The sequence below is a fragment of the Pagrus major genome, chromosome 1 (assembly GCF_040436345.1).
Source record: "Pagrus major chromosome 1, Pma_NU_1.0".
Lineage (NCBI taxonomy): Eukaryota > Metazoa > Chordata > Actinopteri > Spariformes > Sparidae > Pagrus > Pagrus major.
Window position 1 is genome coordinate 23,544,023 of NC_133215.1, and position 144,179 is coordinate 23,688,201.

At 39.8% G+C, this 144,179-nt stretch overlaps 1 protein-coding gene across 1 annotated transcript; it reads right to left on the reverse strand.

The window, feature by feature from the left end:
• Positions 1-8,015: 8,015 nt before the first annotated feature.
• On the reverse strand, positions 8,016-75,739 carry LOC141005399 (dolichyl-diphosphooligosaccharide--protein glycosyltransferase subunit TUSC3). The gene is made up of 10 exons (XM_073477249.1): positions 75,616-75,739; positions 49,103-49,272; positions 42,353-42,470; positions 38,458-38,598; positions 35,689-35,829; positions 35,209-35,298; positions 23,021-23,084; positions 19,783-19,857; positions 10,258-10,348; positions 8,016-8,267 (listed from the first exon to the last, which is right to left on the reverse strand). The coding sequence occupies exons 1-10, from the start codon at positions 75,718-75,720 to the stop codon at positions 8,252-8,254; spliced, it is 1,011 nt and encodes a 336-aa protein (XP_073333350.1). The 5' UTR covers positions 75,721-75,739; the 3' UTR covers positions 8,016-8,251.
• Between the last annotated feature and the right edge of the window lie 68,440 nt (positions 75,740-144,179).

Genomic DNA, 144,179 nt, shown 5'->3' on the forward strand with positions numbered 1-144,179 from the left:
AAACTTTCAAACTAGAGACCTTCTTGCGATGGCATCAGACCAGCCCATCAACATGTTCATGCTCTGACCTGTGACTACTCAATAGTGATTACCAATTACTACATTAGAGCACAATCATCTTTGAACTTGGCCTTCGTTTTGATCTCAACTACACACCTACAATATAAAGTTTCCTGACTGAATCTTGCATCTTGTGAAGCTATTGGGCAGACAAAATCTGTACACAGACAGACAGACAGACAGTCAGTCAGATATGTAAACACCTCGCAAAGTACTCCAAATCACTTCTGTGGTAGCTATAATGAGTGTCTCCAGTCTCCAGGACATTTTTTCATGATAACACACCCACACAGACTCACAAATTAAAGACCTTACCAGTCGACACTGTTGCCATTCTTTTTAAACAAGATACATCTTTAAATAAATCATTTTTCCAGCACATCTAAATGAGATTATGATACAAAATATACATTTAGCCACAGCAACATCAGCTTTTGGCAGAAATACCTTTTTGATAAATGTAATTTTCTTACTTCTTTTGAAATTTTGTACATGTATCTGTTACCTGATAAAGGTGGAACATGAGCTGAAAGAAGTTTTGAGAAGTGGAAAGTTTTAACAAGTTTCAATGCAACACATAGAAGTTTCACAATTAGATAACATTGCATCTCCTCTACCCTCGAATTTCACACCCACACTTGCAGATTCTTTCCTTACTGTTTGTGATTATCAATTTTTCATCAGAAAAATAGATCTGAGCTGAAATGTCTCCTCAAAATGAGTTCCCCCTGCAAATAAAAGTGGTAATATCAAATGTGGTAGATGGTACTTCTGAATATCGCACCTCACAAGCCGTCAGGCCACAGCATTATCAGTATTATCTGTAGACTTACCATTTTATTTATGCTTTTTCTTCGTTGCCTTAACACACTCTCTGTGCTTTTCCTTCTCCATCTCTACATCTCTCTCTCTCTCTCTCTCTCTCTCTCTCTGCAGGTGATGCTGCTGTGATTGCTGTAAATCTTAGTCATTATATTTAAGGGCAGAGCCCCGCTTATCCGCAGGCAGGATCTGGTGGGAAGGGTGATGGCGGCAGCGTCAGTGGGCGTAGAGTTGGGGATGTAATCATGGAAATACTTTGCTGAATCTTCCTCCCCGCAATGCGTCTCCTGAAGTATCTTTTCTCATCAGTGTCGTGATTACTGCAGGAAGTTATAGAGGGCCCTAGAAGATGTTTCAGAGATTGAGTCAAATGAAAATAAATGAGTTCTCACACACATCCAGGATTGATGGCGCACATGACGCATGTCAATGCTTCCAGAAGTTAATGCATAGCCTCGCACGCTTTAAAACAAACACAATTGTTCATTTGTTTAAGGTGCATGAGGAGCTTCCAACAACTGGAATCCCTACATCTTATTATTATGTTATTTAACTGTATGCAACTTAGAGAAAATTACGACACTTGTGAAGATTTGTCACCCTGTCCTTGACACACACGAAAAACCAACACACAAAGAACTCATCACTTTCTGCAAACCACGGATACGTTAAATTTGTATGTTTTATATCATATCAACGTTTCTACAATATGTGTCCAATCATGTTCAGTTTACATGTGTTTGAGCTGACTTTTATGTCAGTTACAAGAAAGAGGGGATGGTGGTGGTGTGGCAGCTAAGAGGAACTGTTGGCAAGTGAGAGACCACTGCTGGAAATGGTGTTTCTTTACATCTGTAAGAGTGAAACCACTGGATATTTTCACAAGATGTCAGGACATTTTCCAGCTGTGTTAGTGGCAACAAAACAGAGACAGTTGCCAAGGGAGATACCACTGTTGGAGATGCTGTTTTAACATCTGTAAGCGTGAAACCACTGGATATTTCTATGAGGTGTCGGGACATTTTCCAGCTGTGTTAATGGTGACAAAACCTTGTTAGTGGCAACAAAACCCCAACAGGTGTGAGAGACCACTGTTGGCGATGGTGTTTTAACAATATTAAGTGTGAAACCACTGGATATTTTTAATAAATCGTCAGGACATTCTTGATAGCCTTGATAGTGGCGACAAAATCATATTAGTGGCGACGAAACCGAGACAGTTGCCCCAAATGAGAGACTGCTGTTGGAGATGCCATTTCAACATTTCTAAGCGTGAAACCACTGGATATCTTCATGAGACGATGGAACATTTGCCAGCTGAGTATGTGGCAAGACAACCTTGTCAGTGGCAACAAAACCGAGGCAGTTGTGAGAGACCGTTGTTGACGATGGTGTTTTAACACTTGTAAGCGTGAAACCACTGGATATTTTTAACAAGACATCACGACATTTTCCAGCCCCTGTTAGAGGCAACAAAAACAGATATTTTTGAGATGTTGAGACAATTTCCAGCTGTTTGTGGTGACGGAACCAGGTGCCAAAACATGACCTTTTCCTCACCGTAACCAAGTGTTTTTTTAGCCTAAACCTAACCAGACCATAAGCACAGCGTAAACTTTAAAATTGAAATAAAGAAGTGTAAAGCTGCAACATATAGAAACGTAAAGCTTCGACAATCAAACCTAAATTTTCAAACAATCTGTTGTTTCCAGAAACATTTGTTGCCAACATTTATTCTGACATTTGGTGTCTTGAAACATCATAAAGGATCATTTTTGGAAAGTTCCTCTGACAAGGGGAAGTTTTCTGGAAAACAGCTGTTCAAGAGTGACGAGTCACAGAGGTGTAACCATGTGGTCTAATTCTCATATATGGAATACAACTGTTTCCTCTAAAATTACTTGTCCTCATTCCAACTTACACAACAAATAATAAAAAAAAGCATGTATACTCATAAACACTCGCACACACTTTGATCCACATGCACACGCACACAGACACAAGCACAAACGCACACACGCAAACACAGACACTGATGCAACAAAACAGCAACAACCGGAGCAGCGCTCTGATGATAATTACTGTAGCTGTGGTGTGGGTGCCTGGAGAAAGTGTTTGTGGACTGCAGATGAGAGGAGAGGCTGTTGCACAGTGAGGTGGCATCACGCCTCGAACAGACAGACGGTCGAGGAGTTGCTTCAAAGTTTGTGGTGACGCAGCAGGACGCTGACACAGAGGTCAGGTAAGACGGGGACATCAGACACTGGAGTGGAATCAAACAAGGCAGCAGGTCGCAGCACCACTGCTAAGAAATGACACACCAGTAGCTGTGAATTTATTCAAGATTTATTGTAATATATTAAGTTGAAGGAGCTGAACGGAAATTGAAAAGTTCAATAAAGCTGCAAAAGACATTTTCAAGGTTCCTCAAAGCTGAGAAAGTTTTTTTTAACACAAGGCTTGGCCCAATGATTAGTACCACCTCATTGCACAGCAGTTCATGAATGACTCTGCTGAAGTGTTACGGCGCTTGTCAAGGTCGAAGAGATTTCCTATGCACACACCAATAGTATACATTACACCAGTTACAATGAGGAGGCACTGAATAGGTACAGTGACGGTGCATGGCAACCTGACCAGGACGCCTGTTCAAAGGTTAAGATGAAAAAACAGAAAGTGAGAAAGTGATGACCAACCTGCAGTCAACTCATGACTGTATTCGGGGACAGCAGGGAGAGCTTGTTGGCTGTGTGTGAGTCAGGTGGTAAACAAGCAGCTCTTTAACAGGATATCAGAGAGGAGAAAGAGGCTCCTGGAAAAGTGGAAACATTCTCTGAATTGCTATCTGTAAAATATAAATAAATAAATAAAATCCACCATGACCTCCACAAATGTCAATCCTGCTTTCATCACCCAAATGCCAATTGCATCGCTTAGTAGTTTTCTTCTTCCGATGGAAGCGTGGAAATAAACATTTGCAGGTACAAAAGGATGATAACACGTTGTCGCACTGTGCTAATGTATTTTTCAAAGGTTTCTTTTCTCGTGAATGTGTTCCTCTGTTGTTCAGCAAGCCTGTCTCTTTTTATTTAACCCAGGTGATTTCATTTTGGACCAGCTCTAGTGCCCGTAGTGGGGAACAAGTAATGCCTTCGGATTGTGCAGCAGATTTCCATTAATTTTATGAATGTGCTGTGTAGCCTATTCTGGGAAGCATTGGACTGAAGGCACACTGAACAGGCTGCCACTACATCACAGGGAAAGATCATACCTACACCAATTGAGTCTCACCTGATGACTTGCTGTTTTATTAATTATTTCCTGAATGTGTGAATGTCACCAGTCTGCCAGTTATTACTTTCTTCTGTCAGCCTATTTAATTAATACATGGTGACAATAGTATATAAGTGTGGTGGAACACTTTAACCTAATGTTCTCTTTGGGGTTCTCGACACCCCATGTCCTCTTTAACAACTCATAAAACATAATTAATATTCTTTCATCAGCTTCATACTTAAGTCAGACACAGGATTTTCATACTTTACATCTGTGATTAGGTTTGACAGTAAGCTTTAAACAGCATTTCACCTCTCAAATCCCTTCATCCCCAAAGTCTATTTGGAGTTCTGCTATTGGAGTTTTTCACAGGAGGTCTAAGAGACCAAGAACAGGAGTGATGTTATCTTCAATACTTCAATACATTTCTACATACCAGGCTTTAATAAGGACAGAGGAAAAGGGAAACAGTATTTAGAGGGAGAAAGATGGATTTTTGCAATATAGCCAGCAGTGGAGCCTATGGGTTCCCAAACAATGAGGGAGTAAAGAAACTTTCAAGGCTTAAACTTAAACTTAAGTGAGGTCAGTGTGATTGAAGTTGGTCCCCATGAAACTGAGAAATCTGGTTTCACAGATTGGTGTAATATATTGCATATTTTAGTACAATTACAAAAACATTAACAAACTTTGATTTAGGGAAAAAAATACATTCCTCATACTTTATGTGGATTGTATTATTTATACTGTTCATTGGTTCTATTCTGTAACCTCTGGCTGTGTACATGCACATGTATATTTATGCACGTATGTTTGTAATTAGCATATATTGTGTTTGTTACTGTGGATTTACTGTTGTATGCTTTTCTGGGTGCATTTACATTAACAGTGATTGTATTTGTCTTTTATGTGTTATAATTCTTTATTGTAATCATATCCATGTTTGGATTCTATATGTACATATTTATACTTATTGCTTATTACTTTATGTATTTTTTCTTTGCTTGTTTGTTGAATAACTTCCCCATGTGCCTAGTGAAACAATTTTGTTTTGCATTATCGTAATAAACAATTGATCCTTCTTTCTCGCACACACACACAAAGAACACACACACACACACACACACACACACACACACACACACACACACACACACACACACACACACACACACAAAAAGACTATTATGCGACACCAGCCTAAAGGGTAACCAAGAGTGTATTTTCATCAACTGAAAATGTTTTTATCTGGGATATAATTTGCGCATTAGTAGAGAAAAGCAGTCAAACTCAAACTTTTAATGAAAACACACTCATTCTAAAAGACTTGTGACTAATTTCAGCATGTAAAGTGTGACTTTTTGAATCAGTTGGGAGATTATTCTATATGTAATTATGTCTTTTGATCCACAACTGCCCTCTATCTAATATCCTCATTGATTTCACTCCATTTGCCAATACTTATCCCTCCCTGAAGGTGACATTTGTTCTGCTTATTTCCACTACACCGTAAAGGCCAACAGTTGCGGAGAAACAGATGGGAAAGTCAGCTCTCAGTGATGACAATCAGCACAGTTCTGCTGGTTCATTCAAATGTATTTAAATTCTGTTTTACCACAACTTGCCATTTAAACATCCTCAATACACAAATAATCTTACTCTGGGTCCAACAATCAGCCGACTGTGGCATGGCATGCCATTGGTTATTACTATATTATACTCAGTCTAGGGAAGGAAGTTATGTACAGGTACAAATGGCCAGGTGTTACTTGCTATAATTATCTCTCATCTCTTACAAGTTGGCTATGCATTTTACTATCTTGCTAAAAGTAATTATTCTATTAATACCATCTCTCTGCAGTGAAAAGAAAAGAGCTTGAAGTAAGTTGAGTTAGAGCATTTACTGGCAAACTGAAATACACTATTCAACAAGTCAATAGCCAACTGAATCATATCATTTTCACAAAGTTAAATATATTACACTTCCCGACTATAAAAAAGGGAAGGAAAAGCTGAGAATACAGTGAGCAACTCAGTTTACAGTTTTCAGCTCAATGTATATTTGTGTTTTGGTGAGATCAGCTTGCGCACACACACACACACACACACACACACACACACACACACACACACACACACACACACACACACACACACACACACACACACACACAGGTGGACAGTGGTTCACTCTTCAAACGTTTGGGAACAAAAATAGACAAGAATGGGAAGTCTGAGAGGGAATATTTTTATTACATTTGTCAAAACTGGTGTATGTGCAGTACCATTCCTCGTCCGCCCACGCACAGCAGGTTACATAAATGGTTTCAGTGCTCCAGCCCACTCAGTGTTTCAGTGGGCAGTCCACAAGTGAACGAATTAGAAATTTATGTATTCTCTAAATGACCTCCGTATGCTTCTCACATTCAGCTAGAAAAAGTTACAGCACTCGCAGCCAGTCTTCTGTCAACTCAGTTCATGTGCTACTATTTTGCATCAGTGATTAAAGTTTGGTGCCGGTGCAGAGAGAAGTGAACGTTGATGGAGTGCAGCAAAAAGTAAGACTGGGAATTTAAAGTGTTTTGTGGGATTTCTTCAGTCTCACACACAATTATTAAAATTTAACCCAAATCTTTGCTTAAAGGAGACATATTATGCTCATTTTCAGGTTCATAATTTTATTTTGGGTTACTACTATAATAGGTTTACATGCTTTAGTGCGAAAAAATCATCAGTTTTCTCATACTGACCAGTGCTGCAGCACTGTATTCCCCCTCCGTCTGAAATGCTCTGTTTTAGCTCCTGTCTCTTTAAGGTCCTCCCCTCTTCCCAATTACTCAGTTTCCACTGACTGGTCAGCTCACACACGCCTGAGCCAGCACCACTAACAACAACAGAGCAGCTGTGCTATATCAATTCATACGTGCCAAACTAGTCGCGAGGCATACATGATGCAAATGCGTGACTCTGTGACATAGTGTGATGTCACAAAAGCACAGAGTTAAAGGCGGGACTACTGTTGAGGCGCGTCAGGAGCAGTGTTTTCTGTGGGAGAGAGGAGCTTCTGTTGTTGCGGACTTCTTTTACATGCACAAGAACCTATATAAAACATAATAGCATAATAGGTCTCCTTTAACATAACATTAAGTATAGTTTCCTATAATTGTCAGTTTAAAATACAGAATGAAAAGTTACTTTGGAAGTGAACATTTTGCAGACACATTTAACTTGAAGGTTCTGTGAGATTATAGTGTTTGAGTCAGGAAAAGAACAATTTTGGTACTAGTCCAAGAAAATCTATTGCAACCACACTTGCATTCTGAGTAAACCCTGTCTAAGCCTGAACATTAGACACAAAGTTCTTACTTAGGTACTGAATTACTGAGAGAGAAAGCCCTACAGCCTGTGATAAATGACTGGATTTGTTCCATACGCGTCTGTATAAATCTGCAGAGTGTTCATTGTTTGAGCCATTCATATTCCAGCTATAATAATTCAAAACTGTTCGCCCCAGGAAACTGAATCTGACTGAGTTTCAAATCTACAGCTGTAGCAGAAATTTACCAGGAAGAGATGAGTATCTTTATCAGTGTTTCTCCAAAATGCTCACCATAAGAGACAAAGACGTGACAAGCACTTGAAAAGATTGACTCTGTGGAGATTTTCCAACTCATTTTACACATGAAACTTCAGCTCTGTGCTTCTGTGTTTGCCACATTAACCATCTTTCTAACCTGCTGTGTCACAGTTTCCATAAATAGGATCCAATACATGGATGGAAAAACAGAACAGTCACAGGTCAGTGTATCTACCCACACTATTCAATACACAAAGGAACCATAAAGAAATGACAAAAATACAGAGACATGCCAAACACCTTTATTTTCCAGTGTAAGAAGGATTAATTTATTTTCTTCTTTTCAGCTTGCAGAGTTTGACTGCAGTCGATAAAAAAAACAACACACAAAAAAAGAAACCTCGCCATCCACTCATCCACTAGACGCTGCCTCCTCCTCTTCAAGTATCTTCTCGACTCCTCTTCCTCTCACCTACTGCCTCTTTGCCATCCTCTGACCTCCTCTTCTGTCTCTTTTCACTTAATAAGGAAGCTGAGAGACAGCAGAGGATTAAACGGAGTAGAGAAGGGGAAAAGAGAAACACAAAGAGGGGAAAGGAGAGAGAAACAGGATGGGATATAAATAAAGTGTTTTGTTGTTGCACAACAACAACACATATTTTTAGCAGAGGCCAAAAGATAAAACTAAAAGCCTGCGCCCTTTCATGATTATTTTTCCGAAAATGCTTCCTGCAGGTTCAAACTGTTTCTGGAAGCATGAAATCAGGAAAAAAAAAAGCTCAAATGCTTGCTAAAGGTGCATATATCTGTCAAACAGGAAAGGAAATTGAGGAGTGCTAGTGGTCGACCGCCTCTAAACATGTCTATACGCCATTAAAAATTCAAAACATGCACTTCAATAATTAATGGGAAGTCAAGGTCAAATCAAACGTAACAGCAATTTAAAATACTACTTCTTGGAGCTCAAGCATAAGCAGCAGTTAAGTGAAAGCTGTTCATCACACTAAATACAGTACACAGCTGCTCTCCTGACTGCCTCTTCTGAGATGGTTCCGACTGCGTCCTTGTTTGTTTTTTGTTGCTTAACAGTAGAGATGCACAACATGGTTTTTTTTTCAGCCATCACCGATAACTGATTATTACCTGCTCCTCATGGTCGATACTGACAAGATAACCAATAATTTCACTTTTTCATATTTTAAAAATAAGTTCCTGACCTGTAGTTTATGAACACCTGCGGGTAAGATAGGCTGAGATGTAGTGAGCTGAAATGGATGATTTAATATTGTCTGGCGCTCTAGTCTACATGCCATAGGCTCTATTTTACCTCAGATAATGTAGGTTTCATGCTTCAGTTTATGGGCCTGTAACTTTAGATTAATGTTAAAAAAATTCCTGAAAAGTAATCTGTAATTTGATTAATAGGAAAAACAATGTGTTCAATTGGTACACTTCCCATTTATAACTTCCAATTAATTCCCATTGCCAGAATCTTTTAGTCACTTGTGTTCAGTTCACTGTGTATGAGGAATAATGTTTTCAATAATAAATGAATGATGAATAAAACCAATGTTTTCTTTCAATAACATCCTTATTTTCCTCAAAATTACTGATTTCTCTCCAGGAAACTTCTTGGAAATTAGGAAAGTATCCAGGAATGATGGACCTGTAAAATGAAGCATCACCAGGTTCATACCATGGCTAAACTCTTCATCAATGGATTTAAGTCACCAGACAACAATCACTGAACTGGCACAAGCAATTTGGTCTTATTTCACACTACAGCTCACAAGAGGGCTTAAGCCCACATGACAGTAAATAACCTGCCCTGTTGAACCCTCCTTTCTTGTTCCAGAGGTGAGTTTCTGCAGCTGGAGATGTTTTGTAGTTGCTGTAATATCCTAGAGCGGCTCCAGTGGCAGTGAAGTGAACACAGACATGTGGAGTGTTTTCTGTCGCACATTAAATCTCTTTTATGTAGTGGCGACCTTTAGCTCAAAGTGGGACCAAATCGCTGCTGTTCTGGCTCACTAAGCTGAAGGGTTTTAGTGTCCAAACACATTCACTATATGAACGAGCTACAGACAACTTCCATGTTTCCTGTAGGTCTTACATCTAGGGTAAAGAAGAAAAGATATAGGAATATACTGTGTATTGAGCGTACTGCAAAATGTCAAAGAAACATTTGAGTCACCAAAGTCAGACTGCAAATCTCTACTGAAGTTTTAGCTGTGAGATTGGCCTCCAGAGGAAAAAAAGCTTGGCGCTGTGGCTTTCTTGAAGGGAGTGTTTTCAATCGAACAGCTGTCTTAGGATCAATGAAATAATGGGAATGGATGGATCCTGTTTTGGCCTGGACTTTTGCACTGTGTCTGCAATAACTTTTCAGTGATTTTATGTCAACTTCAGTGATTTTAAGATTCATTGTACACTTGTATATTGTGTTTGAATAACTGTTGAGTAAGCTTGATGAAACTTGTGCGAGCATCCGTTCTGTGACACTGTACAGTTGCTATAGTTACCTGTAGGGGTATCCATGGTACTTGGACCTGAAAATGGAGAGCAGGAAACTGAAGAAAAACACCACCAGGCCAAGGCCAACCAGGCAGATGACTGGAAAGAAACACACACACACACACAATTGTAAGGACCCTTATTGATATAATGCATTCCCTGGCCCCTTACCCAAACTCTAATCATCAGAACTAAATTCTTACCCTCACATAAAAATAACTGTAACCTAATCCTTTAAAACCAAGTTTTAACCCTGAAACAGGCAAAATTATGAGGACCAGCTCAAGTGTCCTCTCAAGGTTTAAGCCCCACTCCGTTCGCCATATATATTTTAAGAAGAGGAAGTAGAATCTTTATTTGATCGCATATCATACAATGTACAGGATAGTGAAACTGGTACTCTGCATTTAACCCATCCCGAGGAAGCAGTGGGCAACGTTCACGCCTGTTCAACTCCAGATCTTAGCCAGTGCCTTGGTCAAAGCCACTAACTGGAGAATCAATCTAGTGTGCATGTTTTGGAGAGGGAAACTTTAGCAGTGAAGTTGTCCAGTAGCAGTAAATGTAGAGTACAGGTTACAGTTTCCCTATGAAGAAACTCTGCAACTCCTCAATTTCCATGAACATCTTCTGTATGAGTGACTCTTATTGCTGACCTTGCTAATATTGATTTTTCTAGAATGGCAGTCTGGTTGCGATGGTAACGAATAGGACAACGAATGGTGTGTGATTATTAACGACACCACTGTTTGATAAAGGAAGCAACGTTGGCTGGAGTGGGGATGGCTCACCATACCAGTATGTCCACACAAAGAAAGCAATCCAAGCATTACAATTCAAGACCAACACAAAGAAATGTAAGCAACTTTAAACATACAGTATCAAAATCAAACATTGAATAAGAAGACAAAAAAAGTACATGGAGATCCTCCAGCATGGTCTCTCAAACTAAAGTTACGATAACTTCACTAAACGCCTTTGAGTTTCCATATTTTCCCAACTTTCTGCAGGTCCTACAGATACCCTGATGTATGCATAATAATAATTACACAATGGCCTGTGAGGATATTTGATTCCTGGCTAAAGGCAACCATTTAAAATCATTTCACGCACATTAGAACCGCTGATGTAACTCTCTGTTTGATCTCTGTTCAAATTGAATGTGCTTGCAGGGTTTAGACATGGTACACACTGAAAGCATCCTCTTCTCTTCATGTTGGTGGCTCACGCATACAAACACACACATGAAGGCACCTTCACAGGTCGATACACCGGGAGCCAAATACTGCTGAGAAAAATTAATTATTTGACATTTGCTAAACTGCTAGGAGAGTCTAACACATGACCTGGTGCTCCTCATCATGCCAAAACCTTTTAATATTTGCCTTTATTTAAGCAATCCTTCAACTTGTGTGTGCCACTGCGTCCTTCTCATCATCAACCATGCTGTGCTGCACAAAATTGTGTTTGCAGCTATTATCATCTTATTTCCTCAGTGGCTATTCAAAGTGAAATATACATAAGCATGATCTTTAATCTGCAGGAGGAATTGTGTATGTCTGCATGTGTGGGTGTATGAATGTGTGCACACACCCTCATGTAGGGGCTAATCCTTGAAAAGCACTGTGTTAAATTAAACTGTCACCACCGACTGATATTGTTAATCAGGGATTAGGATGAGGACCTCTCCTGGAGACTAAACAGTGAGATACGCGCCTGCTCTCACTGTGTGTGTGTGTGTGTGTGTGTGTGTGTGTGTGTGTGTGTGTGTGTGTGTGTGTGTGTGTGTGTGTATATATAAAGTCATGTGTGTATGATAGAGGGAGAGTGAGTCAGAACAAAAGATTACTCTGTGTAAATGTTTCAAGTTTTTTTTAAGTGTCAATTTGTGTGTATGTGCTGTCATTCATCTTCTGGACTCCAGTGGTTGGTGTGTTCTATTATCTAGACCTGCTGCTATTGCTCAGTGTCAGCTCCACTAAAACTATAACTCCATTCTTTCTTTCACTATACACACATATCGTACAATTACAATTCAACATAAGACTCATAACACACACACACACACACGCACACACATACACCACCAACCTCAGGGGCTGTATTGTGGTGTGTGTGTGTGTGTGTGTGTGTGTGTGTGTGTGTGTGTGTGTGTGTGTGTGTGTGTGTGTGTGTGTGTGTGTGTGTGTGTGTGTGTGAGAGAGAGAGAGATAGAACAAATGATATGACATTCAAGTCCGAAGTCATCTACCACAGGCACACACACACACACTTACAAATACACAGGAGACCCACTCATTGTATGTGTGGGTGTGCTTTCTCATACTCCTATTGTTGTGAGGATCAAAAGTCATCAGCCACATGGGTACATTCTTGAAAACAATTTATCATTCTTTACTCAAAATACATTTTTTGACAGGTGGGAGGACAGATCTGAGGTTAAACAAAGGTTACACTGATATCTAATTCAAGAAAATGTCCTGAGAAGTATTGTAATACAAAGCTGTGTGTGTGTGTGTGTGTGTGTGTGTGTGTGCGTGTGTGTGTGTGTGCATGTGTGTGTGTGTGACATTGACTGAGTGTCTTGATTGAGAGCACTGCATATTTGAGAGTACGTCTCCAAGGAGGGCCCTTATGCCCCGGTGCTCCCTGGGCTGCCACATCTACGCATGTGCCTGCGAGTGCGTGAGCGACAGAACGTCTGTGTATCTTCATTAAGTATAGTGGGATGTATTTCCCATAGCTCATCAATTATGACTGAGAGGTATCTTAGTATGCTTCCGTGGATAATGACACTCCCGTATACACACGCACTAAGCATGCTAATACGCTGAGTGATTTATGACCTTGGCCAAATGACAAGTTGTTTAAGCTGAATGATTTCCCTCAATGACAAAGGTGGTAATCCCTCTTTTGACTGTATGACTTGGCTCAGTTCAAATCATGATATATTGGCATGGGAAAATAATTGTACGTTTTCCCTGCACGAAGAGGCCAATAAACATATTAAGCTAAGCCTATCGCATTAGGAAGACAAATATGAATGGATATTGTGATGCTAAATGGTTCTTCACAATTTATTCTCTGATTAGCATCAGGCTTCAAGAGACATTAACTGACTCAACCACAGGGTATAACCGCTAACAACTGTTTTATTGTTTTTATGTCAAACTACCAGAAAAAAGCTGTTGCCATTCTTTGTTTGGCTTGTCAATGTTCTTGTTCCTCAGTTACAAGTGAACCAGGGCTTCCAGATAGTACATACTGAATGGTAAAATTATTCTTTACCATTCTAACCATGTCCAACAAAAACAAACACATTCGAATCAAACATTCAAGGAGAGCACGTACGGCAATTTGTGCAAGTATGAATCTATACAGTATACGCAAACGTGACCTCTGCTTTTCATGTAAATGTAGTAGAGCTACAACGATTGGTTGTCTAGTCATTCAAAAGAAAGTTGCCAGCTATTTTAATAATCAATTCAGTCATTTTTCAAGCAAAAATGTCAAAGATTTGCTTGTTCCAGCCTCATAAATGTAAGGATTTGCTGCTTTCTTTGTCATTAATGATACATAAAGATTATTTGGTTTTTGGACTGTTAGTTGGACAAAAGAAGCAATGTGAGGATGTTTCTCTGGGCTCTGGGAATTTGTGATGAGCATTTTTCACAATCGTTTTGACATTTTGTAGGCTGACTGTGAAATGATTGGCAGATTAATCAATAGTGAAAATAATCATTAGCTGCAGCTCTAATCTCTATGTTTTAAAGGTGAAGCATTTATATATCATCCCGTCTTAAATTCTCTCTATTAAAGAGAATGAAGAAATTACCAAATAGTGATCTCAAACTGGGATTTTCCCTTGGTTCTTTTGTTAAAACATTGTTACTTGCCTAAACATATGTCACTATCAATTTTTTTTATACTTTGGTCTTCACGGGTCTGCAAGAGTTATTCTGTTGTATCACAAAATTAGGCTCTAATATAAATAGAAAATAAGTCTTTGTATTTTTGGGTCATGTCTGCCTGTCAAGTTTCTGTTGTTCTGAAATGTGCACTGCTATGCAGAATGTTGGCATTTCACCAAAGAGCTATGGTAATTTTCGGGTTGGGGCCTTGATTTTTAGTTGTCTCTACTGCGTTTTGTTCTTTCACAGACCCATCTCACTTTTCCTGACTGTTCAACCCCCCTCCCCCATCTTTAATGTGTCACACTTGAGCCTGCTTCACTTTCACCGTCTCTCTGTCTATCTCATTTTGTAACTCCATTTACTTGCTCTGCACCTCACTTGCTGAAAAACAGTGTGTGCGCTGTGATTCCTGACTCAGCAATTTGAAAGGTATATGCCAGGGATTTAACACCCACATCCAGTGATTACACTCCCATTCAAACCAAATCTTCTCTCCATTACTGACAGACGACTATTCTCTACGCTGCTTTATAATGCACTTATCTAATTTGTGTGTCCACATGTGTTTCAATTCAATGACAGCTGTGTGTGGAATATAAAACTGTTTACTCTACACAAGCTTGTTTTGTTCTTCTATGTGGTTTATGTAACAGGTTTCTGTAAGCATTAGTATGCTTTCGCTGTAATAAAATGTACACTTCTGCACATAAGAGAAGGAAAGAAGAGGTAGAGCGAGAAAGAGTGAGACGGAGAATGAAAGGATGAACGGAGAAAGGAACCTGTTGGAAGTGATTGAGCACGGGGAGAAGTGATAAATGAGTCTGTGCTGTACACGTGATATGTCAGCATTACACAGGTAATCATTATGTGAGCACATATGCATGAGTGTCTGTGTATGTAAGTAGAGTGCGTCAGTGTGTTCTTGTTCAGTCTGATACTGAAAAACAAGTCTTGAGGTAGTTATATGGTCATTACCATTTTAATTGCCAAGCTTTAACATCTCAAGGAGAACTCATTGGTACAGTTGAACAAAAAGTTCATGATATCCCGTGTGTGTGTGTGTGTGTGTGTGTGTGTGTGTGTGTGTGTGTGTGTGTGTGTACGTGTGTGGCCTCACAGAGGTGACTGCAAGGCTTCTCAAGTTGCTTTTTCATCACACTGACTAATTAAATTCCACTTGTGTGTAACTGTGTCTTCTGTGTTTGAGATAATTACCAGTGTGGGCCATCTGATATCTAACACTCCTTCTTATAATCAACAGATTATGCAGAAATTCGACATTAAGAGAAGAACTGAAAGCCAGTATGATGCCATTAGTATGGTCAGGTGGTCGAGAGCGGTTTCACTCTAAACACTTCCTATCATGACTCATCGGGAGGTGCCAGGGATCATCTGCACTTCAATCAAGAGATCAATGTCAGTTTCCTTCATTGTTTTTTATTGTTGGAACAGAATAATTTCTGTTTTCTTTTGATGTAGAATGACAGCACGTCAGTGGTCCTACATTGTCTCTGTATATTTATTTCCGACTCTATAATTTCAAGTAATAAAAATCCACAGCATGAGGCCACTACAATCCAACTTGAAAAAATATGGAGTTTTGATTATTGAACGTCTAAGCATTTGAGATTTCACAGAAACTCGACATGACATCTTTGACATCAATTAATCACCCCCTCTGTGAACTCTTTGCTGTTTTTTACATCGTGTACAACTTGCTCAGACTTTTGAGGACATTTTTTCGACTGCTTCAAGTTAGACAGAGGTCTTCCCAAGATCTTATAGTGAAGCATAACCTCAAAAACAGCAAAGGCTACTTGTGTAAACATCCTCCTTGCTAATCAAAGTAATGGTTTCTAGAATTTCTGCTATTTGTCCTCGGAGACCACTACAAAACAGGCTTCTTTTTACAGGACTTTTGCTGATTGGGGTCTTATGTTCTTTATTTAGTAATTTCTGTATCTGTATTGAAGTAGCGTTTCTATCTCTGAGGGAACTCAGCTTGGTGTATTAATCGTCTAATGGTGTGGTCACTTTGGGTCAGCCTTGTAGTGAGGGGGGTAGCGTTTTGCATTTTAGGGTACCATGCACTGTCCCCTTAGAAACCTTTAGTCTGGCCATGATTTAGGGCTTTTTTTGGTTAGAAGAACAATTTCACTTCTCACACTTTCACTCAGTTTCTGAACCTCAAACTTTAGGATTATTTCCAGTTTTAAGAGACAATGTTAGAGATTTTCGACATGGAATCAGAGTTTGGCTACAGCCATGCGTCATGACAGCTGTTCTGATGCTGTTGGAGAACCTTACTGATTAATTGCAATCAGTTGTACTTTTTCTTTCTTGCCATCCATCTCACTGACAGGTCAAATGAGTGGTGGAGCAGGTACAAGTATCGATATGCAAGCAGATGATTGTGGGCGTTTCTAAATCACTTTCTGTGCCCATTTCCACAATCACTTAGATTTATAAAACAGAATCAGGCAAACGCACAGCTTTATAAATCTGATGAAAGAATGTGTTTGCACAGAGTTTTATTTTCTGGTCTTAATTTTTCAAGAGTACCAGTAAACTTAGTCTCTTACAGGAATGTTAAGATAAAAACCTATCCAATCGATCAGACGAAAATTATAGCTCTTTATCAGTTTTAAACTAACTGCCTGTACTTTGAAAGCACACACATTTAAAAGCATACAATAACTAACTTTTAATTGTCTCAAGATCAACTTGAGTAATTAAAAGCACACTAAATCATTTTCTTGTCAAACCAAATCAGGTTCATTTTGATAACGCAACATCAATCTACCTGCTAGTCAAGGTTTATCAACCACAACTCAAGTACATAAAGAAAAGGGGTCTTTGTAAGCCAAAGTCAATCAAGCATTCCCCAGATATATCTAAATACTGTAGTTGGGTATTCAGAGGCAGTTATGGTCCAGGTGAAGGGTCATCTCAGTGATTAACTGCAAAGTGAAACAAGTGCTTCTCATTTTCAGATAGCTGCTCCAGCTAATTGACAGTTATGCAAATACACATCACACTAATTAAAGTACTGCGATAATGGAGTGTGTGTATGTGTGAGTACGTGTGTACAGAGGTCTCACATCTAAGTCTGTATGTCTAGCACTGCTGTTAAATACAGTACTTTTTAAATACAGTTTTAATACAGTAATTTTCCCTTGAAAACTATTTTTTGGGGAAAAAAAATCCAAAAAATATACAGTATATGTATCTCAAAGCTGTTTGTCTTATGAGTTGGTCAAGATTTCAATCACCAAGATTTAAAGTTGACAAATTTCTTTTCTAAAATATATCAGAAGTATCAGAAGTTTGTCTGCTACCTTTGACCTCGCTGTGAAGCGTTTTCACAGGGACTATTTCCTTAAGAGAATATAGTCCTGATATTTGTGACTGAATGCCTTCTGAAGTTTTATCTGCTGTTTAAGTAGTAGTAACTACTTTAAAATAAAAAACAAAGGTAACCTGTGGAGTTTTGTCTTCTACTAGCGGTACGGAGCAGTTTTTCTATGAGTGGGTCCCTGTTTTGGTTTTGTCAAGCAAGGCGTTGACATTGGCGGACTCAGGATGTTGAGGGGCAGGGGCAAAAAAAAAAAATTAGAAGGGCATCAACTGTATGCGGTAGGGCACCAGCACACAAAAAGGGCACTGCAAGGGCATCCAAGAGGCCATCTATGCAAGGTTTATTCGAACATGAAGGGTGAGTCCACCACTGGGTGGTAACACACAAAGCTTCCTGACAATGCACTGGCAAAGATAGTGATAAAGAAGAAAGCTAGAAAGGAAATGCATTCATCATAGAAAATGTATTGTAGGTCTGCTTTCTTCTTCTTTCTCACATTCTCTTTGGGTGATTCTGATTCACTCATATTGTGTATCAGGTGAAGGAAAAAGTTTACAACTGAAACATCATATATGTGATTTCTGAACAAGTTTGTATATCCACAAAGAAACTGTATGTTGCAACTTCGTACAACATGTTCTTGAAGGTGTAAATTACAGTACGCTCAAGAGGTAGAGCATCTATTCTAACAAAACACAGGCTAGCAAGCACAAAGCACAAGAGGAGGCTCAAAAGACACTTGTCCTATTCAGTGCAACCTGGAGAGACTGGGAAGTCACGTAATGAAATGTTATTTTCAGGTTATAGAGAGTGGCAGCGGGTGGCCTCGCAAAGAAATAACTGCTGATGAAGTTGGCGAGTGCAAGTCCAATCTTAAAGAATCCTCTCCGCTCTCAGGGTAAGTCTGAAAGATAGGATCTTGAGTGGAAAAACAATTTCCCTGCTGTTAATGTTGCAGTCAGAGGATGCCCTTTTAAGAAATCTAGGAAACCAAACTGTAAAATGTAGCCAGAAGAATTTATATTTATTACCTGAACCTATGACCTGCTTTTGACGATAGGACATTTTAATGAGTTAGCAATAAGTCTGTGAAGGTTCTCAGTCATCCAGGTCATGGTATATCTAGTGCTAGACAAAGAAAACTGGACTTGCTTGAAGTTCTTAAAGACGTTTCACCTCTCATCTGAGAGGCTTCTACAGTTCTATTAGACAGGTGGGAGACCCAGGCAACACCGTTTGCTTTTCTTTGTTTTTCCTTCTGGTGAGTCAGATTCCACGTCACAAATGTACCAGAAAACAAGGAGCAGTAGAAATCAGCAGATCATATACCACATATGATTGCATCCAGAAGATGTTAAAACGAAAGTCTTAATAACAATCTGAATTAGACACGTTTTTTTTTTTTTCATAGCTGACATTTCTCTTCTTTCGTATCTCTGATGAGAGCTGCATATGCACATATGGGCTTTAAAGATGTACAGTATCTTTGTGTTAATGTGTATGTGTGACTCATTAAAATGTTTAACTTTTTACTGTGTTGCTTTGTGTTTTTCTTAGTAATGAATTACAGTCTTTTGCAGTATGCAATACACCTGTGCAGACCTTGTGAGGCATTCAAATGGAAGCCATACTTGTATGCCATGTGCTACTATAAGGTGCTTCATGATTGTATTCATTGTGTTCCCCCTTCTTATATCATAATATAAAGTATAGCTTTGATTTGTTTGCCTTACAGTACTCTATTCAATAGATATAAACTACAATTCCTCAAAGGTGAAGCTTCTATCACCAGGGTGTGCACATAAGTATTGCATCCTGCCAATGATTAGAATGGGATTGGCTATTTTTTCCATGCCTGTCCATTGTTTAACCATGTATGCTCTGATGAAGGCCAACAGCTCAAAATAAAGTGAAACACTGCAGAAGTCTCTTCAATCACTTTCGACAAAGTGACGTTTACTGCACCAAGAAAAAAAGCTTTACAGGTTGTATTTGGTCTGTAGGTATTTTAACCTCTCCAGCACCTCTGCTACATCTTGAAAGTTGATTTTCATGCATACACACAGAGTGTTGCTAGGATAACTCACCTACCTGGTAGTTACAAGGTGGCTCTAACAGCATGCCAGTCAGTTTAAACACATACCTTGCTTACACTCGGGACAATTGCTCCACTAACAACACTCCAAAGCTGAGGAACTGAAGCTTGAAAAAGGAAAGAAAAGGGACTAATAAAAAAAATGAAAACAATCTTGTCTACTTACTTCTCCTCTTGCCAACGTCTCCCTTGGAGGTGGCAGCTTCATTTAGCAGCACCATCCCCATGGTGATTGCAGCATCTGGGACAAGGTTGTCAAGGAAACAACACACTCGCAATACAGGAGAGGAAGAAGATGGGAGTGTACACACTGCCCCAGGAAGAACTGCTGGACACACATATGCACTTACAGATATGCACATGTACAGTACATACATGTGCAGAGAAGCAATCATGCAGACTAGCAAGAAAATCTGTCATATGTATGATAACAGCACATAAAATTAAAATTCAAACAGAAAAGGGAGAGTGACCCATCCACAAAGTCTCACCCAAATGTTTGAAATGGGAGAAAAGGTTTGTTGGAATGAATCACAAGCAGTTGTGTTATTTTATGTTTGAGTGAAAGTAAGTTTTCATGTGGCAACACAAAAATAACAAAATGTTTTTGTTTATCTATTGAATTAAATCTGAAGTGGCCTTAGCCATGGAAGGAAAACATCAAAATGGATTCCCAATTCAAAGTTTTTTTGTTGCTGTTTTTCAAAGCCCACACATCACAGTGATGTTAACTCGGCAAATACAACAGAATAACAAAAGCACAGTGTACACATTTCAAAGTCGTGGCCTTGGCTTCTGCAAAGTATGTTTTCAAGTAGTATTAAATTTGATACATTACAAAAGCACACAGGTGTAAAAAGGTAAAACAATTTAATCCTGACAGGTTGATTCTGTATCTTGTTAACAAGGAGATGACAAAGTAATTGCTGCAAGGCTGAAAAATGTTGTGCCAATCAGCCAGAATTCTGTGACAAAAATTCACTGTGGCTGTGTGCAGATGATATCTTTTTTTGACCTGCTAATTTTGACTCATCTTTTACCTGCAAATACATTCTACATGTTTGTATTTTCTTTTCTCTATCTGTGACAACTATTACAGATGCAGCTGACCATGAAAAGGTGGAGATCTCTCTTCACTGCTAGGATTTCCTCTATTATATAGTTTCCCTTTATCTTTGTCTAAAGCTTGGGACTGGGTAGGGAACTTGTAAAGCCAATTAAGACATTCTGTATTATTGGTTTCACTGAAAAATCATTTTTTAATTTTTCAAACTGGTTGACCACCATTGGTGCGCTGTACTTGTAGCATTTAGGTAATGTTAAAGTTATATGGCTTGTCGAAATAAAGACAAACATTCAATTAACAACAATTCATACAATATTATGAACATCTCTCATTTAGCAAGCACTGCTCCATTCAACACTTGAGCTGCTCTAAAATCACTGCAAAGCACAGCCTCAGGTGGCTTATAATTACAGATTATTTTCTTCTACATGTTCTGCATACAAGTGAAGAAAACCTGACGGGGTGCACAAAACAAAGGCTGCCACATGGGGAGATACAGAGCAGGAAGTGAGGCATCCTCTTGATGATATGGTGACAGATGATATGCTGGCGTAACATGGACACAGGAGATATCTCCACATACGGAAACAGAACTGAACCATAGATGGTGGCAGTTGGGTGGTTGTTGGGAAGCTTTGCCACAGTGCGATAATGAAGTCATGATAACAAATGGAAACATAGTGTATGGAATAAGACCGAACTGAATTGAATTGTAACTATAAAAACAGACTTTTCCCTGCCTAACTGCAGGTATATACACTGAGACCTGTCCGCGGCAACAGAACATCAGGCAGTTGTAAAGCACACCACTGTGTACTGCTACAGTAGGTGTCCAATCTCGACATCCTACTGCCACTTCTGCCATCTTCATTTATTGCATCTGTCATGGTATACCCTGATTATTCCAAAACATATTCACACTAAATCCACATGTATGTCGTTAGAATTAAAATGTATCTTTTTCCTGCTTGACTAGTCTATATTCAAGTTGAACAAAGATATATATACTGTATATACATTTGGAACCACTCTGAACAGGACTGGCACATGTGCAACTACAAAAAGTCTGAGAAGTGGGCTGGTGAAAACTCTAGTATGGGTTTTCCTTGGTACCAAAATTTCAATCAGTTGCTTCCACTCCACTCCACTCCACTTCAGTGAAACTGATGATGAAAATTGAATGAAATTCCAGTTTGTTAATGTGAAAAGCCCAAGGTGGACAGTTCAGCCTGAAATGCAATGTTTTATTGTTTGGTTGACAAAATTCTTATCTGCTAATAGTGGAAGGAAAACCTATGCCACTAGTTAAATTCACACTATGCTTGATAAATGACAATTCTGATAAAAATGTCATAGGATATGCCTGCATCTGTCTGTCTATATGTCAGAATGAGATAAATACATATATCTGTGTTTTGTATTATATCCTAAAATGGTCTGGTTATGCAACTGCACGTGGTACGATGATGAATGTGTGCGCACGTGTACAAGGAATTATACAAGGTACAGCCATGGGGAAACTACATCTATGACAGTCATAAAATGTGTTTACACCACCTGCACAGACAACAAGGGTAGGTGAGTTTGCATTTCAGCAGGTGTGAATGTGTGTGTGTGTGTGTTTCATTTAGATGTAATCAGATGGGCAGAAAATAAAAAAATAAACTGTGTGAGCATGGACAAACAAATATTGCTCTGCAGCAGGTGCGACCTTGGACCTGCTATTTCCCATGGGGACAAACACATCAGCTAGGAATGAACGGTATTATTACCCACACACGTATAAAAGCACCAGTGCAAGTACACACGGGCGCACAAGCAGACAGAGAAGCAGACAAACACAAACAGAAACATCCCTCCTGCCAAACAAGTACACAAGTAAACACACACACACACACACACACACACACACACACACACACACACACACACACACACACACACACACACACACACACAGCCTATCATCAGGGGTTGAATTTGGAACAAATCAGGCAAGGAGGTGGAGTTAAAAGAGGACAATCTCTTGTCTTTGTATTGTCTGTTTGTTCAGTCCAACAGGCAGCCTCCCCTATGGAGAATTCACACAGATGACAAAGCTTTCGTGTTGGGAAAATAAATGTAGCAGACGGTACAATTGGATGCTGTTTCAGACATTTAAAAAGGTTGCTTTTTTGAAAGCAAATGGAGAATTAAAGGATTTTTTTTGCCAGGATAAGCTTTTGTAGATTTTGCACAGAGTTCAGTTGCTCTGGATAATTTGCATTTCGCAGCACCTTGTTTAAATTCATGTCAACATATGAAACTTGCAGTCACAAACACACTGGTGGAAGGATACTCAGAAGGAGGATGATGTGAGACTCGGCCACAAACTGAGCCTGACTGCTGCCATGGATATAACTCTGTGAAAGAGAGAAAGAAAGGGAGAGAGACAGATAAAAGGTTTACACAATGTTCATTTCAACTGACAAAAGGTCATACTACGCAACATCCTCAGTGAAATTTATGAATTGAAGAAATAAAGAAATATATACTGTATAGTGAGGAAATGGAGGGTTTAGTTATGAACCATGAAGAACAGGACTGGAGTAAAGGTGGAAACACTGATGACAGAAAGCATTTGGGAAAACAACTAATGAAGAGATCATAACCTTAAGCGACAAATATCTTTATTTTGCATAAAGTTACAGAAAAAGTAAACATCTGGGACCATCCCAAGAGAGAAACTTCTAATGGCTAATGGACATAAAATCTTTTATCTTTCAAGTACAATAACTCTCCCCAATATAAGCCAACCTGGTCATGGTTGTAGCCAAAATGGCATCCTGTTCATAGCTCCATCTTTTGCTTCATTATTTATTATCATTTTCTAAGGATATGTCTTATCTTGCAGCAAGGCAGCAGCAAAATAAGTGTTTGTATAGTGCAATCACACATGGTTTTGTCAAATATATGAGCTGAAATGTCATTTGCGTGTGTGTGTGCAGAAAAGATTGAGAGTTCATGCCCGTGTGTGTGCTTGCCTATTGTGAGTCATAAAGATTTCTCTCATGTGGCGCATTTGTGTATAGAGGTGCTACCTCTTTACTGAGTGGGCAGGGAGGTCAATCTAACCCAACAAGAACACTCACACATTCAGACACAAGCAACATTTTATGAAGTCACATTGACTCCCTTCTAAATGGAGACTCCTACTGTTAAACTCGCGGCTGTATGTGTGGTCACAGAAGGGGTGGGGGTGGGGGTGAGGATCAATTCTTGGATGCCAAGAATCTTCTTTGGATCACCAAAAGATGGTCGTGACAGAGAAAAGTTATTAATCAGAAATTTAAAACCCATTTCTCAACATTATGATCGCCTGAAATGTTTAAGACTGGGCTGTACATTTCATATGGCTTAACCAACTAGATGGTGAAACAAAACCGATGTGAACATGTGGGTGAGAGGGTTCAGTTCAGTCGGTTGCAATCTGCAACCACATTTCTTTTTCAGTTTGCACCTATCGTTTCAACTACGGAAGAAAGTCTCCCACCCCAGCACAATGTTTAAGCCTCAATCTCTGCACAAGCTGATAGGATGTCAAAAGCCTAATTTGAAACGCATCTGTCTGTCTGTTATGAGGAGAAGCAGAGAGACAGACAAAGGAAGATAAAGTTGAAGTCTTGTGGAAACGAGACAAATAGAAGGAAGTGTTTCAGTGTGTTTCTCATTGTTGAATCCCCGCAGATTATTAGCATCTAGGTTTACGCCACATCTGGGGTCTGTTTTTCCACTTGACTGCCCCAGTGTTCATTTCTTTCCCTATCAGACAGGAATAAGGACTGAAAGATGAATAGAAGATGACAAAGGAGGAGGAGTAAAGGGTGGACAGCTTTTTCTTGCTTCAGTGGAGAGAAATGAAGAATTTTTGCACTTGAAAGCCGACATAAAGACGACAAAGACTCAAGATTGAAACAGATCCTTTTGTCTTCAACACAAACCTGTTTCTCTGTATTAGCTGATTACAACCACTTTGAAAAAAAAGTTTTATTTCAAGGTTGGTTAAAGATTGCCTTTTGCATTCTTAATCACTACATATGAAACTCCAAGTGCAACTCAGTAGTGTCATAAATTATATTAAAATATATTTAGTTAGATATATTCCAGGTTATTTAAAGATAAAGGCCACGAAGTGTTAGGACACTTAAAGCAAAGAAATATCTAATGTTTGCTTAGCTGGCACAACATTCTTCTTGACATTTGGCTTCTGCACAAGCATGCACATGAAATTTAGGGGAGTGACTCGGGTGCTGATTAACTAGCATTGTTAATCATGGTGTAAAATGAGGTGTAGTTGTGCATTAAGATTTCCATGTCTGTTGAAAAAAATTAAAATGGCACCTGGCAGGTGTTTGTCAGGTCCTCTTTTAGCCTCTGGTCCAGCAATCATTTAAAATGAGAGCCTTTCCTACCCTTATCTAAGCCTATACATTCACATAGTTACCAGTTTATAAGGTGCACCAAGCCACATCCAATGCACTCAAATACAACAGCTCAGCAATCAATCCTGCCTTTATGAGACTTTATGGGATGGACGAAATCTTAGAAACACCCTTCCATATAATGCAGTGCAAGTCAACAGCAACACAAGCTGCAGCCATTCATAAGGATATAAACACAAGTGCAACCTTGATACAGTGTGATACAATAAAATAGTTGAATCAACTTTCCTCTATGAAGACAATACGATTGGTTGATAAAGGTACTGAATTTTACAAGATTAGCAAAGTGCACCTAATATATTGGCAACATTTTAAAGTAAACTACTGATTTATGGTAGCACATTTGTGCAGTTTCTCAAAGATACACTTTTTCTTTCCTCGAGATTTTGGAGAAAACATATGGCAATATTTTTAAACAAGGAATTTCAGATAGGATGAGATGTTTAATGTCTTAAACATCCTAGTATAGCAGAGCATAGGCAGCTGGCACTAGAAAAAGGTCTGGCTGCACCAATTATCTTTCTGGAACAGTAGAAGAAATGCTTTCGCTTGTTTATATTTCTTAAAACCAATCACAAAAAACCTAGGACATATTCCTAGGATGCAGCAACAGCGCTCCTACAAGATAGTGTTGGGGGAACTTGTTTTGCATATAGGGAGGTGAGCCCTGGCATTCAAATTGCCAAAATCCCCACAAAAGAAAAGGTAACAGCTGCTAGTGTGTTTAGGTTTGTACCATTAGCAACCAGGTTAAGGTTAGGGTAACTTGCCAGTGGAAGAGAGGAGAATGCTGCCTGAAATAGGTGCCCAATGTTAGGCTTATACCAACAGTCTACATCCAGTGAATCAGATTATAAAGATCCTAACTTGCACTAGGATGAGGTGAATTAATGCCTGATTTCATCCATGATTCAAAGAGCGAGGGCATCTTTGTAAAATGTTAAATAACATTAAGGGGAAAAAGGATACTTGGAGAAAATGGCACAGCTGTGCAACATTAGAAAAAGCTAACTAACTAGCCCATATACAAACCCTAATTAAATGAGACAAGCTCAGTCCCCCTGTCAGGAGATTGTTGAACAGTCACTCTGGGAAATGATTGCTAAATCAAGTACACTACAAGCAGATGAGGCAGGTTTAAGGAAATTGGGGAGAGGAAAAAAAAAAGACAAAATGCATCACCTAATTAGTCCCGAAAAAACACAGATTAATTAGAGACAAGTGCATGAGTATCCAAGGGTAGAATTTTTCTTTCATTACTAAAACTAAACAAACATTACTTCATACTATTTTTCAAGAAACAGCTTGCTTTCTTTATGTTACCTCCTCAACATAAACAGGACCTGCTGATAGAGGCAATGAGCAAGAGCAGTGCTTGGGGGATAAAAAATTCCTCAATCCATGGCCAGGCACTTCCAATTAATCTGATGGATTAGAATGTAGGAGTTCAATTCATTAGTGCACAGAGCCCAGTGTGTATGCGTTTCAGTGTATGTAGCTCTGCATGTGTATGCTGAAAGTAAATGCGTGTTTGTGAATGAGACTGTTTCGGGAGAATTTGTCTGTATGAAACAAACTGCGTGTGTTCTGGGTGGTCTGGGGGTCAAAGCCACAGCTTGCTGAGCTAACATGGAGATGAATGGAAGAGCTAACTCAATGGTAACACTCTATAACTCCTTCTCTTTCTGTTACCAAATCAAACACACAGGTTACCTACAAAGATTAACTTTGAAATGTGGTTTGGTGCCAAATATAGCCAGATACTATGAATTTTTTTTTTTTTTTACATTTATTTAAACGGCAATGGACTGAATCCTGAATCCTTTAATTTATTTACCCAGTCTGTTAAGAAGAAAAGATTTGTGTAACTGTTTAAGTGCTATCAACTTTATTTTTCCGAAATTATATATAAAAAAAATGTTTAAGGATAAGACTGGAAACATTCTATGTTTTTTTTTTTACAATCTTCAAATTCTTTGATAAGACCTAAAACAACAATAGTCATTCTTTCAATTCAACCCCTAAGCCCATTGGGTGCAGAAGAAGACATAAATCATTGAAAACAGGTCACGAAAATATAGTTTAATTTTAAAGACGCAATTTCCCAAAACAGCTGGGCTCTGTTATTTTCAGCAAATGGTTTTTAGCATGACTAAATACTGTTTATGGACATTTATACATATTTGGTGATGTAGTGAGTATTTATTGCAGAAGGTTTATGTGGCATCGACTCAAAATGAAACATTGCCCATGTTCATCCTAATGAAGTAACATGTTACCTAGTGATAGTGTTTGGCTTCACAATGCGTTTCTATTAGTTTCTGGACAACAATGGAAGTCTGTGATACAGAGGACTAAGCCATATTAGAATTTGGAGAAACAGGGAGTACTTGTTGCTAAGATCATTTAATTGTTTTAATCTTTTCGTGGGAGAAAGAAATATAATTGCAATTTTATACTGACACATACCTTCCCCCCACTTTTATGTATCCTCTTCATGGCTCGCCTTCATAAATTTGGGCAGGTTCACGTCGTTGAGCTGTCCAGTACAACTTTAATCTGCTACTACTCTGATTAGTCTGATGGATTAGTTTTTTAAGAGACCCATGTCTGCGAATGAGGTTGAAAAATCAAGATTAACAAAAGAAAATTGTCTATTATAGTTGAGGCTATAATGGGCAAAGTCAGTCATCCCAACATTGTAATGAGAAATGTTACCTCTTGTTAAGGATAACATTATTGTACTGTGCTTTTTTTTCAGCATTGATCATTGTACAAACACTTTTTAAAAGCAGTGATGTTTTACAGTGGGTTGTCTAGGGCAATTGTGAAAACCATTAGTATTCTATCCACTTTTTATTTACCCTATCCTTGGGTGTAATAAATATCTAAAAATGCACTGAATAACTTTAACATAAAGAGAAGTCGGTGCAAAATATAAACTCAATGATGAGCTTACTCCCTAGAGGGTCTCAAGGAAATAGATGGGAAAAGGTTAGCTCAATTAAAAATCTAAATATCAACGTTAAAACTCTAACATATGTCTAGACCTTTACCAAACACTTCCCCTGAGGATAATTTCCTATACCATTTATTCATTAGCATGCTCTTAGGATCAAGATCTCAGGAATATACGTGTTTACATTCTTTCTAATACAAGAGCTAAGATGTGAACAGCACTGAGTGTCTGTGTTCATGCACTCATTTGAATACATTGACATTAAAAAGCCTTGTTTATATAAGAGCTGCATAAAGCAGCCCATTTGTCAGACTTTGAAGCAAATTGGGTGTCTGCACCAATGCAGGCGTATAATAAGCATTTACATACAGAAGAAGGCCATTGGCATCTCATATGTTTATTACTGTATTAAAATTAGGTTGAAAACACGCCTTGACAAGTGGCTGTCATTGATTTCCTTAATGTGCCACATCCTAGTGTGCTGCGTGTCATAGAAAACAAACATGACAGGAACATAAGTACTAAAAAAAAATGTACAAATGTACAATCAATAGCAAGTTTGGTCAAGATTGATATGAATATGAGCCAAGAGTATACTTTGTCCTTCCTTCCCTCGAGTATTCTTGCTCTAGAACCAGACTATTGTATTGTAAGCTGTTAATAGCTGTGGGCCAGATAACCTTTACAAATAGCTATATTCATCCTTTTCCACCCTGTATCATGTATTTGTGTATTGTAGAGTGTGAATGTGAGTTTGTGTGTGTTTTGTTTGATAAAGGTCAGGAGGCACTCAGACAGGAAGAGGGATAAATGAAAAGTCAACAAAGCAGAAAGAACGGAGAGGAGAAAGAGTAAGTAACAGTTAGTGAGATGGAGTGGGAATACAGTATGTGCTTAATTTAGGTTTGATCGCGTGTATTGTCACGATTGGGTATGATGACAGGAATGATAGGACGTGAACCTTGCAAGGTACACACTGGATAAAAAGAGTCAACTAAATACCTATAACATAGAAGTAGTATGAAATTGTGAGTCCTGTTAACTATAAACATGACACAACTAGCACTGTTGCAAATGCTGATGTGAGCTCAGTCAACTGAAAATACTCAAAGAGGGGGTTAAAATGGCAATGCATTACTTTTGATTGACAGATGATTAGAAATTAAGTATTTCTCAGTTAAAAGAGAAATATGCTACACAGATCAATGATTTAATGACTAACTATCTGAGAGCATATGGGTGGGGTGACTCATTCAGAACAGCAGAGAGACTATGGGCAGGTTCACTGAATCCTTCATTTGAACAAATACCGAAGTCTATTTTAGGGATTCAGGTGATGCTTTAAAATCTCATTATCTACTCACTGTTTATGCAGTTCAATGTTTACACACTCCGCGGAGAGTTCTGTTTAATTACCCAAGAGTCAATTAAAGCCATTTAAAACCTGTTTGAAAACATGTCAATCAGTATATTGAGGTAAATTCTTATTTCCTCAGCAGACTAAGTTTTATTTGTGTTTTTGTTTTTCTGCGACATATGGGGGATTTCATCTGGTGGCAATGAGATGTAAGAAAGGAGTTTAAAACATACTTAAAGAATTGCTGGCTCAGTCCAGACTGTTCAAAGAGAAGGGGAAAAAAAGTGTTTTCACCACTGTTGAGGTGCCTTAAAGCAAGGCAGCTTACCCCCAATTGCTCCACTGAACCTTGTCAATAGCCAACAGCTAAAGCAGTACTAGGTATTTTCCAGGTGTGGGTAAGTAAGTGGGAGACCAAGTGATTATGGCCCCATACATGTACAAGCACTGAGTTGGGACATCGAACAAACTGATGATTGGAACTGCCACAGTTTCTTTCTTCTGTTAACATTGTATTTGGAGCCAAAGAACAATGATTGCAAGTCAGAGCCCAGCTTCAATCTCCAATTGTTAAAGCCCAACAACCTGGCCATAAACCTTGGTGTTTCTTTGAATCAAGAATTGAAGGATTTATGTTATGAAAAACGTATCCGTGAATTTCTTTGGCCCCATAACGGTAACACTGTCTCCTGTTTAATCTTTCTTACACGTTTTAATCTTATTTGTGAGCATATTCTTCTATTGTCTCTTTATATTGCCTTGTGTTTATTTTATTTTATTCTTCTGCATAACTTCTATTTCTTATATAAAGCACCATGTATATCTTTGATGTTGATAGATGCTAGACAAATAAAAAAAGAGCTCCAGTAGTCTACCAACTAGACCTGCAAGAAAGGAGTCACTACATCTATTTTCTTTTCTTTGTACACCAATCTCGTCGTCCTTTCTGTCTTGCCTACAGGATTTATGTGTTTAATATATATGATTCTTGATTACAGTTTTCTCCTCAAAACACTGCTTCAAATCCCTTTGTGAGTAGCTGTGAGCATCTGTGGGTGTGAGCATCTTTAACTAAGGAAAGAGGGATGGTCAATGTCTACTGGCCTAAACGAATATCCAGCCTAAAGAACCATTTCGATGCTTGACTACACTGTTCAATTCTCTCCATATCGGCACAGAACACAGATAAACACAGAAGCATTTCCTGACTCAATCAAAGGCACACACACACACACACACACACACACACACACACACACACCTGCACATACGAAGATGTGCGTAATACAGCGAAAACTCAAGCAGCACTCACACTCGCTAATACACACTACACACTGATGTCCTCTCTAAGCCAATAGTCAAATATTTGCAAACAGCCAATTAAAGTGACAGCAGTGTTTCTTTAAAATATGAAAGGTTAGCAGTTAATGTAGGAGGCCTCCCGCCAACAGCTGCCAAAAGCCATCAACCAATCATGTGAAATCAGCTGGAAATATGGAAATGTCATCAGCCAAAACGGTGGGATAAGGAAGTGGTTGGTCAGAGTAGAAGCCAAGAGAGAAACAATGGCTGAAATGCTTCACAAAGGAACCTTTGGCTTCTCTGAGAGTCCCTGCCTTCCAGGCTGAGACGGACAGGTTAAACTTCATTATTTTAACGTGTATACTTAAACTTGTAGAAGCCAATGTTCAATACATCTGACTTAAACTTTTGTCATGAAAACTACTCTCCTCCTTTACTTTCTTTCCATCACTTTCTTTTTTCTCTTTTAACCAATCTTCTCTCTCACATGATTCAGAAGTTGCACAGCTGTGTGCGTGATTTTGTTTTGTTTCTTTTGCGTGCACATGACTGTGTATGTAGTATTTTGAGTGGTTGTGTCATGCATGCAGGAATATGCATCAGAATAAACTAGTACCCTCATCTTGCTGGTAAATCAGTCAAAACTGCAAAACTAAAATGACAAAAACATAACATGTTGGAGATAACTACTTACTTTGATGCTTTGTTCAAGGTGTTATTAATGATGCATCATGTTCCCAATAAATGTCCTGCCTGTCCTCAGAATCGGTAATTTTTCTGCAAAGATCTTTTTTTCATCTATTTACATTGACAAGTTAATAGGGGATTATTTGGTGCACTGTGCGCACAAGTGGACACAGAGATTCTGTGTCAACAGAATAAGAAAACACTGGATTTACAGGCAAAGAGCCTCAAGGCAGCGTAACAGCCCTGTATATTCTGAATAAATGGATGTAGATAACATGCAGCCTCACTCTCACTACTAGATCCTTTTCCATAAAGGCTCATTTTTGGTCAGTTTTGGGATATTTAAAATTAAGATATGTTGGTTTTTGCTATGGCCAGTGATGTCACTCAAATTACCATATTTTACTCGAACTATAAAGGAATACATCCAGAGAAAATGTTACTTTTATGTTTGTCACAGATTATTTAAAAGGGTAAAATGGTATTTTCCACTGCATGTATTTCACTCTGGCAGCCCTTACAACCTCCACATCCCATTTTGGTTGTATGTGTGTGCGTGTGTCTGAGCAAAAATGAGCTAGCAGTATTTTTTTCTTGGCTGCACAGTAAGACGCTCACTACAATTTCATCTGCTTGGTCGTGCCATTCGTCAGTTGACAAATCCTTTCAATATAGTCTACCTGGCCACGCTCGCTCATCATTTTAAAGGAATTACACTGTCTGGGGAGAGAGGGTGAGAGAGGAGAGTGGGAGATTAGAGAGAGAGGTGAGAGGAAGTAACATGAAGAGAGGACGAAAGTAGAACAGGAAAGATAAGACAGGTATCTTTCAATATTGTCTGCCCAGTTCAAGCTATTCACTGTCAGAGGACAGAGAGAGGAAAAGAGGGATTTAAAGAGAGCATAGGGGTTCAGATGATGGTGGAAACTGTGTGAAGGGAAGGAGGAAATAAGTAAGAGATGAGGGCCATTTACACAGGATCTAATGTAGCTATCCCTGCCGCTATTTTGGTTGAGTGGCTACAAAAAAGCAATCTGGCCTGGAAGCTCAAGAAAATGTGGTTGGGTTAAAGCATGTAGGTCAATGAGGCTACTGCTGTAGAGGAAATGGAAAGAGGGAGAGGAATGATTAAAGTTAGGCTATGAGGCCTAGGAGGCTAAGCCTGTAGGGGGCTTAACAGCAAGTTATAGCATAATAGAGCCAGCCCTCAAAAGGTTCATATAATTTCACACAATAGGTCCAAATACTCTCAGCGGTCTCTTTATTAGCTACAACTGTGCAATCAAATGCAATCCAACACAACAGCAGAAAATGGGAATACATTTTTGTCCTATACTATTTACATACATGTTGGCAGCTGAGTATTCGGAACACAAAAAAAAAATGGCGCCAAAGAGCTCGACCGGCCTAATCCAAGTCTCTGGAAGGCTTGAGCTCCCAAATTCATTGAAAAGACGCAAATTAAATCCTGAATGTGCAATGGAGATTATGCATTTACTTCATAATGGGTGCGATTTTGGCTCAGCAGCAACATTGAAGATTTGTACTTGAAGATTTATACTTGCATTATGCTGGACAACTTGTGTGTAGCAATTTGTGTTGTGTATGTTTTTTGTTCTGTTTTTTTTTTCCAGTTATTTTTAGAAATTTTAAAACCGCAGCTTCTTCAACGAATGCTACAACTCTGTTTTACGTTGAAGCTCAAGCAATTTTTTGAGGACTACGTAACTTCACTGGATTTTCCATCTGCATGAGGCTGAATAGATAATGACTGAATTTTTCTTTTTGGGTGACCCGTTCCTTTAACTTTCTGGGCAAATAGTAGTTTTTCAACTTTAGCAGGACACACCATTGGTGCCTGCTCATCAGCCTTTCTGCCCCTAACTGGTATAATTTGTTTTCTGCATGCTCAGTAATACATCTTTTATGACCTGCTCTCCTTGTGATTGAATCAGATGGCTATGGCTATTGCACCCTATAGTTAGAGAATGAATGTGTGTCTTTATCTGAAATGCTGTTTCAACACTTTACTATGTCAATGCCTTAATGCTGCTCAGCTCATACAAAGCCAAGAACAAGAGAGGAAGACAGAAGACAAAGGCAGCATGCAAGTGAGGGTGTTTCAAACTAGCTGACTGTACTTCTTTCTTATGAAGACCATGATGTGGTATGAAGACAGACAGGGATGTGAAAGAGAAAGAGAAGAGAGGGCATGCAGAAGAAAGGGAAGCAGTCGGAAGGGGGGAAGGGAGAAAGAACTGATGAACAGAGAAAAGAAGTACAGAGCACGTGTAGAAGTACTGTAAAGGATGGAAGATGGGTCGTTATGAATGCAGGAAAGGGGTGCATGGAGAAAAGAGAGTTGAAAAAAATCAAATAAAGTGAAAAAGTGAAGTGATAAGTGAATGTGAAAACCAGAGAGCAGGCTGCCCTCACATCTAAAATACATTATTGTGATATATTTTACTTGGCACTTGCAAAAGTCCTGAAGAAGGCCCTGAGTTGATTAGCAACTACCAATAACCAATGGAAAAAGAGTGAACACTAAGGCAAAAGTTGTGATATTGATAATTAAAGCAGTTCAGATACAGGTAGGTGGATGGAAATAACAGGACAAGAAAAGAAAAAGGGGTGATGTCTGGGCACCACAGTTGAGAGCTACATAGGATGAGTATTAAACCTATTTGTTGTCAAACAGACTGAAAAATGATCGCAAGCCAACAGAACCTGACTAATAGAGCGCTTTTTACACGGAACAAGAGAGAGGGGCTGGACTGTATGACGCATGAAGGGACAAGAAGGAGGTTGTGATGCTTTTTTCTTTTCTTTTTCTTTGACTTTACAGTATGAGTTTGTTTGTGCACCTGTGACTTCAGCTTCTGCATGTGCGGAATTGACTTTTCCTACAACATCCACAGTGCTTTGTGTACTGAGGCTGTATGACACTGTAGAAGGGTTTCTGTACATGTGTGTTAAATGCATACATGGCCCCATCAGACAACATGTTTTTAAGGTATATTTCATTTCACTTCTATTCATTTCTACTTCTCTCTCTCTCTTTCTTCTATCTCCCTCCCTGCCTCACTATTCCCTTCTCTCCAGCCTCCCTCATTTTCTCAGTGTGTCATTTTTTTATTTTAATTTCACACTTGGATGAACAAACTTAAATGATGACCAGCAAAACTACAACTGCAAATGCTGCTTGTGTCTGTGTTTGCACACATAGTGGTAATAAGTGGCAACTGTCCAAAAAAACAGAGAAACTGTATAAAACAGAGGAGGGGAATACAGATGATAAAAGCATAGTGATATTAACACACAATGGCTGCTCCCAGCTGTCCAGTAACATACACACCGTCTCAGCACTGACTTTGATACAGACTAGTGCATCTTACTCAGGGCAAACAGCCTTGCAGATGTTTCTACATTGATCTAATACAACCTCCCTCACTGCACAATAAAACAAATTTATAATAAGCCTCAAAATATTGTTTTTCCTGAAACACATACCATTTGAGAAAAAAGATAGATAGCAAGAAAGAAGGTAGGAGGACAGCAAACAAGGAACAAAGAAAAGAAAGGCAGGAGAAGAAGGAAAAAGATGGAGGATAAAAAGAGGCCAATAAGAGATGGACAGTTGAATGACAGAACAAAAGTGGAAGGATCATATGAAAAAACAGAAAAAAAAGTGGATGATTGCATGAAAAGATAATGTGATGAAAAGATAATGTGATTCATACCACTTGTCCATTCTGGGGGTTTTTGTGGGCGTAGGGAGGACCTCTGATGTGGTTCCACATCTGGCCGGAAGTCATCGCAAAAACTACACACTATCATACAGAGAGAGAGACAGAGAGAGAGAGAGAGAGAGAGAGAGAGAGAGAGAGAGAGAGAGAGAGAGAGAGAGAGAGAGAGAGAGAGAGAGAGAGAGAGAACATTAGTGCAGAAATTTTTTTCATGGTATTATCATTATTTTTAACTGAAACAATGTAAAATGTATCCAACTAAACATGACTCTGAAACAAAAAGAGTTAAGTTTTGTTTAAACAGGCAGAGTTGAACTAATGAGGTGAGATTAGTCCACTCAACTTGTTTCCGGTGCACTTCCACTTGACTTATGTCCCTGACTTGTGAGGGTGGATACTTTTGGCAGAGCATGTATGACTTCTCACAGTTCCCACCTAAAACCCAAAGGGTGTGTGTGTGTGTGTGTGTCATACCAGTGCAGCCATGGCCCATCCAGTCTTATTGTATATGAATTCCAAGTTGTTCCTCCTCAGATACAGCAGACCTCCGACCAGAGACACCAACAGAGCCAAAGCAATAGTCCCTGAATAATTAGGAGGACGGAAGACACGAATCTGTAGGGATGGAGAGAGGGAGAGAGAGAGAGAGAGAGGGACGAAGAGCATATAACTTGTACATTTTTCAGTCACTGTTTATATCATTATACTTTTGAATAATTGTATTAATATATTGACTGATTTCCACAATGCATTACTACTGATCCTTTTTTAAAAGAGAATGTATTTTCTTGGCTTGGCAATAACCAAATTAAAATAATCAATTCTACAGTTTTACCATTTTTATTCCTATTTTTGTTTTTTAGGGTTGTAGGCGTTGGAATCATCTCCAATAGAATAATGACTATAATTTGAATGATGTTTTACTTTGCTGTGAAAGTTTTAAACCTTAGAATGAATACTCTTATTACAGCCTATTACAGTCAGTAGAGGCTGAATGTATGATCCATTGATTGAGCTCTTGAAGAGAGAGATCTTATAGAAAACCAGCATATAAAACAACTAGGTGAAAGTGATGAGAAGAAACTGAGAAAAACAAAAATAGATAAGAGATGTTTATATGTATGTTATCAGTATTTATATTATTTCAAATATTTATCTTCATATTTCCTTTATTGACTGTTGAAGAAGCTCATAAACAGTGGTTTTAAAAAGAAAATTAATGAAAAATAAGCCATTTTACAAAATTCCAATTCACAATACTAGGTGTTCAACAAAGGGTCTAACCTTGAACCTGTAAAATCATTTCATAAAAACCTTGTTATAGTAAAGTATGGGAGCAAAAAATGTATAAAAGTGTCAGGATGTGTGAAAACGTTTCCCTCAAATAAAATATTTTTCAAATTTGTACTAAACCATTTTGTGAGTATTTAGCGTAGTGTCAGGTAAATGAAATAAATGAAAATGAAGGTTTCTTTGGTCATGCCTTTATGCACAAACTGAACCCAGAATCAGTTCATTATGACTATTCCACAGAAGGTCATTTCAATTAAAATATGATAAAAAACATGGTTTGCAGCTATTTTTAATAAGAATAAGAATAGCTCTGCAGATTCTATTACATCTAATAACCATTGTCCATGTCATTAAATGAAAACTGCTTCTGCAGTATGTTTCTCACCCATTCTCTTTCTGTCTGCGTGTGGCCATGAAGCCAAAATCGCTGCCAAACATGTTGTTTGCTATGAACAAGTGCAAGAGTAAAATGTTCCAAAAGGCAGAACATGTACAGCATGTGTGACCAACACTGATGTGTCACCAGTGAAAATGTGTGTAACAGTGTGTTACTGGATTAAAATTTGAGAATGCCTAACTGTGAGACATCTTCCAAGAATCTTCCAGCATAAACAGTGGCATCGCAAAGTAGCCATGGTGCTTTACTTAACTTACTTTTTTTATTGACATAATGTAAAATTCTTTAGGACAACACAAACATAAGCTTGTTTTCTAATTAATCAACAACAGCATGTTCTACTTTTGCTTATTTAGTTGTAGTTGAAGAAAACATGTAAAGTTACAGTGAGCTCTAATAATGTGTAATACAATGCACATATTATAATGTTGTAACCTCAAATATATGGTGTTTCATGATCCATTAAATTATTTCTCGTTTCATTTTTGGAAAGCTGTTATCTATGCAATAAAGAACAGATGAGAAAAGAAAGAGTAATAGCTGTTTGCACAACAGTACTAGCTCTAATACATTCCCCATCAACCCTTATTGTCATTCTGGAACACTATAGGCACTAAATCTAAACAAGGACTTTTCCAACCGACTTTCATTCCAGTTCCTCCGTCAAACAAATTTATTCATCTCACCATTTTTTGATCATATATCTATCCTTTCATTTTTCCTTTTCTGTTCTGTTCTTTATTCATGGGGTAAAGTCACATTGAAGTGCCTGAAAGCTAGCACTTAGTGTAAGTGCTCCCCATTGCCTTCTCTGAAAGGCAGCCTTTTGAATCCAGATCCATCAACAGGATGTCAGCAGCATGCTTGGACTACATCTACCAGTACTTGGCAGACAGGTTTTTCAGGAAAGATGAGATTGTAGTCCGACGGTCGACGGTTTGATCTCTCTGGTGCCAACAACTTAAGTGCCTCCAAGCTAGGGCATCTAACACCCACCTGCATAACCCTGATCCTTGAAGTATATAAGGTTATGACATTGTCAACATGGCATTTGCCCCATCGCAGACTATAGGCACCTTCAAACCTGTTGCTGAGCTATTGGTGCAAAATTGGTTTGCTTTAGTATTGCACTCCTAGAACATTGTTCATGGGCATTGTCGATGGGCACTTTCTAAATTGATGAAGCAGGAAAAGAGATATCATCTTTTCTATTCCACGCATTTCTGTCTTTTTTGATGCCTACATGATCCTAAATTTAATGCCCACATTAACCAAAATGCAACCTGAATGGTGAAACTTCAGACAGAGATACAAGTGTGTTATGCTAGTAATGGTCATTGTAGCTTTGAGCCCCTCACTTGAATCGAATCAGTCGTATCAAGGCACACTTTGTGAACATCATATAGTTGTCTAAAGAATTGCAATATCGTACCGTAATGATACTTGTGAGATACATCCCTAGGTTGTATGTCCCAGCTGTATACTTTTAGCAACCGTGTGTATGTCTCTTGCAAATTTGCATGTTTGAATGTGAATATCTCTGTATGTAGTACCTGAACGTCTGTGCGGTCTGCAATCCACTTAGCCAGCTGTTCTGATGCAAATCCGATTCTTTGCAGGTCAAATGTATCAGCTCTCTTTGGCTTTCCCTTCGCTGGGAAATGCATGAAGGTTGGAGCGCTGTTCATGTTCAACTAGAGAGAAAGAAGAAAATGAGGGGATGTCAAGTTGTCATACACACTGAATATAATACAATCCAAAGATAAATTACATTATTAATTATAATGTCGTCATCAACAGATTGATGCTGGGACTAGTATCACAGGTTTAGACTCGGTTGCTTGCTATACTTGCTGGCCTGTTTTCAAGGGGTAAATTTTCTTGTCCTCTGTTTGTTGACTCCAGATATCAGTTATCTTAACTTATTCTAAACATCAGATGGCGAAAGGCAAAAATGTCCTTTAATTAAAAATCCCTCATATAATTCTCTAGGCTCTGTTTATCCATGTATGCAGCAAGAATTTAAATTTTCTTCAGGATTTTTAATTTACATTTTAATTAATGCATCAAAGAACTGGTGCAATGAAGACAGTAAATAATGCCTTTAATACTTTTTTGCTTGGCATTATGTAATTCTCTTTCTGCCTACCTAACACAGCCTTCTTTAAATTTTCACTTGTTTGAACATTTAGCAGATAAATAAAAGTATATTGTTACTGTGACATGCATGTTGTAATAGTGTGTATTACAACACTGCCATTACTGTAGGAACCTACTGGGTTGTGACTCTGTATTGGGCAACAACTCACTGCGATGACAAACAAAAGCTCTCAAAGATCATTAGATATAAGAAAGTGCATCAGTGTATTGTATTTCTATCAGGATATATGCTTCTCTGTGTGTGTGTGTTTGTGTGCTGATTTGATTACAAGACAGTAAGTGGGTGTGTGTTGGCTATCACCGCTAATAATTGGATAGAGAGAACATCTCCAATAATTCTGTCCTTGCGTAATATATTCTATTGTACAGACACACACACACACACACACACACACACACACACACACACACACACACACACACACACAGCTAAATAAAGAAAATTGGTAGTACTTTCTCTTCCTTCCTCCCTCCCTCCCTCCCTCCCTCCATGTTTCACACCTATTTAACTCCAAATCCCAGGACTCCCTACTATTATCAACGACAATAAAGTCAACTGGTTTACTCTCTCCTGTTTTTCCCCAAGACCCATGGAAAAAATAGAGAGTGAGGGGAAGTGGAAGGAAAAGAGCAGAGAAAAAGGAGATGGAAGAAGTCAAGAGAGGAGAGTTGTGCAGATTATTTATCTGTTATACATTCAGCCACCTGTTTCTTTAAGTCATTAAGGTGAATGATGGATTAGATGCATGTGTACATGCATACATATGCATACAAATGAAGGTACATGCATAGATGTATAAATGCCCTTGAACAACAACACAAAAATATGCATTCATGCATGGACAAAGCAACCCACATCTAAAATCTAAAAGAGAAAAAAAAACACACCTAAAGATGTGCATGTAATTAACTCTCATTTAAACTTAAATAGCTAATTTTCTCTCATGACAATGACAGCTGTGGGTAGAGTTGTGAAAAACAAAAGGCCTGAAGGAAAAGTACAAAAGGAGTCACAAGCCAGAGGGCAAAGACATCACAATTGAATTAAAAAAGAAAAAAAAAACAATGGCTAGCAGCAATGACAGGCAAAACTGCAGAAAGAAGAGGAAGAAAAGAAGAAAGAAAAAAATATTAAAGACTCAAGGAGCATGTGTTCATGTCATCTTTACTGGATTTAATCAGTCTAAAAGAAATAGAAATAAAGGAAAAAGAAGCAAAGCCAGGCTAATTCTGGCTGAGCACAGTTATTTAAAGTTCCAAGAGTATAAAATGTAGACCAAAAAACGGAGAATTAACCTCTGTATTAGTATCTTTTTCTATATTCAGGAAAAGGTACTGAGACAGCAGAAAGATGTGGGTGTTGCCTGAGTTGGAGAGTTTTATACTTATTGAGCAAGTCAGATGTCATAGAAGCCACATCAGAGAAAAGGAACAAGGTTTTCTATTTATAAAACCATATCTGAAGTGAATAATGCTATGATACCAGAGTTTAACAATACAATCTCTTGAAAGCGTTTGTTTGTGTTTCTGGTTTGTGGGAGAGCCCATCCATTGTCTCAATTTTGTTTTCACAGGTATGATACAATACAAATGTATATATATTCACAAAGTGACAACCACTGTGCCTCCAAGTAAAAACCTCCTGTATACGATTAACTTTACTGTAATTTGTGTCTGCCTGACCACCATTAGAAGCCAGTCACCTTAAGTAGATAATCATTGAAATGCTGGTTTTATGATATTTAGCAATGTTTAAGGGAATAATAATGTACTGCATTACAATTTGGCTTGTTTTGTTTCAAAAAGGAGTCAGTGACAGGCAGGTGGACCATATGTTTATGTTGAAATTCATGTTTATGTTGTTGTTGTTCATGTTGACGTCTATGTCTTTACATCAAATCACACTGCCTAGACTGAAGTTCACCTGTGTCTTTTCCCATGACTTTGTGTGCAGTAGAGCTGCAGCTAGCCTTTTTTTTTTTTTTTTTTTTTTTTTTAATGTCCGAACACAACCTAATGGATAGATATCCAGAAAAATATTTTGGCAACAATTGTGATAATCTAAATATTTGGTTTAAGCCATTTTTTTAACAGTAAAATTAACACATCACACTTCCTCAAATAGGAACATTTGTCATTTCTATTGTCCCATATGATAGTATATTATTTTGGGGTTTTGGACTGTTGGTCGGACAAAACAATACATTATTTGGGCTCTGATTTTTCACCATTTTCTGACATTTATAGACTACACCAATAACTGAGAAAATAATGATCAACAAAAGTAGGAAGTATAAAATCTGAACAAATCTGTAAACCGTTATATAAAGAATATTAGTATGTTTAAAGGACCATTTTAGAGTGTTGTGGATGTTTCACATACTTGTGGCTTTTCTTCCCAGTGTGCTTGTGAGTGGTGTGCGTACTGTTTGCATGCGTCATGATGTTTATTTCCTTTTTGCTTAAAAGGTTGCATGTTTGTCCTTGTGTCCATCTACGTTTGTACATGTTTTTGTACCTGCCCTTTTTGTATTCTTCCTTTTTTGCTTTTGTGCTACTGCAGGATGTTTTGCGTCATTGCATTTTTCTGTGTGCATTTTTTAAAATTTCCTGTAGGTTTATCTGCTGACCTACTGCTGAAGTTCCAGGCCATCACTTTCTAATGGAAATCAGCTGGTGGGTGTATTGAACGATGGAAGGAATAAAGAAAGAACAGATGTAGAAGAGAGAAGAGGAACAGGAGAAAAAAGGGTTGAAGGTAAATATGGTATAATGGAGAGAATTTGCAAGTGATTGATTTGACTCCAGAATCTTTGACCCACAATAGCCCCTTCATTTTACAGCATTTTTTTCTTTGTATTTTTTCTTGAGCCAAAGCAACCAACATAGCGAGTTTTACTGTCTAAAGTTGGAATCCAACACTAGCTTAACGGCAATTAGCTGTTGGTGTCCATTATTTTTTATTTTCTAGGTCTTTTTACTTTGGCATATCAATCTTCCTTGTAACACCTGAATTATTTACTAAATTAGAAGCCCACTGATTTTAAAGTCAAGCTACTGCAGTTGCAACAAGGTTCAGTGGTGTTTTGCTGTATATTTTACACTATTGTGTCATGGTTCAGGTTATGATGAGGGACTCACATAATCCCAGAGAGAAAAGGGGGTGTTATGTGCAAGCAGAGGGATGGGGGAGGGACGGAGGAGGAAAAAGAAAGCATACAAGGTGCAACTTGCACTAGGGTGAATCCATTTAGTATTGATAGTACAGGAAATAACTTGATACAGTACCTGTTGGAAAACATCGGCTCCCTCATCATAGTCCACTACCGTGAAGAAGAGCTTGTTGGAAAATGCAGATGAGTAACGCCACGAGTTAGCCAGGACCTGGTACTCCTCATTCGCCTGCCTGTAAGATGGTAATGAAAAAGATTGAAGAAATGAACCGAACAGAAAAAATGTCAGATATTACATGTAGGAAACTGTGAAACACTTGCTTTGTCTCAAATACACATACTCAAGTACCCCAGGTACAGCAGATATCACTAAAGTCAAAGGTCACAAATAATTAAACATAATTTCAGATCTATATTGCCACAGTTGTGTTAATGAGGACTATTTTCCCATAGGACAATAACCCTAAACAAGTGTAAGCATTTTGCCAGTCCCCTAACTGAAACTGGGTTCCCTCATCAGTGAGAATGTGGATTCTCATGTTCCGTAGAACCAATATTTGAGTTAAAAAATAGATTGATCTCTAAAAATAGTGGACCTGCCTTCTGAAGAATTTTAGATTTTCACTTGTATAATTTTTATAACTTCAGCAGAACGTTCTTTTAGATTGTATTGAGTCCTTATTAACGATCACTGATTCTTTTTGTATCATGTTTTACAAACCTAAACGCAGGTGACGCAAGTATTGCTATCATAAAGGAACAGCTAAAAGAGAAAAATGTTGTGTATTCACAATGTCTTGTTTACATTGTTGTCAATAATTTCGCTCTCCTTCTGAGTCTGTTTTTACAAATACTTGGTTTACATTGACTTTTCAGTTTTTCTCCAATTATTAACCTGTTTTTTATCCCCTAGAAGGCATTATTTTGATTCTGACAAGCTATGGGTAGAGGCACAGCACAAAGGATAAAATTAATGCATTTATTCATGAAGAGGAAATAAGGGGGCAAAAAAAAAACAATAGCACACAAAAAACACAACCAGTGGCCTCAAAAACAGAAGGTAGAGTCAAAGATAGGGTAAAAAAAGAGGGAGTAAGCAAAGGTCCAAAGTAAAAGAGACTGCACCGGAATCTAAAAGGATGCAGAGTCAGAAAAGGGAGAAAGAGAGATGATGAAGTGAGAAGAAAAGAAAATACTCTAGATCCTCGGCACCGTCTCCCTCTTCATTCCATAATGGTCTTCATGACATGGGAAGATGATGCATTTTAATTTCTCTCTTTTTAGAACCTCATTTGTTTTATTTTAATTTCCTTAAAACGTAGCCTGATGAAGGTGTAATTTTAACCAGTCTCTCACCTTATCCCCCTTCTACATGACAAGATAAACACTTTAAGCCAAGAAGCAGTCTATTTTCTCTCCTTTCTGTCTATTGTTTCTGACTTTAGCTAAATGTCATTTCCTGCTGCTCATCTTCACTTTGACATTGTGTCTTACGTCAACCGCTCCTTGTGTTGGCTTTAATTAATGGTAAATTGTCTGTCAAGATGTGTTATGCGCGGTGATGTTACATTGTTATCTTTGCAGCTAATGTTAGGATGGTCCCTTTGAAGTGTCTACCGTTTTAAACAGTCAGCACAGATGAAGTTGAAACTCAGGCCAGCAGACTGTCAGGGATTACAGTGGTGCTCATTTATGTTTGTGAACACGACTTTGCTGGAGTTGTCAAGGTGTCACTGAGATGTGGTAATAACTATCCTGATAGTCTCTGTTATTTATTTATTATATTCATTGTTTACTTAGCATCTGGAAGCTGTCCAAATGATAACCTTTTTTCTTCTTTCATTAATAAATATCATCACATTGCAAAAACAATAAACTGATGAAACAAAATAAGGAAATTATGTGAAGATGTTAAACCAATTTGTGAAATCGATTTTGTTTCATGAGACACTTCAATCATATATACCTGGGTTAATTTTTAAATTTAGGTTTAAAGGACGATTTAAACTTAAGTTTAAATTTTAAAACTATAGTTATACATAGGGTTTGAGTGCTTAGGTAAACACCTTAAACGATGATGTGGTATCAATATTTGTTTTTTTGTTTCACATCTGATTCGAGTATGAAAACTAACAATTTAAATCTAATAACAGTCTCCATGTCTGTCTCACCACAGTAACATAAATTAAGCAGCACAACAAGCTAGGGACTTAAATTATTTAAAAATTACAAAAACGCTTTTAAATTATTTATTTTTCAAAGTCTGGTAGTGAACATGCTATAGACTGCGGTGAACATTAATATTTCATTTTTTAGCATGACATTTTTGCTCTTACAGAAATTGTATATTAGCAGTAGGTGTTGCTGTAGGTAAACTGTACGCTGCTGTGTTTCTGTTTTAAAACTTTCCTTCGGTGTTTTGTTTTTTCTTTGTGTTGTGTTGTACACAATAAAGCAATAAGACATGATAGTTTTTTGTTACTATTGTCAATGATATTGTGTTTATTCTGAAGTGTTAATTGAATTAATTTGCATACAGTATATTGTGATTGTTGGTCTGACAAAGGCCAGTGTATGGTCAATACTTTTTGGCTTCTTACATTTTTGTACCTTAACAGGCTTTTTCGTTGACATTTCCTTATCTGTGTGTTTATGTATATATGCATGTGCTTGTAAAAGTTTGATGAGTTTCTGCTTGTGTGTGTGTAAATCACTGTACGCATTTTGGGATGAAGCTTATCTTGGTGCCCTCCAATTAAGCAAAATGAATAGTTTGTAGTTTACCTGATGGTATATCTTTTGCAAATGCACCTGTATGTGATTCATGTTATTTTTATGTGAGCAAAGAAAGGCAGAATCTGTACATCTGACATAATCAATGGAAATGCTACAGCTGTTTTTCATTTTTTTCCCAGAAAACAGTTGAAAATATTTGCTGGCAAACCTAAACACAAGAATTATTAAGCTGGACCTGAGCTGCATTCTTTCAAAATGAAAAAATAAATAAATAAATAAATAAAATATATAGGTGAGTAGCCTTTCTCTGCCGAGGTAAAGGAGACAAAGTAAATAAATATAAAAATGAAAAATGAAAAATGAAATAGGAGAATAGGGAAGACTGCTTACTCCAGTTTTCTTGTTGGCAGTTACCAAACAACAATGATTAGGAATCATTTATGGCCACTGACAAATCTACCAAGTGTAACCTAAGTTAAGAAATATGAAGAGAATTTATCTTTCCTATAAAAGAGAAGCCAGTTTCATACACAGTTTCATTTAGCATAAAACTATATTTTATTTCTGGGGGTTAAGCCTGAGCTGTGTCTGAACTGTTGCATCACTAGCCCCATTCACACTGCCCTTTCAGTGCGGGAATCATGCACCGATTCTCCGCATCGCTGTATGTGTGAAATTTATAGATGCGGAGAGGGGGAACAGTTTCGCTGCGGCTCTGATGCGCCTCCAGAGGTAGTATCAGAGCCACAGTAGAGGCAAGGCGGCATCTGTGTGAATGAAAAAGCCGGAGGCGCGGATCAGGGGTGTGTCGGTCTGATGGTGTTCACAGCCTGACAGCTAAACAGATCCTTCACTCATCAAATAAAAGAGAAATGTCCCCACTTCAACCCACAAAGCAATGTTACAGGACCAAACAACAGTGATTTGGTAACTGGTAGTGTCTATGGCAAATTGTATTGAAAAAAATCCCCAAGACGGTCAGCCCTCCCGACTGAGACTTCAGTGAACTTTCCCCTAGAAAACAGCATCCCGCCCCGCAAGCGAGAGACTCAGACAGCGTCCTGTTTACTGATGGGGATTATGTAATATCTTCTCTTCGACACTTTCCACAATGCATGGTTGGTCAGGATCTCAATCACAACACATTATAACTGCATCCATATGATTATAAACAGTCGGCAGATACATGTTTAGATTAACAGGTGGACACCGGGGAAAACAAGATGAAACAACCCACACTAATCTCAACGTCTGATGTGTACCGTCACGCCTCTTTCGGATCCGCAACGCCGGCGTGCTGTATGAGCTGCTTGGTTCAGTGTGAACAAACAATGGCGGAGAAATGGCGAGCCTTCGCTGCACCGATAATGCAGAGTCTCTGTGTGAAAAGGGCTTCTGTCAGTCATTCCTTGCAGCCCTGCTTCGCTTGACTATCATTTGCGCCTCAATGCATTGTTTGAAAATACAGACCATTAGCAAGCTTAAAAATTGAGTGACTATTTGTCTAGTGCTAAGACTGACATCTTTGATAATAGTTCATTGTGTCTCTTATCTACTGTGAAAGCAATGATTACTTAAAAGCCCACTTACTATACTATACTATACTATATAGTATGTGTGAGTGAGGACCCCAGTGATTAGCTGTCTTTTTCACTGCCTGACAGTCCTCTAAACACAGATGCTCAGGTCACCCCCTCTTACTCTAAATCTCTCTCTCACTCTGAGTTTCTAATGATGTGATGCTATCGCTAACGTTAATAAGAAAATTCCTGGGGAAATGCAAAGAAAGAAACAAACAGAGAAGAAGAAGCTATAACGATACTAAAGCAAGGGTGAATGAGAGCTGATTAACGTCTATGCACGCATCTGGCAATTTAATAGAAATAATTAGTCTAGATTTAGTTCTTGTGTGTGAGCATGTGTTTGTGTGTGTATGCATATTTCAAGGGTCAGCCCACAGCAAATGGTGAGAAGAGGTAAGAGTGTGTGTGTTAGTAAGTGAACCTTATATAAACCGGTTTGGCATTCATTTATGTAATTATGCAGCTAAAGCAAAATTTGAATGTGAATTTAAGAACATAGCAATGGAAGGGAACTAAAAAGAGACTATATTTATATGTGTGTTGTGTTACTACTAAAAGCATAACGAAAAAGATATTTTAGAAAGAGACATACACAGAGAGAGAGAGAGAGAGAGAGAGATGCTGAGGGCTGCTGATATGAGTGATGAATACGTTATTTAATCAAGTGACTGATGAAGTAGGATAGTGACTGATTAGAGTTACAGGGTCAGGATGGAGAAGGTCAATGTTGATTTCATCAACTCGCTGGATGTCCCCTAAGACACAGTGATATAAGTCAACCACCTGGTTTATACTACACAGACAAAAAGGTGCAGATTTACCTGACAAAATCAAGTAATTATAAATTCCTCAAAACTAGAATGCCAAACAGGCAACATGACATGTAATTTTTCTTACCAAAACGAGTCACATGACTGGTTTCCAATTTCTTTTGATACAGGATTAAACAACCCACACAAATGTTATGTTATCCTATGAGTTACTATATCTAGTGTCTGTCTGTCCTGTCTAGCAAGATTTATGCTAGATAACACTAACTCCAGGACCAATGCCTCTTTGGCACTCTCTTTTTTCTTCTCTTCGTCCATTCAAGGTTACAGAGCACTTTACAAAAGTATAAATATCAATGTATCAATAGCAAAAATGAAAGGAAAAACAATCACAGCTAGGCAAGGAAAATGCAACCACAAAGAATAACCGTGACTGCAATTCAGATAACCTGAGAAAAGCATTCTAAGACTAATAATGTTATGATTTTGTTCTTCTGTTCTGTACATGTGACATCTATTGCATGTATGTCCGTCCTGGGAGAGGGATCCCTCCTCAGTGGCTCTTCCTGAAGTTTCTTCCATCTTTTTTTTTTTTACGCCTGTTAAAAGTTTTTTTTTCCTCAATATGGCAAGTTTTTCCTCACTCGAATCGAGGGTCTAAGGACAGAGGATGTTGCTCACTGTACAGGTAAAGCCAACTGAGGCAGTGTGATTGTGATTTTGGGCTTTATAAATGAAACTGATTTGATTTGTGCATAAAATTGGTTCCTTTTATGGACATGCTGTATGCAATCCAGATAGCAGCTTCTGTTAATTTTCACCATTATATGAGGTGTAGTGTGTGGTGTCTGCATATTGTCAACACATACAGGTATACGACAATGTCCACAATAAAAACTTGAGTACATCTGAATGACAGCACATTTTTGCACGTATTCCTATTCATATGTCCACTCGTCGTGCTGCAGTAGTCTTTTCAGTAGTTTTTCCTTGTTGGAAACCCAATGGTATTATTTAGATTAAAAAGAAAGCAGTGTAGTTTCATTTTATTGTTTCTGATTGTACTGACTGATCCAAAGCAGCTTTCAGAGCTATGGACGGTGCCAGGAGTCCTCTCTCTTTAGAAAGCCAGTGTTGTGTGCAGAGCTGTCCATGGTCCTGAAATAATGGTTGTCGGGGAGTTAAAATTATTAGATTCAAATGCAAATTAATTTAAATTCTGAACAAAAAATTTACTTCTAATCTTGTATTAGCATTTTGCTTGACCTTGCTGCTTTGCAATTGCTTCTATGATTCAGATTTTGTAAAAAAAATCTAATTTAAAGCTCACTTTTGAGATTTTTTGGAAAATATCCTTGTGCATTAATGGCTTTTAGGTTGCAAGTGGGTAAGTAGGTCTAGATGGCCTTTTCCGTTGAATTTATTCATTCCCCTTTGGTAGTATATCTGGCTGGAGTCCCTTTGATACAAATGTCAACGTGACCCACAGGTTCTTGTTATATAATGCTGTTTTCTGTATTTCCTAAGGTGGGCAGGTCTATATGTGGAAGAAGGGTACGTGAATTATCAGATGAGGACATCTAGGCCTGTGTGAGCCTGTTTGTGTGTGTGCATGTGACTTGATAGCTCAGACTTTTTCACTGTAGGTGAACTTCATGCAGCGAGTAAACTTGAGGACATGAGAATCACAGGCAACAGAGGGAAAACACAGAGTTATGCCAGATTGCGGCCCACACCAGGTGCACTGGTCTTGAGTGTGTCTGTGTGTGCACATACCTGCAGACAGAACACTGCCTTTGAGGCTGCAGGGCAGTGAACATGACGATGACAGAGTAGTTCCTGGGTGGGGCCTTGACAAAGCGACGGAACTTGTCCCCGTTCATCCGGACGACCGAACGCCGAGAGGACCACTCCATCATCTGGTCAACCTTCTCTGACAGCAGATTCTGAGCACACAGACAAGGAAAAGGGCAGAGAGAGGACAATGCATCCCATTAGGACATTCACATTCAAACAGAAACATTATTCCTGTGAGTTCAACAATGCTGATTACAAGTCATTTTAATTTCTTTAATTTTTCCAGTTCAGTTACATATTTTGGAGATACTTGTGCTTTTTCTGCTACTTTGTATTAAAAATACAATGATATAAATAATAACACTCGTTATGGTGCCATTTTGCATAATGAGAACTTTTACATTTGATACTTTGAGCTGCTACTTGTGTATTTTTTTCATCTCTACTTCTTAATGCAGGTCTTTTACTTGTAACAGAGTATTTCTATACTGTGATTTATACTTAAAGGCTGACTCATCCAATTTTACACATATTATACTGTGTTTACAGGTCTTGGCGAGTACTACAGCATATTCATAAAAGTGCCTCTAGTGATGTCACTATTGGCTAGGTTGCATTATGGGTAATGTAGGTGTTAGGTTTTGAAAAGGAAGAAAAATGAGTAACATCACTGGAGGAAATGTATCAGATTACCAGCAGCTTCCTCTGGAGCCACAAAAAGGCTTTACACTACTTTTAAAAAAACAGATTGCAATAATTATACAAACACAGCTTTACTGTCTTCTGGGGGAAGAAAGCATAAATAGTAAAGTGACAGTATAGAAAAGTTGCAAAGACATTCTGACCAACTCCTGAATGAAAAACATATATTTGTACAATCCCCAGGTATCATCCAGCTTCTATACAGAATACATCAAAATCTTAGTCGCTAAAGTTATCCGACATTCCAGCCATTCCTTGACTAGACAGGAGCCTTACAGTATATACTTGAAAGTCTGATGTTGACACACAGCAAGGTGTTGCTGGATGCTAGTTGCTAAATCTAAATTTTAATAGGTTTGACTTCTGGCCTGTTTTGACTAATGGGATGCAAAGAATCTGGAATACAGCAAACCTAACCATTATTTACAGAATATGAGCCCTGACTAGGCAGTTGAGGTGTGTGTGTATGCACAGAAAAGCCAGTGTGAATTTTACGAGTCTGCTGTTGATTAAATCTGGTTCGACTTAGCGAAAAGGTCACAACAGAGTTGGCGTGGGAACACAACGCTAAAGATAAACAACACACAGCATACACATGTACACAAACACCAGCTAGTGCCTTTGCAAGGTTCATAAGGCTGAAATGCTTATATTAGCAAACTCATATGATGGAGTACACTAATGTTTCAGTGTGGCTTTGTGCAAGTGTGTGTGTGTTCATTAGTCTCCTTGTGCCATGTGTTGTTGGGTTTGGCTGTAAATCTACTGTAAGTTCTCAGCAGGACACTGCTTAGTTCCTACCAGCATCATCTCTGTCAGACTTGAGCTCTGAACTGATGAGTGATGAAATACTCAGACTGCTGATGAAACACTTGTTGTTTTCCAACCTCTATACAGCAAAAAATCTGTATGGGAAGCATGTTTCAATTTACACCATAAAACTGTTGTTCTTATTGTGTGTGTGTGTGTGTGTGTGTGTGTGTGTGTGTGTGTGTGTGTGTGCGTGTGTGTGTGTGTGAACTAGACTGCATTAAATTTATGCTGAGGATTTGTCATGCATTTTTCATTAAAGACTTTTAGTCCGCCACGTCTGCATCTTTAACACATAAATGTAAATAAAAATTGATAGATGTTTTTTAATAACCCTCTTTTAACCAGTTCCTCTTTTAACCATGGCCTTGCTGTGAATGGGAACAGGTAATACAAAAAAGATGCACCCCTTGTTGAATTAGAATTAATGCAGTAGGCGTGCCAATGCCGTCGGTGTACACGTATAAAAACACAGTTTAGAAAATGTCATAGGAATAACTTTGCCTAATGGTTTGTCAAAGCATATTATCTGTGCATGTTCTGCATGTTTTATGCTTGAATCACAAAATCCTACATTAAACATTTAAAAAAAGCCTCGATGCTGAGCACACTCTATTTTGCTGGACAAGTGACTAACAGCTGTGCCCATTTTATTTTTTACTTCTAAATGTATTATTACAATGTATAGCCAGCTAAGCCTGCTGACGTCCCCAACTACTGTACATCATTCTCTCTCTCAGCCCACATATGCTTGCAAGTCTCTGGGCAGAGGGGCATTTGATACAGGGCTGAAGTGTAGCAGTGCGGAGTGGTAGGCTTTTGTGGTTGCACTCTTTGAAAAATGTCTTCCCAATCTGCAGTCAATTTACACCAACTATAAGTGTTAGCGCATGCTTACACTACATGCAACCAAGGCCTCTCAATGTAAACAGTAACTTTCTGTCTCTCACACTCCATCCCTCTTTCTCCCCAGTAGTGTGCGAGTACTGGATCAAGTAGACAGTAGCTAAATAATTAAGCACTGCGTCTCACTGCTACTGCTAATCAGACACAAAATCTCTCTCTCACACACATACAAACACACATATTAGGTCATGAGCTTGGCTGCAGAAACAGAGAAGAGCTGTAAACGAAAGTTCTCTGGACAAAAATGGAAAAGTGGAAGATGAGAGTGAGACAGACAGAGAAAGATAGACAGTGGTATGGCATGTGTTTCTGCTGTGTTGCTTGTTCACTTCTGACAACACACACTAATGGGCCATGTATAATGAGGGTGGAGATTCACTAAGCAACACAGCACAGGGTACAACACACAGAGAAGGGTGTGCACATCCAGTGAAGGTACAAAGAGCTATTTGTACACCTTTGCTTTTTTTGTCTTTAATTTATTTACCAAGTTTTTGCCCGTGTGCACTCGGCCTCAAAAGGAGATCTGTCAGTCCTGGATGCCAATCACACTGGCAGTAATGATGCACTGCCCTACTCATGTTCTGCACGCACACAGACACAGACACAGACACAGACACACACACACACACACACACACACACAAACAACAGTTTTGAAAACATAAAGAAGTACTACTTGTGAGCAAAGTGTAAGAGATGATGCCGGTGCTTGAAAAACAATGGAGAGAAGGGCAGCTGTAGAGAGAGAATACTGTCATTTGAGGGGTCTCAAAATAGAGAGTCCTATCAACGCTCTTTAAAATAATGTGTCAGGAACACTGAATTAGCTGGCTGGTTTTACCATTACAACAGGTAAACATGAAGAAAAGAAGGCTTCTCAGTATAATTTGACTTAAAAAATAAAATAAAATAAACAGGGAATTAGAAATAAAAGACCTGCCAATAATAATAAAAGACTGCCTCAAATTAAAGACATTACTGTCTGTATTCAGACAAAATGATGCCTCTAAACTACAAAGTAGTTAAAAACTCTTCTAAGGAGCACTGCCTGCACAGAGCTATTTAAATACCTTATGTTAGACCTCCAAGTGACTCCCACACATCAGTGTTATGGCTCCCTACTTTACCTGACCCACCACAAAAACATGTATAACACATAAGCACTCCAGCCCAGGACCATTAAAAACATTTATTTTCTACCCCACTGAGCACAGAGGGCATTAAAATGAATCACATCTACGGTGTGTGTATGTGCATATATGTTTGTGTACCTGCCTGTGTGTCTGCACTTGTGTGTATGTGAGTAAAATGCACAAATGGTTTGCAGATATCCTGCTTTATCCATCTGATTTTCTGTTACTCTGTGAATGTCATAACCTCTTGTTCTCACACACACACACACACACACACACACACACACACACACACACACACACACACACACACACACACACACAAAATAGGTCACAGGGTAAGCAGCAGACTATGTCAGTAGCACTGAAATGAGGTCTAAATCACTATATAGTTCCCCTCATTCGATTTTTTCATTTTGTCCATTTTTCTACTTAATCTGTAATTGTTGTTTCTCCTGTTTTTGTTTTATCCTTAATTTTCCTATCATCTTCTTTTCACCAGCTCCCTGTCATTTCCACGTTTGTAGCAATGCCAAGTCATTACTGCGAGCTAAGAGCTGGATAAGGTGGCTAAATAAAGAATAAAGGACTAAATAAATTAAATGACTTTCAAAGAAAAACTTTCTCAATATCAGAGCATCCACAAACTGATATTAAGAGATCTTACACCAACTCTCCAAGGAGAAGGGGAGGAAAAGAAAATATAACTGATAGGAAGAAGGCCAACAAGCAGAGAGAAGAAAAGGAAATAATGAAGGGAGAGAAAAGAGATTGGAAGATGACACATACAGTTTAAGGCAGAGCTCACTCATGCACTGATGACCACACAGTCAGAGGTTATGGAGGGCATGATAGAGGATGGTTAGTTTATCAGCCAGACAGTTTTTTAATCAAACCGTTACTCTGCCAGCCAGTCAATCTGCCGGAAAACCGTCAGATAAATGATCACCCCCTCAGCCAGTTGGCTAACCGGTCAGTCAGTTAATTAATTATTTAGCTAACAAATTAGCTAATTGGTAGATCGGTGAGGTCCTGCCAGTCACTCACTCAAAGAATCAGTTGGTTAAGCAGGAAGCCATGTGGTTAGCTGGTTTGTCTTTCAGGTGAGTTGCTCAACCAAATAATTACTAATCAAATAAGTATTTTAAAAGCTGAACAGCCTGCAACCAGGGCAGACAAAAAAGGCCCATCCTGATACATCCCAATCATCTTCTTTACTTAATTCCTGTTTCCCCTTTAATCTAAAAAATTAAGATGTACTCAGCAGTATGTAAAACATCACTACAGATACTAGTCCAAAACACAGAATAAATTAACCGCATAAAATCTCATAAGCCATCAGAGCGGGAAAGGCCCTTAAAACTATGAAAGAAGTGCTGCAAAGGAAGAAGAGGACTACTTAGAATTAAGGAACTTCTTGTAGTATTGGTACAGAGATGATGCAATCTAGGCCACAGCAGCCAGGCAGCTTGACAGAGGTGGTCAAATCACTTCTCCAAATTCAAGTTGTTTTGAATGACCTCTCAGTCCAAACTGTGTAATCTTCACTTTAGAGAAACTACCAGGTGTAAATCTGTATTGTGCCATTTGATTTTCACTGCCTGTATGAAAGAAAACACTGCCAGTGAAACTCTTTGTCATCTCAAGTGTACTGGAGAGCAAACGGCCATTTATTTTCCTCTTTTTGAGAACAGTCTAAAAAGTTTGTGACAGGAAATACTGAGGATATTTTTTATGACTTTTGGTGATCATTCCATGTTACGCCCTCCCATGACCATGGCATAACAAGAGGAGGGGAGGTTCACGGTGCTCCCCACCCAAGAGGAAGTTTTCAAAAATAAATTGTGACATACTATGCTCAGAACTTTCTTCTTTTATCATGTGGATGATAGAAAATGTGTTTGTGACGAACAAAGATCTTTACTAGGACACCTCTGGGAGTGTGTGGATAACTATCGCTTTGAAAATGACAAACCCAACCGAGCACTGACTGCAGCAGAGCGAGTCGTCTTATGTTGTTATCATGGATATCCATCTCTCCACAGTGTTAGTTTCAGGAAGTGGCTGGCTACTCAGCGCAAGACCTTTGCAAATGTATGATGCATTAAAATCTGAATAGATGCATTAAACTCATTATTGACAGGGGGCACACAATATCTTTATTTCCTGATGACACCGCATTGTGAACATCAAATCCAGGAGAGCTAGTTAGCAACTAACTAAGCAGTTAGCTCATAGCAGTTCGGGGACAGCAGTTTCCTGCGTCGTGTTTGGCTCATGGAGCTCATAGCTACGAAGCCAATAGCCTACAGCTAACAGAGCCAATAAAGCTGAAAGCTATACACACAGCAGGACTGAGAGCCTTACAAACTGAACTGCAGTTAATTGTGAAAACACAAGTTTACAAAAAATAAATGTACTGAAGTACTTTACTTGGGTACAGTTTGGAGGTAAAACTACTTTGAACAAACAACTGATAACAACAAAGTAAAGAAACAACATTTTGATTTTGGGATGTTTACATTCAGTTTAAATTGTGTTTCAGGACCGTGTCGGAAAACGTGTATCAGCCTGGAGCACTAATTGTAACATCGCTCTACAGTGAGATTAGTGTAGAAACCCCCCACAGTGTACCTTCAAGTGTTTGTTAGGGACTGGATGGGGACAGCCATGACTTCGCCAGCCAGCGAAGGGTTTGATCTGTGAACCTTCCTCATGAAAAGCCAACAGCATTTGTTCAATCCACAATCCCTTGCTCTGAGCAGTCTAAACAGAGGTCCATTGTAAGTGAATGGGTCTCGGCTTTGGCCATCAAGCTTCCTCCAATTCTCCCATTGAAAGGGGGATTACTGGAAATTGGCTTCGTATAACAACGAACAAAGACTCATCTCTCACCCACTCTCTCACACATGTGCACTCACACCCACACACCCACACACCCACACACCCACATACACTGCCCTTTGTAAAAAGCAACAAAAAATTGCAAGTCAATTTATGCTAATCATAGTGTCCTTATGATGACTTTGGGATTTACTGTGTCGTGTTAAATTGAAAATACTTACACACACGAACACATGCTCAAAGGGAACTCAGGAGGGCAGAACAAATGAAAGGGAAGGAGAAGCAACATTCCTCATAAGTAGGATGCTTTTAAATTATTTCTTATTATTATTATTATTATAACAGGGACAGAAGGGAAGAATTAAAAAGGGGGGGGGGGGGGGGGGGTAGGAAGATAACTGTGAGGTTAGAATTGAGGATAAATAAACGTATTGGTTGAAGAAAACAGTTCCAGATATAGCAATGAATAAGATGAGAAGGAACTGAGGAGTCCATGAGGAGGAAAGCAAATGAGGCAGAAGAAGCGAAGCGATGCATGGAGGAAGAAGGGGTTCATGAGAGGTGACAGAGCAGCAAAGACGTTGGACAAGTCAGCAGAGCAGCACAAGGAGCAACACAGATCCTTCCACACCAATTATTGTAACAGTAACATGCTTTTTGCTTTAATTTGTTTGTTTGCAAGTATACATATACACATACACACAGACCACTGGAGAAAATGAGCAAAATCCTGTGAATAAAGGAAGGAAAAGAACACTTGATTCGGTGTGATATTAAACACATATGCCATCACACATTTTGATAGTGTATCTGTTTGAGTCAGTTTGCCTGTCAGTGCTATTGTTTCCGTTTCTCACCTCCACTGAATCAAACCAATGTACTTTCATATTGCAGCTCTGTATTTGTCAGCCCATAATCTGCGATTCCCAAAAATACCGTGACTTGTCAGCGGCGGGGTTGGGGGAGGGGATTTGTCAGCTTATCTGTCTAATAACAATTACTGAAATAAATGTATTTTTCCCCTGCCTTTGTCCACATGTCTTCACATCCATCAACCTCCAGTGATTTTATTTCAGTTTATATCTTTCCCCCCATTAGTGCCAGCGGTTGTGTCTCTCTCCATGATGCTTATAGAATATCTAAAGATTTTCTTTTTTTTTCTTCTTTTGCTTACAGATTACAGCGTCTATCTAAACCTTGCAGGCACATGGTGTGACATTTTAAATCTTCTGTCATTTCCTTTCCCAAGGGCGCCTGTCTAAGTCTTTTGTGTTTGTTGGTTCAGGATGTCTGCAAGTTTCATTAAGTTAACTTTTAAACTTTTTCCGAGGAGTTAGGAGGATATCTTGTGATAATTTTGAAGCTGAAATAGCATGTGAAATTGATAAAAATACAGTATGCATGTGGCTGTGGGTGGCTAGGTTTCATTCTCACGACAATGACATCACATTATACTGTAGGAAAACTCAATTAAGACCATGACGGCTAAATCAAGACTACAGAATTGTCTATACTGAGGAGGGTTTTGAGCTCTAACTTATAAAATCATGTAAAACTACTTTTTCTCCGTGGGATTGCTCTCAAATAGAATTTGGATATCCCAGTTCAGGTTTAATTGGTTATTTTGATCTTCAGTACAGCTTCAACAATAAGTCAGCTACTATTTTGAAAATCGATAAATTGTTGCAGTAATTTTCCAAGAAGATGAAGACGTCACCTTGTGCTCTAGGAAATTGTTATTGTTTCTCAATAATGGAAAAAATTGATAGTTGCAGCCCTAATTTGTAGAGCCAGAGCAAGATAAATAAAGAGCACATTTACGTTCCCCAGTCAAACATATGGTAGAATATTATAACAATGCACTGTAACACCAGTTAGCCCAGATGTTTGAACCATGAGTGTAATTTATTCTAGTTACACTTTACATCAGTCACAAAACATAAGCAGAATGCCAAAGCTAATTGTTTAGTCACTCTGCTTGACCTCCACTAACCCCCCTTTCCCCTTTATTATTTTTCTTTTCCCGATCTTGCTGATATCATTTCTCAGGGGAAGCAGAAAGCTCCAATTGGGTTTATGGGGCATCTGTGCAGTTTGATTTTGTTATAAAAGCATCCCAATAAAAACTGGGGGTGGACTCAGGGCAAGGGGCCAGTCCTACTGTAAAAACAATAGGGAGGCAACGCAAGCACTCAGGGAGCATATGGTGACTGTACTGCTCCCTGCAATAAAGCCAAGAGATGGAGGGATAGAGGGAGGAGAGGAAAGTAAATGAAAAAATAGGAGGAAGACAGGGGGTGAGAAAGGAAGAAGAAAGGAGGAAAATCACCTGGGTTGGAGAGAGAGAGACCAAGAGAGAAACAAGAGGCAATACAGAAAGGATCAAAGAAAGAAAAGGGTTAAAAAAAAACAAACAAACTGTTGTTTAAAAATAAATGAAGACGCAGCAGTTGAGACAGAGAAAGACAGAATTTGGTGATGCAACACTGATATGCAGCTAATCTTATTGTTTCAGGCTGGGGATTGTAAGCATACCAAACAATATTTTAGGCTGGCAATATCGTACACGACTAAACCTTATGATGGCTGCGAATTTATATCAATATCAACACAGGGTTAATGCTTTTGCCACTGGCTACAGGGCAAAGATTACATTAGTGTGTGACAGTTTATGACTTTAATTTCTATAATTTAATTCAAGCTCAAGATCAATACCATATAGTATTTCAAAGATGTTTATCAATGCAGAAATGTGGACAAGTTTTTATGCCTGTTGTAGTGAAGGCTGATTAGCACAATCCACAGTGTGCAGTGTGTCTACAGCCTCAGCGCTGTCACATACCCAATGTTTGCCTTGGCACCAACAACTGGACAAGCATCACTATTACATTTCTGTAATAATCCCAAAACAAACAAACAAAAAATAATTCCCTTACTTTTTCTAGTAGCCAAAAGCATGTTATAAAGGGAGCAAATGATTATCTGGCAAAACAAATCTGTGTGTAAATTAGTTTCCTCTAGGATTTATATTTGTTGGGGGGGGGGGGGGGACTTTACGTAAGCTTACAGCAGTCAACATCAGGTGAAAATGTAATAAAGGACTGCGTCACAGGAATTAGAAAAAAAGTATTTCAAATTCCTTGAGGGGCTGGCCAGGAAATTCTATGCATGGTAGGGAGGTAAAAAAGGCTGTTTTCTAGGGATGCACCGATTGTGAAATTCTGGGCCGATGCCGATGCCGATGTTTAAAATAACAACATGGCCGATGGCCGATGCCGATGTTTTTTCTTTTTGTTATTTATTTCGTTTTTGGTGCCACAGAAACATTACTGAACTATTTTAAATGTCTTTCAGCTCTTCATCATACTATTAATTAGCACAAATTAAATGAGACAAATTTATGAAACAAAAACAACCTTTAATATCAATTTTTAGTTGACATTAACCTTACGGTAATTAACATGACAAGTTCTTTTCTGAAAAATAGCCCTCTTGTGGGCATAGTTATGTTCCCCCCCCCAAAAAAAGGAAAATAGAAAGGTTCCTCCCGAGCACAGCGTTCATGCGACATTTAAATCAACATAAACATCGGCCACTGCCATCGGTGAATGTAATCTTTTTTTGCCGATGGCCGATGGCAGTTAACTAGCCGAACATCGGCCGATGCCGATGGTCGGCCGATGCATCGGTGCATCCCTACTGTTTTCTGTCACGATCGGCACCATCTATAGTTCGAAGGAAGCAGGTAAGAATCTAGTAAAGCCTTCCAACTACTCCACATGGTTCTTGCAATGGAAACACAATTATGAGATGAATTGACTTTAACCCCAGAAAAGGACATATTACAAAATGTCCCTTTATGTGGAAAGATAGCTGACTATAAAGAGAAACCTTTCTAACTCAGATCAAAACTAACAATCTCACTTTAGAAAGCACACACAGCATAACCAGCATCATACTTTTCTGTCCTTGGCAAAAGGAAGGAACAAAACAATCAAAACCAACTTTAGAAATCAAGAAAAATGTATGTGGAACCCATCAGACAGCTAGTGGGGATCTTTAAAAAAGGAAAAGGACATAAGTGAAGCCCTGGAGATGAGTCGGTTGCAGCAAAGAGCCATTCTGTTGAATTTGAAAGGAACACAAAGCGAATATGTGGGCTCCTTCATCTCCCCGACACATAGCTAATTCATCACAATGTAGGGGACATGGTACCATCAAGTCTTTCCGTGCCTTATTATCTTTATTTCAGCTCACTCTCCCTCTTACTCTGAAGTGGGCTTAAGTAAAAGAACAAACTTTTATCAACTTGCCACTCCGGGCTTGAGTAATCACACAAATTCAAGACTCTGCATGTTTAGGGTTGAATCGTCAATGTGGATGTGCACAGGGTGTTCATCAGCCTCCACTAAGTGTGTGTGTGTGTGTGTGTGTGTGTGTGTGTGTGTGTGTGTGTGTGTGTGTGTGTGTGTGTGTGTGTGTGTGTGTGTGTGTGTGTGTGTCTGTGTGTTTCGTGATCAAATGGTTCATAAGGAGTCCAAATTTTGGATTCCATTTGCTTAGTGGTTTTGGTAGCACGGTTCAGCTGTGGGTGGTCTCAAGGTTTAATTATGCACTGCAGAGAAACCAGAAAAAGTGGTACAGCTTGATGCTTGATGTCCTCACACATCTACACTACTTTCTTAATCCATTTCACATCAAATTAGGAAGAGAAATTTACTCAAGGACATTCAAAGGATTTCGGTCTGTTTGCCAGTATGTGTGTGTGTGTGTGTGTGTGTGTGTGTGTGTGTGTGTGTGTGTGTGTGTGTGTGTGTGTGTGTGTGTGTGTGTGTGTGTGTGTTTGTAAAAAGGGTATCATTAGCATAAGACACCCTTTGATTGCAAAAGACAGAAATAGATATTTAGATAATTTCTTTATCGACTTCTTGTACATATCTTTCTGACTTAATGATTGTACTGTGCATGGCCTGGATCATTTCATCAACATGATGCCCGACTAACTCGGAGGGTGTTCACTTCACTTATAATACCTGAACACAGCACCTAAGCATTTTCTTTTTTTCTTTTCACAATTTATGTAGTGTTTTGGTTGTTTTTTTTTGTGTGTTTTATATATTTAGGATGTATTCATATTCATTTCCCATGCCATTTCCAAAGTCTAAATAAAGAGTAAACTGGCATTATCATGCTATTATATTATCAGTGTAATTAAATGGTCTTAAAATGACAATAATTTGTTGCAATTGTTTCTAGGACAATTTATCGTCAAACAAAAATTTGTTATTGTGACAGGCCTAGAAATAAGTACAAGCTGGAGAGATTAATAAGGCTAAAGTTTCGAGGGTGAAGACAAGGAGGAAAGTTACAATCATATTAACAAGTTCAAAGTTCACGTTTAGCCAAGTCCAAGACCACATGGTAGAAATGAAAGTGAAAGAAGCAAGAAGGAAAAGAAGAGGAAGCAGACACCCCTCTTAGATGGCCTCCACTGGGCTTCATCTATAAATCCATTATGCTATGAAATATATTTTCTCCTAAATATAATAACAGATCTTGCAGTCGTTTTCCCAGTAATATCCTCTGCTGTCCGCTTCCATTTTACAATTACAAGAGACTTGATACTTGAGAGAGTTGAAACTTGAGACTTAACAGAGAATTGAAAATCAATCTCTTGAGTGATGAATGAAATATGAGTTTTGGGGTTAGACTTGGGCAAGCATTACCTCAGTACTGCAGTAATTCAACACATATTGCCTGAATGAGCATATTACAGTGCTAATCAGTTTGTTTGTTTTCTTCCCATCTGATTGTCACCAAACAGCCACTCGTCTCTATCAACAACTTGGTAGTCAAGACACTCTAAGCTAAATTTGGGTTTTTATTGCCGGTGACATCATGTACCCATCATCCCTGTTTTATGAAAAAGCTCTTTCCTGCTTCACAGACTCCGATCACAGTTGCTTTCGTGAAGGCTATGTTGCAGGTATCCAAACGTAACAAAAATTTCACATATGAGAGGCTCACTTTAGAAAATACATTTTGTCACAACAGCAAACACATTTCCAAACCTCTACCTTCTCATTTTCAATAATCATCCATTGCTAACCACCGAGGAGCCTTCTCCAATCAAAAACAAAATTCAAAATAGCCTGTATTGTCACATCCTTGTTTCCGGGTACAGAGTACAGGGTGGACTGACCTGAATTCACTTCTGTTGCCTGCAGTACTGTAACATCAACAATAATTGGTGTTAAAAAAAATAGTGTAAAAAAAAGTGTAAGGTGAGAAGAAAAGAAGAGACACGAAGGTGGCAACAGCTTATGTGTAAAATAAATGATGGAGAGAATATGTAAGTGAGGGGTTTGGACTCACTAAAGGTCAAGAATGCACAAGCCTGTCGGACTACCAGGTCAGATGACCTCCTCTTTTCTGCTTCCCAGGTGTGCTGCATGTCACTATTATGTGACCTTTAGCTCTAAACCCTCCATTTACTCTTCTTTCTCTTAGTCCTTTAACTTTACACACCTGCCTGGCATGCGGACTGAGCCGATCTGCCTGCAGTCATTATTTTTAATGGTCAAAGTCAGGGCCAAGCGCACAATGCATGTATAAGCATATTAGAAATACAAGTGTAATTGGCCTAGTATGCTACCTCATTAGCCTTTGGAAGCTAACACTAGTATTAGTGCCTAATAACTGTGAGCTTAATGTGCTCCTAATTAGCCTTATAAGCCATTCACATTTGTTATTCGCTTCTGCTTAGGTGAGCATTCAGTCTCACTAGACCTATTACACAGAGAAGAACAGCAGCTTTTCAAGGCACTTCTAATAAATATCTCCAAAAATACAACATATATAGCTGACTTTATTGTGCAAAGAAAACACTAACCACCCACATGGGTTATCCTAAAATAGAAATTCAACCTAGGTAAATATAATGCATACAACTATGAGCAGAGTTCAGTGGGATTAGCTATTTCTTATAAACAATATGTTACAACGTTAGGCTTAAAGGGAAAACAGGAGGACAGCTGCTTTGTAAATACTACAGATCATTTTACGTTTATAGTCAAGCAAACTTTAACACAGGATCTAAACATTAAATGGTACTTTATGGCAAGTACCATGATTAATAATCACACTTTATAGTTTTTATGTGTCTATGCTTCACTTCCTTTTTGTGACCCTCTTAAGCTTTTCCTGAAAAGTTAGTTAAATATATAAATATCTACATAATATATACTTAGTTGCAAACAAGGTGTATTTTTAATAATTTTAATGAAAGCTATAACTTACTGTCCAAGTCTTAAGCTTTTGGTCTGATGCAAAGTGCTACATTAGTTCAATGACTCACACAGTAGAGTGTTCTCTCCCCCACAGAGAGAAGGTATTACTAACTTATGCAAAAAGGAAACACTGATTACTCATACTGTTACCTAAAATTATAATTTTACCTCAGGTAAATATGCTGCCAAATCTATGAGTGGTGTGCAATTTGTTGGGTTAAAGTAGGGCTGACAAGCATAAAAGTTATATTTGATGAGCAATAAATTGCACAATTTATCATAAGGAGGATAATATGAATACTGCTGCTTTGTGAAGGCTGATCTATAGAATTCACATTGCACACACTTTTGTTAAGATTTCTGTTCATACATAGACACTGTACAACATGACATCCTGTAAACATCTTATGTAATGACCACCAGACACTTGCACTGACATTTTATCACAGCACAACCTTGGTTTGATAAGCAGTTAGACTTGAATGGGCTGGCACACTGACTAAAGAGCTCATTTCAGAATGAGCTGGCAATAAAGCCACTAGAGAAAAGCTGCTGTCCAAAACCTTTCTTGTTTTATTGCCTGGAAAGAAATGCATGCATTAAAGCTTTACCCCCTGTCCAAGTACTCTGAATGCAGCCTTATGGGCTGTGATAACAGCAATGTTACTTCTTCTAGCCCAGCAAAGCTACAGCTGTCTTACCGCCAACTGCAAAGTGGTGTCAGTCTCACAGGGGAGATGGTGAGCTGGTTGCACTAATCATACCGTGCTCTGAGCTCGGCTGGTGAGACTAATTGGCAGGTCAATAATCTGAACAGCTGGGAAGGGGAGTGACCACCAGTTGCTCAGTTGAAACAAGGGTTGCAACAATCATCGCAAATCAGGCTCCTCATTAAAGACATGATCTGTCAGCCATAGTTCAAAGACCCTTCTCTCACTCTGCTTGTTTATTTCTACCTGCAGTCAGAATCAGGCTAAGCTTTAACTGCATACCATGTGTGGTCAACTGAGAAAAACTTCTTTTTAAATCAGCGAGAGATTCAAAACAGCTTCGCCATGTTTTCACAGTAAATTTAATTCTCTCGCAGGAAAGACAGCAGAGAATGTCTTCATTGATAGAAAATGAAGGAATTGTAACACAGCAGCCAATTATGTACCACAGTCCCCCAAAAACTGTTAAACGTCATACAGTATCAGGATGTGGATTCAAGTTACCTCTCTGATGACTCAATTTGAGTAAATCAAAACAGCTGTGCAACATTACTTTGACTGAAACGATGCGTAATGACGACACGTGGATTTTACCAGTTTGAATCGAGACGACATTCCCAAAGCACAAAGATTGAAAATGCTGGTATATAAAATTATTAATGTATTTGTTACTGTGCATCAACACAAAATGACTCACTTCCTTTCATGACTTAACTTGCCCCACTCCTCTGCTTTAGTGACAAGTGAAATTATGATGGGCTTGTTGAAGGTGTTGAGAAACAATTTTGTCACCCAATTTGATGCTTTAAGATTCCTTACTGAGGTGATGAGGTGAGTGTCTGTGTTTATCTGTTGATGTTGCTGAAGAGTTTTCAGTTGTAGCAAAGCTGCCGATTTCATCGCTGTATGAGACTCAGTCTGAAATAACTGACATTCAGTCATTACAGGGCTTAAAGCTCCAGCTGCATGTAATAAACAAAGAAACTCAGGTTGGCAGGTAAAGCAATGGCTTTTAGCAATTCTGTTTGTGTTTTAATATTTACCATTTAACCACCCTGTAAATCAAAGTAAGTTTAAAACTCTTAGTGTCATTTTGTCCAATCACAGAATGTTCTAATTAGCCTGTGGTGGCAGTGATTGCAAAGGCAGCAGGGGGGCGCAGCATGTGAAGATACCAGATGATGCACCACCTTTTTTGTCAGAAAAATCTCTGTGCATTATTACTGATCAATTACTACAAAGTCCGAAAGACAAGGGGAGTCTTGGCGTTGATCAAATCCAACATGATCGCAGATTAGAGGTGTGAATCTTCACCTTCAATTCAAGGATGATTCACCTGTCAATGATTCAAATGTAAAATGATTCTCGATGCATGTTAATGTATAGCATCTTCAGTTTTGTATTACAGCATGCACTACTTTTTGGTCAGTCAATACAAGTAGTAAGATAAATACAAAATCCCTTTTAATTTAAAAAGTCTTCTAAAAATCAGACTACAAAAGCCTATAATATAAAAAGCTGCATCTTTTCAATACCAGTATCTTTGTGATCCATCTCAGTACATAACATTACAAAAACAAAACATAAATCCATCTGTAGTCAGGCTTGGGGAGTAACGGAATATGTATCAGGATTACGTAATTAGGATACGAACATAAGGTACATATTACATATAACATTACAGTTACAGCAAAATTATGTAATTAGATTACATATACATTCAGTAAAAAAAGGGATTACTAACAGGATTACATTTTTAAATAAAGAATGATAAACTAGTTTGTATCCATGCACATGTACACACATGACAACACTTCACAAGTGTCACACAACTTCACTCTGCTCTTGAGTCAAACCAAATACGCAAATGTCATAAGATATGGCACTTTTGAAGGCGGCAAACATCACAAACATGACTCTGCTGCACGATCTCAGAGTTAGATGGCAGAGTTGATGTCCTCAATTCCTGGCTAGTTAGTTGAGCTTGCTGTATTCTTTTCCTGAAAACTGCCAATGTGGTTAGAAATTGCTGTGAAGCCGATTTACACACAGCGTGCATCTTGTCCAGTTTATAAAATCAAAAATGTCACCAGATGTCCACTTTTAAAATACTGAGTGCATTGAATGTGCCTGACAAAAAAATACCTGTGTAAAAACACTAATTCTGTACTGTCAATTGTGATTACTGCCACTCCAATTACATCAAGTTACTTTCAATAAGAACTGAAGAGTTGAGAGAAAGAGTGGGGGACAAAGTGAGAAATTGAGACGGAGAGAGAAAGAGACAAAGTCTGACATGAAATGGCATTTAGCATTTATACTGACTACAGCTGTATGCTAAACAGCTTCAGTTCATCACGTTACATTACCGTATTCCTGGTGTGTATGTGTGTAGATGTGTTGAATAACTTATTTTGGGGCTATAAATAACCTGTCCGTTAGACAGAAAAGCTTAGACAAAATTGTAATTCCTACCAAATCTCAATGCAAACAGGAGGAGGATGAGCTTCCAGAGCTTCTTCCAGAACTTTTTCATTCAGGGGATTTTTTTCTACCTTAATAATCAACAGAGCCTAAAGGTTTGAGATCCCAGCTCCTCACCACCTCCGCACCTCCAACTGCATCTGTAATACAGCTCCATGGCCTCCCAGGTTTTACGGTGTTTGACTGAGCGAATGAGAAGCAGGAAAAGAGCCAGAGAGACCATGGTGAGCACTTGACATTCCCTGGACAAATAAATGCTTTCAAAAGGCTATGTTAACATAAATCAATAATTCATAACCCATTCGATTATTTCTAGGTGTAGCATTACCTAACAAGGTCTCACTCTGGCCGCATGAGCACTGTTCTCAGGTCAAACGGGGTAAGACAGAACTCTAGGAAATCTGCCCCTCTCACATGTGCAGTTACCCTCTCATGACAAGTGTTTTCAATAAGGCAGTCCTATGACAGCCTCTCTACCTTACAGACAAAGACAAAAGAACACACAGACAAGCACACACACACACACAGTCTTTAGCCCTGAGTATTAACAGGCTTTCTGCCAGTGAAGCAGAAAGACTAAGAGTTTAATAAGAGGGAAACATCAGATATCTGAGACAGACACACACATAGTTACACATACACAGCATTGTGAAAAGCTCCACTATAGGGTTTTCAATCTAACAACGTCGAAGTGCATAGTCAAGACTGTGTGTATGTATGTACATATGTGTATACTTGTGTATTTCTGTGTGTAGCTGTCTGTAGTATGTGAGCTTGTGTGTGGCCCGCGAACCGTCACAGCGACACAGGTCTGTCTGGGAGGATAAGAGTGAGACGTCTTATCAGTCGCAAGCCAGACAGACACACAAACACACATTCTCAGACACACACACAGTGGGATAATACGCCACCTCATATCAGCTATACAGCAAGACCTGTCACTTGGGGGGGGGTGGACGGCAACTGGGAGCGAGGAAGGAAAAGAGTAGAGGCATGGAGGACGAGGGGGGAAAGTTGAGGGATAAAGAAGATGGAAAGGGGGATGAGGAGGGAGGAGAAGTGACAGAAGAGAGAAAGATAAAGAGAGAGGGGGCAAAAGAGACAGTACTGTTCTGACAACATTTCCCTGTGGAGATAAGGATTGATGAAGAAAGGGCAGGGATGAATGATCAGAGAAGTATGTTGGACATTAGCAGTTAGACAGACTGTCCAGAAAGCTAGTTCAACTGGGGATGCACAATACTGGATTTTTGCTGATATCCGGTATACTGATATTATCCAACTCATTTTGGCCAATTGCCGATGCCAAAACCAACATCTCAACATATTTTTTTTACCTTATTACCGAGAACCTTAACTCTGTAGTGGAGTTGACTATTATGCCTACTTTTATCAACACTTTTTTAAATTATACACGTTCTCAGGGCAAAATAAAAAAATAAAACTCAGTCAACAATTTGCATTGCTTGAGCATAATCAAATCATCATCTTATCAGCCTGTCAAATTGGCAGAAATGTTCATTTTGGGGCAAGCTTTTAGCGCCCAATACTGATGACGTGCTGATATTATAGTGCATAATTAATTTCAGCATTGATTGTCCTGATAAAACAGTGAGATTTCAGCATGTTTCAGTTCAGCAGCCATACAGAAATCAGTGACTGAGTCTAATAGCCTGACGAAGAGACCAATGTCATGCTGGTGTCATATGAGATGGATAATATTAATTAGAAAGATTACCATGTTGACAACTCAAAATGGTTGTAGAGTTGTTCAAGTGATGGTTGTATATATGAGTGTAATTACCTAATTACAACTAACTTTGGATATCTTGAGGTATCTATATTTGATTTTCAGGCACTGGTAGCACCAGATTGGACCCCAATCATAACTACAAAGTGAATAGAAACTTGTTGATGTGAATGCTATATACAAATCAAAAGCAGGTAATCATGGAAACGTCGAAATGCCATGAATAAGGCATAAAGTCTCAAGCATACTACCTGCTGGCTTAATAACATGAGTGACTAGGAAAATTCATGTAACCAAGTGACTTTGAGGGCTTATGTCACAGTAAAGTATTTCTTGACTGTATGGTGGTTAATTGAGTGAGTGGGTGACTGCCTACCTAAGGTTAAGTAAATGACTGATTCAATGGCTAATAGTTTCTGAAAAGAGACTGAAGCCATGACAAAAACGTCCATGGTCTCAATTCATGGTCTCGTCTTTCGAGAACACGACTCAAGAAACATTTTTCCCTGTTTGTTTTTTATTCACCACCAGAGATATGAACCTATCTGTGGCTCTGTGTGGAGACAGAGAGTGTCTTTAATGGCTAACTGAGCAAAAGAGATAAAGACATTTCCAAAGGAGCAAGCGCCTATCCCGCTGATGAATGGCACTGAGAAATTCATGTTCACAACAGAAAGGCAACACCCTACACTCTCCCAAATTTAACAGGGCGGGCCCAGAAACTAGCCTTGGAAATGTCAGGAAAATGGCAAAGGAGTTAGGAGGGAGGGACATATGGGTATAGAGACAGCAAAGGAGACTAGGAAAGGGCCCGGTGGAGGAGAAAAATGGGGAACAAAGAATAAGAAAAGAGAGAAATCATTTTATGACACCACATAATTATAGAAATGTCAAAGAGGTGCACAGAGATGGGTGGTTGAAGCAAAAAGACACAGGAGAGGTGACAGGGGAAGGGAAAGGGGTGTGTAAGGGGATGGAAAGCTGGAGATGGAAATCCTTTTGCCACTCAGAAAATTTGTTATAGAAGTGTTGGAAAGGGGAGGGAAAATGAGGAGGAGGAGGAGAGGGAGGAATAACAGAGGGGGAAAATGACTTGGGAACACAGGCCATCAGTCATTGGGAAAGCAGGCCTGACACTACTGCATCAATAATTCAGATGACTACGGTTAATGAGCGAGATCCAAACAAATCACCCCTGAATTCACTGAGAGAACATTGAAACATTTCACTGCACAAAATATGGCACCATTATGGCTGCTTTTTAGCTGTAGTTTGGGCTGTATTGGCAACACACAAGGGAAAGTGGGTTGGATACAATATTCATCTCTCTTGAACCCTTGAAACATTAACATTTATTTTCATGAGAAAAAGAGGACAGGGGGAATCAACCGAGAATGAGCATTGGCATGCATGCATAAAAGTTTAAAACCAAAGGAAAAGATCCATTTTACAAAAGACTAAAATAAAAGGCAGAAATAAAATAAGAATGTGATAAAGTAGATCCAAAAGAAAAAAAAGGGAAGGAAAAGAGGCCGTAAAAGGTGAATTTGTTGTCTCTGTGAAAGCGTTTACAGTGGAAACGGCTGGAGTGCAGCAGACATATAGAAATGTAAAGACAAACTCAGACAATTTGATCAAACTACGCTTAGATCAAACCCAGTATGGATGACTATTACAGACACACATATACATACACGCAGGCACCCAGAGTAAACATCTCCCTGTTTGTTATTAAATCGGATGTTAACGGCAGGCTTTACATGGAAACCATAGTAAAGTAACTCAAGTAGAGTACAGTACAGATGGTTTGATAATCATGAAGTTGAAAAAAGTCACACTATGTTAGCTCCAGTCTGAGATGACCAGTCTAAACACAAACTCAGAGGAAGGACCGAGGACAGCATCATCATACTGCTTTACTCTTGGGGCTTTTCCATACACATGTGCTGGCTGGGCTTGACTCTGTTTGACTCGGCATGCCAGCCAAGCATGGCAGGGATTCGCACTTCTACCCACTTGAAGGTGTGTCTTTAACGATGATGCGCTTGTCATGAGTAGGGGTCGAAGGAACAACTGTAAGTACTCTTTCTCCTGCGGTATGAATCGCTGCTAAAAATGTTTTGTTGTTAGTACAAACTGTAAACAATACTGGTGTTTCAGTTTTATCTCTTCAATTAAGATTCCATTAGACCTTTTTTTTCTTGTTTCACAAAATGAACCAAAACACTAGCAAGGGGAAGAACTTGGGTAGATAATTAGAATAAATATGAAACTAAATTTAAGTCTTTCATTAAACATGTCAAAAACTTAATATGTATTATTCGTGAGGGAAAAGCTAGCCTTTCTCACACTGTGCCTTTCTCTACTGTAAAATCCACTTGCAGAAAGACACAGAGCAGAATGCGTAAACAGTGAGCTATTTTTTTCCTCAGATGAGCAGGTCAGACAGGAAACCAAGAGTCGATAGTGCTTACACAGTGTTAAGCTTCATAAGCCCCAGTCTAAACTCAGCAAGTGGCTTAGGTTATGCCCTGAAGGGCCTACCTGGTAGTTTATTGCACCTCTGTGTGCAGAGGTAGCAGGCTCTTATTATTCCGATCAACTTATTAGACTGGTCCCATGGTGTGGTGGCAAGCCCACTACTTTGCAATCTCTATCTCTCTGTAGATATATAACTCTCCAGATATATAATTCTCCTTGCCTCAGACTCGCTGCCCTGGACCTTTTTTTCTCTCCTTACATCCCCTGACTCCATATGCCTGGGTATAGGAAGTGCTTACATTGGTTCTTTCTTTATGCTGTAGTCAGCCTTAAGACAGAAACACAACACAGGCTAGATATAATATCTAGCAGAGCTGGGGTGATGAACGAGGGGGTATTGAAGGGATATAAATATTCTTTCTTTCTCCATGACTATTTCTTCCACTCCCTGAGGGGCATACAGCAGGATTTAAAAAGGAAGAGGTCCACCACTGCTGTCCTAACATTTTTTATTTCATTTTATTTTATTTATTTATTTACCCAAATCTGTCACTGTTTTGATGCCTTAAGTTTTCCTTGATTTCTTCTTAACTTACCCTTACCGTTTGTCCTCATCTTCCACACAGTCATCTATCCCGATTAGCTATACAGGAAAAAAAAAAAAAAAATAGGAAAAGGAATACTTCCTGATCCTTTCTTACACATTAAACTTTCTAAGGCACAAACGCCAGTGGCCAAAAGCCGACACTATCAGTGCTCTGGGGTCTGGCTTTGACTGTAATGCCATTTTCCATTGGCATGATACAGCACACTTATGCTGCAAAGCATGCTGTACTCTGCCGATCTGAAATTTCACAGCAAACTCATGAAGCAAGATTACCAAGCTGACCCGCTCTGCCTCAAAGCAGAGCAGAAGTGTGACTGTGCCCATCCTCAGCTGAACTTTACTGCCAGTCAAATGATGTACAGATGTGATTCCATGCAGACAAGAAGATATTTCAGACATCAGATGTCAGATTTACACTTAACGGGTGGAGTTAAGGATTCCTGTCATACATAACTATGATGTAGGTTTAGATTTATAGTTCAGCATTTGATCTTAATCCTTGATACACAGTTATCATAAGTGATCAGGCCAAAACAAACTATAATTATACTATTATAATTAACTTAAGCAGTAAGTTTGTATCCTTTCATTCAACTATGAAGTCCACTTACATCCTCACACTGTTAATGTAAACTCAAAACTTCCTACTGCTCCTTGCCGCAGTGAATTTATGGTGGTGCCTCCTTACTTCATAACTATGCTGGGTTTCATTAAGATTCCCTGCAGTGTTATGGTCTCATTTGATTTTGTTGTAAAACAAAGAAATTGTGAATCAACATTATGGAGTCAATTTATATTACACAACTAAGAGGGTTTTATAAAAGCAATTGTAACCCCTACATTAATGGAGCTCTTTTATTGTGAAGCACATGCTGACAATGTTAAATTAGCCACCAAGGGCTAACTACTTGCTTGATAGAAGTTGGTATTAAATTCTGTTCCAAAAAAGTGTAGATAATAGGAAGAGAGATAAAAACACAGTTGGGCTCCTATTTGCTAGCTAAAGTGCCAAACAACAGCAATTCCTACATTACATCCAAGCTGAACCCAAAGCCTGACATCAATCTGTTCTCTCTTGCAGCCCTTTCCCTTTTTCTCTCTCTCCACACTGCAAAGGCAGACTGGCTAAAAAATAAATCAAGTGCAGCAGTGAAATGATCATGACAATCAAGTCATGATCAAGACATGATCAAGTCTGCCATGTAGCTGTGATTCTAACCATAAAGCGTAAATAAACAATCAAGCACAGGAAAGAGACAATGACAAACAAACAAATAATAATGCATTGAATACTGACTAAAGATTTAAATATCAATGTAAAAAATATTTTAATGTTTGAATGCTTAAATAAAGTTTTAATTTACTTAACTCTTAACCCTTTGCAGCCCTAAAGTTTAGAGTTAAAGCTTATGATGGCCAGGACAGCAAGGAGGGCAGTGAGGGAGAACAGAAGCTGGTGAGATGAATACACAATGCTGCTTCACCATTTTGTCCATTTCCAGCTAAATAAGATCTTCCTCCGCCTCTGCCTCCTCCACCTTCTCTGCCATGGCCCCAGGCAGGCAACTGGGAAAGAACATTTCTCACATTATAACCCCTCAATATCTCTCCTGTGGCTCATTGGAAGTATGCATGTCTGGGTGTGTATGTGTGTGTATGTGTGGCTAGCTCTGGTACTGCTACCTGGTACAGAGTCACACTCAGATTTTCCAGACAGAATGGACCAAAGTTAAATGCTTATGGACTAAATTTTTAACACAAGGGATAGTTAAAGATAGCGGCAATGTCAATGCAAGGAAGCAAACTAATAATAGCTGGATACATTTCAGCTGGGTACGTGATAGAGAAATGCTTTTTTGTCACTCATTAGGTAATGTAGAGGTGTCCTTGAGCCGGTCAGTGTCTAACAGCAGACTGCAGCTATAATGGGCAGATCCCTGGTGTAATTTTGTGAATGTGAAGCAAGGCATCGCTGAAAATAAGCACCGATGTCAGAAGACTGCTGCTGGGTAAAAAAGGTAAAAATAGCAATTTAAGACAGCATTTAGTTTTAGTTTTTAATTCCTAATAGTTAATCAATCTGCTTGATTTAACCTTGTAAATACTGTATAATGGCCATTACCTGCATCAACGTCTGTCAGCTTGCTGTGTTTAAAACTGCAAAACTGTATATATACACACGTTACCCCTTCATAAATTAAGTAATTCAAATTAGTTTGGACTTAACATAATCACTTAAACCGTCGCTACGAAAAGGAATGAGGCTAAAGATGCCACTGTATCAGAAAGTCACCTTTCCTAAATTTAAACATTACAAAAAGTGAGAAATATGCGCTCATTTTTCCATATCTTCACTCCTGTGCTTGTGACACATTTATTACACATACACCTTGCAAGCCATCAACATGAGTGATCGAAAAAAATGAAGTGTTTACTGCAAACTGGAGAGCAAATATGTCACACTCAATTATTCATTCACTCTCTCTCCCTCATTCAAATGCTATTTCATCAGGGGCTAATCTGTCCATTTATTCATCAGTTGATTCTTCCACTCAGTCAGCTCTTTCCATGTCCATTTGTGGACATTATTTCTTTTTTTCCATTCATTCAAATATTTGTTCACCTGTCATGTATTTGTCCATGCATTCTGCAATTTGTCCACTCAATTTTCTATTCATATGCTAAATATGCTAAGTCAGCTGAGAGGAAAAGTGTAGATGAGGTGGTGCAAGAGTAGAGTCACAAAGGCACTGACTTGTCCCTGTCCATAACAAGATATTAATAAAACTCAGGCTGCCCACTAAACATCAATGATTTCAGCCACAGATTTGAATCTCATGTTGACAGCTGAAGCATCAGATTGTTTCTTTGGCTAAACCAATGGGAAATAGTATGGTGGCCTACAAAGACTTACAAATGGTTTGAGCTGCAACTATTCAGTCAATTAATCAATTAGTCGATCAAAACAAATTTTTCTGTCAACTATTTTGATAACTGATGAATCATTTGAGCCATTTTTCATGTGTATGTACTGGTTCCAGCTTCTTAAGGGGGCGCTGTGTAGTTTTGAAGAAGATATTCAAGGTCAGAATTTTAATATTTACAATATCAATGAGGAAATAATACAAACTAATATATTTATCTTTTCCATAAGTGAATAAACAACAACAACAACAACAAGATGATGAAAAAGAAGAGAAGACTGTGTGAAAATCATGATTCTCTTGTACGTTGCCAGTAAACGATGCCTCAAAACACAAATCACACAGATAAAACATTAGGCTTGACAAGCAAGCTTCTCAGTGTGAGACAGCTACTCTGCAGGTGAGCTGGACTGTATCTGCGTGTAATTGGACAGGGACCATGAATAACTTAGTTTGGCAATGTGAGATGGTTGAAAGCTACAGAAAAGCTAATATCTTGTGGATCTAGAGTTAATCTTTACTTCTTTAAACTCCTACCCCCATGGTCAAAACTTGACTTTCACACCCAAATGAATAGTATAGTATTTCTCATAATTCTTGATAAGAAGTCATAATAAATAAGGAATCAATATAAATAACAAAAGGCAGGAATGACATACACATAAATGATATGATATAACTCATATATGAAATGATAGTGGCTTTGCACGTTCCGCATAAACAGATGAACAAATCAGAGTGATAATCACGGTTAACCCTGTTCAGTGACTACAAGATGCAGATTGCACTTCCACCTTGAGGGGAGTTCTCTTTTAGGCCTCCCACCAAACACTATTCAACAATGTGTCGGTACAACGGCAAGAAGCAATCCTATTGCCAATACAGTACATAAAGTCCCATTACTATCATTAAAGTACAAATATCTAATGTAACCAACTGAATATTCTTAAGCCATATTAATCGATTCATTTTTTGTCTCTGTTTGTTTGTTTATATTGTATATATTATAGTCACTGTTTGTTTATTGTTTATTGTCTTCAATGTATGCACCTTATTCACCAAGACAAATTCCTCGTTGGTGTAAAATCCTTCTTGGCAATAAATCCGTTTCTGATTCTGATTCTGACAGCTCGAGCTAGCAAGCCACATGAGCTTCCTGCTCACTTCCGTTTCAGGTAAAACAGACCTGCCTTCACTTCAATAGAATAACCACATGGAAGTCCCGCACACTAAATCAGCAGCGGTTAAAAAGACTGTTCCGGTGCACTACAACAACTTAATGCAGCTAGCATGCAGCCATCTATTGTGATTACTGTTATATTTTCGCCAGCATCAAACGTCACGGTTAAGCTACCGAGAAGTGAGACACAGCACGTCCTGAACTTACGATTTTCAAAATAAAAACCCCACAGTCGACAATGCAGCAATGTATTCAATCAAATTCAAGTATTACAGGAGTTTCAATGTAAACACGTAAGATATCTTAGTAGTGCTTCCCGACCAAATCGACCTTCCACAGGATGATGTGCAATACATATTAGCTAAGCTATATTAGCTTGCTATGCCTACTCAAGCTTGTACGCCTGTCATATTATGCAGCAAGCTAGCAAAGCTCAATTACAAGGGAGAGAGTCAGCGACAAAACGTAAATAAACAACTCGTAAGTAGTGTCCCTTTCATTTACATGATACGAAAAGCGTTTATTGTTCCGTTTCTCCCAAACACTTCCTGTCCTTCGTAACTGAACGTCCCTAGCTTAACGCTCACCGGCAGACTCAACTTGCACGTTATTTCATTGAACAACACAACAATATTCGCTGAAAAATACATTTACGCGGTCTACGCGTTACCTCCTTCTTCTTTTGTCCTCCTCCGGGCGGCAGACATAGCACCAGCAGTAAGAAAACAGATAGGACCGGCAGGTTAGCGATGGATTTCACCCAAACAGACGCCATGACGGAAGGATGCTCTGACAGCGAGACACGTCTCCGACAAGTGATTGGATTCTGTGTTGACCAATCAACGGGAAGAACCTGTAGAGCGGCAGCCTCTGGGTTTTGTAGTTTTTTAGACTAAACTAGCTTTACTGCTTTTATATTACTATCTAGAGGTCATACTTGTCATTTCAGATAGGGGGGAGGCAACTATTGGAGCTGTTGATGCCATTATAATTATAACCAATAGGCTTATTAATTTTAATACACTGCAGATACTATTATAGTTTGTTTATGTTTCTTTAAGGATCCCTATTGGAAGCACATTTGATGTGCCTCATTTAGTAGGCCATAGTGTGCTAGTTGTAATTTTGATTTATTTCAGTGTATGATACAAAATCATAAAGAAAAAGCAATGAACATCGTGCAAAAGCTGCTAAATGTAACCTCTTTAAATGTCTACATAAATTAATACAATTGGGTGCAGATACCACGGTGTCTTTTTTTCTGGTTGGACTTTAATGAAAAAAAGGGGGAAAAAAGTAATTGTGTACAGTTCACAGGTTAGAGGCTGCATTAGAAAGGCATACATCATTTGAACCCACAACATGTGGTTGAACAAAACTTTTTAATAGTCTTTTAGGACTTTTCAAACAGAAATGCAGTCAGACAGGGAAATATGAATGTTCAGAATTCACTTTACAAGATCTACATGCTGCCATTTTTTATAACTTCATCGTTAGGTATCCACTGAGAATGTGTTTCAGTTTGAGAACACTTGAAAAAGCCAGATGGCTGAGAGAAAATGTCCTCGATTTACTGGTCTGCAGCTGGGCCTGCTATTTGTCAAACGTCATATTCAGAGGAATGTGATGTCTGAACCAAGGACTGCAGAATTTGTCTCTGTTGCTCTCTCCCTTTCTCAAATATTCTTGGAGGGGTGAGACTGTTGCAGCCACTTGACAGAGTTAATTGAGGGGGACAAATGATTTATGAGAAATCACTGCGGGGTGACATTTGTCCCTCTCTACCTATGAAATTACATCTAAGCAGTTTGTGACTAATGTAACACAGTACATTAGTCTTGCAATAACTTACTTAATTACTGTGTAAAACTTTTCATAGTCAGAGCAGTGCTGACTTTTTGAGGGGGTTGTTAAGATTTGATATGTATTCAGATACATCTACACTCTATCAGCAAAAAGGTACCATTAGGCCTGTAAGTATCACAAAGGATAATGTACTCAGTTGCATTAAAAAGTGGATATGGCTTTCTCCTTTTTCGGCCACTCGGTGTACTTCCCTGGCTCTGACCCAGAGGCAAGAGAGAGGAAGTGGCTAATCTAGTTTACTTTGTTGCATTCACTCTCTGTGGTGCAAAAAAAGCTTTCTGTCCGTCTTTTAGATTGCATGCCTCCTCAGGTGGTACACTCTCCACTGACTCACTTCAGCTCTTAGCAACATAATATTAATGTCAGGAGGTATAAAGTGTTGGAAATGCACTGACAAACCTGTTTATGTTCTCTGAACTTACTTTGGAAATAAATAATGTTGCAGTACAATACAAGAATGCAAAAAGCATTAAAACAATCCTGCAGGACAATCCCACCCATGCAGGCAGGCTAATGTATAACCAACGAATCGAGAAAAACAAACACTGGTTAAGAAAATCAATGTAATAGGACATTTAGGTAGATATCATGGTAGATAGCAATATGTGCACTGATATGCTGATATGTCAGAAAGAACAGATCCCTTCAGCAAAGGGATGGGTGGGGTGGGGTGGTAATGGCCCAGTAATAGACATGTAAGTGGCTTGTGCAAGGTCTAATGACCTGCTGGAAGAAACCAATGCAATCTTCTGCTAAGTGGTAGCAAGAGCAATACTTTTGAAATGAAACTGAACGGCATTTTAATAAGACAAGCACCCAAATGAACACAAAACTCATAAATTACCATGGGATGAATGAAGTGAGTATTTCAAGCACGTGCACACAAACACGGCTGAGATGAAACGCATGTTGGAATATTAAAGCCAATGCACCGTGAAACAATCACTACGTGTTGCAGTCTTGTTAAACCACAGCTCATTCACTCTGTAGCAGCTCAATCATGGAAACAATCCCAGACTTGCTGAGCTTGGTTGCCAAATTTGTCAAATGACTCCATGGAATTGCCTCCCGTGGTTATTACATTAGAACTGAAGTTTCTGAACTTTTTAACAGAAAGGTCACAGAAGTTAATAAGATGTACCGCAGACTGCATCTGGTAAACCTTTTATCTGAGGGACATTTATTCAAGCAACAACTAATGACACAGAGAAAATAATCTTTAATGAAAACCTTATCGATTCATCTACAGATTACTTTCTCAATTAACTGATTGAGAAAATAATCTGCTGTTGAGTATTTGGTCTAAGTGAGAAAATAATTAAAAATGTCCACCACTATTTCCCAAAATCCAAACTGATGTGTTCAAATTGCTTGTTTTGTCCAAAACCCAATGATATTGATAATAGTAGAGGACTAATAAACCAGAAAAATCCTCATATTCAAGCAGCTGAATCCAGTGAATATTTGGCAGTTTTGTCAAAAACATTACTTAACAGTTAACTAATTTTTAGAATTGTTGCAGATTAACTTATTGTAAATCAGCTAATCACATAATAGACTTATAGTTTCAAAAGAAATTTGCTGTAATTGAGAGATATCAATATGGAGGCATCATTTTTTTCCTCTCAAGTAGTGATTAACTTATACTGCATCATTCATCAGACCACCACTTGACTCAATACATGACGCACATCTGTGTTATGCAATGCTAGTTTACTGTATGTTAAAGCAAAATACTTTTACTTTTTTTATCTTAAAATAACAGCTTCAAACTCATGTTGATGGTACAGTATCTTGTTACAGGGTGAATGGTGTCTCTGTCTCAGCCACTACACCCCCCTATCACTTCTTTCTGCACTATGTATATTCAGTGAGAGGCTAGGGGGGTCACACAAAATGTCAATTTCTACATAATATTGCTTTAAAAACTTGTAAGGACCTGTGATAGTAACAATTTTATACACAAATTGTCCTCCCTTTATTAACAAAATAGCAATGAAATAAACATGTTAGTTTATTGTGGAGACCCTGAACTCTCTCTTTATGTTCCTTCATTCTGTTATCACTAATGTTCTTCGCTCCCATTTCTAATGTATCCCATTAGTTAGCTAATGCTAACAGGTAACTTTCAAGTTGCTTTGTGCTGCATGGAAATAACAATAACAATGCAACTCTCCCACAGGCGTTTGCTCTCTCTGCCGGCTAGTAAAGCAAACGGCTGCACTTTGCATTTGAGCCGAAGAATAAAGCTCCTATCTGATCACAGCCTAGCAGAGTGCTGTAAGAGGGAGAGAGAGCAGAGGAACAGAGTGAGAGACAGAGAAGCCTGTTAAAGTCAGTCGCTGCCACTTCACAGCTGCATCATGGGTCATTAGAGTCGTGGGGCAGGTAAAATTATGCACTACATAGTCAGGATGGATACTTCATTATACTGTAATAAGGGAACAGGAAAGATACATCCAAAATGAAGAGCAATTGTGAAACGTAAAATGTGAAAACCACTGCCCAAGGGAAATTCACACGTGATAAATCTGTGTACTTTTGTAAGGGAAAAGACATTTAGTATAGTGCTTATAGCCATCCTTGTTTTGATTGAGTTGTGGCAATAAAGTCACTGAAGTAAGCACTGAAGTAACTCAGAGGGATTCTGTACATTTGCATTTCTGGGCAAGCAGCAGAGATATAAAGCCAAGCACATGAGAGACAGTATGGAAGGAGAGAAAAACTGTTTATGGTGTTAAAATGCAGCGGAAATGCAAGGGGGAGACTGGAGGCAGAGGGAGAGGGAGAGGAAAGGGGGGAGCGATGGGTGATGTCATTTCCAGCTGGCACAGGACTGGGTGACCGTACCCGATATCAGCCGCTCCCTTGTAAAAAATAACGAGTCCTCGGCAAAATGATTAATTGCCCGACAGCACAAAGTTTATAGAAAAGAAAAAAGAGATGGTGGCAGGGAGGTGGAGGTGGTGGTGGTGGTGGTGGTGGTGGGGTCCCCGAGTTACAGAGGAGCAGAAAATAGCAAAGGAGCACGAGTAAAAGAGAGAGAGAGAGAGAGAGAGAGAGAGAGAGAGAGTGGGTATGGAGAGTGAGGAAGGAAAAGCAGCAAAGAAGAGAGTCAGACAAACAGAGAGGGAGGAGCGGAGAGAATGAGTGAGGCATTCATTAATATGATGTTCGTTATCTCTGACCGACTCCCTCAACAAATGTTCCTCTGTGTTCTCTAGTGTGCTATTCAATAGGCCCATAGCTGTGTGTGTGTGTGTGTGTGTGTGTGTGTGTGTGTTTGTGTATGTGTGTATTCCCCTGTGTGTATGTGTTCATGAAGTATCTGAGCTTTGTACAGCACAAATGTGTGAATGCAGGCGTGTGCCTATGCTCTCTCAGGCAAGTCTATTAAATTGCCTTTCACACTCGAAGCTCACAGGAAGTCACAATAGTGTAAAGTGGAAGGACTTGAAATGGTGCTCGAAATTTAAGCTTTGAAGTTCCAGTAGAAATGTTAATGCATCTAATGCACGTAATACCATCTTGAAGGGGTAGTGGTGCTGCGCAATGGTGAAACCAGGATCATCCCTATGTTCCCCGGGTCCTATTTTCCCCGCTTTGTATGTGACCGGGGAACATAGGACCCTTTTTTAGAAAAAGGGTCCTATGTTCCCCGCTTTCCCCCAAAAGGGTTAGGGTTAGTTAGTTAGGACCCTTTCTTAGAAAAAGGTCCTATGTTCCCCGGCAACAGTGGGGAACATAGGACCTTTTTTGGGAAAAACGGGGAACATAGGACCCGGGGAACATACGCTCCCGGTGAAGCCAAAGAAATTGTCTGGTGCAGTACATTTGGCTTCGACGTCTTGTTCTGTCTTGCACACAGACACGCTACATCCATTAGTTTTGGGGTATCGTCTTCTACATGGGCTACCTCACCAATGTGTAAGAATCGTAGTTGAAGACATTTAAAAATTATATAATATTATCAACAGAATGTGAAGAACAAACATTATGTTGTCAATGTGATATCTACTTAAGTTAGCATGCTAACCAGCTAGCCTTGACTTTTCCTCATCCAAAGCTCCTTTGCTTGTGGTGTAAACACCAACACTTTCGTGTCCCAGTCGGCATCGCTAGTTGCGCAGCTAATTGAGCGAACTCACAAACGTCAGCTGCATTTAGCAGCAGTTAGCGGGTACTCTGGTGGTATGCTGCTCCCTATTTGTTTTGAGGATGAATTTAACGAGTGGACAGTTCTTAAATATTGCACCTTTAAGCCTGTAGACCAAATTACTGTGACGTAGCGCTAATAGCAACACTTACTGGTAGGTAACTGGTGGCTAACTTGTAAGTGGCTTGTGGCTAGCCATAACTCTAACATTTAAAGATATAAATAAATCTTCTTCTCTTTTTTTTAGTACTGTGTTGCTTTATTAGCAAGATAAAGAGATAGACCAAATCTAGCCGACAGCTATATCTGACCACTGGTCTGCTCCTATCATATAAAGGCATCAAACACATTTTAGATGAATGAGATGTATACACTTGACATAAAATCATGAATAAAAAGAAAATTAAATTGTATATAAGCTAGGTGATCAGAGGTTTAAGTTATCACGGTTGCTTCTTTACATATGAAAAACATTTTTAACTAGAGAAAGTTATTTTTGGAGCAATTGCAGTGTGAATGCTGGATGTCGAACAGCTGATGCTACACCGCATTAATGGCTTTAAAAAAGTTGAACAATACCGATGATGATGCAGCCAAACACACATCTTTGGAGCTTTGCAGACGTGCGGGACATTGATACATTATACAAATGGATAATAACTGTTGTGGTTTAAATCCTCAGCAGAGTATGATTGGGTGAAACGATAATCATATCCCTTCTTGTTACAGCATGGCAAGGTGTTTTCCGCTTGGCCGGCAGAGGCCTGGGTCTGTGAGAGAACATTATTCAGCATATCCTGCCTGTCTTGCCTTGTCTGCAGTCATCATATCCTATACTACAGGTCGGGAGGACGGTAGTGAAAATGTCTTTGAGTGAAATGTTACCACCAAAGACAGCAGAGGTCTGCGGATTTGAAAACCACAGTTGGTAATTTAAGAAAAATCTTATTTTCTGTCTTGTTTTTTAAAAGATTCAAGGACAATAAAAAATATTACCACCAACAGGTAGCCTAACTTGTTTCCAAACTTCAACTTTTGCCACCGAACCTCTTCTCCTCCTTGCCTCTCATTTCCCCTCTTTTTCTTCTCTCCTCTCACCCCCTTCTCTCCACTCCTCTCCTCTCCACTGCTCTTCTCCTTATTCAAAAGGTGTGTGACAGATAATAAAAAGCCCTGGTGGTCGACAGGCGGCGACACCATATTATGCAGGAGAGGGATGAGGACAATTTGCACCATGGGAAGGAAGAAAGAAAGAAAGAAAGAAAGAAAGAAAGAAAGAAAGAAAGAAAGAAAGAAAGAAAGAAAGTTTTTTTAACCTAATCAAATAAATATAGGCTATATTTTCTGTCCATACAGGAACAATCTAATTATATTTCTGTAATAGTCATAGAGACATTCTGTAATCCATTGCCTCCACTTTATGTTTGTGTACAGAAACACACACACACACACACACACACACACACACACACACGGAGGCAGCACCCCCAGACTTTCTGCAACAGCCCTCCAACAGCCTCTGCATTTAAATCTCTTCCTTGTCTTCAGCGGCAAAGCAGCATTTTCGACTCATCTACTTGATTAGAGCGAGCCTTTTCACTCTCCTCCTCTTCCTCCCTCTCCCTCTTCCTCTGTCACACACACACACACACACACACACACACACACACACACACACACACACACACACACACACACACACACACACCGGTGCGTCAGTCATTGGAATAATATACAGCATAAACCTTCCTTCCTTCTCTCCTCTCGTCTCAACTCTCGCAGCTCTCCTCATCTCCTCTCTTCAGCATTTCTCCCACCGGCTCTCTCTCTCTCTCTCTCTCCCTCTCCCTCTCTCTCCTCCTCTCTCTCCCTTTTCTTTCAGGGAGAGCTGATATCTCTGGCGGTTTGCCGCATGGAAGTCGCCCAGGCAAAGCAGAATATCATCTGTCTGATCCGGACTCCTTCTCTCCAGTCGCCGACCACTGCACGAGCAGACACCACATCACACTCACATTTCCCGGGATTCAACGGGATATAACGGCGTCTATCCGCTGACCGACTGCTGCTGACAGGAGAGTCTGAATCCCGTCTCCATTCCTGCAGTGGGAGGGGAGGGGGGGTATATTTCTTACTCAGATGTAACAACAACCAAACAAGACGCACCGGATCGTCAAGTGCGCAAAAGCCGCATCTTAAAACATTACGCACGGCTCGTTTGATTCTATCTCTCTCTTTATCTTCTCTTCCCTCCGTCCCCAGCGCGGACTAACCGGGGACCGGAGGTTGGGGGGGGGGACTTCCACGGTATGGAGTCCTGATTTTACCAAGCGACCCACCGGGAGGAATGAAACTGAGAAAATCCGTCGCCGTCGTGGAATATTAATAACCTGCTCCTCACAATAAACCAGAGGATGTTGCAGCAGAGTTTGGGACTCTAGAGAGCATTCAAACTTTTTTTTTTTCTCGTCTCCGTTTTTAATCTCTTTCCCTCTCCTCTTCCTCACCCGTGGGACTTCTATTTTCGTGACTGATTTGCAGCACTTCACTTCTCTATCATGGACCGGTCGACGTCTTTGGATATAGAAGCGCTCAAGGTAAGACGCTCGCAGCCTGGCGGCGCGCGCTTGTCCGCCTGGAAGAGAGTTGCGATCCTCCGCTGGGTGGGTGAAGTGGTGAATGGTCGACTGGGTGGCGTGGAGGGTGACTGGTTATGATGGGTGGCTGGTCGGGTGGCTGTTATCACTGGGTGGCTGGTTGGATTAATCCGCGGGAGGGCGGCTGATGGTGAAGGGTGAAGCTGATGCGCAGGGTGAATGGCTGGGTTTGGGCTAGATGGGTGACCCAGGATGCTGGGGACGTCTTGGGCTGCAATAAACAAATTGTGGCGGTTCGCCAGGGTCTGAGTACCCTGCTCTGGTTGTTGCAACACCCGCTCTGACACACATGCACTAATCCTCACTCTTTCTATGTTGGATAGGGAATAAAGAGAGAGAGAGACCGAGGGGGAGAGTGCATGTCAGTGTTCAGTGCGTGGGGTGAATTTCAATATGCTTCGCTTGCACTGAGAGTATAGTTGCAGAGAGCTGCTGTGGGCGTCGGTGGGACGCTCGATAGACGGGACGGGTTTGCCCGACGGGGCGGCATCTTTGTGCAGAGGGTCTGTGCACAGATAGAAGGGGAGAGAGGGGATGCAGGAGGAGATGGCGACGCTATCACCTCTATCAAATTCACGCAGATCTGCTTAAAAGTGAACTCACAGTGTGTACTGTGCGCGCTTGTGCCCGTCGACTTGTGTGTATGGGGCACATGGGTCTCTGCTCTAACACCTCTTCCCTGAGTTTTTGCCCCCCACCTCGATTAGTTCGTGTGAATACCATGAAAGTGGGAAGATGAGCAGGTAAATTGAGAGCAGGTTTGTTAGAACTTAAATTTGACCATATTTAGGTAGGCTAAATGATGTCACGGTAAAGATCTATAGGTTGTGTGTGCATGGCATGGTTTATCCTGCACTTCATACAGATCAGAATCATGCAAAAACATTACAAAAATCCACTTGGAAGCAGGTGCACCAGGGGAGCACTCAGCAACTGCTCCCTCTGTACCAATAGTCGATCCCTCATCCCTCAGATTTTTACTCCCAAATTAAATGTTTATACACCGTCTGGACGTTTTGGTGTTGAGGTGTTATTGTATTTGTTTGTGTGCTCACCTGAAGCCATCCAAAACCTGGATAGTGTTAACATGAATGAGGAAAACGGTTTCCAATAGCAAAAGCTATTGGTCCCCAAAGGAGTACAAGCTCGTTGTTGGAGAAATTGAAGTATTTTAATGATACCACTAGGAGTCATAAGACAGTTCAATCAGGTCATGGTCGCAACAGACATTAAATGCCACATGCACATACTGTAATGTCAGACTTCTTATCAAGGAATGTAAAGTGAAAGGAATTGTGGGTGGAAATGTCCATTTTCCATGTGCCGCTGCCGTTTCTGATAGCAGTGATTGGATAAATCAGTAAATCGATGAGATTCCCCAGGAGTTTGACATTTCAAGTAGCATTTTATGTGATCACATTTCTGAGAAGGGGACCTCCACACTGCGCCGATGCAGTGCTCCAAATTGACTTTGACTCAGCTGGCTGGTCGCAGATTCCAAAGATGGAAATTGACATTCTGATTCAAAAATGACCTTCACAGTTAGCCAATGATCTTGAGCTGCACAGCTGTGTGGGCTTTCTTCTTGTTTTTGTCACATGTTTTGGCTGTTAGCTCAAGTTTGGTACAACCTGTTTGTGGCATTTATCAGATTTATTCCAGGTGATTGAAATCTAAACTGTGTCAGAGCATGAAACCTGCTCAGAAATGAGAGTATGAAGAGAGTGAATATCTTACAGGCAGCGCAACTTTTATCTGCTGATGAATAGTATATTGTGAGCTTTAAATGAGGCTCTATCTGACTTGTTTTTACCCATTTGTCATCTTTGAAAGCTTGTTATGTAAGGGGAAAGTCTAGTATGCTATATCTCTAATGTTTAATATCTCAACGCGGCATTCCCATACAAAACCTTAAAACTCCAAGATCATGATATGATAGGTTATGCATAGGCCTCCTTTACAAAACTTAAAAAACCTATATTTTCAGGACTTGTCTCTGAGTACGACTGAAAGTGAACACAGACATGCACCCCCTGGTTCAGCTATTGAGCTTACTGCTTAAGAACCTTTTTTCCAGAATCTCTGCATTAGAGGTGGTGTTTGTGAACTCAAGATCCTCCATAGTCAGAACAGCCACAATTATGAGAATAACACCTAAGTTGGAAACTGCCATAATTGTCCTTTAACATATAATAAAAGCACATTACAGTTTGATGAGCGATTGGATAACAAGTGTCATTGGCACCAGTGTTGTAGCTCCAGATTCAAAGAATATCACCATAGCTACTTCTTTTTAATAAGTAATTACCCTATCTGTGCGCAATCTCCTGTTGTTGGCACAAAGAAGGGTTTCTCTCACCCCCCGTGTGACAGCATTGGGTGGCCACCAATTAAATCTCACCCATGTCAGTGTTCGTGCAGCACTCTGCCCATCGAGTTTAAAAGATTTCCATCAACTTCCACCAGTCCATCTACTCATCCATCTGCTGGTTGTTTTCTGCAGAGCTGGTGTCATATCCTTGGCAGTGCTGACAATCCCTGAGTCCTCATGCATTGGTAGTTGGCACTCAAGCGTACACACACACACCGACACACACACACTCCTGCTGTGTTTGTGTGAAGGTCGCAGACGTGTGCATGTGTGTGTTTGTCACCGTACTTTAAAATATTTTGGGGAATTAATGTAAATCAATGCAGTGTCCTCTCAGGTGTAGCAAAACTGTGCGTATGTGTGTGTGAGCGCATGCAGGTTTGCTGGCCAGCTGGCCATTCAAACGAAAGTAAACTGGAGACACACACACACACACACACACACACACACACACACACACACACAAAGCAATCCAATCTAATCTAAAAGCCAGATTTTTTTTTTTAGTCATTCAAGTGTGTGTGTGCGAGTGTGTGTGTGCGAGTGTGAGTGTGTACCTCAAAGAGCAATCACAGGAAATGAACAGCGAGCAAGGACAACATTGTGACACTGGGAAGTCACTGTATTATATCAAATATACAAGTGGTTTACGTGTGTGTTTGTATTTGTGTGTGTGTGTTTCTGGATTTGACCAAAGGCCGATCTGCTTGTAAATCAGTGCAGGTTTCAATATCAATGGAGCAGTTTAAGTGCTATTGATCTTTAGTAATAGCTGCACCATAAATTATATGCAGTATAATAAAGGCAGTCAGATTGAATTTGACCCTCTAGATCAGAGGCTCTCAACTTGTAACAGGAACAAGTATTGCAAAGACCAAAGAATAGTTTAATTTCAGTATTGCCCGATCAAAATAATGGTTTAACCCTTGTGTAACCAGGCAAAATGAATTTCATTTGTAATGGCACCAACGTTAAAATTGTGTTCACTGGTCACTGTGATAAGACATCTCACAACATATGAGCCACTTTCATCCATCCAACTGAAATAAAAGACCTCAATTTAGAGTAAGACCACTCTTTAATAGATGGCTAGATGACTATGTGACTGCTAGTGTCGACATATTTATCAGATACTTAAACTAATTCTGATGCCAACTAGATTTTCAGAATAGAGCTGAACCTCCAAATGATGGTTAGTTACCTGCCAAAGTGGCTGGCAAAGTAAACCAACTTATGGTACAAGCATCAGCCGGAATGAACCAGCATTTGCATGGTGGCTGCTTTCCCACCCTGGTCGCACTCTTTCACACAACCCCATTTGGTAGGCACCCAGTGCAGCCACAGTTTTGCATTTCTGGCCACTGAGCAACTCAATTGGAGCAATTGGGGGTTCAGTGCCTCTTCCAAGGGCACTTCAACAGTAGCTGCCGAGGGATGGGAGAACATTACTCATTCATTTAAGCCAGCCAGCCCCAAGCCTGCCTCTCTAACCTTCAGGCAAGCACAATTCCTCGTTTGTGTATTTGCAAGCACTGGTTCAGTTTCACCATGTTACAAGTGCAAACATACACCAGGCGTGAACTGATGACTTAATGGGCTGCAGTGTGAAATACATTATATCTCAGTGACAGTTAAGTTTGTTGATGCTGCCAGTGTAACAGCTGCACACATTGAAAAGTGGGTGCCTCACTCCAAGCCAAACAGACTTCATTCCCGTTATAGTGGAGCCTTCCCGAACATCTGCACACGCGCTCGCTACATTTTTAAAACCATGGCAGATAGGCTGTGATGTATAAGTTTACTGAGGGTGACATTAATAACAAAGCCTCCAGGTTCTCAACATTTGTGATGAGAAAGGACATGGGATCATCTAATATGCAAACAGACTGTAGAAAACTGATGTACTGATATATATCTAACCCTCAGTGCTCTTGCAATCAGTATAGCAAGAATTAGTGTTGAAGTCAAGACCACCTAAACTGAGACCAAGTCATGAACAAGACCATAGTGTACCAAGACCCAGACAAGACCAAGACTTTGAGGCGTTGAGATCGAGTCAAGACCAAGACCAGGGCCAGTCCCACACTGCAAGACACACAATAAAATGTGGCACCTGCAAACCATTGGCACTGGTATTGGCCCCAAAAATCGTGTATCCGTTGGGTTCTAATGTATATATCCTTGCAGTCATGGTCTTGACTGGTCTTGAAATAAAATAAAATAAATGGTATTGAAATCTGAGACCGAGGAAAGACGTGGTCGAGTCTGAGATGAGACCAAGGCCCACAAAAAGTGGTCTTGAGACTGGTCTTGAGACCAAGACAACACTAGTACTACAACACTAAGACCAAGACCATGTCTTATGTCATTCATTGACATACAGTGACATGACATCATTACAGAGCACTATGTTTTCAATTGAGGTGACAGCATTATTGAATCCCTGTAACACAATCTCAATTAGACCAATTAAGATTCATCCCATCCTTAGAACAGCTTTCACCAAACACCCCTCTCCATTTCTATCAATCATTCAAATCACTCAAAATCCTTGGTTTTCTATTCTTAAAAGTAAAACTAAACAAACTAAAAATATTTCCTGGCAATCTGAGTCCTTAGATTAATGTCATGCAGAAGTACATCATTGTCTAGATAGCTATGCGGTTTGGATTTTCTGATCTTGTTCATCACAGACCTTGACAGCAGAAGAACTGCCTAAACTTGATTGTGAACAGGTTAGGGACTGACTGTCTGTACCATTTTGTAGTACGTGTACACAATGTAGACTAGGAAGCCTTTCATTTTCCTCAAGGCTTTCTTACACTTTCCCATACTCTCTCAACCATTTCCTTCATTCTATCCACACACGGTTACTAACACACACACACACACACACACACACACACACACACACAGCCTGGAGAGCACAAGCATAAAGTACTTTGTAAGTTGCCAATTCAAATAGTCAGTCACCTTTTTCGTCCACATCAGTTCATTTTACAGGTAATTAGCTGTTCCTCGAAGAAAGATCCTTCCATTACTCTACTCAGTAGTGTGTGTGTGTGTGTGTGTATTTGGGTGCTGCTTGAGTAGCATTGTTTAAAGGTCTAACAGCTAGCGGGCTACTGTTGGCCTTCTAAAGGTTAACTTACAGTATTTAATCTGTGTGTGTGTTTGTGTGCATGCATATTAATGTGTGTGATAGCAATTTTGTTATGCTTCCTGAGCAACAGAGTGAAGTAATTCACACGGAGGAACCCCCAACCTCAGTATTGCTTGTACTTTCTTTCTGTCCGTCTGTGAGTTTCCCACCACTTCACATCATAAAGTAACTGAGGGTAAACTTCGGCAGCTGAGCAGCACTTCATTTAAGGAATATTTCAGATTCTAACTCAATGTTAATAGGAAACCTGAAATATGTAATTTGGGAAAAGGAGTTGGTTATCTCACTGAGAAGTTGGAAGTGTGCAACCTGTCATCTGCAGCTCTTCATTCAACAGGTCCTTCTTGTTCCATTGTTAATATTGCAAGTAATAGAAATGAGACAGTGCTTTTATAAGCAGTTATTGTAAATGCATAATGGATGGGCCCGGTGACTTCATGCAGCATAAGAAGTCCTGTCCTATTGAAGTATACACTCAAGTGATTATTCAATGCATTTTGGCTATCTTGGCAACAAACAAAATACATCATGTAACAATAAAACTTTGGACATTTTCTCTGTTGGAATAAAGCTTTTTCACCATTTCTAAGTCCAAACATGGCCAGACTGTGTACTGACAGCATGGAGCATTCAGCATAAACTTCCTTCCATCTGTCATGCAACACATTACAAATAATTAGTGCAATCTCACAAAGAGCATTTTCAATTATTTTTCTGTGCTTTGGGGACATGCGCATCCATGGGATCCATTTCTTACATCCTGCCTGAGGCCACATACTACATTAAATGTGAGTCAGTGAGTCTATGTGTTGGGTGTGCACTTAATGTTTTATTTATAGTATCTGTGTTTAATTAGGACCTTAGATGTTGGGAGGCTTACAGATTGCCAACAGTTTGCATGCCATATCCCACCACACACAGTACAAATACCTAATGGGCATCAACTAACTTAGTCTATAACAGCATTTATCATCCCATGTCAATGCATTTGGAGCTCTACAAATTCTGACAGTCAAAATTTATTCGGTCAAATTTGAGCGTGACTGGCTCAGAAATTAGATTCCTAGCTAAGAAAAATGGCTTGGTAGAATGGATTATAGACCAGATGGGTGCTGTGAAAATCCTATGGGCGCATAAAGTAGAATGCTGTAAAAACCTCCCTGTGCACACAACTAACCTACACATCATCTATTACCATTATTAGTATAACGTCCAAAAGATTTTGGGGGTCAAACAGAAGGTTAATGAGCTGCGGGCTGAATGGGGCAAATTTAATTATTTTTAAGAAATCCTGGCATTGCCAAGCCAATGTTATACAGAAACTAGCGAGTGCTGCCAGTTAAGCTGTGTGCTCTGCAAGTAAATAGTCTTGGAAGCTAAACACACTTTGCATGAAATTACACGATGAACACTGACTACATTCAAGTAGAATTTACTCAAGCATCTGAGATGTTTCAGGGACACAGGCAGCATCCTCGGAGTCGCAATTACTGATACGGAGGCATTTTCAAACCCTCAGGGAAGAAATTATAGACAGGGAAGGTGTGAGTGGGGATTCACTGGTCCACAGTAGATGTGTACCTGGGGAGGTGATGGCAGAGTGGACTGCAGAGGTGTTTTGTAAGCTGAGAGAAAACATGATGGTGTTGAACTTGGCCCTAGGGAGGCTCCCGGGTCCACATCACTGTACGGTTGTAATAATTACACACACACAGGCACGTACACACACACACACACACACAAATACACAGTCCTGCAAACCATCACTTACTGCTAATAATAGCTTATGGGGAGCAGCATGTGTGGATTCATTAACATATAGGCTTCCTGCGTTCATATACAGACGCAGAAACAAACACAAACACATGTTTGCCTGAGGGGTATTTACCGTGCACCTTGGCCCCAGATCACCACTAATGGCAGTGATCACACACTCATACACACATGCACACACGTCCCTTGCCTTAACAGAGACTTATGCTTCACCTTACTAGCTGCCACTCAACTTTTCCTCTGTAAGCCTCAGGGTGTGTGACTGTGTGTGTGTTTCTATGTATGTGTGACTTTTATTTCCCATGTTAGTTGACCCTGACGTGAGGAAATACTTTGTCCACTTCACGTTCTTTCGTACTGTTGAAGTTGTACTTATAGTCCCTCTTGGACTGCAGACATTTTGACACTTGTGTGTGTGTGTGCATGAGAGCGAGCAAATGTGTGTCTCTGCGGCTGTACAGTAATTCAAATGCAAATCATATAGCATTACACTTTCTCTGCAGCAAATTAAAGCCAATTTGATGCGTCCACTGTTGCACTGTGTGCTCTTGTTACATTTGACATATTTTCACATGTTGATTTTTCTATTTGTTATCTGCAACTCTGTCCTGTTTTGACTTTCACTGCTGTCACTCAGTATGCTAATATTTCCAGTTTAGACAGTGTGTTTATGTGGCCGGGTTTAGCACCAACCCTTTAAAGCCGCTTCCTTTTTCCCTGTCCAAGTAAAAGCAGAATAACTGCAACAAGATTCAGAGTTTCTCTCCATGGCATGGGTGAAATGTCTGCTGAATGCCGACTGGAGGTGTGTACATTATAGCTTTAATAAACCAGTTACCCAAATCTGTCATTTTAGCTTGGCACTTTGAGGAAATGTGGATGAAGCTGGCCTATGGTTAAAGCTGCAGTAGGCAAGATTTTGATATACAATTACAGCCTTCTTACCGGCCTAAATCACAATGTGGTGCTGCAACAGAGAATAGCTGAATGAATAAAAACTTGCGAGTAAAATACAAGCTGTCACAGTGCTCACAGCAGTGAGTGAGCACTCCAAACAGAGAAAGCATGGCTCAGCAACAATCGGTCTGATTCCCTTAATTCTTTGGTGTTCTGGGTCGGGTGCAGTTTACTGCGATCAAACAGTACTCCAGGGTAGTTTCACATAGTTACACAAGCCTTGCTGCCATTTGGAACCTCCAACAAGCAGCTTAAAGTTAATCGGTTGAAATCCAGATACAGCTTACACACGGTATCATTCATCTTTTTGATATTATTCACTACAAATCATGTTAAAAGAAGAAGTGCTGTATTGGCTTCATGTGCATCTGCTTATTAAAAGCTCACAACTATGAATGCAGAAGGCACAACTGGGAGTGAGCTAAATGCTAGCACCAGCATGGCATCACAAAATGGGAATGTCATTAGGTTAGCACTTCAGTTTTGTTAAAAATTACATAATAATAAAAAATAAAGCTTTTATGACAAATTTTACTCCATGCAGCAAAGCTACAGGGTGGATTCAAACCCTGAGCTTCAACCTCAGCCTGCATGAGGCATGCACTTTACCGGGTGAGCTATTTATCAGAATTACTAAATACCATGTTTTGGTCATCCAACCTTCATCAGGATGGCTAATGTTCCAAGGAGGCTACTGAGGTTATGCTGCATGGAGTAAAATTTGGAATAAAAAAAAAACATTGCAAAAACATTTGTTCTGGCTCTCCAGTGGAAGCCTTTTCCACGTCATCAGAGACATTGAATTGACGTCTTTTATGACGATATGATATGTTTTTGCTCAGTGAGTTCATGGTAATTCATCCAATAGTTGTCAATAACAAATACTGAACTCATGGTGGCTCTAGAGAAAGATTCATGGGATCAGCAAATTCATTAGGATACAAGACTAACCACAAGAACCAACAGAGTTTTGTGCCAATTCATTAAATAGACGTTAACTTATCAATTGATGTAAAAACTTTGACCCACTTGTGACCAAAGAGGAAAAATCACTGTAGATGTCTGTACCAAATTTAGTGGAAATCCAGTTGATAAAACACTAAAAAGCCAAAAATGTTAATCTGCTGGTGATGCTAGAGGAAAAGTCATGGAATCACCTCTGTCGTGATGGTTATTTGTGTCTTTCTTGCCTTGCAGGTCCTTGGTCAGCAGGGTTAGTTAACTGAGGTGGGAGCACCTGACCTCTCACAGCACACTCTCTCCCTCATTACCCCCAAGGCACCAGGGTTTTGTTTGGTTGGCCTCAGCCCGGTTCTTAGTTCAGTTTCACACTCAACAACACTCTACATCGATCACATTCACTCACTCATACAGTGATGACACTGAAGAATTATTAATTAGTACATTTCTGAACCTTTCCATTTGAAAACCATGTATCTCCTGTCCAGTTGAGACATTTCAGTCTGGACCAAAGTGTTGGATCGACCAACTGACACGATCGTAGAGTCATGCCGGGAGCATGACTCAAAACAAACCTTCTCTTCATCTGCTACACTCAATAAATCTGTAGATGTGGTGATACTGATACGCTGAGAAATGTGACAGCAGAAAATCCGCGTTGATCATAGATGGTGGGATATTTTTAATCATCAAAATTTGTTGAACTGGTTTTATGAGGAGTTCTATTTGTGTGCTTAATCAGTCAGTCCACACTGGAATGCAGCATAAATGAGATTTTAGCAGAGAAATTAGCATAGTGATCAAGGCTCGTGGCAACAGTCATCCTTGATATGTCAAACTGGTTGATTGCTTGGCCCGGATTTAACAACTGTATGATCTATTGCTCTGATTCTGGCATTGACAGTCAAAACAGCTGGTCTGCCCCTGGCATGCTCTGTAAATCATCGTTAATATTGCAACTTTTAAGCCACATTTACTAACAATCAGTGCATACCTTCTATTTAAAATGTCCATAACTTACTAAATATTTCAGCTGCACACAACAAATCCGCATTTATCACTTCAGGTGTCACCGGCATGTGCCTTTCCTCCCGCGTCCTCTTTGAGTCCTTCAGAGACAAGGTGATGATTCTGTTCCTGTCCACAAGATTGAAATGATTTGGTTTCATTTCATCTGCAGCCTAAATCCCTGCGACAAGTCCGCTAACTACATATAGAGTTTTAGACTTTAATATGAGGTGTATCCCACCATGAAGGGACATTTACATTTGTCATTACGTGCACTGCCGCAGGCTGTGTCCCCCTGTCCAGCAATGACAAGTTAATAGACTGCTCTGCACCGTGGGGCTAAACAGGGACTCGGATCCATTATTAATCTCAGTCATTTCATTCTCCCCAAATTACCATGATCATTTTTGCAATATGACTCAATTTGTCAACAACATTATAATTTAATATTGAATTATGCTACGATGACAAGGTAATCATGATCTGGTAATTGTTACCTGATCCTGCTATGGCAGGCTAATGATCACCTGCGTTTGTGTCACTTACACAAATCAATGCCTCTTTATTGTTGCTGTAGTGTAAACACAGAGGTTGATTTAGCAGTTGTTTTTTTTAACATGGATTATAGAAGGAAGTCGATTTATTTTGCTGAATGGGCACAATTGCCTTTCTGTTCATTAATGTGAACTGTCTCCAATGCATACTTAAAATTAAGGTTAGTAATGATTAGTTTGGGGAGCTTAAAATAAAAATATGCTAATTTAACAATCTTGTATACAGACTGTGTACTGTATTTCACTAATTTATAACCAAAGATCTCAAAGAAATTGTCCAAAATGCTCTCCTAACAACTATGTTAAAGCAACACTAGGTAGTTTGGACTCATTACTACCCCCAGCTGGTTGAGAAACGCAATTATCTGTTACCAGTGTCGTAAATACTGTCGCTGTATGAGCATCCCTGGGGAAAATAAATACACGTGAATTTGTTGACTGAGCCGGCGAATCACGAAATTGTCTGAAAAAACCTCAATCGATTGCCAACAACAAGCTAGATTCAGAGATAGCAGTTGGTAGTTTGTTAGCATATAGGCTGCACAGCACATTAGCATGCTAGAATTATTCTCATACCGAGTTGGTTATAGTGATTGCACTGACTAAGTTACTTCCAAAACATGACGCTTGGGCGTGAATGTGTTTAGTAACGTCTGAAAATATAACTATGTTTTCGGGAGTTACTAAATACAATCGCAAGTTGACGTTGTGTTTGGTGTAATAACTACAACCAACTCGGTACGACAACAGTAAGAAGCATGCTAACGTTACCGATAACAACAATAGCCTAACGCTACCTCCCGACCACACTGTTCAACATTTACGTTGATTATCTGCATGAACTAAGGAATCTGCAACTTTTCAAGACAAGACGTTCATAATGTTTTAGTAAGTTAGTCATCGTTTACAGTCACTACATGAAAACGTGCAAGCTATCGAAACAGACAGCATTAGATTATCTCCCGGCTTTATTACGGTTATAAACTGTGGACAAATAGTGCCCCAATGAACACCACATAGCAACAAATCAACTCAAAGTAAAAGTCTGTAAGATAATAAATATGTATATATGTAATATATGACTTACAAATTCAGTAGCATCAAGGCTAGGTCGCCATCAGTCTTGAAAACCATTTCTTCTTTCAGCTCGCGCCACTGAGTGTAAGCTGGTCCAATATTTATCCGTGTCCGGGCTCGTGTTGTATCACTTTCTCTTTTTCTTTTCTTCGCCTCCTCAGACAATACCTTCTCGGCTTTTTTAGCTGGCTCGGCCATGGCTTTGCTTTACGAAAAATCCACCAATGAATAAACGTTTGACGTATGCCGTAAAGCAGGTCGCACTAGACGTCTTTACGTCAGATAGGTTCCGACCCGCTCTGAGAAGTTACACTGCGGTTTCTACCGGCGCGACCCCCCTCAGGCTGCAGAGACGTCACCATTCATCCTATTAACCATTTTTCTACCACTTAACTGAGTTTAGAAACATTATTTGAAGGTCGAAAAACTACCTAGTGTTGCTTTAAAGGAGACCTATTTTTCTTTTTTGTTTTTTTTCCTTTTCTTCAGTGTTTCACATAGGTCTTTATGCATGTAAAAGTCCACATATATAGAAGCTCCTCTCTCCCACATAAAACACTCGTCAGTAGTCCTGCCTTTAGTTCCGTGACTTTGTGACATCACGCAAAGTCACCATATCACACATTTGCATAATGAATCCATAGCAGCTAGTTTGGCAAGTAAAAATTGATTTAGCAAAGCTTCTCTGTTGTTGTTAGTGGTGATGGGTCAGGCATGTGTGAGCTGACCAATCAGAGCAGACTGGCTATTCGTTGGTGGGGCCTTAAAGAGAAAGGAGCTAAAACAGAGCATTTCAGAGAGCTGCAGTACTGGACAGTATGAGAAAACTGATGTGTTTGTTGATCATTAAAACATGTTACGAAACATTATGAAACTGAAAATGAGCATAATGTTTCTCCTCTAATGCCATGTGAGATATATATAGTTCATTTAACAAAGGGGGCTTGTTGTACCACTCTCACTCCCTGTCTCCTCGCCCTCCAGCTCACACATGTGGTTTAACCTTTATTCCCCGATAACATTTAGTTTGTCATTTCCCTGCAGCAAGCCAGCTATCATGTGCCCCAGCCAGGCTATCATTTACAGAGACTGAGGAAGTGACATGGGAATGACAGGCTAATATTCGTCTTTTCAGCCGCCATCTTGTCCTGTCTGTCACCTCCCAAACCACCGCCTTTGCTGACACTCGATATGAACTCAGCTCAGCATCACAGTCAAAGGACATGTTAGGGTGGGAGGACTGTTTTGCCTTGATGATAATTAACTGTTTTTTTACACTGTCAACAAAGTGGACAAGCCCGTCCAGTCCAGTCTAGTCTAGTCTAGACCAGTTCTGCTCATTTAATTCAGTGCAGTACGAAATTCAGATTGATTCAGTCGCCTCGAGACATGCTCAAGTTAAGCTGTTTCATTCTCATTTCATCTGGTTTAGTGAAACGTGCACTGTTACAGGCAGACGTGCCCTTGCTCACTCTGCATCATTGGTCAAACTGTACTATATATGTCCCAGCAGTACAGCCTAGCATCTTTACATTATCCCACCGGCAGCACAGTGCATTTATCTGTGCACTGTATCTGCCTTCCCGTCGCTCAGCCCCCTGACAAGTAAATCATCTCTTCTCCTGCTGTGACAGCACAATCCTGACGTCTGTCACTTCTACAGGCAAAGCTGGGCCCCACACACACTAAACACGTATATATACAACGCCACACAGGAACAGGCAATCACATTACACACACACCGACATCAGCACGTACACACAAACACTTTTTGTCAGAGGGGATTCTCGCCCACTCAAGGGCAGAGCGGTGACACCACATCATGAGCCAAATGAAGCAAGAGTGGCAAGGAGAGGAGGAGGAGAAAAGGGGGGAAAGAGGGATGGATGGAGCGGAACGATGGAGCAATATGGAGGGGGATGAGAGGAGCTATATGCCAGCGAGGGGACCGACGCTGGGCGCCAGATTTCAGGGCATGAAATAGGCTCTGGGAAACATGGAGGGACAGACAGGGAGGTGAAGAGAAAGTGAGGGTGGGGAGTTGGGATGGGTGTATTGTGATCAAAAGTAAAGAATAAAAAACAACTAATTGTCAATTCTAAATAATTGTCCATTAACAAAACAAAACCTTTCTCAAATATGTAACAAGAATGTTACAGGTATATTTGTTAACTCTTTTTTAAAAGTCTTTGTATTAAGCGTTAGTCAATGGTTAATAAAGCCCTTAAGCCTATGAGACGACAGACGTGTTAATAAGGGGATAACCAATAATAATTTAGAGATGGAAGCTACAAGTTAACTGTTAATTAGTCCATAGTTAACTGTGTTATAAAGGATAAATTACTTATTAATAATATATTATTAATATTAATAAAGCAACAAAAAGGCTTAGTAAAGGTTAATAATGACTGAAAAGGTAAGACACTTAAACATAATAAAGTTGAATGTTGACGTTGAATAGAGTTTCCTATAGGGCTTCTAAATGTCTTATGAGCTAACATATACATATTTATGATGCTATTATTCACATTATAAAGTATGGTGGCTCTGAAGGTCAAAACACAATATTACGGAAAACACAACTGCATTTCCAAACACACACCACACAACATTTTAGAAAAAACAATAACTTTTCACTAAACCCAACATTTGACAAAACAGAGAAAAAAAACTCCCACACACTGTCCACTTCACTTGCAATTACGTTTAATGACAACAACGTTTCGGTACCCTGATGAAGGTCTAAGTACCGAAACGGTGTTGTCATTAAACTTAATTGCAAGTGAAGTGGACAGTGTGCAGGAGTTTTTTTTCCTGATTTACAAAATTTTAAAAATTGTGTTTTATGAAATGTTATTGTGTTTTGACCTTCAGGGCCACCGTAATATAGTCTTATTTATACATAATGATATTATTGCATTCTCTAAGGAACTATAAAGGCCTTATTATCTTAAACTAACTCTTATTAGAAGGACCTTCATATAAAGCGCTGCCATATATCTTAACAGTGTTGCAGTTGCCAAAAAAATTAGCAATCTGTCTGTTTGAAATACTGAAACCAAACATACGACACTAGCAATTAGTGAGGTCAACCCCAAGAAGCACTTTCAGATTATGTAATTAATTAAGTACTTATGAAAGATAGACATCAACTCGGATGCCAGGTTGTTAAGTGTCAACTTGGCTAATAATAACATGGGGACATGGAGCAAGATGCATTAGGTATGCCGTTCAGTAAACAGTAATTGATTAAATGACAACTTAGTGTGACATTTTTTAACTATTTTATTAATAATATGACAATGTCATAGTTGCTGTCTATCTGGTTTAATCATCCGTCATTTGTTTTTGCTTTGGCAGAAATTTGTGAAATTTGTGGCGTGGTGACTTTTCCACGCCGGCCAAACTATAATTGAGAGAGAGAGGATGAAAAAATGAAAATGGTGAATAAAATCAGAGAAACAGAGAAAGATGAGTTGGTCTTCTTTCAGCTCATATTAATATGCTTTCCACGTCACACTTGGATTACATTCACACCTGACATTGTAACATCCCTCTTGTACACACATTCAGATTGGATTTCGCTTTGCTGTGCTAAAATGCAGATGTCACTTCCTGTACTATATAAGCTCCCTGTAGAAGTGACAATAAACGCATCTCATCATGACTGTGCATGCTTACGACAGTCCATTCTGACAAGTGAGCTGCCTGACGCCTGACTGAACCGCACTGATGAATTGATTGAAAGTGTGCAGGAAGACTGATTTAATCACGCTGTCCATACATGGCCTTGGTTTTTAATGTGGTCAGATGCACCTGTGATACCTCCAGATGTTGTTTGGATAGTTGGACCTTAAATGCATTTTAAAAGCATTTGTATCTGTATTTAGTCCACTTTAATTCCACACAGAGGTAAATGAACTGAAAAAATAAAGCAATAAAACAAATCCTCAGAGGATAATGGAATGTGTAGGAGAAACAGGTAGAATAGAACAAGGTCCTTGCCACCGCCTGTCTCCGTCATTTTGAAGCGAGAAAGTGAAGGATAGAGAGAGATGGAGTGATGGAGAGGAGGACAGAGGACTGTGTTTCGCCTCAGAGAGCCACAGATGGAGAGTGATGATAATGCAGCGGTAGACAGAGGACAGAGAGAGGAGGAGAAGGAGAGAAGGAGGAAAGCACGGCGCACAGAGTGGTTTAGATAACGCAGATAGAAAGGCAGAGTTGAGGTTGACAACAAGAGAGTTCAAGATAAGCCAAAAGTGAAGTAAAAGTAAAATTGCCAAAAGATGACAGTAAGCATCATCATCCCTAGACCCGACCCCTGGAGATGTGTAAAATCTCGCTTGGCTGCTTGCCAAATTTCATCCTGATTTCATCAGGCAAATTGACATTGTAAACGGACTAGAAGCATGTGTCTTGTATCTAGTTTGATGCCCTATTTATTACGGTTATGAAAATGCAATCTGTTGCTACATATGTTATTTGGATAATAATCAGTCTGATCATTACCTTTGGCAGCTGGAATTTATTGCATCTATACTTTTCCTTTGCTGTGATCTGACTTAATTTGTGTGTGTGTGTGTTGCAGGAATTGGTTGAATGGAGGCACTATCAGCTGTAACAAACATGGCAGGTGTAGGGCACAGAGACAGGAGATTGAGGCGTGGATAAAAATCTTTATTTGAAATGGACAGAGTCATGTTGCATCACTCTTTTGAAGGAGGCAAAATAATGAACACAGCAACATTTTCCTCACTGACTATGAGGGAAAGGAGTGATGACTGAGGGGAACAGATTGTGCAGGAGTTCTTCAGCGAGTGGCTGGCAAACTTCAGAGTGAGGCTTCTACCCAGAAGGCAGGACTCTCTCACAAATGAGAACACAGAGTACTGAGTGCACACACACTCCTGGCTGAGATCTGACCACCCACAGAGGTGGTCTGGCATCACATCCCTCCGCGTTTTGATTGGAGATGGAGCTGTGTGTTCACACCTTGTGCTACATGTGTTTTCATTTATAATTAAAGATAACCACACACAAATTCTGGACATTTGATTAGCATGTGTGGAGGGTGTGGGTGTGTAAATGGCACATGACATGAAAAGATATACAATATGGTGCAATAACATTTTAGTCACCACCTCCTACATTTGTTTTGTGGTTGTAAACGTATCATTTTATCCCACACACTCATCCCATGAAACAACAACATTGATTAGCTTTTTAAAAAAAGATTATTTATGTGTCCTTCTCCTACGATTAATCCTCCGCATCATTTGAACTGGCAAATAATCCTCAAAAATGTGACTTCAGTGAAGTTCAGTGGAAGTGAGTGAGAATCAGTGCTGGAAAAAATATCAGATCATTTACTTAAAGCAACACATTGTAATCTCATGGAGAAGGTATATGCATTTGGGTTGGCACCTCAGGCCGAATGTCAATTCAAAGAATCAGTATTTGACAATGCCAAACGTATTGATATTGATGTTTTATGTTTAAATATGCAAATGAGACATAATCCAATTAAACAAGAATTTACTTAAATTTCCAGAACAGAAATCTAGAATAACACCTAACTGTGTGTTTTGGACGTTTTATTTCCTCAGTCCAAAAGAAACCATGTTATGGAGGCAAAATAGCCCAAAATCTCAAAATGACCAGTGCATGAAAAAACAATATTATGTCATGGTCCTAGGTCTTAGTTCGGTTGATTTCCTGTTTCATGTTGAAAGTTTATCCTTATGTTTCATGTTTTACTTTCCACTTCCTGTCTTTGTCTGTTTCCCTGCCCTTTTTCTGTGTACACTTGTGTTGCATGTGTTCATTAACTCTTGTGTATTTAAGTCTGTGTTTTTACTTTACTCTTAGTTAGTCTATTTGCATCCAATGTCTCCTGCGTCTCCTGTTTTCCTGTGGTTTGTCTTCAGTTTTGTGTTTCTCGTTGGATTTTTTTCCTTGGACTTTCCTTTGCCAGGCTATTTGTTGTTTGTATTTCTTGAATCTTGGTTGGATATTTGCTCATGACAAATTGGCTTTTTGTTGTTTAAGCTGCCTGCCTCTGTGTCTGCGTTTGGGTCCTTTTTTGATGGACTGCGACATGTTAAGTACTCTGTCACTGATAAATGTCCTGCATTCAAAGTGTTACTTCTGTGAAAGGGTCTAGTATTATCAGTATTAACTGTTGGGTAATGAATAACATTTTGTGAGTTTATTGTGCATTATTGTGTGTGTGTAAAATCTGGATATAACCATATAACTATGGCTGTTAGTTAAATGTACAATATTTCCTTCTGAAAGTGGTTTAAAAGTACAAAGTGGCAGGGTATGGTAAAGTAGAAATACCTTAGGTTTGTAAATACAGTGATTGAGGAATTCACTCTGCAGTTGCATGGGGTGATGATGAGGTGGTCACAGGAAGAAGTTTACTCATCGTGTACTGTGTGCGTACAGCAGGAGGATTAATTTTCCCTTCAGAGATCAAGTATGACGTAAAACAATTCAATAAAGGGGAAGCACACACGCTGAACCACCAGTCTGCTATGAGATGCTTGTTAAACGTGTGGAGCCTGATTCACACGCTGTTCCTCGAGATTATTACTTCTGCACTTGTTTGCGGTGAAATAGCTCTACACATTGTCCGTGCCACAAAAGAAGATAGCCAGCATGTACACCTTTCATTCTTGAAATTGAAAAGTGCATTGTGGGAAAATAACTTATTCCTTTTCCTTCTTGACATGAAAGAAACTTATTTGAAATTGTGTTATTGATGGTGTTCCTTTTTTTTCATGTGGAGATTCTCTTGATCTTGTCCTTATACCTGCTTTTGATGCTTTGTGCGCAGTGTCTATGTGTGTCGGAGTGTGTGTGTTCGCGGATTTGCGGGCCTATGCCTGTATCTGAGTGGTTTGATGTCAGTTGTTTGTTCTGTTTGTACCGGTTGAGCTTATTCTATCCTCTCTACCCTCCCATCTCTTCCCAGCATGCAAACAAATGTGAACTTGTAAAGACTGCAGGCGTTCTCAAATGGAAATCTCCAGTGTCATCTTTGAGTGTGCAGCGCTGCAGCCTGCCTTTGTCCCAAAGTCACCCCGACGTCTCTACAAAGCACCTTAACAAGGTGATTTTTTCCCTCTCAGCAACAAACGACAGCCACTTGGAATAACAAGCCACTATCAAGATTTACAATTGAACAATACATCCTGTTGCAAGTTGAGACAGACTGAATAGTGGTTGTGTTGACTCAAGAGGGAGAAAGGCATCAAGCCTGCTTTACACAGGATACAGACACAATTTCAGGAAATATATATACATTTTTATGTACAATATATTCTGCCAGACTTTTTTCTTCCAATTACCGACCATCACACAGACATGAGCGTGGGATGGAGCTTATGGATTGCACATAAGCAAATTGTCGGTCTCCATCTCCACATCATCCTCATTATGTTGCTTCCCAAATCTGGCTAACGATGACAATTTTCTGCAAGGCTGGCCTGAAAAAAAAGAAATAACTGTTGGCGTGAGGCATTGGCGTATACTTTTTCAATACAGAATGGACGAGTAAATGTGGGCTCAGTCAGGGTGTTCTTTTCAAACAGTCCCCTACCCCATACCCTTATTTTAAATCTACAATCAAACAAACAGTTCCCAAGTTTTGTAAAAGCCAAGTAAGGTTGCGCGTGTGCTTATGTGTGTGTTAATGACGTCCACAAAGTACACATGTTTGAGCCTATTTTTGTCGGACTTAACACACCAGAGAAGAAATATATCAATAGTTGTAAGTGCCCCACCGTGTCTCTCTCTGTTCCCACCATGACTTTCCGCCATGTTTCCCCGCACTTTTTATTCCTCTCATTGCCAGTTTCAAACCTATTCTCTTTAGTGGAGGCAAACAGAGCGAAGTGGGGAAAAAAAAGAGTGTGAAATGGCTTTGATGTGTAATAGAGACTCTTTTATTCCTTTTGAGGGGCACCGCCGCAGAAATTGTGTCTTTTTCACTCTTCCTTTCTTTCCTTCTCCCCTTGCATACTTTTTGTCCGTATTGATTTTTCCTCAGACATGAAAAAGGGTGCAGAGAACGTCGGTATTAGATGGGTTTGATGTGTGTGTGCCTCTATGTGTGTGTCATTGACTTTTAGTTTGCATCTGTATGTGTGTGTGTGCGTGTTTGCATCCCTCCACTTCTGCCAGATCCCTTTCAAGGACATTATGTATACAACCTGAGTAATTTTACCAAGGAGAGGCTGTCTTTACCGTCTTCCTTCCATTTGAAAGTGATGCCACAAGAAAGGAAAGGGCTCCTTTGAAAAAAAGCCTAAAGAGCTTTCTTTTATTATTATTTTTTTTTAACCTTTGCAGTCATGAAGGGGCATTCATCGCAGCGGTATGCTGCGGTACGCCTCTCAGAGGGCTGATGTCTGGGAACAAAATAGTGCTGATGACTAGATGTGTCTGGGAGGACAGTGGCGGGTGGGGTCGGGGGGTGTCTGCCCCTCAAACAAAAATAAAAGCAGAACGCTGGACTGCTCTGCCCTGCTTGTACTGGTTAGAAAGGAACTTGTGTTTTTTTTACTGTATTTATCGATCTGTCTTTGTTTTAGCAGAAAGCACACACACAAAAACAACACATACATGAAAATACATACACCTCAGGCACAACGTTCTGTACATGTGGAGGTAAGTATACCAACTAGCTAACATACACGTGCATTCAAACCTCAATCACACATACATGGAAAACCTTATACATGTCGCAAAATCAAATATGGGTAATAGCACCTTAGACTTATGCAATCAGACTCCCGTGTTGAGTTTACAAATGCAAAAACACATATGCAAACAGTACATGCACATGTACAAGAAATATTACATTGATGCAACAAGATTCACTGTACAAGAATTTTGTGTTACATGACCAGAGAAAATAGAGAAGAAGGGCAGTGGTATTCCCGTTTGCTCAAAAGGTGGAAAACCTACAACAACCAGAATGCACTGTGCTGCACTAGACCAATAAACACTCAGCTCCAAGTCCGTTTTGAACAGGAGACAGTAAGGCAAAGCAGTAACAACCAATATTGTATCACAGCTAAACAGTCCCACTAAAACATTTCTCTGAGAGCCTTTTATGTGAGAAATAGCAGAGAATGGGATGGTGGTTGATGGTTGATCAGCTCTGCCTGATTTAGTTTGATTATTCAGCCTCCGTTTTCACATTACATGAACAATATGGCGACTTGGCCGCTTTCTGGTCCACAATTTTTCTCTATGGCAGCTAAACAGAATGCTGTGTTTCTGAAAGCATCTCAGGCGAGAAGCAGGCAGCGCAGTAACAGAATGTTGATTTATAGTTCATCAGCACTGTCTAGTTTAGACAGTTGGTCGAAGTTTGGTGAGACGCCCCTGACTTGATCCGAAATGTAACTTTTGTCTGAGGAATGCAGAACAATAACAACAACAATAATAATATCTCTAGTTGAAACAACGGTCCTGATGCATTTGGGGGGCTCTGGGTGTAGGCTAAATGGAGAGAAGTTTACCATTGTTTATTTGCATATACTACCAAAATTGTAGTGATACAACGTTGGTTGAAAAAGTGAAAATGCATGAAGCAGAATCAAAGCTTTCTAAAATTCGAGGCTTTTTCATAATGATAATAATGTAAAAAAAACAGGATTTCAGGGGGAAGGGGAAGAATCTGAGATGAAGCGATATAGAAACGTAAGTATAGGTTAAGGAGATAGAAAGAGAAAGCACTGCATGCACCAAGGGTGCGATGTATACAAACCACGGAACAGTCACAAATTCCTCTGGGATATACATAAAGTATACGTCTATGTGTCAGTGTATATGTGTGTGTGTGTGTGTGTGTGTGTGTGTGTGTGTGTGTGTGGAGGTGGTCCAGCAGGAACAGTGTCATCCTGTTGCTATGAGACAGCTGGTCTCACCAGAGGAGGCGAGAGAGAGAGAAAGAGAAAGAGAGAGAGAGGTTTGGCAGGACCAGCGTTGTTCACTTTCAGAGCCCCTCTGCCCGATTTTGTTTGGAGGCTAACTTTTAGCAGTTAGCACTGAGTAAACACGGTGTTTAAAGCATTGTGTTTGGAGGCTGACAGATACAGAGAACAAACAGGATCTTTCCAGCAGCCGATTGAAAGCTGACATATTTGCTACAGCACTGTGACACAAATATGTCTTCTTTTTTTTTGTCAAAGTCACTGTCAGTTTATTTTTGTATTCCAACACCATTTACATGCTGACATGTACTGTATACGCTTTGTACTATGACCCATTATAAGAATTTTCCAGCAAAAAACTGGATTACTCACATCCAAATGTCATATGCATGTTACATGTATGAGATTGGAGAGTGGAAGTAGCAAAATACACAACACTTAGGTAACCATTGTTGCCAAAGAATCCTATAAGGCACCGCACCATAACAAAAGCATGTGGCAAAAAGCTGTTGTAATGCACCGTTTGCCGGGAGCGCATGCCTGTTAAATGTAGGCCACATACCCGATGAATTAGTTCTATTTAATGGTTGAATGATTACAGCATGTAATGTAAACAATTATTTCTAAATTGGAAAATAAATTGAAAGATGCAAGCAGCTGCCATTCTGCTTTCAGGAAACAACTTTGAAGGCAGGACGACGAGAAGAAGAGAAGGACAAACATGGATAAGAATAAAAACGCCTCTGACAAAAAAATAGAAGGAGAGTTAAATGATTTAATACCAAAAGGTGAGCAAGAGGAGGAACAGAGAAGAATGAAAAGAAAATTATGTTTTTAAGTAGGCCGTCTTCAGTACTCAGGATGTGCCGATCCTGAATGAATGTGATTAAATAGTGTTCGTGGAGAGATGACATGCATCAGTGTTGGGCAACAGAGCAGTGGTGGATCCTGATGCATGTGAGTGCATCAGCCTCTGTTGGGATGCTGCTGGTCTATGGGCTAGATGTTCATTTGCTGTGTGCTTTGGGTGGTGGGGTTTTATTTTACATGTTATTTACACTGAAATTGTGCGAAATGGGGAGGAAGCCCTAAAATAAAGTAAATTAGCAGGAAAGCAATACCAAAAACATGGACTCTCCATCAATTTTGTACAAAAGTGATATAAATTTTAGTGGCAATCAAACTGCACACAAAAACATTAGAAAACAGACGTGTGACTGTTCTTTAAAGGAGACATGTTATGCCTTCCTTTAGTGTTTTATATAGGTTCTTGTGCATGTAAAAGCTCTTGAGAGTTAAAAACCCAAAAGTTCACATCAACGGAAGCTCCTCCCTCCCATGGAAAACTCCGCTCCTGAAGCGCCTGAAATGTCTCATCAGTAGTCCGACCTCTCATTGTGTTACTTTGTGACATCACACTATGTCACCATGTCACACAATTGCATAATTTAAACCTAGTGGCTAGTTTGGCACATATGAATTCATTTAGCAGAGCTGCTCTGTTGTTGTTAGAGGTGCTGGCTCAGTTGTGTGTGAGCTGACCAATCAGAGCAGACTGGGTAATCAGGAGGGGAGGCTTAAAGAGACAGGTGCTACTAAAACAGAGCGTTTCAGACGGAGGGGGAATACAGTACCGCTGCACTGGCCAGTATGAGAAAACTGATGTGTTTTTTGAGCATTAAAGCAGGTAAACCTATTCTAGTAGTTACCCAAAATAAAAACAAGAACCTCAAAATTAGCACAATATGTCTCCTTTAATGTACAGGGAGAAGAGAGGAGAGTCTGGAGGAACAAAACCACAACATCACAAACAAACACTGTGATAATCTACAATAAAGGGGAATACTGTGGTTTGATTGAATCAGCACCAAATACAATGAAGTATTATAAAGTATTAGTGAGTGTAAAAGAATCCATAAATGTTTTCATGATCGTATTCCTGTGAAACTTAAGCTGCATCTGTCTTTGAAGTATTTTTGAATTTTCATTTTCAGTTCCTTTGTTCTTCTCACTCCTGCGCCACCCACTGTGAAAGCATCACGTCTGCCCCAGCTCCTGCCTCCATCAGGGCCCACTGTCATCGGCTGCTGTTACTGTACCTCAGTGGGATGGGTTGAACTTGAGTTCAAATTCTTGAAGGGACTGATCCCCTCCCAAAAATAAAAAATAAAAAAAAGCCCAGATTTAAAGTGGGCGATAAAAAAGAGAGGAAAGTAGTAGAGGGGGACAGAAATATAAAAGCAGAGAAAAGATGAGAAGGGAGGAGAGAGAGGAAGATGGAGGGATCGAAGTAAAAGGGAAGTGAATCCGAGGATTTAAGGAAGAGAGAGAGAGAGAGAGAGAGAGAGAGAGAGAGTGTGTGTGTTTGCATTTAAACTGTTGTGTTCATATCTCCCTCTCTCTTCCATCTTCAGCTAAAGGCAATAAAATGATGATTGGGATATGATCTATATAGCTTTGGCCTTGAGCAGGGATTGCTGTCTGGTTAGTCCACGCACACACATACACACACACACACACAAACAGAGGGTCCCGCTTTAATCTAGCCTGCATTTAGACGAGACAGACGATTTTGTCTTGTTCTATAAATATGTCAGCCAGCGCTTCTCCCTCTCTCTTTCCTTTCTCTCATTTACTTTTCTGTCCATCCAAGCTCTCCGCCTCACAACCCTTCATCCTTCGTCAGGTTGTTTTTTCTCTTACTTCACCCTTTCCATCCACGCCGTCTCCACCTTCTCTTCAACCCCTTCCTCCTTTTCCATCTAATCTCTTCTTCTTCGTCTTCTCTTTCCACCACCTTTCTGCCTCCCTGTCGTCCATTTGTCTTCCTCCCCCCACCCTGCACTCCAACCACACGCACAAGCACGGACGTGACGAAAAGGCCAAGCGTGCGTGTTTGTGTGTGTGTGTGTAGGTGGAAGTGTGTGTGAGCCAAGATTCTGTCACAGCTTGAGTGGTCTGACTTTTCTTGCTTTGGATCAATGAACACAAAGAACGGTGTCCCACACAGCCCCAAGGAATCTCTGTGTGTGTGTGTGTGTGTGTGTGTGTGTGTGTGTGTGTGTGTGTGTGTGTGTGTGTGTGTGCGTGTGTGTTTGCTTCTTTGGATCGTACTCCTCAAACAAGAATATCTACCATATTTCCTGTCAACACTGCGCTAGTTAGAATTGCCGTTGTGGTTTTTTTAGCATGTGCCATGTGTCCATGTCTGTGTGTGTGTGTGTGTGTGTGTGTGTGTTGTGTGACCAGTGACCTATGTGGTTTGAAGCCTGTAGCATTAATCCATGCTGGGGGCTGGAGGATAGAGTGGGAAGGTGGTCACTATACGGATCAATATGTCAGCAGTGCACAGTTGTTCTCCATCTCTCTCCCTCCTTCCGTCACCGCGGCCTCATCCCACCTTTTTCTCTCTCGGTCGCCATCTTTCCTTCACCACATCCCACCTATCCCCTCATTTGAATTCTCTCTCTTCTCTCCCTTCTCTCCATCCATATTTCAAATCCTGCTCTCCGTCTCTGTAAATCAATCCCCCCCTCCTGCTTTTCCTCCCCCCCCTTTTACTTATCTTTCCTCGGTGCCAGCTTCCTTCCCCACATTCCCCTCCCATGGCCACTTGCCATTCGGTAAATCTATTTTTCCTCACTCTAAATCTTTGTCTTCATCACTTCTCGCCATCCTGCATCTCTCCCTCCCTTCTTCTGAGATAGCCAGTCTTCGTCTTTCCTCCTCCTCCTCCTCCTCCCTCTCTCTCTTTCTCTCTGTCTCTTTCGAAGGCGGGAGTCTATTTCTGTGCATTACCAATCTGTCATTGCCGCCCTCCAACAAAAAGACATATTCTGCTTTTCTCTCTCTCTCTTTCTCTCATTTAGTTTATTTCTATCGCCTCATTCGCATGGCTGTTTAGCAGAGCCAGTATTTAGTGAGAAGGGTACGAACGCAAAAAAATGTTCTGTTTCTCTCCCCATCTTCTCTCTCGCTCCTTAATTAAATGGTGCAACAGTGTCACTAATGTATTCCTATAGCGTTTCTATAGGGACTGATGTGTCTGTTGTTCTCAAATAGGTGTTTATGGTGAGAGATAATAGCTGTGGCATTTCTTAGCTCTTCCTCAAGACTGACCTTCCGTGACAGTGAAGAACAATAGTATTAGTTGCTGTTTCAAATGACTATAAACGCTGATGTTTATCTGACAAAGACCTGATGTTGCAGCGCAAATTATGACTTCAGTGGGTCAGAAGCAAAGGCAAACATAGTGTGACAATGTTTTAGCCTGTACTGCCTTAAAGCCAGCCAAGGTCGGGTTAAAGGAAGGGGTTAAGAACAAAGTCTGTGGCCTTCTCTTTCTTCTTTCTGTTTGTCTTTTCCACTCATACAAACAGCATGAAACTGTTGTGGTATGGATGTGACAGGACGGGTTGAGAAGCCACAGGACTGTAGAGCAGACCTCTCACAGAAACACAATATGAAAAGTGTCAATGAAAAGGATAAACATGTTCTCTTAAACAGAGGAAAAACAGAAGAGATGACCACATTAAAAGAAAAATCAAAGATATAAATGCAGGAGGATAAAGTCACACAGAATGTAATAACAAGATAACAGGCCAGATTCATCACTTTATCACGAGGTGACCAAAGGTATCAAAATAATATAAAATGATGTACAATCACACATATGTCATTAATATTTATCCCAAAGTTATGTTTTGTTTCATTTTCCTTGACATTTTTAGAAATGTATTTTGTTATTGTTTTTTTAATGTACCATGGACTTTACATAATAGAAAATAGAGGTGAGTGAGTTCACCGTAATCTGTATCTGTTCAATCAACTACATTATCTTTATCCGTGCTCAGAATGGGTGGGGCTTAAACAGGAAGTGGGAGACACTTAAATCTAAGGTGGGCATGTTGTTGTTTATTTAAGCCTGAAATTGATATGGCTTGATGATAAGTTGCTATATTTATTATTTAATAGAAAACTATTCACAGAACAGCGTCAGAACTGAGCTTCAGAACAAGTTTTTTTTATAAACTTCAATTAATACCTTAATCATTTATCCAAGATTTTTACAAGGACAGATATTGACGCATTTTACTGGGATGCTGCTTATTCTTATAAACAGAACATTATCTGTACCAGATACGTGTTTCAGCAGAGCACTTGTCAACCCTAGTAGAAAACCTTGCATACTCTTTCCTCTGTTATTTTCACCTCATTTGCTCTCTCCGTCCCTCCTTCCTCTCTCCTTTGTTGCTGTCCTCCATTTAAAGTGTGGAGTTTTGAGGAAAGAGTGAAAAAAAAGTTGTTTGATCAAAGAATTTATTTGGATAAGACATGACAACCCAAATCACTGATGACTGGTGCATACACACATGCTGGTAGGTGCACACACACACACACACACACACACACACACACACACACACACACACACACACTTACAAGTATAATGCACTCGCACACTCTCACGTCTCACATTCTCTCTTTTCTTTTTGTCGGAGGAAGATTCAAAGATGAGCCTGAGGCGCTTTCTCTCCTTCAGCACCCCCATCCTCTGGTCTTCTCTCTCTTCCTATCTCTCTCCCTGACACTATGATAGTGATTATTTCACTCCTTGCTCTGAGAATCTGACAGAAACATCTCTGTAATATACACATGCTCACAAACACATGCACATACCTGACACCCCTTCATCTCCCTCCTCTGCTGTTGCTCTTCTCTCTCCTTCTGTTCCTAAGGGACAACTCGCTTATGCTTTTTTTAATACCAGTAAGCCCCAAGCAATTTTTTCTCAATTTATTAGTAAATCTGACACGCACCATGACGAAATTGTCCCTCAGAGAGACACGCTGTTCAATATATGTATTTTTCTTTTGTTTTTAATTTAAAAAAATTATTAATTTCTATTAGGCAGTCATTCAACAAATGATTAGCCAGTCTGGAAGAGGCGCAGTCTATATAAATTATAGTGTTTGCATTTTAAATATCATATTTCTGTCTCATATACAAATATCTCCAGGTTTTGTGTGGCTTTCTTTGCCTTCGGGCTTTAGGATATGAAGTGCTTCTTTACAAGAACTACAAAAACATCCAGCAGAAAACATTGCAGTAATGAATCCAGGACTATCCGTCATCTTGGTCTTGTCTCCATTCCTCCACTCTGATTGATATTCTGCTCACTTCAGCTAAGAAACGCACCCAGTAACCTCCACTCACAATATACACTTTTCAAACACCAACAAGCCCAACTAGCCGGCTGCGTTAAAGAAATATATTACGAGCGACTTCTCTGACCACAGGTTAGCAGCTAACTAGTAAATAAAAAAGGCTAAAAATGCGTTTGAACACAATGAAGTACAAGTCAGAATAAATGTTTTAGGGAGAAACCCGCATCTTTCTATTGAGAGAGCCGGTCCTGAAACCACTCCTTGATTGATAAACTAATAAAGTGTAAACTACTAGCTTATGCAACTCTCACAGAGAGGATTTTTTTTCACTGTTTTTCTACATGGTTAAATGTTTTCCTGGGGTCTATTACAGAACACGCTGGGAGATGAATTCCTAACTTAATATTCAACCCACAAAGGACATGGTGCTTGCTGAAGATCACACAAAAAAAAAGAAATATGAAATCAATAAACAGTATTCCAACATTTAGTTAAGTTAAATGATCATCCCTGTCATGACAGAGTGGGTGAAAAACCATGAGCAGGGCTGAGTTCCACGGCTGGATGCTTAATGATTTTTGTAGTTACACTTGCCATTGAGATTTTTAATGAGGTTTTCATACTTCTGGAACAGATCTGTATGTAGGTCTAGGTTTATCTCATCACAAACAGTTTGGGAACATGGTGTCTAATTGTTAATGAATGTGAGTAACACACAGGCAGCCAGTTTAAAAAAAGTTTCCCCCACAGGTAGATGTGATTGGACCATTTCTAGAACAACCTGAGCCTCATACTGAGAATGTGTCTCACTGCTGATTCCAAAGTGGGACATGCACATTGGAAAAAAACGCTAAGAAAGATATTATTCATTTTGATGTAGTGAACTACTTTGTAGTGGCACGGGAAAGTGGTCCAACTTGACGTTCATTAGGGAGTCGACATGGCAGATGCTGCATCCTCTCTGGCCTTCGCCCGATTAGGACAGCTGAGTCCGTGGTGTAAAACGGGACACGGGGGAACATTGTAACTCAGCTGCTGACTAAGGTCTTAGCAGTTTTAGAAGACACATTAATTCAGACTCCTTCAGCTGTAGTTCATGAGGAGGTGAGTACATTTATAATGAAATGCTTTCTTTTTAATTAACCGTACAAACTGCGTGTCAGCATGCCTTTGTTTCCGGACGCTATATCTTATCAAGTCCTGTTTTGTCACAGAAAATGGAAGCCAGGCAACATAGACCCTAACACTTTTTCTGCGTTGTCAAACTAATTTCCAGCATTTGATGACAAAAGGTTCAATTTGTTTGTGAAAACTGACTCGACTGACTGCCAGCAAGGTGCTTTCTCAGGGGCAATGAAGAAGGATATGGCTCCCGATGATAAAGTGAGTCCTCCTCTCGTTAAAACGACATCTCTCTATACTGGAAGGAAGGAGGCAGACGTCATAGAAGTTGAGAGTGAGGGGAGGCATGCAATAAAGCTTGGCTAAATTAAAATCAATCACCAGACTCACACGACTGTTTCTGAGCTCCCTCATTTTCTTCCCCTCTTGTAGCTCCCTCCACTACCATCACCATCTTCCATCTCTCTATCCCTCCCACTCTCTGGCCTGGCTCACAGTCCCGCTTGCCTTCTTTCTGTGAAAATAGTAGCAAGACCATCCTCCTACACACTCCTTCACACACACATATGTTTTTGGAGAAAGAGAAGAGGAGGAGGTGGCAGAAGAAAGAAATGAAAATAAAGACAGGGAGAGTTTTAGTGTATTATGTGTCTGCACAGCTCGGTACAGTTTTGCGATTCCCATCCCCTGTCAATCAAATCACGTTTTAGGTTTCTTTTCATCTTGCCTTTTGATGTTGTCGGACGGCTGTAGGTGGCTTTCGCTTCTTTGTCTGTTTAGTCATCGTGGCTATTGCTGGTGAATACCCGTTTTTTCTTTTATTCCAAAAAATAGAAACATAGCACTACCTGCACACTCAGCCCTTTTCAATAAATGTCATCGGAGAGATGTTGAATTAAGAAGACCAGCCCTGGGTGAAATCAAAGATATGTTTTAGGTTGAATTTTTTGAGGTTCTATCTCTGAAGTAAGATGCGAGCACAAGGTTGTTCACAGAAAGTAAACTTGAGATTCCAGTGAAAATGTGGAAAGCAATAGAATGCAAACAATACATTGTTCAGAGGATAGCCTTTCACAGATACATTCATTATGTAGGCTGATCAGTATCAAGAAACTCCAAAGATGTCTGTCACTGGCATCTGGCACTGACAAGACTGACAAACATGTCTCAAATATTCATGCATTCTTCTTCCTTGTCAAGAACTGGTGCCTACCCATGATGCAACTTGACTGCAGACAGCTTGTTCTGAGATTATGGTGTGTTATGCTAGTACCAGCTAACACAACCTTGGGCCTTGGCTTTATAACTCTACGTCAACAGGTCCTTTTTCGACGCTTTCAAGCCTCACTTTTGGGAGCATTAAAGAGCTCAAAAAGACGTCTTTTACAGCGTTCTAAGAGTGTTTTTCTGCATTGTTCGTGTTCATACAGCAACATTCAAGAGCAGTCCAAAAGTTTTAAACAAATGCCAAGCTGTTCTCTCATTGGTCAGAAATATTACCAGAACGATTCACCTCAAATCTCCTCGTTCTGTTTTTCCTCTTCTTCATTAGCATTGGCAGCGTGTATTGCAAATTGTTTTTATCATTTTTATGTGGCTAATACGACAAAGTATTCAGTTTCAATGCCAAGAGACCACAGGTTATAAACCTATTGAAAAATGTTTTTGATAGTTCTGAAGCAGGATAAAGGCTGTTCATCCAATTATAAGATGACTATAAAAGCAAGTTGCTGAGGACTTTCATTTGTGTGAATTCAGCTCCAAAACCTGTGATGGTTTTAACATTCAGAACATGAAGGCCACAAGGAGACATGGCTCCCCGGATTAATTCATGTCACTGAAAAAGCCGGCATAAATTCACTACCATGCTGCAGACAAGGAACTGCAGTTAAATAAATAATTAGACACCTTTCTGTCAAGTATATAAAATTATTAGCAAAGCTGTTTTTTGGGGCCATCATTATCACCCCAGTCACTTTTTAACTGGCACAACAAGCAGCTAGAAACCTGCCTCTGTGTGGTAACTTGAGCTTAAATGATTCAGTAAATTATTCATGCTTCAACAAATTCCCATTAAATGCATGAATGTAGTGCCTGAATCATAACCTGAATCACTGGCTTTAATGCCAAAAAGTGAAAAATTCCAGTTAGCTAAATGTATTAAACCTCATTGTATTCTGAAAGAAGAATGAGCCATAGGGACACTGTAGTAGTGCATGCACAAAGTATGTAGTAAACATCTGAATGATTTTTATTTGTTAGGGTTTGGGTTATAAATCTGATAAACTGTGGCCAATGCTTTGGTTTTAAACTCTGTTAAGTCACTCTGAAGTGATGGTTTACTGAACTCAACACATGACTTCATAACTCACACTTTTCCAGCATTTATGCTCAGTATAATAGTACATAAAAGCACGCTATTTACAAATGTAATCAGCTCCTCGTTGCACTTTAAAATTGATTTTCATTTTAAATTGATGGAATTGACCCCGGACCTGGTGGAGACAGACACTGACTTGATGATGTAAGCGGGGTCCAAACAGCAATCAGTCAGTGTCTATCTCAATCAGACCATATCCTGCCTGCACGCTGACTCCAGGAACTTCTCCTTTCAACTTATCTCTTTCACTTCCCCTTGTCTGCCTGCCAGACTGGAAGAAAGAGCAGTGGACTGGGCAAATGCCTCGGCCTCTACAGGGTATTCTGACGTACGGTACACAAACAAACGGGCACGCGCGCACACACACACATGCAGAGCCATGCCGTTTTTGTTTGGAAACGGTTTCATCTTCAGCCTATTATTTACAGTCTGCTGGTGACAGCTCGCTACACTGTACACGGATCTGGAGCTTGTGTGTGTGTGTGTGTGTGTGTGTGTGTATGTTTGTGTGTGTGTGATGTGGCACTCAGCACCTAGGCTCTTAGTATTGATGTCGGCTTTCTATCTCCTTGTACACCAGAGACTGGGGAAAGTGCTCTTGGTTAAACATCCCCCTTACAAACATGCAGAGCTGTGCATACGTATATGTGTGGTTGTAAAACCTGTTGAATTCCTGTTGAAGATTATGACTTAACAATATTGGATTTCACAGACATTAGAAGTATGTAGCTTGTGAAAATTAGAATATTTGCTACAGCTTACACACAGTGAGAAGCAGATAGAACTGGCACATTTTTAAGCACAGTGCTTCTCCTCAAGCTGCACCACAAACGCTTGAAACATGTCGCCCAGACATATCTGCAGATTTCTCACTGCTGTTTGTCTTTTGCTCCGTATGTACTTTTATCCATTTCTCAACTTAAGAGGCTCTAATTATTTTAATTCTCTCAGTTTTCTTTCCTCTTTGAAGCTCTGTCTTCCGACTCTATGTCAAGTAATGATAGTATAATAGAAATGTATTAAACCACTCATGATAGTAACTCCAGTGTGGAGATGTTCAAGGCTAGCGACTTGTTCAGAAGCAACGCAGCAGTTATTAGTTAAGGAGGGAGCATCTTACGTTCCTTTGAGCGGTAATGGATTTCTAACTGAATTAATTTCGGTTGTCAAACATTGAATGAAGACAGTGTATCTCACTCATCTTGTAAAAAAGCCGACCGTTTCTTTGGTTAAGTTTTTCTTTGTGCAACTTAAATTTATTTTTCATTTGTCAAAGCTCACAAAGACAGAATGATAGAAGTTTTAATGAGAATGTTTCTGAAAGCCCCTTTGTTATATCATGACTTTAAATGTTCTCACTTCCAACTCAACAAATTTGGCAGCTTGGCCAGTGCCCTACAGCACTTTGAACTATGACGGTCTACCTACACCTATGCAATGTCGAGTCAGACTGTCAAAGTAAAGCATGCTGACAAAAAATTCACATAGTATTACATATTATGTATTACACACTATGACTTTTGGGATGTCATTCACATTGTCAAACTGTCGGCACCAAAACTAGTTGGTTAGGTTTAGGAAAATATCATACTTTAGGTTAAGGTAACTTTTTAACAGACATTCAGTCTCGTAACATAAGTTGCATAGGTGATGTCAGCAGACATACAGTTGCTACTGCTGTAGCTGCGTTAGTTTAGATCACACTACCTTGCTCGGCATGACCCACCCTACTCTGCCTGTGATTGGCTACATCCTGCCCATTAAGTAATAACCATTCAGACACATTCACACAACACAGGGAGCAATTTGGGGTTCAGTATCCTGCCCAAGGGCAAACAACATGTAAACTGCAGAGTCTGGGAATCAAACCACCATCCCTCCGATAGGTGAACGACAGCTCTACCTCCTGAGCCACAGCTGCCTAGTGTATAAGAATACAATAAACCAAGCTCACACATTTACACACATTTCCCCAATGATTCAATGATTAACATCATGTGCCACCCAAACATGCTACTTCAAGGCATCTGCCAACACAAGCACATTTGTATCTGTTAGAAAAGCGACATGTTTAAGCTGACACCCTTCACAGAGATGTGTGCCACCCCAAAATATTGAGGTATGATTAGATGATGGCCATGCTTAATGCAAATTCACACTGTCCCTTTAAGGCTCATGCAGCCTGTCCTGCCAGGATTGAGCCATAATGTAGAATTATAAATCTGCTTAATTAATATTATGTAACATTTCTATCCATTTGATTTCTATCACTGACTTAATGTTATAGGGCTCTTTGGTCATCTTTCTACACCATCTCCATTAGTCCAACGTCAGAGACGCATAATGAGCACACTATATTTGCCTCTTCTGACTGTTGCAGCCAATTAGAAACTTCCATCCTGGCCTTCAATCTTGGCTCAGTGTCGCTGTCAGTCAGTAGTGTATTTTAATGTAACTCAGGGCAGCGCAGGCAATTAGTTACATTCAAGCTTTTATATATATATATATTTATTATTATTTTTTTCAAACCAATGACAGAATTTATTGAAGAAAACATGTTGATGGTAGAGAGCGTCTTCTCAGTTTCTCTTTCTCCGTCTCCCTTTCTCCAAGTGATCATTGTTTCTATTGACGAGCGGAGTGAGTCTCAGTACGTCAATAAGATCTCCAGTAAGAACTCCTCTATCGATTGTGCAGCCTGGAAGAGAGGTTTGCTGAACAAGCGCAAGAATGGATGGAAGCGGGAGACAGAGACAGAAAGAGACAGGAGGACAGTTTGAGGCTGACGGAGCTCATTGCACGACTTCTCTGAAGGGAATAGCAGACGAGTAATAATGCCCTTCCCTCCCGTTCTCTATCCCTGTCCTCCCTTCTATTTTTACTTTCGGAGGAGGTAGCCAGACCTGATGAAGTATATGAAAGGTCATCCAGGAATTTGCCTTTTACACTGTCCTTTTATTAATGTAAATGAGGACAGAGAAGAAGAAGTGATGAAGGGACAAACACAGGAGATGGGAGGAGGAGATAAGATTAGATAAGATTAGAAAGTGGAGGCTTCTTGCCCCTGAACTTGTCTCAAAATCATCATGTTTTTAAGTTGTCTTCAGTATCACAGTGATAGCTGTCTTTACAGCTATGAGTACAATTGAAACGGTGAACTGTTAACAGCTACAGTATATTTGACATTCTTTTAATAGTGCAAGTTTGCCAAAATGTAAACAAATATAGGCTAACTGGTCTCTAGTTGTAGGTTAAAGCAACACTATGTAACTTTCTGCAGAAATATATTTGATTGTTGAGTCTTTTTTCATCCATCATCTGTGACCACTTATCCTTAGCAGGGTCGCAGTGGGCAGGAGTCCAGCCAAGCTAACATTGGGCGAGTGGCGGGGTACGCCAGTCTCTTGTCCAGATCGTCAAATACCAATCAACCGAAAGCATTGGTATTTGACGATCTGGGAATGAGACTCAACAATCAACTATCTTTCTCCAGATTTACTTAAAAAGTTACATAGAGCCGCTTTAAATCCCCCAAAGCATTGTGGGAAGTGTAGTTTCAATACCTCGAACATGAATATCCCTAAAATAGAAGAAATAAAATAAATAATTGCAGTGACAAAAACTAAGAAGTGATAAAGTGCACTCTTGGGCGCCCTTCCAGTGGGTGCCCCACCGCATACAGCTGGTACCCTTTATATTTATTTATTTATATATCATTTCACCCCTGTCTCTCAAACATCCTGAGTCTGCCACTGCACTCATATACAGAAATTTGCAGTGTGATTAAAAGCAGTGTGCATAGAGGCAACAAACACAATTTTAAACTAGTGATGGGCTTTGGGGGCAGAGTTGTCCGGTTTTAGTCTCTGGGGACCAAGTGTCAGACTTTGAAACCCCCTGACTTAGCTCATGACTCTTAACATGGGAACAGGTAAATGTCTGCTCTCATTCTGTAGCTGAAATTTAAGGGTGGCTGACTAAATTTAGAAATGAAAACAAAATGATTACACTCAACTCCCGTGTGTCAGTAAAACACTACAGTGCTGTGTACACTTAACTTGAAAATATGCAGCTATGCATGGTCCAATTTCTAAGTGCAATATATTGAAAAGATGTCTTGGTTATATTCTTCACACAAAGCCGAGCACAGCTGCATATTTTTTAGTAAGGAACAATTTAGTTGTTCAGAGTCTCACCGCCTGGTCTTGTTTTCTGTGTCCTTCCTCACATCCCCTCTCTCTCTGAGGCCTTCATACCAAAGTGGCCGCTGAATAAAGTATATTCACAAAGATCAGACCTTACAGGGCTACAAAATTGTGTATATCCACTTATCATTGTGTGGGACATAAATGTTAAGTGTATGCGTGCAAAGAGTGCTGGATGTGCAGGATCTATTTATTATTTACTCGCTCCCACTCACTGGCCCTCAACAGTACTATGAGTGCACAGTCAGACAAAATTGCGTGCAGGGTGAATTCATGACGCTGCTGCTGGAGAAATGTTACTGTCCATTATGTATCAATTTTCTGTCTGTTTATTTTGTGTGATGTATTTCATGTAACGTGCGTCGTCTCTCACGTTTGCAGAATGCCTCTGCGCCCTGGGAGGCTGAGGCAAATCATCAGTAATGTATTATGGATGCCAGAAATTTAGCACCACAGGAAGCATTCACCAGACTTTCGTCAGCATTTCTCAATATAACGTCTAATTAACTGTGATACTGTGGTGTCCAAATATAAGAGACACACCACGGTGTAGATAATCTGTCTTTATTCAATGGTTTTAATATTGCTACTGCAGAGAACTGTTAAATTGTTTAACTTGCTTGTTCTCTCAAAATGGACATTTCATAAACACCAGTCAGTGAGTGCCCTTCCTCTGGAGCTTTCTTCAACAGGTCAGGTATCGAGCGACAGCTTTTGAAAACACCTGAAGGTTGTTACCAATAGCAATGAAGCGAAGAATGACAGCGAAGGTTGCCTGTTAGCACATTCAAGCATCAATGTCGGGATAATATCTTATTCCTTCTCCAATCATTCCTCCTTTGAAATGAAGAGCTGGGGGGGGGCTTAGTCCACCCTTGACCTCTGTGATAAGACCCGCTGGCTCTCTCTTTTGTAAAATGCATTAAAAGCCAGTTCTTAGACATATTGTAAATGAGTTGCCCTTATTTGCCAATGAGTAGCCAGCTCAACAGTTCACATCAAGCAACAGACAAATTATCTAAACACCATTCTGTGATTTCTGCTTCAGTGGGTGTATATTTCTGAGATTGAGGCATCTGGAGCAAAACATCAAAAGGCAGATGGTCCATGTCCTCCAGAAGAACACACAGAAGTGTTTTCTGATCTGAATTCGTCAGAACTAGATCATTGACAAATCACTGTTAGAAAATTAAATACATTTTATAGGTTTGGTTACGTTTAGGCACAAAAATGACTTAATTAGGTCTATGGAGACATCATGATTTGGGTAAACATAAGTACTCTGAAGGTTAAAGAAATGTTGTTTGGGTTAACATTAGGGCTGCACAATAAGGCCTTAAAATAATGTTGTGACATTTCTCAATATTTTGAAATCTCTTCAAAAACACTTCATAATGCTTCAAATAAATGTTATAATTAAATATTTTAACCTTGATTTTGTGTTTGCAACAATGTTGTATCTATGATATTGGTATCCTCACAAAATACAAACAAAAGGAGAATTCGATAAAAAATCATCAGTGATGTGGATATAATGACTAAGTCTGGTAAGTTCACTTAACGGTTAACATCGCTGAACACTTATGCCATCTCACAATATAACAATATCCAAGATCTGAGACAATACAGAGTGTCACATCACATTAACAATATAATATTTTGCCCAGCCTGAGTAAACATGACCACTTTGTTAAGGTCAGGGGACATTTAATGTTGACCCACAGTTGGAAACAGAAAGGACAGCAGTTTCCAGTGTTAGTCTGATGTTTTTTTGGGGGGGCATCAGTAAATATTAGGCTTCTTTGTAGGCACATGGTGAAGGGTCAGGAAATGGAACAAACATGATTTTCGATTCAATTAGAAGCCACACCCATGTCTCCATTTGACCATCTCTTACTTAACACTTTGACATTATCCCTGACTGTTGACAGTGATGCACATTTCACTTTTAATGAAGCTAGCCAGTGAAGTTCAACAAAATGCATATAAGGAAATGGCTCAGAACCCAATCCGCACCACCAGAATCTACTACAGGATCTACTTCATCGAACTCAGAACCACCATCAGTTTCCGAATCCCAGGACACTTCTCCATGAGCGATCAACTCTGTCTCTGCTACAAAGCTAGCTAGCCAGCTAGCATTAGCGCCACAGCAGCAGGTTCCTCTGCTAAGGCAGAAGCTCAACTTTGGACCAGAGCTTCATCTTTAACTTTGCATGGACATTTCCCAAGTGTCACAAGTGTTTCTTTCAGTCATAGTAGATTGCCAGTGGATGGCTAACAACAACAACAACTGTTTTCAACATGGGCAACTTGAGAATTTATCACAGAAGGCATCCAGTGTCCGAATAACTTTAGAAAGCCTCCAAAAATACACTGCAATTCAAGCTGGATTACAAAACTTCTGGAAGGAATGCGATTGCGTAATTAGATAAAATGTATTATTATGTTTACAAATTTGTGAATGGGGAGAAAATGTTGCCAAAATGCATTTGGGGAAATTGTCAGATGATGTGACACCAGCAGCTGCCTGTGTTCATCCCTCGATGTTTGTTTCATTTATCATAATTGCCATATTTGAAATACAGAATCCCTGCCAAAAGCTAATCAGGCTGCAGGACCATGAAGTTAAATAACTGACTCTTTCCTTTGCTGCAAATCTGCTTAGTCGTGCTTTACTGTTCATTGAGCATGATAGCAATCTGGCTCTGTGTGACTAATATACGTTAGCAAGACCAGTTATACATCAGCTCAAAAAATGATGATGAATAAGAAAGGAAGCTTTCTTTTTTTGCCTAATTGTGCACTATTGTTGAACAACTACAGTGGCATATTTGTTGATGAAATGCTTTTTTTAACATCCTGTATGCTAATGAAGATATTCAGCAAAGCCACCATATCTGTAGTGCTGCTGTTTTGTATCGAAGAAACATTTTTTTCTCACATCTCCCAGTAATTCTGCTTGATTGTTCACAGAGCATGACTTAAAGACAAACACAAGCCTCGCTGGCTGCTGTAAAGTCCCAGATATAGTATACTGCTGTGACGTCGACATGAGAGGACCGTTAATTGCTCTGTATTTATTTTTCATGATGCCTGATGGGGCTCCCACTGATCTAATAACACTTGTTTGACACATCAATAAACACATGCGTCTTTCCAATGTGACCACGGGGATGCTACAGAGTCAACAATAAAGATCTGATTCTATTTAGTTTTATGTAATTACTTATTCTTCATGGCTCACAAACCCTGATAGCACACAGGCTCGTTGATTGTTTGGTGCATAAAAGGTCCACTGCAATGAGCACAACAATCATGGTGATGTTATTCTGCTGCTTCATATATGTGGATTAGATTTACAGTGTGTTGCATTCTTCATAAATGATTAATAGCAATTTGTTTGTAGAAAACAAAACAGTAATGATTTATTTGGGTTTGTGATAAAAAAAAAAAAAATAGCAACCAACTACTTCCTCTGTCTTTTTCTTCAGCGTTTTTGCTGATCATCATAATTGTTTGCTACATGGTTACTCAGCAGTCATACTCATCATGATTACTTTGTCATTATTGCACATCTGTCAGCAGCAGAAGAGCTGATTCCATCTAATGCTTCCCGATATGTTTTAATTATTAATGCAGCTCTATGACAATCTCGCATTCTTGATATTGACAATTAGAGACGGTTGAGTTGCTGAGGGGCGCTTTATGTAGCATTGTGCTGAACAGCAATAGCACAGGTTTTTATTGCGAGACAGACTGCAGGATCAGATGCTTTCAGGGCTTTGGGCAACACTAAATTCAATCTTTATGACTGATTAAATATTCTGAATTTTTGTAACATGTGGGGAAGATTATCGGTTGATTTTTCAGCCCAGGAAGATGCTTAAAGGGAAAAGACTTCAACATCAGACATTTAAGGATGAGTTTAACCAAAATTAAATTTCAGTCAGCATCATCTAATCACCCTGATGCTGATGGAAAAGTCGGGTGAAAGTCCACAAAACATTTCTGGAGCTTTACAGCAAAAGACTATTGCAGCATTCTCTTGAACAACTGAAGTAGATGGGGACTCGTTATAAAATGGGGAAAAACAACCAATATCTCTGAAAGCCCTGAGATCCCAAAATGACATGAAAAGACACCCTTTTTAAGTGGAAATCTTCACTGTAGCGGCTTATCCAGTCTCAAGTGGTTTTATGAGCTTGACTTCAGTAATTTAGGAAAATGCTGCAACACAGTTCTGCTGTGAAGCTTCAGAAATGTTTTGTAGACTATAAAGTTTCACCCAACTTTCATCAGCATGAGGCTGAGTGGTTGACAGAATTTTCATTTTTGGTTGAACTTATCCTTTAAGTAAATATCACTACTATAGCGCACCAGTCAATTGTACTTCCACTCTGACTGCATGACAGAATGAGACTGAGAATGGGTGAAGCAATAGCAGGGTCATGTGTCTTATGACAATGCACTTAAAGCATTTATAAATGCTGAGAAACATTCTTCAGGGGCAAAAACCTCAGTAATGAAACCACATAACTAACACTGATCACAATTGGATCTGACTGCATGTCCTTTTGACCTGATTATAACAGCAATAATGATTGCTTTTAGGAATAGAGTAGTAATAATGAAACCTCTTGGAAGTGGGAGCACTGCATCAAATAAGATGGTATTCTTCCTGGCAGCCAGTTTTGGTTTCATTTGTCTAAAATGTTGGGAGTTTTGGGTTACATCCAGTTTCATCCACTTTAGTTGTACAATTTATGGGGACGGTCTTAGCCAGTGGACTTGAAACTCCTTAAAAACTCCCCTTTTCTTGACAATGATAAACACAGGAGAAAGGACTGGAATTAAGGACAAAGTTTATCTTAAGTAGATGTAGGCTGATTTGAACTTCACATGGATGTATAAAATCTATGAAGACTCAGTTTATCTTTACTCTTTACATGCAAATGCAAGAGTTCAGTAACCTCGTAATTCATAATTCCATGTCATCATTTGTAAGCAAATGTAACAGACTTTTCTGAGGCTGGTTGTACGCACATCATGTTGGTGCAAGGCTATAAGGAATTTGGGCGAATGAAAAGAGAGTATGTAGGTATGGTAACATCTGTGGCATGGAGGAAGTGTGGAGGCATAACTTTATGTGTTTTATGTAACTGTAATTGGTGTCTTTTATGCCGCTGCACATTTGCATGGGATCTCACATCGTTTCTTATTCTGTGTGATGTGACTTTATAGACTTTGTCAAATTGAAGTCCGAATGCGAGTTGTGTGTAACTACAGCGATGTTAGTTTTCTGCCCAGCACGTAGTCAGACTGGCCATTGGGCCTCTGTGGGCCGCTTGAGCAGCCCATTAAACAAAAACAAAAACAAGAGAGATGCGCTGTCAGCCCACTATGATTATGCACAGGAGTGTTTTTGGGTTGGTTGTAGTGGACTGGTCCAGGGCCATTTTTTTGTCCCAGTTCATCCCTACCCCAGCACGCACGCTGACAGCTTTGAAGTAATGCTGGACATCACCCTCCAATTTTTTTTTCCCTCAAGGATTTCTGCACTTGGAATTTTATAGTGGAGCCATATAGATGCATACACAGACACACACACACACGCACACAAACACACACACACATGTACACTTATACTAACTCTCAGGATAGTGGAGTCCTGGAGGGTGCACAGCGATGACAGTCAGAGGATGAATGACCCAGCAGAGTATCACTGAGCTGACACTCTGATAATTACATGCCAATCTCACACACTCTCATTTCCGCCATCGACGCACACAAATACACTCAAACACACCATGTAGCCTATAGGTTGATCGACGAAGCACATGAATACACACATGGATCTCAGACAGCCAGGACTCCATGTAACATGTGTGCCCCCATTCCACTCTTAACAAACAAACAAACTGTATTCAGTTTTGTTCTGGTAGGAGCAACATTTTGACAGCAAGGCAAACACACACACACACACACTCACCCTCACACTCACACAGACTTGATGTATTTTCCGCAATGCGTCTCTCCAAATTCCTAACTGTGTTCATTTACTAGCAGAGGTCTCATCAAACTTTAACCAGGCAGCATAAACAGCTTCAAATGGAATAAAACACCACAGTCAGTTACATTGGGACTACACACACACACACACACACACACACACACACACACATTACACAAACAGACACACATACTGTACTGTAAGTTGTACATGCATGTACATACATGAATAGAGACATGCACACACACACAGAGATACACACAGGCTGCACATATGAACTCAATGTTCTCTTTTACATCAGATGAAGACATGAAGATGAAGATACAAACACGCAAGAGTTAAGAAGGAAGTGTAGGCAAAAAAATTTGTGGTGTCTGTTTGAGTGCGGTTGTGCGTGTGTGTGTTTGTGTAATTAAGAGACAAAGTGAAGTCTCTCATCAGCTTGTGTGCATTCAAATTCTTTGATTTCCTGCATTGCTCAACAGAATTTGGTGCCACACTCGCAGCTCAAACCCTTATTGTTTTCATTTCTCCCTCTCTCCTCTTATTTTCTCTCTAAAAGCCTCACTTTTGTTCTCTCTATCTCCCCCACTCCATCTTTGTGATTCACCCACATCTTATCAGGGCAGGGGATGAGACTGAGTACCCACAATCCTTGCAATGTGATTGGTGTTTTCCTGTCTGACGTTCAGCCAATAGTGTTTCAGTATCCCATTAAGAAGCCATCTCATTAATCACTGCTAAACTCATTTACCCAGAGGCCCCGGCATGACTTTATTGATGCCCGGCTCTTTAGAAGCCCATTGGCCCCCCTTTGTGACTCAGGTGAGAACATATGATTGGTTGTCCCAGAGGTGAAGGTGGACATCCATTGGCTGTCATGATCAATGCAGGATGTCTCAGAAAATGAATGAGTGCCCTCACCTGTCAAATCACTCCCGCGCGCTTGGTTAAAACGTGCCACACTGGCTGGTTCAGGTCTGCAGATGCTTTGATGCTGCATTCATTTCAAATGGCAGAAACTGGCATTACCACTTTTTTTTTCTTGTTGTTGTTCATTTTGAACCGTTGTTTCACCACCCGACATACATTAGTCATTAATTAATGTGAGCGGCACAAACCTAATAATGTAGGGTCAATTAAAGCTAGCTTTTTGGGATCTGAATCTTAGAAACAATGATCATAAAACCATATTGTTTGGTATTAATCACCATCATTGATCAGTATAACGCTCTAGTCTAGTGTATTTATTGTTAGTAACAACAGAACCTCTCCAGAGAGACATCAGTGCCATCAGTTTGCCAGTTAAAAATAAAAACCTTAGAAGATTGATGGTGCGATATGAAAAACCATATTAATGTACTTTGTTACTCTTATAACTATTCTTTGTCTTACCTCTATTTGATAGATGATCATGCTCAAAGTTGTGAAACTACCCATAATGCTTTGGGGGATTTAAACAGGTGTCAAGTGTTGCTATGGAGTCATTCATGAGTAATGCTGTGTGTAACACCTTAAACCCTGGTTTAAGCCAATAATGGCTCCACAGACAACTATCACTAAATAACATTGATACTGAAGAAAAATGTTATGACTTCAGGCAAGCTCTGGCAGTGTAAGTCTTCTGTAAACTCTCAAAATATCTTTTCTTTACGTCTCTCCCTCCGAGCCTCCCCCGTGACACTCCTCCATGCCCCCTGGTCTTAGCAGTGATTCCCATAGTGAGTGCTGTGAAAGGGACATTATAAGAGAGGAGACAAATCACTCAAAGCCACCCGAGGTAGCGGTTGTATGACGTCAAAAGTCAACTGTGTGCTCTACCACAGCCAAATAGGGAAAGATATCAGCCAATCACAGTGTTACACTGATTGAGTGCAAGGTTGAGATTCACGGCAGTTTCACCAGATTTGTTGCAGGACTCTTGGAGTAGGAGGACATCACACTAATGCACAGGATCAACACGAAAGGAGAGGTTATTCAAACATTAGATGTTAAACTCACATTTTCAAGTTCTCTGGTGGGATGTCCTGATGGTGGCACTCTGTACTGAGTATGTGCAGTAGAAGTATAACCTGTGGGGAAAAGACGTTTTAAACCTTATTTTAGGGCAAAGTTGAAGTTCTGGCTCTCTACCCGTTCATTTAGATAGCGGCCTTGTATTCTTAACGACAAGGTGACTTTAATGTGAACCCACATTTAAAAGCACAGTGTTTAAAACCCTGTTAAATATGCATCTTTTCCTAGACTAACCACATGTCAGCTCACGGTTGCCACATTGTGACAACACGCTTTGCGTTTTGACTGATCCTGCCAGAAGAAGTAAAATCAGCCTGCGCAGTGGAAATAATTCCCGTGATGGCATGCCATGGTTTAAAACAGTTTGTGAACCACTGGTCTACAGTGCTCGCTCACGCAGTACATAAACAGATTTCAAACCACTTTGATTGCTAAATTCATTCTGTGCTCACTGAGCTGGTTCATGAAAGGATTGTGGGTGAGTGTGTTATTATTTTAAACTGACATAAAACTCTTTTTTACCAAACCATCTTTTTGAGGGATTAAAATGGCTAATGACTACCAGCTGTTGTCAGCTCCATCTTAGATTGGCATATTGTCTTTAATGTTATATTAATACGACGGCTTCCCTTGTTATCATTTGTCATGTTTAACGATGGCCTCATATCGCATGTTTATTGGACTGGATTACTGTTGTTGCCGGAGTCTTGTTACATGGGCAACTGCACTCTTTCTGTTGTGACTGGGAGCTCTGCAGTGTGACAGGACAAGTAAAGGTTACGGGAAAATGTCCTGCAACGTGCCAGAAGAGACAGGAGAGGAGACGGAGAGTGTTTTGATCTGTGCGGGAATTCTGCTGCCAGGTCAGGTGTTGAAAAGAAAAGAAAATAGATATCATTATGGAACCATGCCGAGGAATATTAGGAGAGGACATTGAAAAGTCAGTGAACCACTTTAGGGGTCACATAAAGTCACTAGATAGATTTCAGGTTGGAAAATAAGCTCAGGACACACCGTTTTCTTTTAATGCCTCCAATTCAAGCCTCGGGTATAGAAGGACCAAATGACTGCCATATGTCGCAGTGAGACAACAACAGCAAAACACTGATTTTCCTTTCTAACACACTGATCACTGATGTTTCTTACACCCTTCACCCGCTACCTTTATGCACCTGTGTTGAAATGCGCCGCACTTGATTAAACTGATAATCATAATAGCTTTAAGTTCAGCACCGCACTGACTGCTCTTCTACGCTGCTTCTTAAATGGTGGCTGTTTAATCCATTCACTTCCTGGGCTGAAATTACTCATTGTATAATTCAGTTTATCGTTTGGCAGAGTCCCACAATATGAAGTCAGTGTTTGTTTGCAGTCCAGCTGGCTCACTGGTTTGGCTTACCTGTCTGATGTAACTCACTGTAACCACTGTGCCTCCATATGGCACTCAGGTGTGTATCTGTGTATGTGTGTATGCGTGTGCAGGAGTGACGTAATGAAATTTCACCCATGCCAAAACTAAATGTGTGCAGATGACTCACATAATGATTATGAAAGTAAGTAGTATCCTGGTCTTTATTTCTTTGTCCTGTAGCGTAGGTGTAGATTTGAGGGTCTGACTAAAACAGTCTTGTTTTCCTATAATTCATGTACTTTGTCTTACACCTATGTGTACGTCAAGTGATAGTCTTCCTTGTAGGATCATTTGAGTGGTTATATGAGAGATTTTTAGCTGGAACGCCTGTAGGAAGCCAGGTTATATACTGTATGATAAAGGTGGCATGATAAAATGATGAAGTGCATAGCAAGTCATGCTGGATGAATGGATCTTGCAGAGGACTTTTATTAGGGTGATGAGAGTTTGTGTCCGATGTATGGTCAGAATGTTTTTGCAAACTTTATATTTTTAAACGTATTGTTTTCAGGTATTTAAAGAAATTACTATTACTATTTAGTTATGTTTAGGCGTCAAAATTACTTGGTTAGGTTCAGGAAAGGGTCATGTCTTTTTAAATTTTTTTGTGATCATCACCAAAAAAAAAAAATCATCCCGGTTTGAAGTTACAAGTGACCAAACATCCAATGCGAGGGGACTCGTGCTCCTCTATATTTATACCGTGTGAATTTGAGCCCCCAATAAAATCACCAAAGAAGCAAAGGACTTTTATTTTGAAGAACCACTTACTGCAGTATATTCCATTCTATATTGAATAGTCACCTGCAACTGAAATTTGTTTTTCTTTTACATAAAGACCTTTTCACTATAAATTGATTTTGGAAATGCACAAGTTGATGCCTAAAAAATCACCAGAATACATGAAATTAAGTGTTTGATGCTTAAAACTTTAGTAGTGAAACAATTGTCACAGTGTAGTCTGGAATAAGGGTCAGGGGAGTGTGTTTATGTGTGAAGAAATGTGTTAAAGCAGACACAAATCCATTTCTTCACTATCATTTTGGCAGATGAGGTAAAGAGGCAGCCCTGCCCACAGAGAGAAGGTAAGCTGGAGTGTTTTGCCAAGCAGCAAATTTGTTGAAATCTCAGGGTTAGTGCTGTGTGACTCAGCCGAGCCCTGAGGGGAGAAGTAAGAGGGCCAGTGCACCCATGCAGATTTTATCTTCTGTCTCTAGCAGCTTGAAAACATCTGCACCAAAGGAAAGTCTTTCTTTGTTGGTCTTCTTCAAATGAGCAGTCCTGAGCACACCACTTCAGTCTAGGATGCTGCTTTAATGTGGGTGACCACACCATGCTGAGTGAGTTTAAGTTTTTTATTCTAAATCTTTGGATAAAATAGAATTCTATTTGACTGTTTTCTATAAAACCTTATGTTTTTAAGGTCCTTGTAATAAGTGGTTGAAATGTTTTTTTAGGCTGATGTTTGATGATGAAGATTAAGATGTTCATGTATCTTCACTGCTATCCAGAAGAGAGATCCCTGTCATCTGTCCGATGTGTGAGGGGCGGGGCAGCTCTCTCTGTCTGCACACGAACACAGAGATCCTGCTCTGATGACAGTGCAATCAAACGTCTGATTAAACTTCACTAGAGTTGATGCGGAAATGCTCCTTGCCACAAGCGCAACAAGTCTTTTGCATGTAAGGGCGGAAACATGAGCATCTAGGGAGAGCGCCTCACATACATACAGGCACAGAAATGCAAAGACTGCACAGCTCATAGTTCATGTCTCATTTCCTCATCCACCTCAGATATGTATGCTACGTATGCCAGCAGCAAAGAATTCTCTCTGAGTTAACTATACAAACATGGGTTGATGATTAAAAGTAACCACTATTATTTAGCTAGAAATATGGGTACGTTCATGAATCATAAATTCAGTCAGAAATGTTTGTTCAGAAATTCACAGCTCTAGTTTCTCCAGAGAGCACCCTCTGTATGAACTTTGGTCATTATTAAAATTGAAAGTCCAAACAGAAAATGACACTGACACTTCTAGGAATAAACAGGCTCTAATTAAAATGAAGGAAATTGCAAAAGCAAATTCAAAATGCAAAAGCTTAAATTGAAATGCTAAGACTGAAAACTTAAATTGGAAAGATTAAATTGAACATGACAATGGAAATAAGTCGAGGCAAACATCAAATGTGTAACCTGAAATGGGGAATAGAAAAGCTTAAAAACTAAATTAATTTGTTCTTGCCTTTGCATTTCAAGTACGTGATTAATCAAGTCAAGGAGAAATAATCAGTAAATCTCGGCAATTTGTAATTTTTTCAATAAGAATAAACAGACATTTAGCTTTCAATAATTAACAGAAAGAATATCCATCCCTACATTACTGTGCAATGCTTGAAATGCACTTGACTAGCATTTATTTGTTTATGAAAAACAAATCTGGGAATGTAAAAATACCTTTGTTGATTATCTTTAACATCTTTAACACCCTACTACTACTACAAGTACTACTTCACTCACACTTATGACGAGTACCTTAATATAAAGCGTTATCCTTCATTACATTTTGCCCTGCATGATTTCTAAATGTTCCATTTTTTTTAACCTGAATTCACCTCTTTCACACGCAACAATGGTCATGTATCTTGCTCAAGGACATTTTAAAACACGGACATGAAGAGCCAGGGACGGAACCAACCCTGCAATTAACACACAACCCACTCAACCTTCTGGGCCACATTTACCCATAATGCAGCTGTGCACAACCTCAGTGTTGTCCCCCTCTGGAAATGCTTTGTTTTACAAAAGCAGTGACTTAACCTGACCTCACAAATTCTGGGTGGTTGTCGTGGAACGCGAAGAACACACTCTGCATTTGCATTATTTACCAGCCCATTAGTCAGAAACCTCCCATGTCTGAGCACATCACAGCCTTGGAAAGTGAAGGACGAATTTGCGGCTCTCTTCGGCTGTTAATGCTTTTGTCTCATCTTTTAAGCATCCAAAAATAGATGCTAATCTACTACAAATCTGGATTGTGTGTCGGTTATTTTTACGCTGACTTTGCGGAAGAACATCTCACTTGTAGTTTTTAAGTGTTTCCATTTATTCCTCAGCCTCAGCTCAAATATCACATTTGTAAATGTGCAAATACTCCTGTCTGTGGTGTGAGCTGCAGTCAGCGTGCAAGTGTGTGCCTGTTTGCCTACTTGCCCCCCCACACACACACGCACACACACGCACGCACACACATACACACATACACACACATCCTCCTTCCGCTGTATCAAATGTCACATCTGCCTGTTTAAATGGCACTGACTTCACTTAACACAGAGTCACCGCTTGGTCCCACTTCTACTTTAGTACAATTGTCGCTGCACACCCAAACGTATTGTCACACACACACAGCAGAAGCCAAGATTTCTCATTTTCTCTTTTTCTTTCCTTTTCTTTTTCTTCTCTCACGTACACACACACACACACACACACCACGGCTCGGCATGTCTCTCTGTGTTAAAGCTTAGGTCCACTCAGTCTGAAGTGAGTCTTTCTCAGCAGCTGCTCAGGTCTCCATCAAAATCAATACAGAGAATTGGTCTACCGAATCCTCTGGGAAAGTTACACTATGGGAGTGTGTCTGTGTATTGAGTCCAGGAGGCAGGAGAGAAGAGAGTGAGCTTACTGGATGCCATAATGGATTCCTGTTCACACTCCTCCTCCTCCCCCTCAACTCTCCCCCCTCTCCCTTCCCCTCGCTCGCCCTGCAACTCTCGAGACGACCTCACCTCCTCAGACTCCAGTCTGAAGACCTTAAGCTGTCTAATCTCCTCCTCTCCTCACTCTCATCTCCTCCTCTCCTTCCTGTCCCGGTCCTCCTCGCTCTCTACTCCCCGTGCTCCCTCCTTCTTGTTTGACCTGCAGATGTCAAATGCAAAGTATCAGAAATGGCTTTATCCTGTGTTGAGAGACGTATGCCCTCCTTAGAGGCTCCTTTTGTGTCTGGATAGCCGATTCAAGTACATCACAAGTGGTTCATTTATTAAGTACTACCATACCAAGTTCCCAGGACAAAGAGTGAAGTGTTCCATTATGGGCCTCTTTTAAGAAAATACCGACCCTGTAATTTATCATTCCATATGGGCCCCTTTAGGTTTTTTTTTTTTCTTTTTCTGCAGACTGAGTGTCCTCCTCAGTTTAATAAGCCAATACTTGTCCCAGTGTGAGCAAATGTAAGCAAAAGCTCTACTCAGACAGACACAAACCCAAGTTGTCTGCTGTAATTATGTATTTTTTGGAAAATGCTTAATAACGTTGAAAGGCAATGTTCCGATTAATTAAACAACACATCCTCTGTGGGTTGATATTGATTATGTGAGCCAATAAGCTTGAGAACAACCAATATAACTTTAATTATTTATGCCAAAGAGGTTATGTTTTCACAAAACCTTTGCTAATGTTTTTGGCTCAGCACAATGTCTCAAAAAAGTAGTAATGGATTTCCAAACAATCTGCTACACAAACAGCTTTTGATCTGAGACACGTTAGATTAGACTTTAATTCTGACATTTGAGATTGTCATGATCATCGACTTTTACGACCTTATACTAAATCCTGAAGAGGTACTCAGGGGAAATAATTCAGTTTATCCTAAAAAAATATAAACTTCTTGAATAATGTCTCAAGGTGCGATACCATCTTGGAGACCTGTTCAGTGTTTACTGAGGTTTGTATTCTCTAAGCAGTTTCTAATTTCAGCCTAATTAAATGCACTACACGAGGAAGAGCATCTGTGTCAACCACCGGGAATCTAAACCTGGCACCGTCTGAGCTTCCATCGGACACGCTGCGACGGGCAGCGCAGCAGCTTTTATGGATTTCACAGTGAGCATTTCCTCAGTGGCTGTAGTGGAATTCAGGGGTAATGCTCTGACTGTCCTCCAGGTTTGCCTTCCAGAAAGTGTTCATGTTGGTTTCAATGCATCAAGACTTACTGGAAGAGAGCCTAAGATATAGCTTCCCAGACGTCAGTTCAGATGTCTTAATGTGGCGCCTGAAGTGTATGTGGTAAGGTGTAAATGGTGGATGGGCCATTTGTGGGCAGTAAATGTTCAGTTCCTCTGTGCAGTAGGTGTAGTGAATTTGTCATTATCATTTTCTATCTCTTACTCTGCTCATTCTCTCACTTGCACATCTCACATTTTTTCTCTCTCTTCCTAAAACACGCCTAGAGGATACTTTCCACCATTTAAAGGCCTGAGTACCAATTAGCTTCACTCAGCTCAAGTGATGTTTTGATGAACACACTAATGAGTATTCTCCACATGATGGACCTCTATGTTCTGGTGCTGGGTATCTATGGGTGGGCAGTGGTGGTGAAAGAAAAGGGTTGCATCGTCATGCTGGCCAAACACACTCCTCCTTCTGACGTCTGCGATCAAGGCCATTACCCCTGCAATCCTGACCCGTACTGCTATGTTGCCCTGACGGCCCGGCTCCAGATGTCTCTCTCTGTTGGATTCCATAGTAGCCGGCCACTGTAGCTGGCAACAAACACGGCCAGTGCTAATCACTGACAACATGGAAGCTGTCGGGTAGTGAGACTCTCAGCAGGGCGGGCTGAAAGGTCGATGAACTATTAAACCGAGTCTTCATTTGCAGGCGCTACTTGTTGACTCATGGAGGATGAGCCATGATTGGATTCTGGCATCATTTAGGATCCCTGTCAGTTTATTTTATATTTACCACAAGGGCATTGATGTCAGCTGGCACATTCACGCCAGTCAAGGAAGGAGTCCATCGATTGTCATATTGGTTCAAATAGAAGACCACATTGATTGTGGCCTCCTGAACAAAAGAAAAACTTTGAACCAAACAACTGGGCAGACATATTGAATGTGTTTGTGGCATTTGCAAGACACAAATAAGTATTACAAATAATCACCTTTAAAAGTGACTTCTTTCTGATACCAATTACAATCTCAAAGAGTCTGAGGTAAATTCAGCTCATTGCCATTTTCCAGGGCTTTCAGCATGGTAATAGCTCCGGTAATGAGCATCCCTTTATTAGGCTTTTGGTCACTTCACACACTCCTCTCTAAGGCTGTATGAGAGCAGGTTCAAAAAGATGTCTCCGTCTGGCAGCATTTCTTTTGGCTTACAATCTTTCAATCAAATGAAATTCTGTTATATTTTTAATGAAAGTCAGTTACATGACTCATTGACTGCCATGATCTTAAAAAAGCTGTTGCGAATGTTTTTTTAACTTGGACCTCATTTTGGCCACTATCCTCAGAGCCTTTGACAGCAACATAGCTTGAGCAGATCTGCAGTATGGCATCATTGTTAACTTTGTAGTGCAGGCATTTTGTATGTATGCATGCTTTCTTTACAAAAATGGATAAACAGCAACGCCTTGGCTGCAATTGTTCTCAAAACTTTAAACTCCCCTGCTCAGATTCAGACACACTCTGTGTCATCCCCACAAATGGAGCTGGAAAATGGAACAGGAGGAAATGTGCTGTCCATAACCTTGGACCATTTTGTGGCCATTCACTTTATGGACAACCGAGTCACGTCTTTTTGAAAATTGTACGTTGTGTGTTTCATCCCTCTGGTTATTAAACTGTTCCACACGTACCCTTGAAGAATTTTAAAGGAGGCCATTAAAAATGAAATAAAAACCCTCAGATGCTGCCCAAATTTACTGATGTGCACACCGGGTGCAGTTAAAAGTTTCACCTGTAAAATGGCAACACCTGTTCGCACGCAGAACAACATGTGTGTATATTTTATTGCTGTCTAATTTGCTGAGGGGGATTATGGAGGTTTTCATCGTTTTTTAAGGGTCCACTCTGCACTGACGCCATTCAACATTTAGATTATGCAATGAGCAAGATTTTTTATTATAGCCCACAGGTGATATATTAAGCACATTCTGTTTTCTCTTGCACTCCTCTGCATGGAGGTCAAAGGTCAAGATCAACCACAGAGCAGCCCCCAGGAGCTGGAACTGCCTCTGTGTTTTGCTCAAGGATAGTTTATCTAGGTGGATTCTTGCCAAAACATGAGCTTGAATCTGGATCCTCTTGAACCTGCATGATGCACACGCACGCACACACACACACACACACACACACACAAACTCTCAGAGCTATTTATCACTGAAGTGTTTCTCAGCGGGGTTGATGCTAACATAACACCTGAGCCACAACGTGCCAAAAACAAGAAAAATGCAATCCGCATGAACTTTATTTAGGTTTGGTGGCTAGAGCTCCTGACGGGGTGGTCCAACCCGAGCATTCAGTTCAAGTGCAATTACCGTCTTACACACAGGGGGCACAGGATGCACACTGAGATGAGCACTGATAGCTGTCGTGCTCACCGTAAAAACAGTTAAAGCATCAGCAAGCAGCAAACACACACACAGATTCACGCGCTGTGAGGCAGCTCGAGGCCTTTCTGTGGTTTTGACATGGGCTCTTGTGATGTGTAACAGTATGCCAGCTAGCTGGGTGGGAGGAGAGAGATGTGTTTTTGCACGCCTCAGTAAGGCTGTAATCCGTGAGTCACACTTTGTGTGTGTGTGTGTGTGTGTGTGTTTCATGAGATAACAATAAGTGGCAGCTTCTGTTAAGGTAAACTTATTTCAAACCAGTGTGTATGTGTGTGTGCTTAAATGCTCGCTGGAGGGTAACAAAGTGGGGAGAAATGACAGTAATGAAGTCAGTCAACTTCCATCTTCATTAAGGTCACATGTCATCCTACCTGGCAGACACCTCTTATATTTTGCATCCATCATGAGCATATGCTCCTCATAGACTGTCTGCGTAGTATTTATTTTTCACACCAAATTAGTCAACATGTATTGGTTTGGAAGATGGTAATACAGTCTTTTTATAATGTGGATGCTTGTGTTTCTAAACTCAAGGGAGGGCAAGAGAGCAACTAAGGATGCCAGAGTTTTTTAAGCAGCACTGCTTCAAATTTATACAACCAAACACCCACTCACCTTGAAGCAACCCAACACAACAGCAGTCCTCTGCTTGTTGGCCCCTAAACAGCTGGGGGGAGGTAAGTGTCTTGCTCAAGGGTACCCACAGAGTTTTTAATAAGGGTGGAGCGGGTGCCACTTATTTCTCTGTTGAGATTTTAAGCTGGATATCTTCCAAACACAAGCTTGCTCATCTCCTACTGTCGACTATCCGTCTTCATCAATGCTAATGAGGATTTTTTTTGTGTGTGTACTTTGTCTTACTTTTGCATTAATGAAGGGAAATCAAGCACAATTGTGTGCGCTAAGTTCAGTGCAATACGTGGGCTGCAGAACGTTACCATCACGCATACTTAAAGGGTCAGAAATAAACTGTAGTTTTATCTCGCCAGCAAAAAATAAACCATGTGAACAAAGGGTCCTGACCTCCACCTCCACATGAACAGACAAAAGAGGAGAGGAGGAGACAGAAAGATGACGAAGAAACAGAATGAAATGGGTGGAATGAGGAATGAAAGGATAGAAACAACATTTACTGCAGCAGTGTATTACCAGTTTACAGCTTTCCTCAGTTGAATCCAAGGACTAAATGAGGAGAGAGAACAACATAATGGGCAGAGATAAAGAAATGACAGGATAAATGAAATGGAAGGAAAATGTGATCAAGTGAATTGTAACAAAATGCAAGTCTGACCCTGGAAGGATTTCTCACATAATCAGAAATAGAAAAAGGAAGGAAAGAGACTGAAAGGATAGAAAATGCATTCATGTCCTCATACCTAAACGACTGTTTAGGGTTGATTGCCAGTGACTCCCAAAATGACATATATGACCATCGTGAATATTAGTGGAAAAGGAAACAGTTTGGTTAGGTTAACAAAAGACATCATGGCTGTACTTAAAAGTAAAAGTTACATCAGAACTCAGTCACAGTTGACTTTTGGTCCGACAGTCGTCTGCTGGGTGAAAGTCCTGTTTTTGTTTGACCCATCCATCCACCTCAGCCTCCTCCAAATGTGGACTTCCTTTATGGACGTCCCTCCTTATACTGCATCACCTGACACTTTTCTGTTTTGTCTTCTGACAACACTGTGCATATGCTCTTGTTAGGTTTAGGCACAAAAAGCACTTGGTTAGGGTTAGGAAAAGATCATGTCTTGGCTTAAGATATCTGTTTTTGTCGCCACAAAAGCAGTTGGAGATGTCTCAAGGTCTCGTTAAAAACACCCGGTTGTGTTGCCACAACGATGGCAGGAGGTGTCACAACTTCCCATCAAAAAAATATCTGGTTTTCATCTCGACGAACAGACCTGGAAACTGTCCCCAGGTCTCGTTAAAAATATCCAGAGTTTTCACACGTACAAATGTTGAGTCTCAAACTGCAGTCAGTGGCTTGTCAATCCAGCACCATCCAATTCAACTCCAGATATGAAGCTCAGGTCACTGGGCTGCACAGACATAATAATGGCTGAATTTTACCTTGTACCAATGGGTAGAAAATGACCAAACAGACGTTGGTTTTGATCCAGGAATCCAGCTGTGATGCAAAATAACACCAACACTGGATTAAAACACCTAATTGCACTGGGTCGAGTCAACCCAGTGCTGCATCAGTGCTATATTGACCCCACACTGGGTCAATTTGTAACCCAGTGTTTTTAAACGTGTACCAGTGATTCACTTGAAGCTACGTTTCATAATCTACTGTGCTCATCTTTTGTTTTCCCTCCCTGGAAGCTATTTTGTGAGTAAACAGGTCATTAAACATGAAGCAACTAAACATACTGTATATTTAATCACTCCATTTTAAACATAAGCTTTATGAAAACCACCTGCACGCTGAAAAACAGGCGTGACTGTACCAAGACTATTAAAGGTCAAACACCGATGGGTGATCGTGTTAAAACTGCGACTTGGAGGAACAAAAGGCGAGAGAAAGCAATACAGAAAAAATATATTAAGTTGAAAGAAATAGCTGCAAAAAGATCAGAGGCATGCAGAACTGGGTGTGACTTGAATAGTAAAATCCTAGAGACAAAAAGCAGAGTGAAGGGACAGAGGGATAGGTTGGATGTGGCCCTTAGTAACAACAGACAGCAGCAGAGGAAGAAGAAGGCTTAGTAGAGGAAATCCATTAATAGAAATGTTATCTAATGACTGCGGTTTCTTCTCCGGCACGTTATGAGTTGTGTTGAATCTACTGCGGTGAATATCATCCGCCTTATCTCCTAGCTGTTGAGGATATTACAGTCTCACTTGAGTGTGTTAATCATATACTGTAACTGCATTTCCAGTATTCTTCAGACTTAAATGTTGTACTATCCTGCATGGCTGTATGCTGAGAAAAATGAATGAATCCCACCTAACGTCGTACAACGCAATTGCAACACGGGCAGTGAAGCGGCTGCCATTAATTCCAAATGAAACATTCCCGATGGGGACGTAGACAGAGACGGATAGAGAGACAGAGCGAGAGAAACTCATCCGTAACCTCACAGTCTTCCCTCTCAGCCAATCATTCATGTCTTTTTTTTTTTTTTTTCTTTTTTCATTGTCAATAAATTCTATTAAAATCCAGCTCAGGGTGTGTGATCTGCTGATTCCACTTCCACAGAGCAGTTCTCCACCAAAGGCTCGAGTGAAGGGCACCAATAATTAATTGTAAAAGTGAGATTGGTGGCTCTCAAATAGTTATTTCATTTGACTAGTTAAATTTTCATTTAATGAACTCATAATCAGCAGTTTCCCCTCCCTGCCGATGTAATTTTCACAGTCCATCAGCGCAGCCTCTCTTGTCTGACCACGGACAACTTAGTGTGGCAGTTTTTGGGCTTTCTATTCAGTCAGGCAGGAAATTCTTGTTGAATTAAATCTGTTTAAAGGGTAGCCCCATCAAATTTACACATTAAAGTGTGTTAACAGGTTTTGGGGAGTACTACTGCAGATGTGATAAAAGAAGTATGTGCCTTCTGTGGCTCCAGAGGAAGGTGCATGTAATCTGATAGACTGCCTCCAGTGATATCATTCAGTGGCTAAGTTGCATTGTGGGTAATGTAGGTGCCAGGTTTCAAAAAGCAGTCCACTCACTGTTGGACTAAATCATTACAGCAGAATGAGAGATATCACCTTTATTATTCCACGCAATCTTCTTTCTTTTCAAAACCTGGTGTTTACATTACCCAAAATGCAACATACTCACTGGATGACATCACTGGAGGCAATTTATCAGATTTCATGCAGTTTCCTCTGGAGCCACAAAAAGCATGATGCTACTTTTCACAAATTCAGTAGAACTCCCCAAAACCTGTAAACACACATTAATGTGTAAAATTGGTGAAGTTACCCTTTAAGGATCTAAATAGCTGAGACGCTGCTGTATCATATACAGTAGTATCGATAGCCCTTGGGGGAACTGTCTGTTGTGTTGAGTAATGACATTCACCCAGTAATGTTTACTGTAGGAGGGTAATTTTTATCAGTGACATGCTGAGGTTTGACTCCGTAGCAGCAAGAAAATGCCTCGTTTAATCAATGTCATATATTTTTCCATTGCGCGCATGCAGTGCAAACACCGTGCATATATTTTGGTGATGCTTTTATTCAGAGCGACTTTCAGCCGGAATGGAAAAATATTTTTCATGCCAGGCTCCCCAGCCCATACCGTGAAGCCTTCCTGACCTCATCCATACATGCAAGAGACAAAAGGCACCTTTCTTTTATCCGTTTACCTGGCCTGTGAAGAGAAAAGCTGATTTCCATAGACTCGCTCTACAGTTCAGTGGACAACGGGGAAGGCATATTTATGGGGGGTGTTTTCCCATTTTCTCATGCAGATGAGGAATTTGACACACCTGAAGATTTCTGACAGGCGTGTGTTTGTGTGTGTGTGTGTGTGTGTGTGTATGACAGAGCTCCATCTGTGAGCGGACACACATCATTCACCATGCCACCAACTGAAGCAGAACATGGAGGAAATTTTAATCAAGGCTCTTAGCGAGCCTGGTGGGCTGGTATAGGTGAGTGCGTGCACGTGCGTGTGTGTGTTTGTGCACGCAGGTCGGTAAAGGTATATTAGATATTGTGTCAGGGGTATTGTGATGAAACATTAAGACTACTCCCACCAGTGATAAAGAAGCAAATAGTCCTGTGTGACCCCAAAGCGACTTCTTGTTAGAATAAAGACAGACTCCAGTGGCTGGCTGGTTCAGCACTAATAGATACAAGATATATGCATGTTTGGGGACTTCTGCCATGACCACCACAGTAGATCACAACCGAATTCTAGTCTTACAAGCTCTCCCGAACGTTCATTCTTTCCTAGAGATAAAAACCTCTCATGGTTAAGCGAAAAAAGAAAAAAAATCTCTTTAACTCTCCCAGTGTGCTTTTGATTCTCCTTCTCAAGAATCTCTCAATTTAACAGATATATCGTCAGGGCACACTGGCTCTGACTCCTACATTATTGACTTGTACAGGCCAGCTTATAATTTTAAGCACTTTTTTTTACCAACTTTACAGCCACTATCAAGCAAACATAAAGCAACACTTCAGAGGAAGTTTGCTTCTTATTGGTCATAAGAGTAATACAAATTACATGAGGAGACACAAAACTGGAAGCAGGAAAATGGTTTTCTGACTGCTGTACAAACCCCTGCAGCACTTATGAAAACGTGCATGAAGATGAATTACAAAATCCTCTATTCTGGAATGTCTAAAGATGTCTTGGTCTTTGACCTCCTACCATTATCCGAGTACTTCCTAGTAATTCATGTGTCTCTTGGTCTAGCTCCGATAAAGATGTTGACCTTGACCTTCGTGCTCTGTTGCATCTTTTATCTGACTCTCAACTGATGTGGGGCTCTCAACTTACAGAAGGAGAGATTTCAGCCAAAAAGCGTAGCTCTCATCATTAAAGAATGTGTCAAGGTCAACACCACTAAGAAGATTTATTTGAGGCCTTTTGAAATCTCTCTGCAGGGAGTGTAGTGCACAGAAGTGCTTTTACTGAAGGACTACACGTCTTAATGTGGAGTGCTCATCAAGACATCTTACCATCTACGGTGGTAGCTGTCAAGAGATTTTGAAGCAAACTTCTGAAATATTGCAAAATACATTACACATGGCTCTAATAAACAGATTACAAGAAGTTGCAAACCAGAAACAAAATCAGTTTTTGGCATACTATCTTGGAATGAGGGAATGTGGGAAACAAGAAATCTTATGGGAATATCGGGGAAGAGGCTGTCAGCGGCCAGAGCTTCTTCTTCTTCTCCTGTCAGAGCAGCAACAGCTGATCAGCCATGTTAGACACATTTCTGCAAAGTCAGAGCTAACTCGGAGGAAGTGCTTTAATTAATTATTTATTTTCTTAAAAAGGACAGAAACCACATCAAGCAAGCGTAGAAAACTTTTTGCAAAGTCGACAAAGTTTTTTTTCAATTTATGCCATTTCCATCAACCTCGCCACACTTCAACGTACGCATAAAAAATATGAAAACAGAAACACAGCTAGTGAGTCCAAAGGAAGGAACCTAAAATTACTTATTTACTGGTCTTTGCAGGGATGAATATTTAAAAGACCATGCAGGCAAAAACGCACAAACCATGCTTTAAAAGGAAGAAATGAACAAAGTCACAGAATTCATTACTTAGGTTATAAATGTGCCATTACACATCATTCAAACTGTGGATGTTGGAGAGTCCTTAAAGCTGCTGTAAGTGTTATTTTCGCTTGTTCTTTTTTTTTTAAAGATGCACGGGAGTTAGCTAAAACAATGACATCGCTAACAGCAGCTTTGATGGTCCCTGCTTACAACTGCTTTCCCACAAAACAGCAATGAAGATTTGACAAAGGACAATATATAAACCTAAACATTAATTTATCTCTATCGACAGCTAAATTAGTACTCCACACTTCAACAAAATGGTTTATAGAAGTTAGAAATCAATTAAAAAACAGAAATGCTTCAGGAAATGGTAACGATTGGCAATGATTTAAGTACAGAACATTCAATTTGTAATCAAAAGGCTATGAATGCAAAACTAACAGCATGGTCTTCTAAATGGCATCAAATGCCAGTTAACACAAATTACTTTTTTTTTTAATTCTCATGCACTTGGGCATACACAACCCTCTAAACATATGCACACATATACACAAAATACAATTATTTTTCCATCGACGTTGCCAAGAGGAATAATTTGCAAGCTGTGCTATTCTTTTTTTTCCCACCACTTTTGTTTGTGCAATTAACATTTGGAGATGGCCCCGTTCCACGCTCTGGTTCATCCCAGTCGGCTGTGCTGGAGACAAGTCGCTATTCCCTTGGACCTCGTGTGAAATGAAATTCTCCTGTCACCTAAAACTAAGCCTTGGAAAAAAAAAAAAAATCCAGAAAGTTGAATATCCAGTGTGTACAGTTAATGAATTTCACAGGGTTACAATGTTCACTCAATGCCTTGTAAACTTTCAATTTTCCAAAATGGAAAAGACACTATTTTGGTGTGAGGAGGTTTTCACACCTCCTTCACTCCCTCCTTATTAACTCATGCTCGGTCGGTGCTAACCTCATACCCCCCACCGTCTGTATTAATTATGCTCCTGTGTGGATCAGGGAGGATTTATTAGATAGAGGAAGGCTTAGGGTTCCTGGCATTTTGCTTATTAATGATGATCATGATAATCCCCTTTTCTACTAGACTGGGATTTAGTGTCTGAGGACATGAGACCTGTTTTCACACTGTAAGAAGTAAATTGGTGTGTGTTTGTCAGTTTTATCTTTATTTGATTCCATCCTTCTTCCCCTCCATTGTTTCGACACTGTTGACTCCTCCCTGCCTGCATTCTCCTCCTCTTCATTTTTACACCATCCTTTCCTGCCACACCTTCTCCTTCTACAACTGCTTGTGTCTTTGTATTGTCTCCTGTATCTTTAAAGGATAAGTTCAGTGCCATTACTCTATCCTCTTTTTCCTCCCTTCTTCTCCATCCCTTGCCGCAGCCCTCTTTTCCGCTCATTATGTTTGACAGCTGAAGCTTTACAGCTTAGTCCTTCTTTCATTGTTTTCCTTCTTTCCCTCCATACTCACATGGTTTATCATTCTTTACAGCCCAAATTCATCTAACTCATAGACATGGAGTATTTAAAAGCTTTGTGCCTCTTGTTTTTTCTTCCCCCTTGCCGCTGCTTCGTCTGCTTGCTTCATAATCTCAGCCTCCTTCCTTCCCTTCCCCCTACCTGTGCCCTCCCTCGTCCTCTCTCACTTTTCCTTGCACCGTCCCCTTCCCTTCTTCCCTTCATCGATTTCTTCATTCTCTCAATGTCAGCCCTTCTGTCTCCCTCTCCCCTTGTCGCCCCACATCTCTCTCCCTCTCTCGTCTTCATCTTCCACGTCTTCCCCTCATTTATCCCCCTCCTTACTTCTTCTTCTCTGT

Excerpts from the sequence above, each read along its gene's own strand:
- LOC141005399 (XM_073477249.1), bottom strand. The coding sequence starts at position 75,720 with ATGGCGTCTGTTTGGGTGAAATCCATCGCTAACCTGCCGGTCCTATCT. Across the intron at positions 23,085-35,208 it reads ACCCCCAGAATGGACAAGTG|AGTTATATCCATGGCAGCAG; the intron begins GTATGAATCACA and ends TCTCTTTCACAG. Across the intron at positions 10,349-19,782 it reads AGACGTTGGCAAGAGGAGAA|TCATCTGCCTGGTTGGCCTT; the intron begins GTAAGTAGACAA and ends GTTTCTTTCCAG.